General features: G+C 41.4%; 1 protein-coding gene across 1 annotated transcript; it reads right to left on the bottom strand.

Annotated features, from left to right (window-relative positions):
* Window positions 1-7,974: 7,974 nt before the first annotated feature.
* LOC143774325 (complement C3-like) lies at window positions 7,975-109,832 on the bottom strand. Its single transcript, XM_077261789.1, has 41 exons — window positions 109,700-109,832; window positions 97,280-97,466; window positions 95,441-95,603; window positions 93,944-94,014; window positions 86,703-86,797; window positions 86,185-86,267; window positions 85,550-85,637; window positions 84,878-84,980; window positions 81,699-81,819; window positions 81,016-81,131; window positions 79,635-79,781; window positions 79,078-79,284; window positions 77,489-77,692; window positions 75,892-76,053; window positions 75,678-75,807; window positions 72,185-72,259; window positions 71,799-71,999; window positions 69,537-69,648; window positions 68,290-68,375; window positions 65,095-65,234; window positions 64,368-64,574; window positions 53,877-53,937; window positions 53,618-53,704; window positions 52,655-52,858; window positions 49,227-49,302; window positions 48,504-48,663; window positions 47,653-47,754; window positions 35,929-36,079; window positions 35,549-35,712; window positions 30,338-30,496; window positions 30,170-30,229; window positions 28,961-29,051; window positions 27,194-27,245; window positions 25,586-25,673; window positions 22,633-22,722; window positions 21,762-21,867; window positions 20,708-20,797; window positions 20,392-20,475; window positions 13,377-13,460; window positions 12,816-12,954; window positions 7,975-8,202 (listed from the first exon to the last, which is right to left on the bottom strand). Exons 1-41 carry the CDS (start codon window positions 109,762-109,764, stop codon window positions 8,061-8,063), a joined length of 4,953 nt encoding a protein of 1,650 aa, XP_077117904.1. The 5' UTR covers window positions 109,765-109,832; the 3' UTR covers window positions 7,975-8,060.
* Between the last annotated feature and the right edge of the window lie 34,347 nt (window positions 109,833-144,179).

Genomic DNA, 144,179 nt, shown 5'->3' on the forward strand with positions numbered 1-144,179 from the left:
ACTTTTCAAAAGCTTTTGATACGGTGCCACACAAAAGGTTGATACATAAAATGAGAATAATGGGGATAGGGGAAAATATGTGCAAGTGGGTTAAGAGCTGGCTCAGGGATAGGAAACAAAGGGTGGTTATTAATGGAGCACACTCGGACTGGGTCGCGGTTAGTAGTGGGGTACCACAGGGGTCAGTATTGGGCCCTCTTCTTTTTAACATATTTATTAATGACCTTGTAGGGGGCATTCAGAGTAGAATTTCAATATTTGCAGATGACACTAAACTCTGCAGGGTAATCAAAACAGAGGAGGACAATTTTATATTACAGGATGATTTATGTAAACTAGAAGCTTGGGCTGATAAATGGCAAATGAGCTTTAATGGGGATAAATGTAAGGTCATGCACTTGGGTAGAAGTAATAATATGTATAACTATGTGCTTAATTCTAAAACTCTGGGCAAAACCGTCAATGAAAAAGACCTGGGAGTATGGGTGGATGACAAACTCATATTCAGTGGCCAGTGTCAGGCAGCTGCTACAAAGGCAAATAAAATAATGGGATGCATTAAAAGAGGCATAGATGCTCATGAGGAGAACATACTTTTACCTCTATACAAGTCACTAGTGCAACCACACTTAGAATACTGTGCACAGTTCTGGTCTCCGGTGTATAAGAAAGACATAGCTGAACTGGAGCGGGTGCAGAGAAGAGCGACCAAGGTTATTAGAGGACTGGGGGGTCTGCCATACCAAGATAGGTTATTGCACTTGGGGCTATTCAGTTTGGAAAAACGAAGGCTAAGGGGTGATCTTATGTTAATGTATAAATATATGAGGGGACAGTACAAAGACCTTTCTGATGATCTTTTTAATCATAGACCGGTGACAGGGACAAGGGGGCATCCTCTACGTCTGGAGGAAAAAAGGTTTAAGCATAATAACAGACACGGATTCTTTACTGTAAGAGCAGTGAGACTATGGAACTCTCTGCCGTATGATGTTGTAATGAGTGACTCATTGCTTAAACTTAAGAGGGGACTGGATGCCTTTCTGGAAAAGTATAATGTTACAGGGTTTATATATTAGATTCCTTGATAAGGCGTTGATCCAGGGAACTAGTCTGATTGCCGTATGTGGGGTCGGGAAGGAATTTTTTTCCCCATGGTGGAGCTTACTCTTACCACATGGGTTTTTTTTTGCCTTCCCCTGGTTGCCTTCCCCTGGATCAACATGTTAGGGCATGTTAGGCTATGGGTTGAACTAGATGGACGTAAAGTCTTCCTTCAACCTTAATAACTATGTAACTTTGAATACCTCATGATGCCCTTCGGGCTTTGTAATGCCCCTGCAACATTTCAACACCTTGCTAATGACATTTTCAGAGATTTGTTGGACCAGTTTGTGGTGATCTATTTGGACGATATACTAATCTTTTCTGACTCTCTACAGGAACATGAAGAACATGTCAAAGCTGTTTTAAGACGTCTGAAAGAGAACCATCTGTATATTAAGCCAGAGAAATGCGAGTTCCATCGTTCTCAGATACAGTTCTTAGGTTATATCATCTCTCCCCAGGGGCTGAACATGGAATCTGATAAGATTCAGGCTATCCTTGACTGGCCGGTACCCAAGAAAGTTAAGGAGGTCCAACGTTTTATTGGTTTTGCACATTTCTACAGACGCTTCATTCGAAATTTTTCTGATATTGTCAGTCCCATTATTTCCTTGACAAAGAAGGAAAAGCCCTTTAAGTGGTCATCACAGGCTCAAGAAGCTTTTGATAGGCATAAGATCTGTTTCACCTCAGCACCGCTGTTGATACACCCAGATCCAACACTTTCTTTCATTGTGGAGGTGGACGCTTCTGATAATGCCTTGGGGGCTATTCTCTCCCAAAGAACTGGAGAGAAGGGTCTGCTACATCCTTGTGCTTTCTTTTCCCGTATACTAACCTCAGCAGAGAAGAATTTCAATGTGGGAGACAAGGAATTGCTCCCTATTATTGCGGCTTTCAAGGAATGGAGGCATCATCTGCAAGGAGCTGCACAACAGATCGTAGTGCTTACTGACCATCGCAATTTAGAGTTCCTCAGATCCGCTAGATGTCTTTCTCCTCGTCAGGCTCGTTGGAATTTATTTTTAAATCAATTTAATTTTGTTATCTCGTACCATCCAGGTTCTCGTAATGGGAAGGCTGATGCTTTATCTTGAATCCATGCTGCGGATTCCGTACCTGGAGCCCCGTCCAAGACCATTCTAACTGATGCCAATTTCATCAGAGTTATCCACGATCAGGACTTGTGGAAGAAGTGCAGGGAGTTTTATGATGGTGATGTATTTCTGGCCAACCCACCTGTTGATATTAATCTTGTCTTTAAGGGCGGCAAGTGGTTCAGAGATTGACGTATCTATGTCCCTGAGGTCGTCCGTCTGCAGATCCTCAAGTTGGTACATGACTCCAAGTTGGCTGGTCACAGGGGGGTACAGAAGACACAAGAGTTCCTAAGCCGATTTTTCTGGTGGCCAACTTGCCTGAAGGATACTAAGGACTATGTTCTCTCTTGCGAGGTATGTGCTCGTTACAAGACTCCTCGTGTGACACCTACGGGTCTCCTGCAACCATTACCTGTTCCATCCTGACCTTGGGGGTCTATATCAATGGATTTTATTGTGGAGCTGCCTACATCGGGGGGCATGAATACGATCATGTTAGTAGTTGATCACCTGACTAAAGCTGCTCATTTTGTTCCATGCACCGGCCTCCCCTCAGCTAAGGATACAGTGAACTTGGTTATTCAGAATGTCTTCCGGCTGCATGGGGTCCCAGATGAGATCATCTCTGATCGTGGCGTACAGTTCACTTCAAGATTCTGGAAGGGGTTTTGCTCTGCACTCAATATTAATGTCTGTCTCTCTTCCGCTTACCATCCCCAGACAAATAGTCAGACTGAGCGTACCAACCAGACATTGGAACAATATCTAAGATGCTATGTTAGCCATCTCCAAGATGATTGGTTGGAATTACTGCCGTTAGCCGAATTTTCATACAACAATTCCCAGAGCGCCTCCACTAAGTTCACTCCTTTCTTTGCCAAACTGGGTTATCATCCTTGTATCTTACCTAGGTCTCTGATTAATTCTCCGGTTCCAGCAGTGGAGGAAAGGCTGACTGCGATGAGACAAAATCTGGAGGTTCTGAAGGAATCCCTGACCACGGCTCAAGAACGTTATAAGAGATTGGCTGATAGATTCCGTAAACCTGCACCCATTTTCAAGGTAGGAGATTCCGTGTGGTTATCAACTAAGAATCTGAAGTTAAACGTCCCTTCACAAAAACTTGGACGGAAATTCATTGGCCCTTTCAAGATCAACGGTATTGTGAGCTCTGTGGCCTGCAGTCTGAAGCTGCCTAGGACTATGAAGGTACACCCAGTTTTTCACGTATCTTTACTAAAGCCTGTATCTCCTAATACCTTCCAGGGACGTCTTGTGCCACCTCCACAGCCTGTGGTGATTGATGGGCAAGAACAATTTGTGGTGGAGGAAATTATTGATTCCAGGATTCGCAGGAATCGGCTCCAATATCTGATAAGATGGCAGGGATATTCCCCTGAGGAAGACTTTTGGGAACCTGTGGAAAATATCAATGCCCAACAGAAGATCTCTCGTTTTCATCAAAGATTCCCTGAGAAACCAGGTCCAGGATCGTCCTGAGGCCGCTTCTAAGGAGGGAGTAATGTCAGGACTCTGAACATTTTGATTACCTTTTGTGCATTACTGCCCTTTTCCAAGATGGCGTCTTTGGTCTCATGTGCACTGTGTCTTCCTGCTATATAACTCCACCCCAGCCTTTAGTCTGTGCTAGAGTATTCTGCCTTGCATCCAGCTCCTGATGACTCCCTGGCTTTGCACCTGCACCTGCTCCTGTGAACCTGTGTGGAGATCCTGCCACTCAGCACTGAGTTTCTGCTGCATACATCGGTTTCCAGTAATCCTCCATCTGGCTGCTTGTGTTTGTTTCCATCTGCATTTGCTGGACATGTAAGCTGTTGCTGCTCTGCATAAACCTGAGACTTTTACCCAGGCCTCCCTGGTTGTGCTAAGATATTATTTGAACTGCCTTATAAGCATATCTATCTGTGTTTGGACTACCAAGGACTTATTCATGTCAAGTATCCTCAAGAATAATTGTGCTTCATAGACTTTCTGCTTGATTGCATTTTCCTCTGAAGTTTCCTATAGACTGCTAAGCTGCGTTTAATATTTACACCAAGTGTTGTGGACTTGAGTTTCTCTCTGCACCTGTTTGAATCACCGTGTGATAATATAGACTTTACCACTTATAAAATTGTGTCCTGTAGTTGTCTTGTTCCATGCAACGAGTCTCCTGAGTTATCCCTTATAATCATTAGAAATTCTGTCTCTGAGCAACTTGGCCAGTTCCTTTGACCTCATGGTTCTCATTTGGTCTGACATGCACTGTGAGCTGTGAGGTCTTAAATAGACAGGTGTGCGCCTTTCCAAATCAAGTCCTATCAGTTTAATTTAACACAGCTGGACAAGGAGGAGTAGAACCATCTAAAGGAGGATCACAAGGCAATGGACAGCATGTGACTTAAATATGAGTGTCTGAACAAAGGATCTGAATACTTATGACCATGTGATATTTCAGTTTTTATTTTTTAATAAATTTGCAAACATTTCTACATTTCTGTGTTTTTTTCAGTCAACATGGGGTGCAGAGTGTAAATGAATAAGAAAAAAATGTTTGCAATTAAACAAAGTGAAAAATTTAAAGGGGTCTGAATACTTTCCATACCCACTGTATTTATATAGGACATTTTAGGTATCGGACCACTCCTATGAAGTTCTACATTATGAAGATTTTTCTCTTCATTTTAAAAATATGACTTGCTTGTGTCATAATCCAGTAACCACACTTTCTGTGGCAAAGCCATGGTTCCAGGGTTTTGGCTTATTAACAAAACTAGAACAGAGGGATTTTAAAATTCTCTCCGTGTTTTCAGTGTGTGAAGAATGAAAAATTAACACTGTTATTCACATTATTTTATTGAAGTATATCAAAGATCAATCAATTCACAGTTACACTGACTATACAGGTCCAGCACTTTCCTAAATGACTTGAATCTTTGGATTATACACAGACTGACATCACACATTTTCAATCTGCTTTGCATTGCACATTAATCAGATTAAGCCTTTTTCCATCCCAATGTGGAATAATCTGTACCTTCTGACCTGCTATCCCTATGCTGTACAAGAATAAAATAGGATTCTTTGGCCTGCCATCATCTTTTATAGTGTCTGTAACATCCCACATGGTTGGCTGTGCTAGCCCATGTTATGCAATAGCTGCTGGGCATTATGGGTAAACTTCCATTGCCACATGCCACATCGTTAGCCTAATCTTCATCAGTGTATCAAATGACGTCGGACATTATTTTTTTAATTTTTCCGTCCTCACAGATTGAATCTCAAAGTGTATGAATTCACTGGGCTCTGCCAATTCAAGGAAATTTGACATGAATTCGATCCTCGGCAGCACGATGCACTCATCTATAGAAGGCACCTGTTAGAAATCTCAGGTCTAGCAATTTACTCTAAAGAGAAATTGGAAAACTACTAGATGGAATTTCTCTCCATGCTTTAGTAGAACTTTCTTCTGTCTTGCACCTCCACACTGTCAGCCTTTGACTTAGTAAGAGAATAAGTCTCCAGGCATTTCTTATTTTACATTGAGATCATATGCTCTGACACCTTGTCTAGGCCCTCTCCCACTAAGTAAGTTTTTAACTAATGCTTTTTTTCTTTTGCTATGTTTTCTTCTTTTCTAAAGCATTCCAAAATCACACCATTACTAAAAATAAGTCTATTGTCCAGTCCTGTTTTGATAATTTCACACCAGTCTCTAACCTTCCTTTCTCTTGGCCATAAGTGATAAGTGTACTGCTCCTTCTTGGTTCTTCTCTATCTCATTGATCCCTCTTGTATGTGGGTCACCCCACCTGGGCCGTGGGGTACTCGGTACCGGGTCTGGTGTTTCACAGGGGGATGTCACGGTGGTGACCCGATCCATGGCCCTGGGCACCCATGTAAAAAGGGGAAGGTCTTTAAAGGGAATAAAGTTTATGTTCAAGATGCCACCTGTGGTATTCGGTCAGTGGGGACAGATGCTGCTTTAAGGGATCCTCTGGGGTGATGTTATGGCAGCTAGATGGTATACCTTCCCACAGGTGAAGTGTATCCCCAGGGTTCCTGGTGTGTAGATGGAAGATGGTGAATGGCGCAGTAAAGAACGAGGAAGCAGGTTTGCAGTCTCTTTACCTTGTTTACTGAATACTTCAGGTAGCCACAGTCCAGGGCACCAGATCACAATGTAGGCAGGGTCTGGCCGGCTTGAAAGCGAATCCAGAGTCCCCTTTACCAAGTGGAGTTAAAAGCCTTCCTCTAGCGCGGTGGTGTTGTAGTCCCTTACTGCCTATGGCTTCAGATAAGGTCCTCACAGATGTTCTCTCTCTCTGTTCCCCGTATAGCATAGGACATAACCCGTATGACTGGTGACTTGGGCCTGTTTATAGGGACTCTAGCACGCCCCGGGCTGTAAAGTTGTCACCGTGTCTCCAGGTGTGTGTGGGGACAGATAACTTGCAGTCCAGCTGTCCTGCTAGTTTCTGCTGTATGTCATAGAGTCCTTACAACCTCGGCGGTCCGGTTACCGGTCTCTGCGCATCAGAAGGAGATAGTTCACTTGCAGCTGGTGTGTGGGGACAGATAACTTGCAGTTCAGCTGTCCTGCCGGTTTCTGCTGTAAGTCGTAGAGTTCTCACAACCTCAGTGGGCCGGTTACCGGTCTCTGCACCTCAGAAGGAGATAGTTCATTTTCAGCTGGTCTCCCTGATGTCACTCTCCTGTGCTTCGCTCTCCTGCACACTCACTGAATGTTCGACTTTCTGTATGTCTCTTCCTCCAGGAGCTGCAGTACTTCAGACTACAGGCCCCTTCTGACACTCTGCGTTGGTCTGCTCTCTTCTGCGTCTCTCACTTTCTGAACTGAAACTGAAACTGAACCCTTTCCCTCCAGATCAGGATATATTTATAGGGGAGTTCACCCTAAACCAGGCTTAGAGCTCCCCCTTCTGGTCTGGAGTGTGAACATGTTGATTGCATTGTGGTTACCTCTGATAAAAGATATTCCTCCACCACTTCCAAACATAACATCACTCTCCCCATGAGGAAAGCAATGCTACTGTGATGACCAGGACCCTGGGGTGCCACATATGACTCATCTACATCCTTGTCTTCCCTTCTTCCCTTTGCCTTTGGGTTTCCTCAGACTTGCATCCTAAGTCCCCTCCTCTTTCATTTCCATATAGTTATTGTTAAATAACAGTTCCATATATACACTGAAGGCACCGAATTATATACTTCTTCTCATGACCTCTTCCCTGTACTTCTACAAAATACCAGTGACTGTCTCTCCTCTTTTTATGCCATATTTCAATCTGAAACTGGATCTTTTAGTACTTGAGCTTCTTAGGTTTTCACTTGTGATGCACTAGCTCTCTGGAATGCTCTATCCCCGGCTATCAGGCAAATTTCCAAATTTACAATATTGTCAGCTTTAAACAAGCCCTATAAGCACATCTTTTCAGATAGGTCTATCACATTTGCTATCCTAAATTTTTCATTTTTTCTTAGATCCTTTTTTTTTTTTTTTAATAGTATTCCCCATACTCCATGCACTTAATAGCACTTTATATTAGCTGATGATTTGCTCATTTAGATTTACATGTACTACTAAATTTATTTGAAAAGATTCTTAGCAATGTAACTGTATCCCACGAAGGAACCTGACATCAAATGTCAATAATCTTCCCTTTTCTACACTACATTGGTATACGTATTGGGAAATACTCTCATGAATATTATAATTAAGCAAAATTAAGCAATTGGCCAGGAAGAAGCTTTATTGATGTTTATTAATCCTTCTAAACTCATACAATGAGAGAATGAAAAGTGTAATGACAGTTGTGATACCAAAATAATCTATTGTAAACAGCCACGAAGTTCCAATTCATCTGTAAACTGGTCTAAGTCGTCACATTGACTGATGTACTCAGGATTCTGGCATTCCCGTTCATTTGGCCACATCTCAATCCACGTATCTTTAGTTATCATGTAGGAATATCTGCAGGAAAACCATGTTTTTATATTATCAGTGTTGGCTCAGACAAAAATATGTAGAACAAAGCTATCATACAAAGAGGATATATAATTATTCTGTGACCTCTAGGTCAACCACCACTCTCAACAATGAATCGTGCTGCTTTACTGGTTGAGTGCTAGCTTCCCTTCAAAGTTTTTCAGGAGGAAGGGATGATGCTGTTAGCCCTACTGTAGTTTAAGGGACGAGCTGAAGTTCCCCATGCTGAGGTTGGCCTCTTCGTCTTCAAGATCAATGGAGGTCTCAGAGGTCAGACCCCATCATCTTCTCCATCTACCCCTTCGGTCTGGTACAGCTCATAGAATCCCACGGATTGCAGTATCATCTCTACGCCGATAACATGCGGATATACCTATCCTGACCTGACCTCACCTCCTTACTCACCAAAATCCCACACTGTCTGTCTGCTATCTCGGCCTTCTTTTCTGCTTGCTTTCTAAAACTGAACATGGACAAAATAGAATTCATCATCTTTCCCCCATCTCACTCTACCCCTCCAGCAGACCTATCCATCAATGTCAATGGCTGCTCACTTTCCCCAGTCCCGCATGCTTGGTGCCTTGGGGTGATCCTCAACTGTGCCCTCTCTTTCAAGCCACATATCCAAGCCCTTACCTTCTCCTGCCATCTCAATCTCAAAAATATTTCCCAGATCTGCGCATTCCATGACAACGAAACCACAAAAACACTAGTGCGCAATCTCATCATCTCCCGCCTTGACTGTTGCAACCTCCTACTCTCTGGCCTCCCCTCTAGTACTCTGGCACCATTCCAATCCATCCTACACTCTGCTGCCCGACTAATCTACCTGTCTCCCCGCTATTCCCCAGCCTCTCCCCTATGCCAAGCCCTTCACTGGCTTCCTATCGTCCAGAGGCTTCAGTTCAAAACCCTTACTATGACATACAAAGCCATCCACAACTTGTTTCCTCCATACATCTGCAACATGGTCTCCCGGTACTTACCTGCATGCAACCGTCGATCCTCACAAGATCTCCTTCTCTACTCCCCTCTTATCCCTTCTTCCCACAACCGCATTCAAGACTTCTCCTGTGCTTCCCCCATACTCTGGAACTCTCTACCCCAAAACATCAGACTCTCGCCTATCATAGAAACCTTCAAAAAGAACCTGAAGACCCACCTCTTCCGACAAGCCTACAGTCGGCAGTGATCCTCAACCTACTAAACCGCCACACAACCAGCTCTACCCTGTCCTAGTGTATCCTCACCCATCCCCTGCAGACTGTGAGCCCTCGCGGGCATGGTCCTCCCTCCTTCTGTACCTGTTAGTGCCTTGTTTTTTACTCATGTTTATTGTATTTTTTTTTGTTTGCCCCTTTTTCACATGTAAAGCACCATGGAATAAATGGCGCTATAAAAATGTATAATAATAATAATTAAGTACAGATCCTTAGTATTGAAGGATCACAGCTGTAGTGTAACACTGTATCGCCTTTGAAATTCTCCCAATATAACCATGTTTATGCAAAGTAATGTGAGCATATAACTGCACTTGATTCTACTTGAAAGGATCCAGTTCACACTTCCTGTGATCAGAGATCTACTGGACAGGGAAAAGCAGTGAAGGGGTTACAGTGCTAGTAATACATAGTCAGTTTCTATAATTGAAATAACCATTGAACTTTCGAAGGACAAAGCCACTTTTTGACTTGCAGCACATCAACACTTAGTTTTGTCTTTCTGTATTCTGTTGGTCATATAACATAAATCTTTTTAGTTCAGCATAGCAATATGGGGCTATTGAAGATTCATTTTTATTTTGAGAAAAATTTAGAAAAAAGCAATTTGGACTATTCGACTATTATACCTTTTTTGGGATGGCCAAACCTGACAAAATTAAAACTTGGCATTTTGTTGAATTTGGCGAGAAACATTCAATTTTCTTTGAAATTATGTGATTCAAATCGAATGTTCGTTATTATGCTCTGGGGTCTAAAAAGATACTCATCTCAAAGCTCAAACTTCTCTTTGGTGCTGAGTGAGTCTCTGATGTCAATATGTGCATTACCCAAGGTACTGTCTAAGGCTCAGTCCGCGCCTGCACATTATGATATCACAAGCCTACTTGACAGCAGAAGCCATTGAATAGTAAGATAATAGTAAAAGTAATGATGCACGAAAAGAATACCATGTGAGCAAGCAAGAACTATCCAAAGGAGTGCTGTGGTATCAGTTGCATAGGTGGGTGCCAAGGTGAGTGTCAACTTTTTTTAACCCCTTTCCTGGTTCTCTACAATCCAGCAAAATGGCAGGCAGTGCATGAAGTGAAAACATAAAAAATAACTTCTACCTGATTCCATCATCTCTAACTTTTTCATATCATTTTGGCCAATTGAATTTAGACTTTTTTTGTTAGTATGCATGATTTAGTGCTATATCTATATGTCAGTCCAAAAGTAAGAATAAGAGGAAATATTATAGAAAAGGGAATCCAAAATGGATTGGTGCAGCCATCCACAGGGATGTCTCAGGTTTTCGAAAAATATAAATGAAAAAAGGAATAGAGAAGAATACCCCAGCAAAAATAAACAATGTAGCTGTGGTTTATTGCAGCTGAGCCATGAGAGACAAAATCAGACAAGTTTCAGCTCTTTTATAGAGCTGATTTAAAAAAAAATGAATGATATAAAGGTAGATGGATCTTGTGCAAACCTGGATAGGTCCACCAGGGTCTTATCTGCTGATATATTGATAGCATCAAGCCATCAAGTTGCTGGTCTGCCTCTTTGCTTTGTCTCTTCTATTCTTCCAGCCATGATGTTCTTTTTAAGTGATTGCTCTCTTTGTATAATGTGTTCAAAGTAGGAAAGTCAAGGTTGGTGATTTTTGCTTTGAGTGATAAGTCAGGTTTGAATTGCTCTAAAATTAATTTGTCTGTTCTTCTTGCCATCCATGATGCTGAGAACATCCTTCTCAAGCTCCACATTTTGAAGGGGTTGATTCTTCTTCGGTCTTGTTTCTTGACCATTCAGGTTTTGCATCCATATGCTATGACACAAAAGACCAAACAACGTACAAGCCATGTCTTCGTAGCCAGTGAAATGTTCCATGATTTGAAGATGTTGTCCAGTGACTTTATTGTTGAGTTGCCCATAGCTTTTCTCAAATTTACTTCCTGTGTCGGCATTGCATCTTGAGTTAGCATGTATTCGAGTAGGTTGAAGTCCTTTACAACCTCCATTTCATTGCCATTCATCTCAAATATGACCCAATCATACATGGCAGTAGTCAATATCTTTGTCTCCTTTGTGTTGAGTAGTAGACCCATTTTCAAGCTTCCCAGCTTAACACTCTGTAATAAGTCCTACATTCCAACATGCTTGTTGCTATCAATGTTGTATCATCTCCATTTTTTAAGATTGTTGAAGACTAGTCCAGTAAGTTTAATTACGTCTTCTTTTTTTTCTAGTCCAACCTTCCTGAAGATCGCTTCTGCATATAAATTGAAGAGAAGTATATGACCGGATGTAGCCGTGTCTAGCGCCTCACTCGACTTTGAACCATGCCGTGTCACGGTGTTCTGTTCAGACTGTTGCTTTCTTGGTTGATGTAAAGGTTCCTAATGAGGCTGATCAGATGGTTTGGCACACTCATATCCTTCATGGTATTCTAAAGTTTCTGGTGGTCAAAACAGTAGAAGGCTTTGCTGTAACTGATGAAGCAAAAATAAATATTCTTGTTGTATTCTTCGTCCTTTTCCCTTGTCCGTCTTAGATTAGCAATCTCTTCTTCCTCTGCCTTTTCTGAATCATTTTTGTTCCTCTGGCAGCTCTTTGTCAAAGTAAGGCTGTAACCATCTTTGTAGGATCTTCAGTAATATTTTGCTGGCATGAAGTATGAGCCCAATAGTTTCCACATTCGGTAGCATCGGAATAGGAATAAACACTGATTTTGTCGAGTCCCTTGGCCATTTATTAGCTGTCCATATTTTTTGACACAGGCTTGTGATGACACCAACTGCTGCTTCAGAAGACTTTATTAACTCTATTGGAATATTGTCACATCCGGGCACTTTGCTGTTTGACAGAAGCTTTAGAGTAGCAATAACTTCATCTTTCAGGATATTTGTCTCTCTATCATTTCCAGTCTCAGTCTCTTTCGATATCACTGAGTGAATCTGGAAGAGGTTCTCCTTGTACTCTTTCCATCTTTCCTTGATCTGTTCTGGCATAGTCCCTGTTGGCGTCTTTCAACATGACCACTCTTGGTTAAAACTTTCATATTTTGGTAATAAAGTAATTTGTCTGCTGAAATTACTTTATTTAGTCTTTTACTGATGTTTTCTGCATCCTGTTTGTTAGGGCTTTTTTATATGAGCTTAAACTTAATGGTTTATTGCATCAATTTTATAGGAGTCAAAATCGGCAGTTACATTGGATTCTTTTGTGGAGTGCTGCTCTTTTTATTTTTGATCAGTACAGTGCGTTACAGAGGCAGTATTTAGGGCATACCTAGTGACCATGCCTATTCCAAGGTTTGCTATTGGGTCCACATGATTATCTTTGTCATGTATCCCAATATTATAAACTTAATTCACTATTTTTACTGTCACTTACCCAGTAGAGCCAACGTTCCACAGATCTTTGTTTACTCCCCAGATAAGATAGTCTCTGCCTTTTTCCAATTTTAAGGCTTTCTTGCATTTGGAGTGGCTAATAAAATTACGATTGCTATTAATGGCAACTATATCCGTCCCTGGAAATGGAAAATTGGAAATTAGTAACATATGCAATAGTAAACTTAATGTTGTATTAGCTGTTTGGCTTTAAGCAGACAGCTAAGGACAATAGGAATACACATCGCTATCGATAAGAAAAGAATACAGACCTCTCATGTATGAGAAGTATCAATTAATATTGAAGGTAGGAATCATTGTTTTTTAAAAAAATTCACCTTTATTCCATTGCATCAAAATCAACAAATAGTCTACACATTTTCTCAATGGTAATATTTTTGCAGCAGAGTAAGGAGTTAGAAGCAAAATGAAGATTTGCAGAATAATAGGGACTTCTGTAAATGCCATTATCTTTTTTTTGCTACTAATAATATATTTAAATTTATTATTATTATTATTATTATTATTATTATTATTATTAAATGTAGAAAGCATAATTTACCTTCTTTAATGACTGTTTTGATGGTCATCACATAGGTGTCAAAGTTCTCTTTATTCTCTATGGCGATCAGTGTCGTTTTAAAGACTGGAAATAAAACATTTGCATTGAATTTATAATATTTGATGAACATTACATGATATATATACAGTACAGACCAAAAGGTTGGACACACCTTCTCATTTAAAGATTTTTCTCTATTTTCATGACTATGAAAATTGTACATTCACACTGAAGGCATCAAAACTACGAATTAATACATGTGGAATTATATACTTAACCCCTTTCTGAAAGAAACAAACCAAAAAAACCTTGTATACTTCCAGATACTAGATAAAAACTACAACTTTATTAAACACTATTTAAAAAAGGGGACATACAATCACCACACAAACAACCATGCTCAACTAGACATGACCCTCACACTGTAGATAATCTAAATCTTCCCTGCCTAGACAGTGGAGGTTGGCACCCTAAGAGTGAATGACAAACATAATAAAGTGCAAAACAAGTGCAAAAACACACAGAGTACCTCTCTATAACTGTTCCCTGCTCATTATAGTAGCCTGCCTAACTGTGGGGGTTGGCACCCTACTGTACAGCGGAAACGGCGCCCCCACTCCTCGGTGGCTGACCCTAACAATGACCCTCCAAATAAACTATATTGGGCCTCAATGAATTTAACGCCACGATTTAATACCACAGTTATTGATTATAGGTAGGCTAAATTGAAGATGGACGCAGTCTAGATAAAAAGCTGTGCAACCATACCGTAGCATAAATGATATAAATAACAGTTATGACCATGGGGTACTCATCTTTTATGATGTATAGAGGACTAACTCTTCATGCCTCAACGCGTTTCACTTTGTGAGCGCCACCCTGTGTTCGGCACTCATAGCACAACTGCATTTCTGCTGCATAGCAGCGATCTGATGATCGCTGCTATGTAGCAGAGGCGATCGAGTTGTGCCAGCTTCTAGCCTCCCATGGAGGCTAATGAAGCATGGCAAAGGTTAAAAAAAAAAGTACAAAAAATGTGAAAAAAACAAAAACATAAAAAAAAACATAAAAGTTTAAATCACCCCCCTTTCTCCCCATTCAAAATAAATCAATAAAAAAAAATCAAACCTACACATATTTGGTATCACAACATTCAGAATCGCCCGATCTATCAATAAAAAAGCATTAACCTGATTGCTAAACGGCGTAGCGAGAAAAAATTTCAAAACGCCAGAATTATGGTTTTTTGCTCGCCGCAACATTGCATTAAAATGCAATAACCGGCGATCAAAAGAATGTATCTGCACCGAAATGGTATCATTAAAAATGCCAGCTCAGCACGCAAAAAAAGAAGCCCTCACCCGACCCCAGATCACGAAAAATGGAGACGCTACGGGTATCGGAAATTGGCACAATTTTTTTTTTTTAGCAAAGTTTGGAATTTTTTTTCACCACTTAGATAAAAAATAACCTAGACATGTTAGGTGTCCATGAACTCGTACTGACCTGGAGAATCATAATAACAGGTCAGTTTTAGCATTTAGTGAACCTAGCAAAAAAGCCAAACAAAAAACAAGTGAGGGACTGCACTTTTTTTGCAATTTCACCGCACTTGGAATTTTTTTCCCGCTTTCTAGTACACAACATGCTAAAACCAATGATGTCGTTCAAAAGTACAACTTGTTTCACAAAAAAATAAGCCCTCATATGGCCATATTGACGGAAAAATAAAAAAGTTATGGTTCTGGGAAGGAGGGGAGCGGAAAACGAACATGGAAAAATGGAAAATCCCAAGGTCATGAAGGGGTTAACAAAAAAGTGTGAAACAACTGAAATTATGTCTTATATTCTAGGTTCTTCAAAGTAGCCACCTTTTGCTTTGATGACTGCTTTGCACACTCTTGGCATTCTCTTGACGAGCTTCAAGAGGTAGTCACCGGGAATGGTTTTCACTTCACAGGTGTGACCTGTCAGGTTTAATAAGTGGGATTTCTGGCCTTATAAATGGGGTTGGGACCATCAGTTGTGTTGTGCAGTAGTCTGGTGGATACACAGCTGATAGTCCTACTGAATAGACTGTTAGAATTTGTATTATGGCAAGAAAAAAGAAGCTAAGTAAAGAAAAACGAGTGGCCATCATTACTTTAAGAAATGAAGGTCAGTCAGTCCGAAAAATTGGGCAAACTTTGAAAGTGTCCCCAAGTGCAGTTGCAAAAACCATTAACCCTAGAACGCGTACCTGGGGCCTCGCAGGCCTGCTAGGTTATTTGTTTTCTATTATCTGTAAAACTACATTAGTTAGAATTTTGAAACTCAAGGTAATCCTCAGGTATATAGTTGTTAGTAATATCCAGTTGTTCATATATTTTTATGTTATAGGCATCTCGTATAGCAACGCTTTTTTTGTGACTACCCCAGATTCACGTACCTGGGGCCTTTGAGGCCTGCTTTGGTTTACATGTACTCCTCAGTCTTTTTGTCTGTACTGTTGTTGGGGAAGAACTTATGACTCAGTCTTTATGACTATTGGTCGATGGCTGTTGCTGGGAAGAGTGTGGATTCTGCCTGACATGGTAATGTGATCCTGGAAGGGAGTTTCCCCTCACAAAGTAACGTGATTATGATGTCAGTACAGGTCCTTTAGTCCTAAATCCTAGTTGCTGGAGAGACTTTGGTAATGATTACTGAATATTCGTGTAAAAGGCAGACTAAACGTTGGCCTGTTGCCCTTTTTTCCAATATCCTTGATGTGTCATCCCTCAATAGCTATATTGTTTATTGTCAAACTAATCCAGAATTCCATGCCAACAGGAAGGACAATAGACGTATATTTTTGACAGAACGTTGTTATGAACTTTTGATGCCTACTATGCTAGAGAGAACCAGCACAAAATGCTTATCAAGGCAAATTACAGAGGCAATGATCCGATGTGGAATATGCTTTCAGGAACAGCCAGAGCAAAGAGAAAAAAAAAGAAAGCGCTGCTATATTTGTCCAGCAAAGAAAGAAAGAAAATCGGAGCGTTTATGTTCTACTTGCGGACAAAATGTATGCAGGGAACATTCTGAAGAAAAAATAATATGCAAGAATTGTTGGGGGAATATGTAAAGTGGAAAATAAATATTCCTGCACCAAGTTTGCTACAGACTTTATGTAAAAACTTTTTATAAGAAAAAATGTATCCATCATAAAAAATTGTACTGAGTGAATATATTGGGCGTGCCCGTTTAGTTACATTTTTGTTGTTTTATGTACATAATTTTTGGGGGGAATTATACACATCTTAGGCTATGTTCCAAGTAGCGCTGGGGTTCACCAGAATGTGATCCATAATGGATCTGACCTCCTGGTAACTCCAGCTAAGGCTGATGAAATGCCGGGATTCCACCAGCCTTAGCTGAGGTCACCAGGAGGTCAGATCCATTACGGATCCCCTCCTGGTGGACCCCAGCGCTAGTGGGAATGCATCCTTACTTTGCAAATTTAAAATAAACTTTGAAAAGTATTTTTATTTGAGTTATTCCATGTTATTTGCACACAGGCCTAAAAGGCCCCAGGTACGTGAATATGGGGTAGTCACAAAAAAAGCATTGCTATACGAAATGCCTATAACATAAAAATATACGAACAACTGGAAATTACTAACAACTATATAGCTGAGGAATACCTAGAGTTTCAAAATTGTAACTAAAGTAGTTTTACAGAAAATAATAAAAAAGTAACCTGACAGGCCTGCGAGGCCCCAGGTACGCGTTCTACCAGCCTTAGCCGGGGTCACCAGGAGGTCAGATCCATTACGAAATCCCGTCCAGGCGGACCCCAGAGCTAGTGGGAATGCATGCTTACTTTCAAATAACTTTGAAAAAAAATTTTTTTTTAGTTATTCCATGTTATTTGAAAACAGGACTCAAAAGCCCCAGGTACGTAATAGTGTAGATTTCTATGGTCACGCATTCTAGGGTTAAGCGCTACAAAGAAACTGGCTCACATGAGGACCGCCCCAGGAAAGGAAGACCAAGAGTCACCTCTGCTTCTGAGGATAAGTTTATCTGAGTCACCAGCCTCAGAAATCGCAGGTTAACAGCAGCTCAGATTAGAGACCAGGTCAATGCCACACAGAGTTCTAGCAGCAGACACATCTCTACAACAACTGTTAAGAGGAGACTTTGTGCAGCAGGCCTTCATGGTAAAATAGCTGCTAGGAAACCACTGTTAAGGACAGGCAACAAGCAGAAGAGACTTGTTTGGGCTAAAGAACACAAGGAATGGACATTAGACCAGTGGAAATCTGTGCTTTGGTGTGATAAGTCCAAATTTGAGGTCTTTGGTTCCAACCACCGTGTCTTCGTGCGACGCAGAAAAGGTGAACGGATGGACTCTACATGCCTGGTTCCCACTGTGAAGCATGGAGGAGGAGGTGTGATGGTGTGGAGGTGCTTTGCTGGTGACACTGTTGGGGATTTATTCAAAACTGAAGGCATACTGAACCAGCATGGCTACCACAGCATCTTGCAGCGGCATGCTATTCCATCCGGTTTGCGTTTAGTTGGACCATCATTTATTTTTCAACAGTACAATGACCCCAAACACACCTCCATGCTGTTTAAGGGCTATATGACCAAGAAGGAGAGTGATGGGGTACTACGCCAGATGACCTGGCCTCCACAGTCACCAGACATGAACCCAATCGAGATGGTTTGGGGTGAGCTGGACTGCAGAGTGAAGGCAAAAGGGCCAACAAGTGCTAAGCATCTCTGGGAACTCCTTCAAGATTGTTGGAAGACCATTCCCGGTGACTACCTCTTGAAACTCATCAAGAGTGTGCAAAAAAGTCATCAAAGCAAAAAGTGGCTACTGTGAAGAACCTAGAATATAAGATATAATTTCAGTTGTCTCACACTTTTTTGTTAAGTATATAATTCCACATGTGTTAATTAATAGTTTTGATGCCTTCAGTGTGAATGTACAATTTTCATAGTCATGAAAATACAGAAAAATCTTGAAGAAGGTGAGAAGGTGTGTCCAAACTTTTGGACTGTACTGTATATTTAATCACAAATATACTTAAAGACTATGTTGACCTTGTATAAATAATTTATTTATTAAATTTAAAATAAAACATTAAGAATTTTACAAACTGTTTTGATTTAAACAAAAACTTCTACGTGAGGTCCTACTTATGTTTTGGAGAGAGGTCGGGCTCACAATATCCATTCTAGTTTGTCCCAAAGCTTTTGGATTGGGTTGATGTCTGGGCTTTAGGTGGCAGGTCATGTTCAGCCACCAACTCCCTCAAACATGCCTTTAGATATCTTTGTACTGAGCACAGTTATAGGGAAGAGAAAAGGGCCTTCTCTGACTCTTTCCAGAAATCTGGAAGCTACAAGTGTCCAAAATGTTTTTAGCTGAAGCTTTAAGATTTCCCTTCACTTCTTCCACCAAACTGTACAACTGGCACAATGCAGACAGGTGGGTAATGTTTTTATTAAACTCAACCAAACCCAGATTCATCCATCCTGTGCCAGATAGAGAAGTGTGATCTTTCAATGCACAGAACACGCTTCCATGTTTCCTCGACCCTAGAGATTTGTGGTGGTATACAGCAGCTATGACATTGAAACCCATCCCATGAAGCTTCCGAAGAATGCTGTTTATGTCTTGAAATTAAAGCTCAAGGAGGTTGGGACTTTGCAGTTAGGAAGTCAACAGAGCGTTGGCATCTTTTAAGTTCCCCAGCACTTAGGCTGAGTTGCTGCCTGGTGAGAGGTCAGATTAAAACTTGAATTTAGTGATTAATAAGTTTGACACATTCGTCGATGTGGTAAGAATAGTGGTCCTATTACAAATTTTGCTTTGGTGCACAGAGGCTTCAAATATCCTTAGATTGGGGAGAGTATGTCTTTAGGGTTTGGCCTCAATACATTGAAAAATTCATAATCCATAAGAGCTTACACTCTATAGGAGAGAGAGAGGACCCCACTGACCATAAGAGCTTACACTTTACAGAAGAGAGAGAAGACCCCACTGACCATAAGAGCTTACACTATACAGGAGAGAGTGAGAACCCCACTGACCATAAGAGCTTACACTCTACAGGAGAGAGTGAGAACCCCACTGACCATAAGAGCTTACACTCTACAGAAGAGAGAGAGAGGACTCCACAGACAATAAGAGCTTACACTCTACAGGAGAGAGAGGACCCCGCTGACCATAAGAGCTTACACTGTACAGGAGAGAGAGGAGCCCACTGACCATAAGAGCTTACACTCTACAGGAGAGAGAACCCCACTGACCATAAGAGCTTACACTCTACAGAAGAGAGAGAGAGGACTCCACAGACAATAAGAGTTTACACTCTACAGGAGAGAGAGGACCCCACTGACCATAAGAGCTTACACTCTACAGGAGAGAGAGGACCCCGCTGACCATAAGAGCTTACACTCTACAGGAGAGAGAGGACCCACTGACCATAAGAGCTTACACTCTACAGGAGAGAGAACCCCACTGACCATAAGAGCTTACACTCTACAGGAGAGAGAACCCCACTGACCATAAGAGCTTACACTCTACAGGAGAGAGAGGACCCTACTGACCATAAGAGCTTACACTCTACAGGAGTAAGAAGACTCCACTGACCATAAGAGCTTACACTCTACAGGAGAGAGAGGACCCCACTGACCAAAAGAAAATTACTCTATACAGAAGAGGAGAGAGGACCCTGCTGACCAGAACAGCTTACACTCTAAAGGAGAGAGAGAGAGAGGACTCCGCTGATCATAAGAGCTGGCACTTTACAGGAAAAATAATAATAAATAAGTGTTCATATTAGTGTGAAACAGCGAATTTCAGGAAATTTGACTAAAACATTATCCTCCAAGAATCGATCTTCTCTTTGATAACTATAGTAATATTTTTTGTATTTATATTAAAAATGTAACAATACTTAATATGTAATTGAGTTTTGATATCAGGCTGAATATGTAACCAAGTATTATATCATTACTATGATCTCACCGTAATCCACACCGGGTTCACAAGCCTTGTTTACGCGAACAAGGGCGCTCACTTCCTCCAGCTGTTGCTGCATAAAGCAATTCTCTGGAAATTGGAAGGGAAAATGTGTAAATACTTTACATTTACAAAATAAGTTTCAAATCTAAAAAAATAACTAAATCCTTCATACAGGAAAGTAATGTACAAAATCTTTGGCCATCTAAACTATATCAACCAATTATCATTTCATACAAAAAGTTCCAGGTTAGAAAGTATACCTCATTGCTAACAAACATTGTTTCCATAAAACAATACTTTTTGTTATGCTCCCTGTTACCTTCTGCACAGCGGCACACGTCTCCTTTGCAGATCTTGCCTAGTAGTTTGCTGCCTTCTTCCAAATGGTAGAATTTAGTACAACGGTTTTCTGTTGGGTAAAAAAAATATATATATAAAAATACTAATTCTGATGAATCAAGATAATTCATAAATGTAAGCCGATTACTGATCATAATGGAATTTTCTCAAATTAAAAACAGCGCTTAAAAATGAAATGAAACAGCCCATTGATCTGCTAATCACCAATGGTCCAAGCTTTGTGAGGCCACACTTTCTTACATAAATAATATAACACTATATAATGACCATTCAAAGGAATATCCAACCATGTAATACATGATCAAGCATAGTCAACTATGATTGTGGCTGTAATACATGAACAAATCTAGTTCACCGAAGTCAAAGTTGCTCATTTTTAGTTCTTCTTGGGCTAACAGAGATCTAGAATGGGCAAAGGACTTTTGCAAATATCAGTACAAACAGCAGGGTAAATTTGAACCATATTTGATATTATCTTATTGATTTGGTCTTAAGGTTCTGTAATAACACTTGAAAAAACACTTGGGGGTCATTTCGTCGAGAATGACATAGCACAACTTTCCCTACACCAGTCTTGACAGAGTAGGTGGCACCAAATTCATTATGAGGTGCACATCGTTAATGAACTTGGTGCCTTTTTCTTCATATTTGATAAACTTGGTGGGCGTGTGATCACGTCTTGCCCTGGATCTTCCTAATCTTCGCCCATTTCGGCTGGCCTGATCCAAAGTGGTGTAAAAAGACCAAAAGTCACAACATTTTTGTGCAACTTCACGCTGTACAAATATTTAAAAAATGTGAAAAGCTTTTACGTCACATTTGTGACTTTTACATGAGGCTAAGCCATAGCAGTCTCAACATTGTTTCACTTAGAAATACAAGAAAACAGCTATTTTTCCGGCAAACTGTGGGGCCAATAGAATCGACAGTGTGTCGGTCTAATAGAAAAGATGATTGTAATCTTTGGTGATTTAATTAAAAATGGCGAACTGTGGTGTTAGGTGACATTTTACCTGGAGAGTAATAATCATAAACTGTAACCGATCCAGGCTGAATAAGTCCTACTTCAAAGTATTGATGAAGCAAGAATTTTAGACACTCATCTTCCACATGAGAAACCTAAAACGAAGTTATAAATTAAACACAACTCAAAAATAAAACGTTCGTAAGAAATGGTTATGGGAGTGGTCCACTACTAGGACAACCCCTTCGGATTCCTCGGGTTTGGCTAACGGTAAAATAGAAACACCTATACTCACTTCTTATGCTATCTCTGTTCAAGGGGATCAAGTGAGGTTGTTACGTCACATGAGCCCTGTGCCCTATCAGCGCCGGCTTCACTCTCCCCACCTTCGGACATATTGAACTTCAACTGGAAGTGAGGGCTGCAGTTGTTCTCTGCCATCCTCTCAATGTTTGATTGGTCTGAAGGAACAGTGACGCCAGGGTTGAACGAACGCAGAGCTCGTGTGATGTAACAACCTCATGTTAGCCCCAGAAATGCGAGTACCGACATTGCTGGAATGGTATCAGAACGGGAAATGAGTTTAGATGGTTATAATTTTTATATTTAAGGAAAAACACGATGAATGAGGAAATGTTGTCCAAATAGTGGACAACCCCTTAAAGGAATGACTAATCTTGATTTTTTATAGCACTTCTTTTTAAACTTTTCTATTCTCCTATAAATTGATGCTGAACCAGTGTTTTTTTCATGATAGAAATTAAACAATACATCCAAAAACAGGTTTTACCCCATGTTACATAGAAGGCACACAATAAATCTTACCTCCCCATACCATTTAAAAGAGTTTTTGGAAATTCCATTAATATAAAAAAAAAGGCTAACACAACCGGTCTATGCAAAAAGAAGCAACTTCTTACCCGATCAATGTATAAGATCAATGTGCCTTTATCAAACGCTCCTTTGTTGATCTCAAAGTTGGAGATGTATCTGTCCACTCCTTTTTTAAGCTGTAAATAGAAGCCACAATTACATTTTAAAAACCCTAAGATAAAAAAATCCAAAAATAACAACAGACAGAAGTAGAGTTTCACCCATGTATGTGATATAATAATCATATAAACTCCAAATGTAAAATTGTTATATAAAGGGGTTATATGGCATGATATTGATGAAATTTTCTTAGCATAAATCAAAAATATCACATTAAATTTGATCAGCTCTAATTTGGTATTTGGCATCAGCTACTACACACTGAATGGAGTAGGCGATCGGTTTGTGGGCCTGAGGTGGGACCTCCATTAATCTGATATTGAGAACTTATCCCAAGGGTCTCAAAGATAGGTAACCAACATTACATGCCTAGAAAACCTGATTTAAGATAATTATGTTAAGCTCTCTCCTACGTTCGCTGAATACATGCAGCACAAATTGGGAGAGGATGTGCGGAGCAGACTCAGTCTGAGACCACCTCATATGCAGAAGATAATGGAAGACATACAATGTAAGGTTCTATCTCTTAAAAGTGGAGCTAAGCTCTTAACTATATTAATGCCACTGTCAATCTTTCAGCAGCACTTGAAGTGTGTGAACTGGGGGAAGGTAGCATGGTTCCACAAAACCATCAGCCCCATGTGACACTATTTTGGAGTGTTGATTGGTTGCTATGGTATCCGAGAGTCTACTGAAGACCCTAATGTCTGGCATTACAGTGCCCCATTGAAGCTCAGCCTTTGGCTGGGCTTCAAAGAATATTGTAATTTTTTTCTGCATATAGGCCAAGCATTCAGATAATCTCAGGTTAAAGTTCTCTACAAAAAAAAATCATATTAGAATATTCATAACACCAAAATTGTTACTTTTTTGGTAGTCGCAACACCACAAAATAATGCAATAAAAAGTGATCAAAATGTTGTATCTTTCAAGCAAAAAATAAGTTCTCACAAAGCTCGATTGATGGAGAAGTAAAAAAAAGTTACATGTTGACACAAGCAAATAACGAAGAGACCGGAGTAGTCTCAAAAACTTGCAATTTGTTACCATCTTTTCAGTTAGCCATTAAAAGGTATCAACCACTGAGGACTCTCAATTCTAAATATTTTTCGACACAAACAAAAACATTCTTGTCTACAAAACAGGTTTTTTACAATCACTCTTGTGCCGCCTCCGGAGGCCATTTTCCCGGAGTCCAACACATTGAAAAGAATGGAAAATGCAGGGGCTCAGGCTTTCATAAAATTTAGATGGAGCCCCTGCGCTGCCCAACACCACCTCCTAGCAGCCTGGGACCCACAACATTGCCCCAATCCTACCTCCGCCGAACACCACCTCCTACCAGCCTGGGGCAAGTAGCATCTCATGTCTCTGCCCCTGGCAGTTTCCTGTAGCAGCAATCCTGCCACCTGGGACCCCATTCCGCCCCCACTGCCCCCAGTTAAGCTACCATAAAAGTGGATTATAAGACACCACCATTTTTTAAACATTTTTTTCCTCACCCAAAATTTGTTGTGCATCCTATAATCCGCAAAATACAGTAGGTTCTAAGTGGTAGTCAGATAATCAAACTGGTCAGCTAACAAACTGGTATGGTGAGGCAGACATCAAATCAAAATTATGTACTGCTATAGCAGGAAATTAGTATGTGGACAGAAGGTAAATACAGTAATTAATCTAAACTGAACCACCAGGAGCCACCTAAGATAGGTCATGTAAGCTTTAATTGCCCTGGACTGGACTACCTGGTAGCTTTAGGCATTATTGGGATACTGAACTACATTTGTATTTGAGCATTGTATGATAGAATTGTGTGGGTTATACTGGGCTGAGATATGTGCCGACTAAATTATAATTTAGTTAGAGATGACATCAGAATAACTATGGGCAAATCAACAATGAAATAACTGGACAATGTCTTCAAATTGAGGAACATTTCACTCGCAATGAAGACACGGCTTGTACACAGTCTGGTTTTTTCTATGGAAACATACGGAAGCGAAACCTGGATGATAAAGAAGCAAGACAGAAGAATAATTGCTGCCTTCGAAATGTGGTGCTGCAGAATGATGATATCAATACCATGGATGACAAGAAGAAAAAACAAATCAATTTTGGAACAAATCAAGCCAGACATATCACTCGAAGCAAGGATAACCAATCTACGACTTGCCTACTTTGGACACATCATACAAAGAGAGCAATCACTGGAGAAGGACATCATAGTCAGAAGAAGGCAAAGGGGAAAACCAACAACCCAACAGCTTGATACTATCAAGATATCAGTGGAGAAGATTCTGACGGACCTATCTAGACTTGCACAATATCGATCTTGCTCCAAGCGGTCATCCATCAAGTCACCATGGCTTTAAAATGCCGTTAAATAATGAATTGTAATATTTTTGGAATTCTATGATGAGATATTAAAGTCAATGTAGTATTTTATAAGAAATATCAATAATTGGTGGCCTCTATATTGAACTATTGCTGAGCATTGTATGGCAGTATTTAGCCTTTAGCTGATAATTACAGATTTTTTCCGTGTTTTTGAGCAAGCTGCATCCATAATTGTTTCCAGGGCTTAATTTCTATTCTATCTTTTGTATGCATTATGCAAACTTTATGTAGCAGCAACAATAAGAGCATCTTTTAAACAGTTATTATTTCGTATATTTTATAATTAACAGTCTGCATGTTTGTCTGGTTCATTTGCATTGTTGTAAGGGTACGAACATTATTGGAGCTCCCTGAAATTTATTAGCTACTGTTTATTATAATTAAACATGCATGATTTACTATTAAGATCAAATTGGAGCAATTATTTAAAGGGCAAAAAAAGCAAATATTTTGATTTTTATTTCAACCTCAATTGGAGCTCACCTTATTAAGCTCATTTGTATCTGGCGCATAGCCAGTCATCATGGAAATCTCAAGGATGGTCATGGTGGCATCTTGGTTCTTAAGGAATCTGCAAAAAGTAAAGAATAGACTCAATGTTTAGTTTATAGATATCAGAACAACACATAAGAAAAAATGTACTCTCTTAATAAATATATAAATCCATTCCCCTAATCCAGCAAGTTGAATATTTTCTCATTGAGGAAACAATATAATTAAAAGTATATTTATCAGAATGCTAATGATTTTTTCCCATAGAAGATTATTCTTATAATTTGCCTTATTTCAATGTTGTATTCTTTCTAGACGATAGCAAAAAAGAACCTAGCAAACAATATTATTTTGAAAACCTCTTTTTGCGGTGAATTGCAGATTACATGTCATCCCACACATTTCACTTGATGTTTTAAAATTGAGTACTTCCTTTAATTGCTGCTGTTCCTCGGATTCTGGAACAGTTTTTCCAATTTGTCTTTGCCCTTAGCTTCCAAAGTTATACTCCTTAGAAACCTTCTCTTCAACCAACTGGGCATATACAACAGCTCTTCTCTAATTGTGTTTATGTCTTCTCCTCTGATTTTGGCCAATTACAACATGGCTGCACCAACAGAGAAGTTCTGTGATATACACCCAGTTGGTTAAAACATGCAAAAAATTTTCATCTATATTTCCAGGGAAAACTTTCGAACAAAGGGGCCCAGAAGTGAAAGAAATACAGTTCTAGAATTGGAGAAGCTACTCATGTTTAGTGAAAAAATCCGGAGAAATGTTTTTGTAAAATTCCAAAAGTCAATTGTAATATGTGAGTGATTCTGGCACCTGATGCTTCTCACAGTGCCACCACAAATTTTGCGTAACATGTGGTCTATAAGCGTCAGTCTGAATTTTGTAATTGGTCTTCAGAAACGGCACTAGTTGCCTCTTCTCTCCTCACTGACACATTTGTCACCGGATAGACCTCGAAGCACATTCAGATGAAATGATGTCAGAGTGTGCACCACCCCACTGGTCAAGTGCACGTCACTATGTTGTCAGGAAAGAACAAGCATTGATCTCCAGCCAGAGCCAAAAACACCATCAAGGAGTGAAGAGGAAACAGGCGTTGGAGGGAAGCGAGTGCCTTAGGAGGCAAGCGAAGAACCAAGGCTTGCGTAGACAAAAACCGATGAGGAGCTATGTGAGTATGATTTTTTTTTACCTAACTCCTTATGAATCCAGCAACACAACCATAAAAAATTGGATTCAGTAGATCAATTCTAAACAAATTGAATTCTCAATGAGTTCTCAATATATTTCAAGTTGCACTTATTTATTAGAAAGTCATTTGTAACGTAAAAGTGCATCGCAAAAATGAATGAGGACAGCTGATAAAATTTGGTCTCCTCTTTCTCGAAGAGCTATAAAAAAGCCCAGGTGCTACATATTCATATACTCCACCATCACTGAACCATCTGCCGAAAAGGAAAAGATCATAAGCTGGATCCTTGGTTATTATGGTGGAGTGATGAGTTTATTGACCAGAATTAGACTTTATGTTTCTGTATTTTTCCCAAGTTCACATTAACAATATTAACAAATTATGTTACTTACCTGGTACAAATTTCCATGGAAACTGTGGACTTGGCCTCTCCAGGTCTCTTAACTGTGTGCAAAATTGTGGCATAAATTACATTTCACATTATTTCACTAAATATTGATAATTCTTAATATCATACATAATAGCGGTCAGTTTAGTTTAAAAAAAATACACTGTCTATTGTTCCCAATTTCCATTTTGCTACTGGAAAGAGCAGATAGTGAAAGACAATTTCAGGTCCTATTGGTCAATGTAAAGATTTAAAGATTTTTTACTTTGATATTGAAAATGCAACTAGATAAATAATTAGAATTAAGAGAAAAATGTGATTTAACCCCTCCCGCATTAGTACATTAATTAACATCCTTGGCAAAGGTCCAAAAATGCAGACATGCGGTAGATAGCAGCAAGCTAAAATCACACAATGACATTTTTGAGGAGTATCAATGGGTTATCATGACAAACAGGGGCTTGCTAAAGATTTAAAAAATATAAAATAATTAAAAATATAAAAATTCAAATACCCTGTTTTTTAAATAAACATATTTAGTATCACTATCACCATCTAATAACAGTCATCGTATAAAAATTTAAAAACCAATAAACCCACATAATAAACACTGTAAGGAAAAAAAAAAATAGAAGCTCCAGAAATATAGATTTTTTTGTTTTGCAAAATTCAGATTTTACATGTCTGGTATCGCCAAAGTCACACTGATCTGTACAATTAAATTCTCAGGTCATTTTTAAAACATAATGAACATGATTAAAACAATGCACAAAAAAACTGTTGCAGAATTGCATTATTTTCACCATTTCATCCAACTTACTGTGGATTTTTTCCCTGTTTTTCAGTACATTCTATGACTAAATGAATGGAGTCATTCAAAACTGCAACTTATCCCTCAAAAAAGTACCAGTATCAGTACCATTAATTATGTCTTCTCCATCTTTGCAGCATAGCTTGTAATTGTCAAATCTAGAGATGAGAGAATGTATGTGCGTGGAATTCTGCTCAAATTTAAAAAAAAAATCAGCAGTCTGGAAAATACGGATTTTCGGAAATTTTCTGTGTGCGAATTCAGCATATTGGTGGCATCTGTCATCATGATTGAGGAAATTCAATTCACGGAATATAACTTTGCTCAGAATCGAATTTCCCAGAAAAATCTGCGTGGTTTGGCAAATTGTTTGTAACTGTAACTTGCTGTAAAAAGTTGAGATTAATATGTTTTAAAAATCCCAGAGCTCCCTGATTCTGACACTATTTTTCTTTTTTTAACTGTGTTGCACCATTGCAGAGATATATTTATAATTGTTGCTTTTGGAGTGCTATGTGAGAAATCTCTGTTTGCAGCCCTGGGTATATCTTCAGAAACTTTTCTCAGGCGTGTGTGGTGGTATAGGGGGGTATTCTTTCACTTCTTCCTTCCAGATGTTGCCAGTCATAGCTCTGCAGTGTTTGAGACTAATAACCTGTTAGAAAAGCTGCCAAGCAGCATTTGGCAGGCTCAGGGAGGGAAGAGTGGAAGCACATACCGCCAGAGAAGGCTCTGAAGAAATGCCATGTTGGATTGCAAGAAGAGATTTCACATACTACGCTCCAAAATCAACAAATATAAATAACTCTGCATGGACTCACGCAGCACAAAAAGGAAAAGATAGTCAGTATCAATGGAGATCAGGGCTTTGTTTCAAGGTACGTAACTCAATTTTTGAGCAACTGACAGGACCTATTTAAGAGGAGAATAATACGAATAATAGGATAACAGTAATCTTACCATCAGGTTCTTCCTTAATTGTCACTGATAGATCAAAATTGTTGCATTTCTTCTCTTTCTCTGTCTCAAGAGCATGGTAAACTGATAATACCTAGAGGTCACATGGAATTTTATGAAAATTAATTATAATCAAAAGAATATAAAAAAAGTATGTAAATTATAGTAATATTAATCATGATGTTGTAAAGAGTCAATTTTCATTAGTTTCTGTAGGCTATCTAAATATCCTGTCGGGAATCAGTGAAAAGACCTCTAAACACAGTAGACTATGGTTGGGTGAGCTCACCACTATTGGTAGAATCAAATGACATTTTAATATGTATAAGGGGTCTCCAGGCTCTCCATCGACAATGTTGGGGGAGATAAGGGTCAGGAAGCTTGAATTTTAATGCCTGACATATTAGGTACTCGGGAGATGAGCCGCTCCTACAGTTCTGTGGCCGTTGCTTTCTCCATTCTCCCCTTGTAGATATCAAGAGATAGCTAATGGGCTGAATAGGCTCTTGACTGCCCGGTATCCCATGTATATGGAGGCCCTTAATTTAAAGTGTACTGTCACTCTACTTCATAGTCAATGGCGAACATCATAGATGTCTAACTATACTTGAAAGCGAAGCAGACTATGGTGTCGTATACAAAGGGCCATTAAATAGAAATGTGAACAATTGGGTACATGTTTCTTTATGGTGGTTGAGTATGGTGCACTGATGCCTCGGCATCCATCCTGACTGTGCACACTGTTGACATATATGTCCTGAGTGTATACATATGACAATGTGGACACATAGTGTAGATTTAGCCTAGATTCCAATGTAAAGTAAAAGAAGAGAGTAAAGTAGTAAATTGGGGCCCTGACTGTGTGACCTCTCTATAGTACAAAACAATGGGTTATCTAAAAAGTATAACTTCTTGTAAGATCGGCATAATACACTTATTAACATTGAAATTTCAGCATCTAGAAGGAGTAGTCTTGGAATTATAGAAATCACAGGATGGATAGACATGTTAATGATATGCAAATGGGAAAAAATGGAAACCAAATTACCAAACATCTAGATTTATTTAGTATTGCGAATGATCGTCATCGATCGTTATCGAGATGTTGTTTCCATGTGTTTATCATTCGCATAGCAATAACAAGTCTACTAATCCTCTGACTTTCCTTCTTGCTATTTTACATTTAATATTGAGTAATTATTTTTTCCTTACCCTCAAAGTGCCTTGACCCTTCCCTTTTGCACTGACTACAAAGTCTCCAAGTTGACTTGTCTGCAAGGTAAAAGATTAAGTCATGAGAGTCCAGTTATGTTTTTCTTTTACTCAACACCAGTAGGCCTTCAGTTACTACTGACCCTTACCGTAGCTTTGGTTTCTTACCTGTTCTGATCGGGCCAACATGGCATTATTAAGATTAAGACGAATAGTTGTACTTTGGGATCTCCCGGGGAGCTTGAAAGAGACATCCATGTCCAAATCTTGAAAACTTGGTACATCTGTCTGATACTGAGCAAGAGCTTCGTACTGGAGCATAGTAGACTAAAATGCAAGAGTTAGAGAAAAATGTAGACATGGTCAATATACCACCCCTAATAACCAACTTATCGAAAGAAGTTTAATTAATCAGAAGTAGTTTTTATTTTATAATGCTTCTGGACTGTCAGACGATACTAGAAACCCCATAAAAAATAAATCAATCTACAGTCCTACTCCTGTTCATTGCTTGGTTAATGACCTGTGACAGTCATAGTTAATGCAGTTAGTTCCCGACTTAAGAACACCTGACTTAAATATGACTCATAGTTACGAATGTAAGATGTAAAAAAAGACTAATACTAACCTAATCACTCACTTCTCTGGCCACACTGCTACTCACCAGCTGGTCCACTTCTTTTTCACCATCATGGGCCACATCTCTGGCCTCTTCCCGATATACCATGATTTCCAGAACTCACAGGTCATTGCTCATCATAAGATCACGGCACATGTTTTGATATCAAGACCTTCTGATCTTACAACATGCCGTGATCCTTGAGATCTGAAGGCAGCTGGTAGTCCTTGAGTGACAAAGAGGCCAAAGATGCAGCATGAAATAGTTGAAAGGAGAGGACCGAACAAGAGGCAGCAAGCAGTGAGGCATCTGGAGAGTTCAGCAATGAGGTGAGTATTAGGGTTTTTTGTTTGTTTTTTCCTGGCCCTATTCCAACTTACATATAACCCTTGGAACTTGTTGCCATGAGAGGTGGTGAGTTCTCCTTCAATGGAAGTCTTCAAACAGAGGCTGGGCAGACATCTGTCTGAGATGGTTTAGTAAATCCTGCATTGAGCAGGGGGTTGGACACGATGACCCTGGAGGTCCCATCCAACTGTAGCATTTTATTCTATGATAAATTCGGGTTACAAACAAACCTGCAAAACCTATCAAGTGTGTAACTCGAAGACTGCCTGTAGTGCATCCCATCACTTCTTTCTACTTTATTACTCATGTGCTGCACCAGAGCATTGAGTTCCAGGTACAGGACAACTCACTGCCCTTAAAAATTAGACTTTGACTGGTAGACATTATAATTCTCAGTTTTAAGAGTATTATGACAATTTACATACATGTCTTTCCTTACTTTTACTCTTGGATCAAATTATCCAAAGATGTGTGCCTGAGGGTTTGACAAGTACTAAAATCAAGTAATAAAATAATAAAATGAAACATGATTTTGTGATATTCTGTCAAGAGATGTGTTAGGAGTCGAGTTTCCTCTGCTGCACAGGGGGAATCTCGATCCGTCTTTGCTGCGGTCTCCCATTCTCCTTCGGCCGCAGTGGAGCCTGCTCAGCGGAGACATTGGTCCCAGTGTCTCACTGAGTCTGATTCAGTGCAAAGGGTTTTTGCTGCCTCTCCAGGCTCTGCTATTGTACCCTGCACTGATCTATGGCGAACAGGCTTTTCTGGGACTAAGTCCTGCTTTGCACACACTGAGCATGCCCAGGGTAAGATCTCTCAGTGGAGATCAAGGGTCACATGTTCAGGTACTGCAGCCAAGTCTATTGGTCTTTCTAGGAAGGTCCTGTAGGTACGCAGATTCTGTAGCAATCTCTCATTGGTCCTCTTCTTTAAGGTCCTGTATGTGCTTCAGCTATTTAAGGCTCGCATGGCAGCACGGCCATGTGCTAGTATCTTCTAAAGTTACATGCTTTGCGCCACTGTGGTCATATGCGTGAATGTATTCAGGGACCCGGCTGAAATAAGCCCCTAGAATGCTGGCACCTCCGGCGAGGAGTGTTGTGTGCATGCATGACCACTGACTGCTCTCTTCTGGGTAGTTAGCCTGTGTCTCTGTGAGAGTTAACAGAGCACAGAGCTTTGCTTTCTCGGCCGCTCTGTGAAGCTAACAGAGCTGGTTAATACCGCCATATAGTGCCGCCATTTACTTAGCAGCAGGATATTTCCTGCACGGTGGATCCCGGGTTGCGAACGCACCAATCACGACAATAAATATATTCGGCGCGTTCCGAAAACCCTAACAAGATGTTTATGTCCAGCCCATGAGCACCAATTAGCTGTGATGTTATGTAAAAGAATCTGTTAAGACTTATAAAACCTTAAAATGTACAGTACATGTCATTTCAGGTAACTTTTCAGAATAGGCTGTCCTGTGTGTGTACATGACAAAGAATACGAATTCTGATCTTTATTGTATCCTGAAGTTTTTGCAAGTTTTTGCTTCTTTAGACTCTATCTCTAGTTCTCAATTGTCTCTGAACTGGTGATTGGAGACAAGCTTCTATGTAACAGTGCAAGGAAACAAAGGGATTCTTGCTCTTATTTCTCTTTGCAGTAACATCCAGACAGAATAAGCAGCTGCATGGAAGAGATTTTACAGCAGTACTGGGCAGTGTAGATGGGAATCCCACTCTGGGAGAAAATAGATCTTTGTCAAGAAAGCTGCTGCAAGATATGTGTGTGTTTCCTTGCCCGTATATCATCCTCTTCATACCACCTACCACCACTCACTCTGCTGGCAGTAAATCTTGGTTTGACCAAAATAGGTACAAGCTGTTTTTTTCAGAATGGGTGATGAGTTCAGGAGACAGGGAGGAGAAATGGAAGTGGCTCATAATTGGAGAAATAAGAACATTTCTCTAGGAATATATATTATAAAGTTTGCATTTCTTGATTGTACTATTGATTGATACAAACATGTTTTGAAAGGACAGAGGCTATTTAACCAAAATTAAAAAAAGAGAAAGATGAACACATTTGCACCCACAGAATTTTACATTCCCATGGTTTGGCTATTACAGCCTAATCTGGTCACATATATCACAGCTCCACAATTACTGTCTTCTTTAAGCCCATGTTTGCTCAATTAATGGCCCGGTGAATGGTTCATACGAATTTATTATCTTTACACTACCTGTATAAACCCGAGGCCCTTGTTTCTCACATGTCCTAACACCCACCATCTGGTGATCCATGCACTCCAATATCATCTTTCCAACATCCCCCAATGTCCGACACCCTCAGATTTTCTTCACTCAGTACCAAGGCTTCCAGCACTGGCTAGACCACAGATGTTGTTGCATATGCTGTGCCATTATGTGTGATGTTGTGGTGGACATCGTGGTGTCATGTGTGACATCAAGGCATGTTGCAATGCCTAGAATTGTATCTAGTCAACCTCAGTAATCCTAACGCTGAGTAAAGAAGGATGAAAAGTGGATGATGCACCCCAGGGTATTCGGAAGAGCAAAGACAGGCAGCAATGGCAAGAGAGTATTACATTTTTTTTTTTTTTTTTGCAGCATATAGTAATTATGTTTGTGCTCTGCAGAGTAACCAGAGCAGAACAAGAAGCATTCAATTTTCATCAAATGACTTCAATATTAATCAAATGATCTGCCATTTTAGAGTGAATAGGTGAAATCCAATTTCAGCAGATTCGCTCATCTTGGGCAAATGTCTTTCCTGTATGTTGTCAAATTTTGGGCAATACCTTTCTTCTTTAGATTGTCATTTCTCTTGGGTAGGAATGTCTTCTGCAAATTATTAGTTCTTATGGGCAAGGACTTCTCTCTAAAACAGCATGTATTTAAGTACTTGGATAAAAATACAGTAATTAACCAGAGTCAGCATGGGTTTGTAGCAAATGAGTCAAGCCAGACTAATCTAATTTCCTTCTATGATGGAATCACTGACTGGGTGGATCAGGGAAACGCGGTAGATATAGTATATCTAGACTTCAGAAAAGCATGTGATAAAGTATCTCATAATATCCTTATTGAAAAAAATGATCAAGTATTGGATTAACAAAGCTATGGTCTCAGTGTTTGCACTCAAAGAGTGGTCATAAATTCTAAGAGTAGTTGCACATCCAATTGGAAAAGTGTTTCAAGTGGGGTACTACAAGGCTCAGCCCTGGCCTCAGTGTTGCTCAACATTTTTAAAAAGATCTAGACAGGGGAACTGAAGGTAAACTAATCATATTTGTAGAAGATGCAAAGCTACGAGGGATAGCTAACACTATAGAAAATAGAGAAAGGATTCAGAAGGATCTAGATAAGCTTGAACAATGGGCAGCAACTAATAGAATGGTATTTAACAGGGAGAATTGCAAGAGTTTAAATCTGGGAAAGAAAAATGAAAATGACATCTATAGAATGGGAGGAATGCAACTAAGCAACAGCAAGTGTGTAAATGACTGGGGTATACTAATAGATCACAGACTGCACATGAGTAAAAAAAAACAGCTCTGGAATGTTTAAAGAGATGTATAGAGTCTAGATCACGTGAAGTAATTATCCCCCTCTACTCCTCCTTGGTCAGGCCTCATCTGGAATACTGTGTCCAGTTATTGGCACCACATTTTTAAAAAGACATGGAAAAACTGGAGCAATTTCAAAGAATAGCTACCAGGATGGAAACTATGTCATATGAGGAACGGTTAAAGGATCTGGGACTATTTAGCTTGCAAAAAAGGAGGATAAGAGGAGACTTAATAGCTGTCTACAAATATCTGAAGGGATTTCACAGTGTAGAGGGATCATCATTATTTTCATTTGCACATGGAAACAAGAAAAGCAATGGAATGAAACTTAAAGGGAGAAGAAACAGATTAGATATTAGAAATAACTTTTTGACATTGAGGGTGATCAATGAGTGGAAGAAACTGCCACGAGAAGTGGTGTCTTCAATGGAAGCCTTCAAGCAGAGGCTGGACAGACATCTGTCTGACATGGTTTAGTGAATCCTGCATTGAGCTGGGGGTTAGACATGATGACCCAGTATTTCCCTTACAGCTCAAACATTGTATTATTCTATAATTCATATTTTGGCCACATAATACAAAGATATGTAGTCTGATAATATTTTTTTTTGTGGGTGCCAGGTAGACAAGTCTAAACTATCTGTCAGAATCATGGCTCATGACTTCCTTCCTCATCAATTCTTTTAGTAAAACCATTATGATAGTCAAAGCCTAAGGTCGACAGTAGGTTCTTGCCTCTCCCCAAGAGGTTTTTCTCTCCTCCCAGTTCCTATGACATGTAACTTTGAGCCTAACATTAAGTTATTTTCACAACAAGTAAATCACATACCTGTGTTGACCCCCAAATTTCTCCATAGTATCTTTGTTCGGTTATCCATTTCACCAATGGTCTAGCTTTCTCAAATTCTTTCAACTTTAAAAGTGTGAGAAGTGCATAGGAGGTAGCTTCAAGGGATAAAAAGCGTGACCCTGGTTCATCCCAGTGAGTATTAGCTAGAAGAAAATAACAAAACAAAATAACTGTTAAAAAAAACCCTACCATTACTCACATTGGTTATATAAGCCACTAAAAATACAATTACATATTTAAAAAAAAAGTCCATTAGAAAAAAATTGAGATTACATTGGCTATAGAATTTTTTAAAAATATGATTTTTACGAAATGGAAACCTTATAAAAATGATTGGTGAACAAGTACTGATACTTTACCTGTAGATGCAGACATTAGTATATTGATGTCCTTGAGCTTGTCAGCCTTAGCCAGTGCATAGGAAGTAATGGCTACAGAGTAGGGTTTCTTCAGAGATTGATAATGCTCGTTTAAGTATTGTATGGCTTTGTCGATGCTTCCAGGTAGATTCTGTATATAATAAGTGAAGTTGTTAAATGTATGAATATGCAATTTATGTATATAATATATAGTAAAAGAAAAAATTGTATTTGTTCTAGATGCTGCGAGTTGCTCATGGGCGTGCTCTCATTTAACGGCATACTATTTGGTTAGGACCGGTGATACAAATAATACAAATCCATGGTTATTACGATTTTAAAGGTTATTGTGGGCGATAAGTAATAAATCAGCATTAAAATACAGATTGAACCTTTTCTTTGCCATGCACATTCCCTCTCAATAATATTGATATATTATCAGCTGTGATACCTGCAAAAGGGAGTGCTACTAGGTACCAACCACGCAGGTTGCCCAAACTTTTACATATGCCCATTTTCCTTTTATGTAATGCTTTTGTTGCTGAAACACAGATGTTTACAGTAATTGTTTTTTTGGGTGCCATGAACTCTAGTAATAAAATCTTCTGTATCCCATAAAAACTGTTACCATGATTTTTACAGTTGACTGCTGGACACAAAATTTCTTTGGAGTTGATGACCCTTTGTGCTTCAGTTGCATGGACTCTTGTTTAGTCTCAGGATCATGGTGGTAGACCTATGTTTCATCACTCAGAATAATTTGAAAATTGAAATCTTTTTGATTTTCTCTAAGAATCTTTAAATTCTCTTAAAACTGCTGCCGCTTTAGGCACCAACATTTTTGCCAATTTACCTTTGAAATCATCCAAACATTATGAATGATGCTGGAAACTGGGCCAATTGAGAAGCCTATTTTATGAGCTATACCACTGACTTTGACCTGACAATTTTCCAAAATCGTGGGCTCCAATTACTGCCCGTTTCCTCTGAAGATTCGACAGCTGGTCCATGTCACAATAATGTGAATATGCCATGTTTGAGTATCTACCTAACTTTACAAGACACACGCTGCAGGCTATTCTGACTCCCTCTTCTCTCTCTCTGCCTGCTGCTTTTATGTGTGTAATTCAATACCCTCACTAGAATCACTGGAGTTTTATGGCTTAGCTGCAAACTACTCATTCCCTCCTCCCATCTAATACCAGCCAAAACTGGTGTGGAAGCCCTGAGTTTATTTGTTCTATTAAAGTTATATATAGCGGCACCGATTTGGGCTAGAGAGATAAGAATTATATATTCCAGATGTCCATCGGTAGATTTAGCACACACTGAAAGCGATTGCAGCTAAACGTAACGAGTGCAACGTGCGGATTTCTCAGGAAGCAGTTCAGGAAATTACTTCAGGTTTACGCTTAAAAGAATCCTCATGATGTGGGGCACATTCTGATCATTGTGTATGTCATATGCAAAATTCCTACTGCGAGCTAGGCATAAAAAATAGTTTTCATATAATAAGTAAAGGGGAGGTGTCAGCCTCTAAGTGATGTCACCACAGGGGGAGTGCCTGGGTTTTGGTCTAGAATAACTTAGTGGGACCAGCATTCTGGGAGTGTCTTTGTGTCCTTGCTGCTGATACAGATATGCTATGCATCTAGATGTTTTTATCCTCCTAAGCCTATGGCCAGCCATGATAATATAAAATAATCTGAACGCTATGTCAGTGTTTCTTCAATTTTAATCCTTCTTTTGTTTGTAATTGTAATGTACACATGATTTTGTCTTCTTTATAATATCTTTTTAATACTTTGTAAACACTGCCTACCTTTTTTGGGAGTAAAATATACAATTTACTAGATTGTCTCTTGCTGCTTTATACGAAATGTCACGTCCTCTGAAGTGAATTATGCTACCGATTTGAGTTGGCTCCGGATCTGTTAATCCTTAGGAAATCGAAGCTGGTGGCAGCGACTTTGTCCTGTGCGTTTGGGAAGCATTGTTCCTGCCTGTGTGGGAGTAGTTACATTGCCCTCGCTGCAGCATGCCCAATTGCCAATACATAGCAGGCAGCCTTTCTGGCGACTAACTATCCTAGGTGCAGTACCTAGTCTGACCTGCGGGTAAGGGGGGCACCAGAGAGCTGCAAGTTCAACACCAGAACTGGGAAGTAGGATATAGATAAATCCCTTACAGAAGGAAACAGGGGCAACCAAACAACCCCAGTTCGTGAAAAATTGGTGTGAGTAGTGGGGGCGAAAGAGGTATCTTCCCCGGGATCCCTGACATATTGCTGGGATTCGTGACACATTGTTGGCAGCACAGTGTGAACCGTGACATATTGGTGGCAGAGTGGTGGGATAATAGAGCATTGGGGATCTGGTTTGAGCAATCATTCCTCTTACTAAAAACTTGCACAGTTCGGGAGAGGACTCTGCCCAAATAAGTTTGGAGAACAAGATCAGTGTTTACTAGTCCTGAGACAAGTGTGTACACTTGTGATTATCCCCTCCCTTTCTCTTTGTTTTTCTATCCTATCTTTTATTTAGCAATGTTGGCCGCAAAAGGAGAAGGCTGGTATAAGCAGCATGACAAGGACACTCTTATTGCCCTTTATGGGTTGATGCAGATTGACGCCACGGGCAAAATCAAGGCTCAAATGGTCACGAAACTGGTGCAATTTGAAGCAGACCAAGCCCGGTCTCAGAGCCCAGTGGCCGCACAAGCCAGCACAAGCGAAAATGGTGCTGCAGCATTGGTCCAAACACTGAATGCCAGCCCTACTTGCAATCAGGGTGGATTGGACCCCAACCTGCAGGTGGCCTTAGAACAACTCGCCGCCGGTGACCTTGATGGACATCTACAGCTGATCCAGCAATACCAGGAGAGAGCCGAGCAGCAAGTGGAGCGGAGTACCAGCTGCAGATAGTCCGACTCCAGGTGCAGAATTCGTCCCAGTCCAGGGGCGAGCCCAAGAGCGTTCAGACCCCTAAACCAGGGCCAGAGCACTTTCCTTTGATGGAAAAGGATGGGGACTTGGACACTTTTCTGTGGGACTTTGAGAAAGCCTGCATACAGTACGGGCTAACAAAAAAAGAAATCAGATTGCCGCTCCAGCTGCTAGTGAATACTACCATACACCTGTGTGTCAGATAGCCAGCGTATATGCCATTTGCAGAAATCAGGTGCCACCACAGGAAATAAAGTCCATAGAGTTACCAAATCATAGAAAAAGAGAGAGTGGGCACTCAGCATCTGCTAATATTCAGTCTTTATTATGACCACATCTCAATTGCAGGAACAGCAGGGAGAAACGTGATGTTACAAGACGACGGCCGTTTTGCGCTTCCGCGCTTCCACGGGTCTTGATGCAGGTAGTGAGTGGGTGGACTCCATATAGCGGAAATCCCTGCTAGGTTACCACCCCTTCACCTGCATCATCACAATACCTACTGATCCAATTAAAACATAAAATTGTGAAAAACAAATTGAGAATGAGTGCTCCATATCAAAAACAGAATTATTCAATATGAAACCATGGAACAAACAACACCTTATGTTGCGAAACATCCCTGTTTGTTACAAGTATACAGACATATCAAGCCTCTCGTTTAACCCCATGGGTCCCGTGGCATTAACCTTTATAATCCACCTCCCCTCTCTCCTTAAAAGTAGTCTGTTATGATCCCCTCCTCATTCAGGTAAAGCCACCCGTTCCAAACCAGCAAATCTTAATACTGACGCATCCCCTCCATGGTGTGAACATATGCGCGATATTAATCGGGGAACACCCCTGCCAGCACTGATCGAATTGAAGTGCTCTCTGAACCTAACGAACAGCGGTCTAATAGTTTTCCCGATGTAATAAAACCCACAAGGGCAGAACAACGCAAGTACCGTTTGCGTGATCCTGCAAGAAATAAATTGTCTCACTTTATGGGTAACTGGACCTATTTTTATTAATTTATCGATCAGGTGGTACCCACAAAAATTACAGTGGCCGCACTTATCATTACCCTGGGGAGACCCCTCTTGGAGCCAGGTGGATTCGGCAATAAGAGCAGCTGTTAGGAAGAACTGGCATTTACTAGAAAAAGATCCTGCCTTAACAGAATTCACCAGTAAGGGTCCCCTGTTTGCGTGCAATCGGGGAAAAAAATCTAAAAGATATTCTGGTTCATAATAATATCGCCTCAACTCGATCCACCTGGCTCCAAGAGGGGTCTCCCCAGGGTAATTATAAGTGCGGCCACTGTAATTTTTGTGGGTACCACCTGATCGATAAATTAATAAAAATAGGTCCAGTTACCCATAAAGTGAGACAATTTATTTCTTGCAGGACCACGCATACGATATATGCGTTTTTCTGTCCTTGTGGGTTTTATTACATCGGGAAAACTATTAGACCGCTGTTCGTTAGGTTCAGAGAGCACTTCAATTCGATCAGTACTGGTAGGGGTGTTCCCTGATTAATATCGCACATATGTTCACACCATGGAGGGGATGCCTCAGTATTAAGATTTGCTGCTTTGGAACGGGTGGCTTTACCTGAACGAGGAGGGGACCATAACAGACTACTTTTAAGGAGAGAGGGGAGGTGGATTATGAAGGTTAATGCCACGGGACCCATGGGGTTAAACGAGAGGCTTGATATGTCTGTATATTTGTAACAAACAGGGATGTTTCGCAACATAAGGTGTTGTTTGTTCCATGGTTTCATATTGAATAATTCTGTTTTTGATATTGAGCACTCATTCTCAATTTGTTTTTCACAATTTTATGTTTTAATTGGATCAGTGGATATTGTGATGATGCAGGTGAAGGGGTGGTATCCTAGCAGGGATTTCCGCTATATGGAGTCCACCCACTCACTACCTGCATCAAGACCCGTGAAAGCGCGGAAGTGCGAAACGGCCGTCTTGTAACATCACGTTTCTCCCTGCTGTTCCTGCAATTGAGATGAGGTCATAATAAAGACTGAATATTAGCAGATGGTGAGTGCCCACTCTCTCTTTTTCTACGATACAGTACGGGCTGCCTGGGGACCAATGGGCCTGATACCTGACCCCAGGGCTAAAAGGTAAAGCTCTGGAGGCATTTGCTGCTCTCCCTCAAGAACAAGATGGTGACTATGAGGCCATCAAGCAGGCACTGATAGCCAAGTACCAGCTTACACCTGAGGTTTACCGCAAAAAGTTCTAGAACCTCCAACGTGGCCCACACGACAGTTACAGCGATGTCGTGCATGGACTCGGGACCCACTTTCACCAGTGGATCCAAGGACTGTCAGTGACCACCTTTGCATAGCTGCGGGACCTGATGATCAAAGACCAGTTCTTACATCTTTTCCCAGCTGAGGTGCAACAGTTCGTGATGGACAGAGAGCCCAAAGACGTGACTAAAGCAGCGCAGATTGCCGATGCCTATGAGGCCAACTGTAGATCTTAAGGGTGAAAGCTAGTCACCACCAGATGGAGAGTGGGTAAGCCTGCAAACAACATCAGTATGTCTGACAGCCAACACAACAGAGGCCCTGTCCTCATTGCCAACAGCATCAGACCTACCACCGACCCTCGCCAGTGTTTTTCCTGCAAGCAGACAGATCACATCAGTGCCCTGTGTCCAGAGAAGCAGAGGAACCCCACAGCCAAGGCCCCAGGGCCTAATGCATCATTCTATTGGTTGGTGGGGCGGTTGGGACGTGTGTGACAACGTGCAGCCTGTCACTGTGGGGGGCCATGTCGCTACAGGCCTCAAGGACACTGGGGCTGGATGGACCCTCATCCGACCCGAACTGGTGGCCCCGAAGAGATCATTCCAGGGAAAACCCTGACTGTCACCGGGATTGGGGGCATCCGCTGTCCCCTGCCAATGGCCCGGGTGTATATAGATTGGGGTGCCGGGAGCGGGGTGAAGGAAGTGGGGCTGTCTGATAACTTACCCACTGATGTTTTATTGGGGACTGATTTGAAGAGGATGGTTGCATACTATGTCCCTGACTCCCCTCCCGGATCAAATGCTGATAATGATGGGAAATTGCATGTGTTACCTGCCGATTAATGATGTATCTGATAATAATTTTTCTGAAAATGCCGAGGATAATACTGATGATGGGGATGATGAAAATATGCATGTTTTACCTGATAATCATTTGTTTCCAAGGAATTATGTGTTCACAGGTGCAGGAGTGCCCAACCATGTCACTCTGTGGGGTGGGATGGCTTAGGAACCCCTAACAGGAGCAACCGATGGTGCTCAGGGAAATGGGGAGATGCATGGGAACTGTAAGGAAGGTGATGCCGTGCAACTGATAAGTGCCACAGAGGAAGGTAACTGCCTCATAAGTACCACTGCTCCTGGAATGTTGGGGTGAATGGAGAGGTAGTACCCATAGAAGCGCCGGCTGATGAGTCTGTGGAAATCCCCAGGGGGACAGCCTATGTAGCTGCTGTCACCCACAGTCAGAGTGCCTGGAACGCAGACAACATTCTGCCTTCTGGTCCCTCCTCAGTCACAGGCGTGACTGAACCAGAGATGGACCCAGAGCAGGTCCCAGAGGGTTCTCGTGGGGAAGGGAACCTGACGTCGCTTCTGGCTGCCACTAGCCAGGAGTTCCAGGCCACTCTGCACTCTGATGTGAGCCTAGCGAATATGAGACACCTTGCCGAGACACCCACCTCCGTGACTGATAAGGAGAGGGTGTTCTGGGTACAAGGGAGGTTGTACTGGTAGACAGTACCCAGAAAATCGCAAAAGGACTGGTTGAGGAAAAAACAGCTGGTCATCCCGCATCAATTCAGGGGTGAGTTGTTGTTTATTGCACATGAGATCCCGCTCGCTGGACACTTGGGGATCAGCAAAACTAAGGCCTGGCTGTCTCAACACTTCTATTGGCCCAAGATGGGGACAGATGTGACAAACTACTGCCACTCCTGTATCACCTGTCAAAGTGTGGGGAAGGTGGGGCCTGCTCTTAAGGCTCCCCTGATCCCTTTGCCAGTGATAGAGGAGCCTTTCCAGAGGATCGCGGTGGATATTGTGGGCCCGCTGGCCATCCCCAGCAGCTCTGGAAAGCAATATGTCCTCCCTGTGGTAGACTACACTACCGGGTACCCAGTGGCAGTGGCTGGGTCCTTAACTAGGGCAGATAAGGTGGCAGATGCACTGTTTGCTGTCTTTTCATGGGTAGGATTTCCCAGGGAGAGAGATGCTTACCTATCAAGGGACCCAATTCATGTCTCGCCTAATGGAGGCTCTCTGTAAGAAAATGCAGGTGAAGCACCTGGTATCGAGTGCGTATCATCCACAGACCAATAGCTTGTGTGAGCGCTTCAATGGTACCCTCAAACAGATGCTACGCATGCTGGATGAGACCCAACGAAGCAACTGAGAGCAGTACTTCCCACACCTGCTATTCGTTTACCGAGAGGTTCCGCAGGCCTCTACAGGGTTCTACCCCTTCGAGCTCCTGTACGGCAGGTGAGTCCGGGGACCCCTTGGATTGGTAAGGGAATCCTGGGAAGAGGAGCCGAACCCTTCTGAAGTGTCCATAGTGGAGTATGTCATGAGTAGTGTTGAGCGATACCTTCCGATATTTGAAAGTATCGGTATCGGATTGGATCGGCCGATACCGGCAAATTATCGGATCTTGCCGATACCGATACCCGATACCAATACAAGTCAATGGGACACAAATATCGGAAGGTATCCTGGATGGTTCCCAGGGTCTGAAGGAGAGGAAACTCTCCTTCAGGCCCTGGGATCCATATTCATGTAAAAAATAAAGAATAAAAATAAAAAATATGGATATACTCACCCTCGGACAGCCCCTGGACCTTAGCGATGTAACCGGCAGCCTCCGTTCCTAAGAATGCAGAATGAAGGACCTTCGATGACGTCACGGCTTGTGATTGGTTGCGTGACCGCTCATGTGACCGCTCACACGATCAATCACAAGCTACGACATCATCGCAGGTCCTACACTCACTGCATTCTTAGGAACAGAGGCTGCCGGTTACATCGCTAAGGTCCAGGGTCCGCCGGAGGGGTGAGTATATCCATATTTTTTATTTTTATTCTTTACATGAATATGGATCCCAGGGCCTGAAGGAGAGTCTCCTCTCCTCCAGACCCTGGGAACCATACACTGGGAACTTCCGATTCCGATTTCCGATATCACAAAAATATCGGAACTCGGTATCGGAATTCCGATACAGCAAATATTGGCCGATACTTGCGGTATCGGAATGCTCAACACTAGTCATGAGCTTCCATGACAAAATGCAGACCTTGACGCAGTTGGAGCATGACAACATGATGTAGGCTCAGGCTGATCAGAACCACTAGTACGACCAGAATGCCCAGGAGCAGACCTACCAGGTGGGTAAAAAGGTGTGGGTGCTGGTCCCCGTATCAAAGGATAAGCTTCAGGCAGCCTGGGAAGGCCCGTATGTTGTCCACCAACAGCTCAACCCAGTCACCTATGTGTTCACGCTTGACCACAAATGGGGTAGGCGAAAGGCCTTTCATCTCAACATGATGAAGGCTCATCACGAATGTGAACCTTATGTCCTACTGGTCTCCAGCCTGCCCAAAGATGGGGAGGAAGACCCCCTCCTGGATATGCTGGCCCAAGCCAAGGCCGCTGGGTCCATCGAGGACGTGGAGGTAAGCGCCTTGTTAACCGAACCCCAGCATTCACAGCTGTGGTCCACGCTGGAACCCTTCCAGGCCGTGGTCTCCAACTGACCGGGAAGGATTGGGTTGGCAGTCCACATGGTGGACACCAGGAATCATGCCCCACTACAGCGAACACCCTATCAGATTTCCAATGAGGTGCAGCTGGTTATGCGCCAGGAGATCGATGAGATGTTACAGCTGGGGGTGATTCAATGGTCAAAGAGCGCATGGGCCTCACCTGTAGTTCTCGTGCCAAAGAAGGATTGGACCACCTGCTTCTGCGTGGACTACAGGGGGCTCAACGCCATCACAGCCTCTGAAGTGCACCCAACGCTGTGCATCGAGGTGCTGCTTGAGCAGTTAGCTGGTGCAAAATATCTGACCATAATGGATCTGAGTTGAGGATATTGGCAGATTCCCCTGAGCCCCAAGGTGCAGGTGAAGTCCGCCATTATCACACCCTTTGGACTGTACGAGTCCATTGTCATGCCCTTCGGCATGAAAAAGGCCCCTGCCACTTTCCAGCGGATGGTCAATCACCTGTTTCAGGGACTGGAGAAGTACGCGGTGGTGTACTTGGATGACATTGCCATCTTCAGTTCCTTCCTGGGACGAACACCTGCAGCATCTTCAGGAGGTGCAGAATTCGCCAAGCTGGACTGACCATCAAGCCAGGAAAGTGCCAGATGGGCATGAGTGAGGTCCACTACCTGGACTACCAGTAGGTCCACTACCGGGTAGGCGGGGGCTCCATAAAACCAGAGCCTGGGAAAGTGGACATGATCGTGTTCTGGCCCACCCCAGGACCAAGAAACAGGTGATGTCCTTCCTGGGCACTGCAGGGTACTATAGGCGCTCCGTACAGACCTATAGTAGCCTGGAAAAACCCTTGACAGACCTCACCAGGAAGAAGCTACCCCACATAATAAATTGGACCAATGGCTGTGAGGGGGCTTTCCGGGTGTTGAAAACATCCCTGTGCAACGCTCCTGTGTGGAAAGCAGTTGACAGCAGTCAACCGTTCTAGATGCAGACCAACGCCAACAAGTTTGGCCTCGGTGCTGTGCTCAGCCAGGCCAACTCGGGGAACCACGAGCACCCCGTGTTGTACCTGAGCTGGAAGCTTCTGCCGAGAGAAGCGGCCTTTTCCACCATTGAGAATGAGTGCCTGGCCATAGTCTGGGCTCTGCAAAGTTTGCAACCCTACCTGTACGGTTGCACCTTCACTGTGGTGACAAACCACAACCCTCTGCGCTGGCTACAAGCCATGTGTGGGGCCAATGGAAGGTTGCTACACTGGAGCCTTGCCCTCCAGCAGTACAACTTTACAATCAAACACAAAATGGGCAGGGAGCACGGCAATGCAGACTGGTTGTACCGCCGGGGGAAACCTGCTGAGGTGTGCATGGAGGAGTACTGTGAGGTCCTGCCTCCGTAGCGTAGTCCAAAAGGGAGGTGTCATGATAATTTGAATATGCCATGTTTGAGTATCTACCTAACTTTACACAACACACATTGTGGGCTATTCCGACCCCCCTCTTCTCTCTCTCTGCCTGCTGCTTGAATGGGTGTAATTCAAAACCTTAACTAGAATCACTGGAGTTTTATGGCTTAGCTGCAAACTACTGATTCCCTCCTCCCATCTAATACCAGCCAAAACTGGTGTGGAAGCAATGAGTTCATTTGTTCTATTAAAGTTATATATAGCAGCACTGATTTGGGCTAGAGAGATAAGAATTATATATTCAGGATGGCCATCAGTCGATTTATCACTCACTGAAAACGATTGCAGCTAAACGCAACAAGTGCAAAGTGTGGATTTCTCAGTAAGCGGTTCAGGTAATTACTTCAGGTTTACACTTAAAAGAATGCTCATGATGTGGGGCACATTCTGATCATCATGTATTTCGTATGCGAGATTCCTACTGCGAGCTAGGCATAAAAAATAGTTTTCATATTCTAAGTAAAGGGGAGGTGTCAGCCTCTAAGTGACGTCACCACAGGGGGAGTGCCTGGGTTTTGGTCTAGAATAACTTAGTGAGACCAACATTCTGGGAGTGTCTTTGTGTCCAGAGTCTTGCTGCTGATACAGATGTGCTATGCATCTAGGTGTGTTTATCCTCATAAGCCTACGGTCAGCCATGATAATATGAAATGATCTGAACGTGTTTCTTCAATTTTAATCCTTCTTTTATTTGTAATTGTAATGTACACATGATTTTGTCTTCTTTATAATATCTTTTTAATACTTTGTAAACACTGCCTACATTTTTTTGGAGTAAAATATACAATATACTAGCTTGTCCCTTCCTGCTCTATACAAACGGTCACATCCTCTGACGTGAATTATGCTACCGATTTGGGTTGGCTCCGGATCCGTTAATCCTTAGGAAATCGGAGCTGGTGGCAATGACTTTGTCCTGTGCGTTTGGGAAGCATCGTTGCGATGGCGGCATTGATAGTAATTGTTCCCACCTGTGTGGGAGTAGTTACATACCTCTCGCTGTAGTATGCCCAATAGCCAGTACATAGCAGGCAGTCTTTCTGGCAACTAACTACCCTAGCTGCAGTACCTAGTCTGACCTGAGGGTAAGGGGGGTGCCAGAGAGCTGCAAGTTCAAAACCGGAACTGGGAAGTGGGATATAGATAAATCCCATTCAGAAGGTACCAGGGGCAACCAAACAACCCCTGTTTGTGACAAATTGGTGTGAGTAGTGGGGACGATAAAGGTATCTTCCCCGGGATCCCTGACATATTGCTGGGATTCATGACATATTGGTGGCAGCACGATGTGAACCGTGACAGTCTAGAACAGGGGTCATCTTCAATTGATAATGTACCCTATTTAAACTGCTTGGCCCAAAATTTTACTTGGTAATTGGAAGGTGCAACATCACCATGTACAGCAATCATCCTTAGCTCTATAACACTGACAGAGTTTACCTGGGTTGATAACTTATTGAACACCACTCATAGTTCACACAAGGTATGACTTTGAAAAAGTGTGGAAGAGGTGACTTTCTGATGGGAGAAAAATGAAAAAAACTTACACCAACTCGATCATTGCAGGAATGTGAACTTGCCAGTAGGGCAACAAGGACAAAGGATGTGAGACTAGAATCCAGCTCAGTAGCACCTTTTTTTATTCCACCCTATGTATAAGAAAACAGAATACCGTCACAAAATATTGTTTCAAAAACATTAACAATTGTTTCTTACGAAGCTCTGGATTTATTATCAACTACCTGCAGGCAAAAATTGTGTATCTCCAATGTGTCATATACCTTCATTCCCTAAAGTTTTAAAAATGTACAAATTGTCTCCCCACAGAATCAATGAGCCCTTTCGTGTGTGATGTCAGAAAATTCACTTAGCCAGTCTGCCATTCCTGTTGTACCTCCCTTTCCCATAAAACACTTAAATACAGAGAATCTGCAGCTTCATCTCCCTCCTTTCCTCTGTGTTCACACACTGTGGATTCAGTTAAGACATAGGCAGAGACTTTGCAATATTAGGGTGGGGAAAATAAAATGAACAGCAGATTTTAGAATCAACACACTTGTAATTGTTGTTGGGGTTGCTACGATTGAATACCATGAACTAACTAAATTAAAGACAAATGAGGATAATCCATACTCTCATTTATTAACCAATCCACTGATAATATCTGGGCTCCAGCTATGGGTTTCTTCAGCTGAATATCTAACAAACCCTTAGCATTTTTGATGTTTAAAATTAGTTCCAAGTGAATGTAGTCGTGCTTTTATTATGGCCCCAAAAGAGAAGGTTGACTCCCCCTACGAGGTTGTCCTTCTGGATTAAGAATGCTACTGGATTGTGAGTCTTGAGAAAAAAGTTCCAATATAATAACAATGCAATATTGTGAGATTTTCATACATACCACCATCTCCTGATGATAGACATGTGCGTCCTCTCTAAATTCCCCATCTGGATTTTGTTTATTTAAAATGAGCCACTTCACTGAGTCACAAATCAAATTTTTCTCAACATCAACAAGACTTGAAGCCAAGGAAAACATTTTGACGACATAAGCAGTGAGCCTAAAGGAAATATCATAATGACAAACAGAAAATAATAATAATGAGAACCACTACTTGGGCATCCTCTTCTCATTCTTCATGTTTGGCCCCGTTAACATAAAAACAACTATACTCGCCTCCGACTCTGGCACCTTTCCAGGGATGTTGGCACTCACGTTCCTGGGGCTCTTGCACCGTTGTTATGACATGTGAGCCCTGCACCCAGTCAGTGCCGGTATCACTTTCCCCGCCTTTGGACATATTGAACTTCAACAGGAAGTCAGTGTTGTTGCTGCTCTATGACTTCATCTTGATCTTCGATTTGTCCGAAGGTGGGGACAGTGACAACAGCGCTGATTAGGAATAGGGCTTACGTGTCACAACAACCACACATGAGCGTCGGGAACGCAAGTGCTGACACAACTGGAATGGGAATTGGGTATAGGTGTTTTTATTTTAACGGTGCCAAACATGAAGAGTGAGAAAGGGTTGTCCAAGTAGTGGACAACCCATTTAACAGATGGCACACTAAATTACAAGGTTAAAATAAAACTGGCAAAAACCATAGAATAATTTTACCATACCATGTGCTGGAAGGTGTGTTGATCCAGGCTCCATAAGAAGCATCTGGTTTTGCGAATGCCAATTGCTGAATTATACCTGTCAAAGAAGGCCACATAATGTTGAAAGCAAACCGAAAGCTGTGTAGAAGAAAAATAGTGCACAAGTGTCCAGGTACTCTCATGGATCTGAACACGTAGGACATAAATAATGTTTAACACCCGAAGGTCCATGTTTATATGATTACTAAATGGTCAGACAATTTTGGTAATGTCTCTGTGGTTCTTTGCTATCAATTTGTATGTACTTGCTGGGTAACTGTTTGATGCCTACACAAGAAAAATTTGTTCTGAAAGCACCTGTATATGGCCAAACTATATATATATATATATATATATATATATATATATATATATATATATATATATATATGTGTATATATATATATGTGTGTATATATATATATATATATATATATATATATATATATATATATAAAATAGACTTGGAGCAGTCTGTAGGCACTGTATTAGGAATCTGATCTCTAAAAGGGGAGCTATAATCAGAAAATAACCCTTTTTTCATATCACAAACATTATTTTAAAAAGATAGCGATCTGGCAAATCTTGGGCTTTTTAAAAAAAAACAATTCCTATACATTCAAGTTTCCAGCAAGGCTCCATATTATCAGAGGCAGGATTATAACGACAGGTAACATGTCTATACACAGCTGATAGCAGGATCCATCACTTACAACAGGTGATGTCACAGCTCACCTCCTCCCTTCACAATGACCTTTGCACAGGCTCTTTAGAAACTTCCAAACAAAAGGTAGGGTTAGGGTCTGAACATTGTGGCTAATGTACAAGTGTTGTTTCACAAACCAACAGGAAGTTGTGAACAGGAAGTGTGAAAATTGCAAAAATTCAAAATTTCATTTTTTTTATTTTTACCATAGACTATGATGTAGAAATCTTTTTAACACAAAAACTTGATGCAAACAATTGATTGTTTTCTGATAATAGCTTCCTTTTTAAAAGCCGTAACATGTATATAGAGCTATGCTGGCATGTACCGTAATATTGATGGCCCATCTTTACAATTATTCATTAATGTCTGATTTAACTGAGTAACTTTTGGCATCTCTACCTATGAGCTAACCAGGGTATGTTAACTCCTGACCTGAACATTTGCCTATCCATGACTCTAGTATTTGCCATATTCTATTCTTTCCAGGAATAACAATGTACATTTGGTACTAGTTGTGAATGGTTTCCCCAAAACCTGTGCTAATATTAGTATGAAAAAAATCTTTAAAAGTGGCCTCTGCCCAATGGGGGTGACCAAAATTATTGTTAAAATTTTAAAATGTACAAATATGTAAATGAACCTTATATTGTTCAATCGTATTTTCATTTTATGCTGAAAATCACAATGTGTTAAAATGTTGAATGTCCATGTATTTCTGTAATCTGGCAATGGATTTAGAATTTGTATTGTATTATAACTTTATTGTATTGTAATTAGTCATTTTAATTTTTATTTCATAAATCAATAGTACACAATACACATGAAAATTAGCAACTTTGAAATATATCTTACCAGAGAAATCTGTTTCTTTATCCACCAGGACTAATGTTTCATTTTCAAAAATCTCAATTTATGGATAAAATCAGTTTCAGTGAAGACAGATTTTTACATTCCTGAGATAGGAGAGGACAGTTGCTGCTCATAAGATTTTATATAGAGGGGAGGAGCTGTAAATTGAGAATTTTTATAATGATCAGTCCTGGCATTGTCCACTCTCGTTTCATCATCTTCATCCTGGGAGATGGCAGCAGATTTTTATAAAGAATGTCTCAGTAAATTTGTCCATTCATTCTTCTTTCAATTATATTACGTTTGCCAGTGCCATATCCTGTAAAAACAGCCCGCACACCATGATGCTCCCATCACCAAACTTCACTGTTGGTATGGTGTTTTGGGGGTGATGTTCAGTGCCTTTTATCTTCTAAACATGGTGTGTGTTATGACATCCAAAGAGTTCAATTTTGGTCTCTTCTGACCAGACTGTATTCTCCCAATATCTCACAGGCTTGTCTAAATGTTGTTGAGAAAACTTTAAACACACTGGAACATGTGTTTTGTTCAGTAAGGGAGTCTTGCATGGTGAGCGTGCATACAGGTAATAGAAGTGGTGTGGTGAGCGTGCATACAGGCCATGGAGGTTGTGTGGTGAGCCTGCATACAGTACATGGAGGTTGTGTTGTGAACTCACATACAGACCATGGAGGTTAAGTGCATTACCTACAGTTTTCTTGGAAACAATTGTACTTGCTGATTATAGGTCTTTCTGTAGCTCTCCACAGTTGGTCCTTGGCTCTTGGATAAATTGCTTCACTTTTCAGCCTGAAGTCTTACACGGAGCACCTAGTATTGGTCGGTTTATGGTGAAATTATGTTTTTTCCACTTCTGCATTATGGTCTCAGCAGTGCTCACTGGAACTTTCAGTAGTTTATAAATTCATCTGTAATCAATGCCATCACTATGTTTTGCAACAATAAGGTTGCAAAAGTCTTGAGACAGCTCAGTGGTTTTATCTATCATGAGATGTTTCCTTTGTGGCACCTTGGTAATGAGACATCTTTCTATAGGCCATCAGTTGAACAAACTGGAATTATTTTTCACTAAGTGGCAGGATTGCTTTCTAATTACTGATGGATTTCAACAGGTGTCAGGACTTTCCATGGCTTTTTGCATCTCTCTTTCTTTAGTTTTCAATACATTACCCTGTGTCATTTCTCATTGTTACACATAAGTTAACTTATGGACATCTATGGTTTGATTTCTTTGCCTGCGCCGATTGGATGGGCTGTTACCCACATCTGGTGAGAATGTCATGTCAATAGCGCCTTTAGAAATATATTTGTTTGGAAGATTGATGACATGTTCATTACTTATTTCACTACTATATATTACAAAGTTGTTAATTTTCATGTGTATTATTGATTTATGTAATAAAAATTATAATGACAGTTACTCTTTAAATAAGAGGTGCATACAAAAAAAGCTATACAATTTTTAGTAATACATCCATAACAAATTATTCAAAGATGAAACTAAAATAATAAACATCTCAATAAAATAACAGCTCCAGGATTTCAATTTGTCAGGTTGTTGTGGTTAGCAGAGGAGCTTAAAACAATTTCTCATAAGAGCCACGTCAATGTTAATGAGAGCATGAGCCCATATCGGCCTACATACATACATTGATACAAGAGATATAAGATGGAAGTCTCTAGACAGCTCTCATTGGTTTAGAATTTACATGAAGGTAGCTCTGTGACGACCTTCTGAATTTTTGATTCATAAAAATGTTTACTTTCACCTGATTATAGACTTGATCCTATATTCTATTAAAGAACTTTAAAAAATAGGAGAGTATCTTACCATTTTTGATAAACTGGATGGCCTGTTCCCTGCGCTGTACTCCTACTCTTTCCCATTGGTTGCTTAAATCCAAGAACTGTGTGGCTATCAGGGGACATGTCATAGTCATCATGTTTTGCTCTCCACATCCATGAGGGGCACTGATCAGGTGGTTCAGATTGATACCATCAATGGATTGCTCCACCATTTCACTAATTGGGTTTCCTGGATATTATAGACATGTAAGGCAATGAGATCAAACAAGAAACATAACCATAGAATCATAGAAGCATAGAATGTTAGAGTTGGAAGGGACCTCCAGTGTCATCGTGCAGGATTCACTAAACCATCTCAGACATGACCAGTGTGTCACAAATATTTTTATTTACTCTATATACCAAATAGTAGAGATACGTAGATCTTTTGAAATTCGAATTCACCGACTTTACCAAATTTTCCCCCAAAAAACAAATTTCTATTGAAAAATGTTGCACTTTTTTCAGTATTGGAAAGCTTGTAATTGCTGAAAAAAAATCATGTGAGGGAGAGACAGAGAACCTTGCTCAGAATAAGAGCTCCCACTCTACATGAGAGAGAGAAAGAGGACCTTGCTGTCGGTAAGAGCTTCCATTCTACAGAAGAGACTCTGGAGATGTAAAACAACTCTGCTGAACAATCTGTGCTCCACTGAAAACCGCTGATCAGTGATAGTCCAGGTACTCACCACACCTGTACAAAGTATTCTAAATCCAAAAGATGTCATAGCTGCAAGGCATTATGGACAGGTCCACATGGCCATGAGAAGTGACGTTAACCAGCTCTCTGATTATTCAGCATGTTTTTTCTTTTACAAACCGCAAATTGAATCTCAAAATTTTCAAATTCATGTGAAATCACGATTTTCAGGAAACTCGACTCACACTTGATCCTCCACTCATCTCTACCTATTATATATAATGAGTAGGACAGTTGGTCAGCACTCACCAAGAATGGTAACAATTGTCTCAACATTTGTGTTGGGAACAATATTTACGGGATCTACGGTTGTGATCCGTTCTTCCTGTACTCCACCTTCATAAAAAAAATTAGCAATTAGAAGAGATTCAAAGCGGTTTTAACCTTTAACAATAAATCTTAAAAAAACACAATATAGACATCAGAAACATTAATTCCATTGAAAAAAATGACCAATATATACAGTATGTGTATGAAATGATAACATCACCTAATACAACATACAAACCTCTTCCTTCTGGCTGCAAAACAACTGATTTTAGGGCCTGGGTCAGACGTCTTCCTTCTGGCTATAGATATAACAAGAAAGTAAATGGAAACTGAATAATCGCTTGCATATTAACAACCAAAACATGACGTGTGTATAACTAATTATTACTGCACTTGACTTAAAGTCTCTTCCAAGGACAATAAATGGCACCTGAGTTATCCTTCCCAATACAGAAGTCTTCACACTTGTACATAGAGGTGGCACCAAACTACAACGTACGATGCCCACAAAAGTCAGTTAATTCTCTAAAATACAACTTTACAATTTGTAGGTTATGAGGCCATGAGCACGTGGAATTAACGCTCCTTCCTGCATGTTTTCCCATCATAATTTTTTGATGCTAACACACAGTTTGCTTTACCTTTCCATTTGATTCTGACTATTTCCTTTTGTATTTTCCCTTCTGACTTCTAATTAATCCCCTCCTGTGTCTGTGATCAGTCTCCCTGCTGCTCCTCCCTCCTGATCACACCTGGCCTATTTCATGTGCACTTAGCCAGTTATAAATTCAGAGCTACAGGTCTGTCTTGATCGTGGTCTTTCCCTGTAAGGATGGCTCTAAAAGGATAACAGCAGAAATGAGCCAGAAGTGAACAGAAGTTCAGACTAACCACTTTTAATAAATGTACCAAATTTCTTTCCCTTTCCACCACACTTACTCATCATGCTGACATACAATCTAACAGTTTTGGCTCCATTACTCCCAACTCTCTTTCGCTATCCCCAAACCCCAGCACCCTGTAACCAAGTAATAATCTCTCCTTTCCTCCTGCCTCTCCACCTGACCTTCTCTGCTCTTCAACCTCAGATCTCTCCTAGTAAAACACAAAACAAGCCGCCCACTCTCGTTTTCCCACCTGCTCTGTCTCTCTCTGCTTCCCCTCACTGCTGGCGACATATCTCCCAATTCTGGACCCCCACAGCTCATACCTCCCATTATTACTCCCTTCTATCGCTCCCAGCCCAACATAAACACCCGAAATCTTGCCCACCTCAAATCCGTGCCCTTGAGCCCACCACCCTGCTCCCTCTCTCTGGATCACTCTGGAATGCCCGCTCCATCTGCAATAAACTCCACGTGATTCATGACTTCTTTACCTCTCTTAAGCTTTCCTTCCTGGGCCTCACCGAAACATGGCTGACACCCTCTGACATAGCTTCCCCTGCTGCGCTATGTTACGGCGGCCTCCATTTCACCCACACTCCTCGTCCTTGCAACAGACATGGTGGAGGAGTGGGCCTTCTCCTTTCTTCCAACTGTGCTTTAAACTAATTCCACCTCTAACCTCCCTTATCCTCACCTCTTTTCAAGTCCACTCTGCCCGCATCTACTCTCCGTCCAGCTTCCAAATGGTCATCATATACTGACCTCCGGGCCCGACCGCTGCCTTTATTGACTAATTCTCCACCTGGCTCCTTCACTTTCTGTCTGCCGACATTCCCACCAGCATCATGGTTGACTTCAACATCCCTATTGACAACCACCAGTCAGCAGCCTCCAAGCTCCTGTCCCTTACTTCATCTTTTGGACTTACTCAGTGGTCATCCTCAGCCACCCACACAGATGGACACACATTAGACCTGGTCTTCACCAGTTTCTGCTCCCTATCTAACTTCACCACCTCCCTTCTCCCTCTATCTGACCACCATCTACTCACTTTCTCATCACTGCCCTTCATACCTCTCACCCATGTCCAGGAACATGCGCACCCCCGCAGAAACCTCACATCTAGACCCTCGCACACTCTCTGACTCTATTCAGCCACTGTCCTCAATAGCTTGACTCCTAGACACAGACAATGCCACTAGTTTCTACAATTCCACTCTGGCATCATCCATCGACTCGGTCGCCACTGTCATGCATAGCAGAGTGTGACGAATCAATAGACAACCCTGGCACAATAACATCACTAAAAAGCTTTGGCAAGTATCCAGAATTGCAGAACGACGTTGGAAGAAAACGCATTTGCAAGATGATTTAACTGCACTCAAACAAGCAACACGCATTCAAATCAGCTCTAACCTCTGCTAAACAGGCCTATTTCACATCCCTCATATTTTCTTTGTCCCACAACCCCAAACAGTTGTTCAAAACCTTTTACTCCCTCCTCTGCCCACCACTGCCCCCTCCGACTTCCTTAATCTCTGCTGAGGTCTTTGCACACACTTCAAAAATAAGATGGACCAAACAAGGCAAGACTTTGTTGTCTGACCACCACAGCTCTGTGGATGACCGGTTAACTAAGGTACAGCATCCGATGGTTGTGCCCACCATGAGACCCTTTCCTCGTCTCTGCAAGCCTCCTCGTTACTATGGTGACCTATTAATCTAGGTTGTTGTGGACCGGTTCTCCAAGATCGGACATTTCACTCCACTTTCTGGTCTTCCTTCCACTCCTAAACTCGCAGAGCTCTTCATTCAGCATGTCCTTCGGCTTCACGGACTTCCACTCCACATTGTCTCCGACAGAGGAGTCCAATTCATTTCCCGATTCTGGCGGTCCCTCTGTAAACTGTAGGATGTCACTCTGGACTTCTCCTCGGCCTATCACCCACAATCTAATGGCAAAGTGGAGAGAGTGAATCAAGTCCTCACCAACTATCTGCAACACTTCATGAATGGTCACCACAGTGACTGGGCCGACCTGCTGCCATGGGCTGAGTTTTCCTACAACAATCATGTCTGTGAGTCCTCCTCTAACTCCCCATTTTTCATTGTTTATGGACAGCATCCTAAGATCTCGACTCCACTGCCTCTTGCTTCTGGCAATCCTGCAGCTGAGTCCCTGGCCAAGGAGTTCACAAAAGTCTGGACTGAGACAAATGCCACACTGAAGCAGGCATCGGTTCGAACCAAGGAACTTGCGGATAAGAGACGTCTGGATCCTCCACTTTTCCAACCCGGAGATAAGGTATGGCTGTCTTCCAGGCACATCCGTCTTAAAGTCCCTTCTTATAAGCTTGCTCCTCGTTTCATCGGTCCCTTTGAAGTACTCCACCGGATCAGTGATATGTGCTATCATTTGAAATTGCCTGCCTCCTTACGGATCCATAACTCCTTCCATGTATCCCTGCTGAAACCATCTGTTTTCAGTCGCTTCTCCCAGGATCCAGATAATTTTCCTTCTCCTGTCAGTTCCGAGGACGTCTATGAATTGAAGGACATCCTGGCCATGAAGAAAAGAGGGGGCAGGTCACTCTTTCTGGTTGACTGGAATGGATACGGTCCTGAAGAAAGATCCTGGGAGCCTGAGGAGAACATTAATGCCCTGGTTCTTCTTAGAAAGTTCCTGGCAGGTTTGAAGAAGGGTGGGTGCAAGGGAGGGTACTGTTATGCCCTCAGCTTCAGGCCATGCTCTGCTGTGCTCTGTACTTTACATACATCTCTATTTTCACAGAGTCCTCTTCTGGCAATTCCCATCCTGGACTCCTCTGGTCTCTCCAGTTCCCACTCCAAGTTGTCTTGCCTCTCCTCACGTTACCCTCCAGACCCTGCTACCGGTGGGATCAACCTTTCTGGATTTCATGGAGCTTCTGGGATTCTCTCCACCAGCAGGTCCAAGTATTCTACAGTGTTGTTAGTATGTCAATACTGGTCGTCCTCTGATCCTGGATTTGCGGCATTCAGGCCACCTGGTGTTATGATGGGGGAATCCCTGTATAGGGGAACACCTTGCCTGATGCTCCATTATGTGGTACAGTGTGGTGATCCAGAGGTTCTTGTTGGCATATGCAACAGATTAGGACTTATTATAAGTGAAAGGAGGACTTTACACTAACCAGACAGCAGATGGCGATAGTGTGTAAAGTTATATACTTGCTGTAATGTGGGGAGGGAAGCTCTCAGTTGTTGGTTGTTTTCTTACTTCCTGATTATTCCTTCTTCTTCATGAATGTATATGCCTCAGTGCACGGATTGTGTGACACTGAATTGTATCTCATGTTTATCCAGTATGAAGTAAATACTGTTTACTCAAGATATCTTGCTGATTGAAGCTCTCGTAACTACAGCGTGACTGCAAGAAGACGCACTCTGCAACAGGTTATGGGCCCAGGCACCCCAGACACTACAGGTCTGTACTACAAGCCCTGGCAGAAGGATTCTGGTTTATAACCCCAGATAACAACGGAGCACACAGATAAGCTCTGTAAACAGAAGGAAATCCAGATACAGAGTGACAGAGGAATTCATCATCCCAGGAGCTGGACATACAGGAGAATATCTTCAGAACAACTCTCTAAACAAGTAAGACTATATAAAGATGATGAGTAACACAGAACTGAAATTTACAGTAGCTAAACTGAATAGTGAAAATTATCAGTTATGGAAATTCAAAGTAGAGATGTTGTTATCTAAGGATGATCTATGGGAAGTAATTGTTACAGCAAGACCAGATCAAGATAATCAGACATGGGATAATAAGAATGGACAAGCTAAAGCCACCATTAGCTTATTAGTGGATGATGCTCAATTAATACATATAAGAAATGAAGAAACAGCTAAGGGAATGTGGGAAGCATTAAGAAAACTGTATGAAAGACCTAGCTTGAATCACAAGTTATTTTTATTAAGAAAGCTTTACAGTATGAGATTGAGTGCAAATGACGATATGCAGAAGCACATATTCTCAATGATGGAAGTGATATCACAGCTAAGATCTATTGGTGAAGATGTTAAAGAAAGTCATGTAGCAGCTGTATTGTTGTGCAGTTTACCAGATTCGTATACAGCCTTGATAAATGCCCTTGAGACGAGACCAGAAACTGACATTACATTAGATTTTGTGAAAACAAGACTAATAGATGAATATCAGAGAAGAAAAGAACAAAGAAATGATTCTTCTACTGAAAAGGACAGTGAAAATGCTCTTAAAGCTACAGAATTCAAAAAACCCTATAATAAAGAGACAAGAGAATGCTTCAGATGTAAGAAAAAAGGTCATTTAAAGAAAGACTGTACCATATGGAAAGCAGAACAACAAAAATTACAACATAATGGCACATTTAAAGTAACAGACAAGAAATCATCACTTGGTTGGTTTATTGATTCAGGAGCAACGAGTCATATGACAAGTGACAAGAATTTCTTTACTGATCTTGATTTAGATAAGAAAGAAGCCATTTATCTTGCAGATGGAAGCAAAATAACCACAGAAGGTATCGGACAAGGTATGCTAAATTGTTCAAACTAGTTCGGGCAAGATTCAAAGATACTTGTACAAGATGTGTTGTATGTTCCAAAATTGGAAAGTGGATTATTATCTGTGAAACGTTTAACAGCAAAAGGACTTACAGTGAAATTCAAAGACAATGAGTGTGCAATTATTGCAGGAAACAAGGTGATAACCAAAGTCAAGGCAGATGAACAATTATATCATTTTGCCACACCAAAGGAACAGATGAAGGTATGTACACATGATCACAAAAACTGTATTCACATGTGGCATAGACGTCTAGGACATAGACACCCTGACAGTATAAGGGAACTACAGAGAAAAGAATTGACAAAAGATTTAAAGATATCAGATTGCTCAATTACCATAAGATGTGAATGTTGTATAAAATCCAAAGCCACAAGGATATCTATTCCAAAAGAAAGTGAGATGAAAAGCGAAAGACCACTTGATTTGGTGCATACTGACGTATGTGGACCCATGAAAGTGACCACATCAGGAGGCAATAGATACATGTTGACTTTTATAGACGATTACTCAAGATACACAGTCACATACTTAATTAAAAACAAAAGTGAAGTTTTTGATCAACTTGTAGACTATGTAACAAGATCAAGTAACAAATTTCAAAGGAAGCCAATTGTCATCAGAAGTGATAATGGAGGTGAATTTACAGGTCACAGAATAGAAGACTACTTAAGACAAAATGGAATAGAACACCAGAAAACGGTTCCATACACACCTGAACAAAATGGAGTAGCAGAAAGAAAAAGCAGAACTCTAACAGAAATGATAAGATGTATGCTGACAGATTCCAAACTACCAGAGAAATATTGGGGTGAGGCAGCAATGACAGCTTCATATCTACAGAACCGACTTTTTTCCAGAAAACTGACGAAAACTCCATATGAACTGTGGCAAGGTATGAAACCAAGTGTCAATCATTTAAAAGTTTTTGAATGTAAAGTTTTTATATTCATTCCAACAGAAAAACGTTCCAAACTTCAAAACAGATCCATGGAAGGAATATTTGTTGGATATAGTGAAAATTGCAAAGGATACAGAATCCTAGATCCCAAAACAGACAGAGTTATGGTGAGTAACAGTGTGACATTCATTGAAGATTTAAATGAAGACATTATGATTTCAGTTGAAACAAAAAACGAGAAAACCAATAGTGACACAACTGAAGAAATATCTGATGAGAAAGAAGCAGAAATTAATGAAGAACAAAATACTGAAAGTGAAGAATCACAACTACAAACAGACACAGAACCAAGACGTTCAATGAGAACAAAGGAAAACCACCAAAACGTCTCTCATACAAGACAAGCACAAGAAAAATTAATGAGCCTACCTCTTGGGAAGACATATCTAACCTTCCTGTAGAAGAAGCTAATAAATGGATAAAAGCAACAGAAACAGAAATTAAATCCATGCAACACTCAAATACATGGACACTAACAGATTTACCAGAAGGAAGAAAAACCATAGGATGTAAATGGATTTTTAAAGTTAAATACCAAACAGATGGCACAGCTGAAAGATACCGAGCAAGACTCGTAGCTAAAGGGTATTCTCAAAAATATGGAGAAGACTATGATGAGACATTTGCTCCAGTTGTCAAACACACTACAATAAGAACTTTACTTACAGTTGCAGCAATGAAACAGATGCAACTGAGACATCTGGATGTAAAGACAGCTTTTCTGAATGGAGATTTAACAGAAGATATTTATATGGAACAACCTCCAGGATTCAAAGATGAAAGAAATCCAAACAAAGTTTGTAAACTACAGAAAAGCATATATGGTTTAAAGCAAGCAGCTAAAGCGTGGAATGACAAAATCACGGAAGTACTTACAAATGAAAAATTTCAAAGAAGCAAAGCTGATCCATGCTTATACACAAAAAGGCTGAGTAATAGATGGATTTATATACTCATATATGTAGACGACATTTTGATTTGTTTGGAACAAGAAAGGGATATCGAAAACATTCTAAAAATCCTGAAGCAACATTTCGAAATCAAAGACTTGGGAAATGTAAAACAATATCTAGGAATACAGGTAGAAAGAGAAGAAGACGGAAGTTTCCTACTGAATCAAAATCACATGATTCAAGTCATAACAAAAAAATTTGGATTAAAGGATGCAAAAACAGTAAAGTCTCCAATGGAAACTAATTATCTCAAAGAGATGAACAGTGAAAAAAATAGGCTACCAAATAATGAAGAATACAGAACAGCAATAGGAAAACTACTGTATCTAGCGACCATTACAAGACCAGACATCGCAGCAGCAGTAGGAATCCTGAGTAGAAAGGTGTCAAAACCAAATAAAGCTGATTGGAATGCCGTGAAGAGAGTAATGCGTTATTTGAAAGGAACTAGCAATGTTAAGCTGAAATTACCCACAAGTGATGCTTGCATTTTAACAGAATATGTTGATGCAGATTGGGCTGGAGATCCAACTGACAGAAGATCTACCAGTGGACATATTTTTTTTCTCTCAGGTGGACCAATAAGTTGGACAAGTGAGAAACAGTCAATTGTGACATTATCTTCAACAGAAGCAGAATATGTTGCCGCAGCACATGCAAGTCAAGAAGTACTGTGGTTAAGACAATTGTTGACAGAATTAGGACAACCACAGTTGGCACCAACAAAACTGAAAGAGGACAATCAAGGATGTCTTGTTCTTGCTCAGATGGAAAGAGTCAATCCAAGAACCAAGCATATTGAAGTGAAATATCATTTCTTGAGAGATCATCAGGAACAAGGAGTCTTGAAGTTAGAGTACTGTCCTACTGAAGAAATGACAGCAGACATCTTTACGAAGGCGTTGAATGCTGATAAACATCAGAGACTAATAAAAAGGTTGGGTTTGATTGAATAAGTCCTTACTGTTGAGAAAGGGTGTTGGCATATGCAACAGATTAGGACTTATTATAAGTGAAAGGAGGACTTTACACTAACCAGACAGCAGATGGCGATAGTGTGTAAAGTTATATACTTGCTGTAATGTGGGGAGGGAAGCTCTCAGTTGTTGGTTATTTTCTTACTTCCTGATTATTCCTTCTTCTTCATGAATGTATATGCCTCAGTGCACGGATTGTGTGACACTGAGTTGTATCTCATGTTTATCCAGTATGAAGTAAATACTGTTTACTCAAGATATCTTGCTGATTGAAGCTCTCGTAACTACAGCGTGACTGCAAGAAGACGCACTCTGCAACAGTTCTTTCCCTCTGACACCTTTTCCCTTTTTGTTTTTACCTTGTTAATAAATATCTTTTTGTTTATGAGATCCACTCTACTGTTTTTTGAGTATCGGGTATACAGCCACCACTGCACCATCAGTAGTCTAGTGAGTCAACTATACCTTGTCACACCCTGTGGGCGTTACAAATGCCCTAACCCCATAACTTCCCTCTCCAAAATCACTGAAGGACAGCTTGCTCATCTTCTCTCCAAATCACACCTCACCACTTGTGCACTTGACCTCATCCTAACCTCACTATTACACTAATCCCATCCCTAACCCATATCTTGAATCTATCACTAACTTCTGGTACCTTCCCCCCTGCTTTCAAACATGCCACAATCACACCTATCCTCAAAAAGCCTTCCCTTGACCTAAGCTCTATGTCCAGCTACCACCCCATATCTTTGCTCCCATTTGCTTCCAAACTACTTAAGCATGTCCACGCTGAACTTTCCTCTCACCTTGCATCTAACTCTCTTTGTCAGCCTACAATCTGGCTTCCGTCCCCACCATTCCACTGAGACTTCCCTGACCAAACTTACGAATGACTAACAGCCAAAGCTAACAGACAATTCTATATGCTCCTCCTTCTAGACCTGTCCTCTGCCTTCGACACAGTTGACCAATGCCTCCTACTACAGTTCCTCTCTTCCTTTGGTGTCAAAGGCCTCGCCCTATCCTGGATCTCCTCATACCTCACAAACATGACAATTTGCATTTCTTACTCCCATACTACCTCTTCATCTGGCCCCCTCTCTGTTAGTGTCCCTCAAGGCTCTGTCCTATGACCTCTTCTCTTCTCAATCTATACCCTTGACCTGGGACAACTCAAAGTCCTATGGCTTCCAGTACTATCTATATGCCGATGACACTCAGATCTACCTCTCTGGCCCAGTTGTCACCACTCTGCGCTCCAGAATCCCAAAGTGTCTATCAGCCATATCCTCCTTCTCCTCTCACTTCCTCAAACTCAATGTGGACAAAACCAAACTAATTATCTTTCCTCCATCTCGCACATCTTCCCTACCTGATCTATCTATCACAATAACTGAATTCACTCTTTCCCCCCGTCCCGGTAATCCGCTGCCTTGGAGTAACCCGTGACTCTGCCCTGTCCTTTAAACTGCACATCCAAGTTCTCGCCACCTCCTGTCACCTCCAGCTCAAAAATATTTCCAGAATCCGTCCTTTCCTCAACCCTCACTCTACCAAAATGCTTGTGCATGCCCTAATCATCTCCCGCCTCAACTACTGCAACATCCTCCTTTGTGACCTACCCTCTCACACTTTCGCACCCCTCCAGTCTATCTTTAACTCTGCTGCCCGACTCATTATTCTCTCTCCTCGCTACACTCCTGCTTCCCCTCTGTGCATATCCCCTCACTGGCTCCCAATTTCCCAGCGTATCGAGTTTAAACTACTAACACTGACCTACAAAGCCATCCATAACCTTTCTCCTCCTTATATTTCAGAACTAATCTCTCAGTATCTTCCCTCACGTAATCTCTGGTCCCCCCCAAGACCTCCTTATCTACTCCACGCTTATTTGCTCCTCACCCAATCACCTCGAGACTTCTCCTGAATATCCCCCATCATTTGGAATTCTGTGCCCCAACACGTCCGGTTATCCACCACATTTGGATCCTTCAAACGGAACCTGAAAGCCCATCTCTTCAAAGAAGCTTACAACCTGTAATGACCACATGACCACCTCAACATCATCGGAGCTACCGCAACCCCGACCTACTGTCTCCTTCCCCACAATCCTGTAGAATGTAAGCCCGCAAGGACAGGGTCATCACCCCTCTGTATCAGTCTGTCATTGTTAGTTTTGTATACTGTAAGTGATATTTGTATTTTGATGTAACCTCGTCTCATGTACAGCACCATGGAATTAATGGTGCTATATAAATACATTCTAATAATAATAATCATGGTTGTAATTTGTCCAATTAATTACCCTGCTTTAAGCTCCAGAGCATTGAGGAATATCAGGATTTGTTACTTACAACGACCTTCAGCTTTTTCTTCACACCATCAGATACAAACTGTCCCGCCGCCTTTATTTCGATCTCATGCTCTCCCAAGTTTAATGGCACAATGACAAAGGTAGCAGCCACTGATGAAGAAGGTTGGATCTTATATTCTTGACGATACTTTTTTTTGGAAGTAGAGTAACTGCAGAAATTCTCATTGTAGGTCCAGTCTACCCGCACCTAAAATAAAGAAAACAAGAGGACCATGTCAAGATGTAGGAGATGTAGGGTCCTTTAAAGAGTAAATACATTTTTTTTTTTATAAAATTATTGTCTGGGCTTTGAAAGATAGGATTTTTTTTTAATTGCTTACTTTTTACCCAAACACTATCTTGCTGTTCCAGGTTAAGCTCCCGCAGAAGCTGCTCAGCAAGATTCGTACAATATATTCAAACAGCCCGGGTTATGAAATCCCCTATATGAATATATGGGTCAGGAGCAAAGAGGGTCAGAAAGTCCCATATACAGACTGTTTGGATATAGTGCACAGATCTTTCTGAGCAGCAGTTAATAGCAGCTTAAAAAGTAGCACAACTTTGTCATTGAAACAGCACTGAAGAATAGTGATTGGGAGAGAAAAAAGAAAAATGAGGCAATGAAGTACAGTCTGAAAAATTTTAATTTTGCAATGCCTGGAGGATAATAAAAATGCAATAAAATGTATTTATTCATTAACATTTATTCCTTGTTTTTCACTTGCCTTAATTTCACTGTTGCCGTAATTGTAGAGAATCGCCCGGATCTCTACTTGCTCATTTCTCACCACGGAATATGGAAGCTTCAGGTCAATAAAGAAGTTCATCATCACCTGAATATCATGTGGTTTAGACACACAGATTCCTGTCCAGACAAGACAAAAGCAATCGAGAATGTCAAACCCAGTTTGGATGATCACAGAGGCAGCAAAGACTAAATTTGTCACTTGGCACAATTCGATGCAGTTTTTTTTAATCCACTCCTCAACATTGAAATTGCAACATCAAGAAGAACAAGCCTTAAGGTTAAGCACATCGGTGATAGTAGAAGGTTTTGCTAGAATCTTCAAATGATCAAATTTTCAAGCACCTAGCTCTTATCTTTTTGTGGGAAAGGCATTCAAGCCGAATTGATGGCAAATTATTATTAGCCAGATAAAACCTCAAAAATGTGATCAATTCTTGTTGGATGATTGTGTGATGCCTCCTGTTTTTTGACATGCCAGTTATCACCAGTTGCCTTAAATTGAGATGGACAAATTCCTTGAACTTTGAGACCTTGGTTTCCACATCTGGCAAAGCGTGATGTAGGTAGGCCAAGATGTTAGCACCATTTTAACATAGCATGGCCCAGTGACTGGGTGAACATCTGCATGGACAGATCGTCAGATTAGAAGAATGGCGCAAAGTGATCCATTCTGAACTGCAAGTGAAAATGGACATCACACACTAATTCTAAGCCATCACCAGCATCTGCACAAATCATCAGAAGGCATTTGCACAACATAGGGCTACGAGCCATACATCCATCTACAAGTGCTCCATTGACCTCACAACACAGTTCTCAAAGGTTATTATGGTGCACAGAGAGACAATAATGGAGGATGGAATGGACATCTTTCCTCTTCTTCAGAGAGTCTTTCTTATGTCCTTGATGCCAAAATAGTTGGAGATTGGTCAGGAGTAGAGATGAGAAAAAGAGACTGCATAGCCTAAGCTTGCTATTATGGTCTACCATTGAGCCCATCTGGGACTTTATTAGTCAGCATTGCAAAGGTATTAACATTACAATTAATAGGAAAAGCTTTGCAATTTATTTAATTTTCCATAAGTGAAAATCACTGTTGAAGTTCTGAAACACTGACCAAACATTGACGAAAATCAGATCAAAAACACTGATGACACTCGGACTCAAATGTACCACTTTATAATACTTTACATTTTTTCACCAAACATGAGAGCTGCAAACACAATTCTGATAGATGTTATTAGTAACTGTCTACAATTTGCCGACAGGCACCCCATTGCAGTCTAACTAAGCACTAGAGATGAGCAAACCAGAACGGTAAAGTTCAGGGTCCATACCGTACACCTAGTGTCCATGCACAGACTTCAAACATGGACTTCTACTTGAAGTCCATGCTACTGTTCAGGTTCAGTAGTCCAAACATCCAGTGTTTTTCCATGCTATCTTCTGTTTGTCAGTGTGATAAACACAGCTCTGATCGGGGGTAGATTCGTTACTGCCTGTCAAAACCCTGCGGTTCCCAGGCGATCATACAGATGACAGCGTGTGAGCCAACAGCTGTGACTGGCTGTAAAAAGGTTACCGGTGGTCACAGGAGTCAGCTGATGAGAGTACTAATCATCATCATGCACTCGGTCTTGCTGATGGCAGCGACAGCAGGCGTATGATGATGAAAGTATTTATCAGAAGGCGCCTGTTCAATAAATAAATAAAATTAAAAAGTAGCCTGGGATCCCCTCTGTTTTAGCTAGCCAGCACAGGCAAAATCAAAAGCTGCGGGCCGCAGCCCACAGCTGTCAGTGTTATCTTGGCTGATTATCAAAAATAGAGGGGACCCCATGCTGTTTTTCTTTTACTTGTTTAAATAATTTTATAAAACTGAGGGGGGTCCTCCAATTTTTGAGAACCAGCCAGGCTAAAGCAGACAGCTGGGGGCAGGTATTTTCAGACTAGAAGGGGCCATCGATATTGGCCCTCCCCAGCCTAAAAATAGCAACTGGCAGCTGCCCCAGAAAAGGCGTATCTTTTAGATGCACCAATTCTGGTGCTTTGTCTGGCTCTTTCCACTCACTCTGGTGCGGTGGCAAGTGGGGTAATATTTGGCAGGTTGATGTCAGCTTTGTAATGTCAGCTGACAGGTTGGTAATGGAGAGACGTCTATATGACACCCCCATTACTAACCCACAGTTAAATGTAATAAAAACACAGACACAGAGAAAAGTCCTTTATTCAATATAAAAACACAGACTCGTTTATTTGAAAGAAACACTCTTCACCAGCTTTCACCTATTTATTACTGTAAAATTAAAAATAAGAAAACACCACATTCCTCATCTGTCAGATGAACTTCCATGTGTCCCATGACGTTCTCCAACTCTGCTACCTCTGGATGGCATGGCTGAGTGGTGGCATGATTCAGGAGACACAGAGCTGAGCCTGAAAAAGCTCAGTGCCTTGTGGTGACATCATTGTGGTTACCATCGGTCACAGGCAGCAGTTCTCAGGCTCAGCTCACTGTTTTGAGGATTTACGGCTGAGCAGTCGCATCATGCCATCTCTCAGTCTTGCAATCCTGATAAAACAGAGTTATGTGCTTCGTGAGACAAACCCCTGGGCTTGATGTCATCTGACATTACAAAGCTGACATCAACCCCACAAATGTTATACCACTTGCCACCGCAGCAGAGCAAGTAGGAACAGCGAGGCTAAGCACCAAAATTGACACATCTTATGCATGTGCCATTTCTGGGGAAGCTGAGGGCTGATATTCTTTATCTGGGAGGGGGCCAATATATGGCCCCTTCCTATGCTATTTATATCAGTTTGCAGCTGACTGTTTAGCCTTTGCTGGTTAGTGAATATAGGGGGGACCCACATGATTTGTACAGTAAAATACACACACTGACTGCACTATATCACATTGACATCTTTACAATAATGCTCAGGTGCCAACTAATGAGAGTATTGCTCGCATCAGCGTCTCCTGCTCTCGCTCTTATCATCGAGAGGAGCACGCTGATGATAGTAGTAATAGATAGATAATAGATAGATAGATAGATAGATAATAGATCGATAGATAGATAGATAGATAGATAGATAGATAGATAGATAGATAGATAGATAGATAGATAGATAGATAGATACTTTATACAACCAAGGAGAAATAACTCACCTTTACTTTCAGATAGACTTACAGCCAAAACCTCCCATGTGGTGATTGAATCTTTTAGGAAAATAGTAAAAGCTTTGGTAGAAATTCTGTAAAAAAACAGCAGAGAATCAGGGTCTGCCTTCCCCTTTAATTAGAAAGAAAAGAAGGTGCTTTCATAGCGTGAATAATCCTCTTTAGGACCAGACAGAAGGGAAATATCTTCTGCTCAAAACATTGAAAACTGTAACATTTTATAGAAGACTGACAGCGTCAGTGATCCAGTCACTTACACAAAAGTTATCACCAGAAAATGACCTATTGTTTAAAAAATTTTTTGTAATACAATTTTTTGTAATTTTTAAAAACATATTTTAGCTATGTTTGTTTTTTTTTTTCCTTATAACTCTTTATTTTAAAAAAATGCATTTTTTTGAATTGTCACATTGGTCACTGGCTTTTTTTTAGCCTTTTATTTACTATAGTTTCTGGAAATTCACATGTACATTATCCACAATGGTCCAGAACCCTATTTTTTGTATTGAGGCATCTAATGAGTGTGTGCAAAGGTCTTTGTGAAGGGAGGTGGAGCATGGGAAGGAGTTACAATGCTTATTGGGAATGGTGGATCCTATATTAGGGTTGTGTATAAAGAGATAATCAGTATGAGTCTAAAAGTGTCCCAATGGCCATCGTGAAAATAACAATAACAATTACCTTGTGATATGAAAAAAATAAACATTGACAGATAAAGTTAATACATGTTAAACAAAAAAATGATAGGTTATTTTCTGATAACAGCTGCTCTTATTCTTAGAATTATTATTATTATTGTTAAATAATAAATCTTATAATAAATCTTATTATTTACTGTGCAATTTCTGAGTGTCGTGATATTCATTCAAGGAGACTTGGTCTAGTGAATCTTCCACGTAACACCCACTATAGGTGTAGTTGTGTCAAGTGGTGACACTACCTGGTGCATCAGAACATACACCAAATGGGATTTCAAGATATTTCTACTCATAAACCTGAATGCAATAATCAGACTAAGTGGTATAAAATTGAATAAAATGGTTGTGAGAACTTACAAAAATTGGGTTTATTTTGTCTCTAACAGCAGCACCCCTCGTGTCTAGGTGCTGTTATCCTGTTATCGGGAATATTTGAACATACAACACCCATAAATAAAAGTCTCACTATATAAAAAAAAAAAAGAACCCTTCTATTTCAATACATCGGAGTTGACCATTCACTTATGTTACACTCACCCTGCAGCATCTGGTCTGTCAGTCATTAATTCTATCTTCCAGAGCCAACTTTCTGGGAACTGTGATCTGGATATGATATCAGCATCGTCAATATATTCAATATCCTCATCACCTGATTAAAAGAAAAAATATCAACCTTAACATATAAACCTAATCAGGCTCGGACTGGCATATCGAGGAACCGGTAAATTCCCTGGTAGGCCTCTAATCAGGAATTAACTCCTCACTACCTTATATGGGTAGTAATTGGCACAATACATTTGATTCACTATGTACAGACAATGACATCTAGCATTTACTAAACTACCCAGTTACTTATTATATAGAAGCAGAGGTAAATTTGTAAATGAGGGTAATGTAATATATACATGTAGCTGAAGAGAGTCAATGTAGCTGCTGGGCCCTTGGCTTCCAGTCCGGAGCTCAACCTCATCACAAAGTATGTAAGGTTTGGAGAAAGTATGTGCACAAGGTCAAACTTCCTTCATGTCAGCATGTATTATCTTTAGGTCATTTGAAGGTTACGAAACCCCTTGGATTTTACCAGAAATCTTTCAAAGGGCATACAAAACTCTCCGGCAAGCATTGCGGCTCGCCATTGCTCCTGGCTCCTGGTGGCTGTTATTGTCTGCAGCGCTGTCATATTGACGATGTGGCAGCCAAGCGGTGAACTCACCATGTTTTTGTGGCTCATTCCATCAACTCAGCTGGGGAAAGTAAGCCCACTGTCGAGATGATGTCACCCAAACAGACATCCGGAGAAATAGCAGAGGCTCAGCGCTCAGTGGGTTTAGTGTTATGATCCTCAGTGGCTTAGGATCACAAATCTAACCAGCTAAGTCAGAGATAATAGGACGAGCTCTGGGGATGTGGTAACTGGACTGACCGCAAACCTGATCCTAACCGCACACACTATAGGTAGCCGTGGAATGTTTCCTGAAATCCTAGACGTCTCTTCACGGCCTGAGAAACTGACTACCCCTAAAGAGAAAGTAAGACCTCACTTGCCTCAGAGAAATAACCCCAAAGATATAGGAAGCCCCCCACAAATAATAACGGTGAGTTAAGAGGAAAAGACAAACGCAGAGATGAAACAGGTTAAGCAAATGAGGCCCGCTAACACTAGATAGCAGAAAATAGCAAGGGATCTGTGCGGTCAATAAAAAACCCTATACAAAAATATCCACGCAGAGAATGCGAGAACCCCCACACCAACTAACGATGTGGGGGGAGCAACTCAGCACCCCAGAGCTACCAGCAAGCAGAGATATCACATATTAGCAAGCTGGACAAAACTCATAATATTCTAGGAAACATATTGAACACAGATGAGCAAGAATAAGCAAACAGAACTTAGCTTCTCTTGGAGAGACTGATAACGGATGTAGACAGGAGGAATCAGAATAGCACTGAATACAACGACAACAGGCAAGGAATGAAGGACCAGGTGAATTAAATAGGAAACCTGACTAGCAGATGACGAGACAGCTGATCCCAGCCAGAAACCTGCAGAATAACAAAAAGAGCCACCAGGGGGAGCCCAAAGAGAGAACTCACACAGTACCACTCACGACCACAGGAGGGAGCCCGGAAACAGAGTTCACAACAGTTTAGTAGCATAGTTTCTTTTCTTTTTTAAACAAATTACAATCATGGGACAGGGGTTTTGGAAAACCCTCCAGAAAACCTTTTAAAGGGTTGTTAAGTTTTAAAAACTCAATTAATTGAATATTTCTTTTTTTAGGAATTTTGAGTGAGCTGTTATAAATAGTATTACTCACTCTGGAGGACTTCTGCTAGGTTTCCCCATAGATTACAGCCAATTGCTTTGACATCAGCACATCGTCAAGAACCTAACATGTAGGTTTATTTCCAATCCCATTAAGGAGAAATTGCAATCTGAAGATACCGGTAATTGAAAATTTAATTTGTCCTCTGTGTTCTATGGGCTGGAAGTTTTGGAAAGAATCAGACAGACCCATGATTTGCCCCTATTCCTATATTTCTACAGTCAATACTGAGGCTACACTCCCACGATTCATATCTTCTACTGACCTCTTGCAACAAGTCCCTCAGTGGGAGGTCTGCATGAGATGTCTGAAAATCTCATGTACCGTGCCGATACTCTAAAATGCAGCTGATTCTCCCCAAGTAAATATCCAACTCAAGATCCTCTACATGTTTTATAGGAACATAACGTTTAGGACAAATTAGGTTTCATTTGTGATAATTTTGGCTTTGTCTTTTTTGCGATCTCCTTACTTCTTGCATTTGGATCATTTTCTTTTAGCTTCCTCTCGACTTCCCTTTGGTTTTTAATATGTTTGCAGCAGTCCAGGAAAGCATCAATACATTTCTGTCCATCCATGATATGGCGAGTGCGACGTTCACAAGAGTGGCCCATGGGGTTGTCAAGCATACCATCTTCACAACATCTCTTCTCCAGCGCTATGTATTGTGATGCTAAAATGATAAGGCAGATCATAGTAGACATGGTAACTCTTAAAAAAACTTCACGGGGCTAGGTTCACATTTGCGTTCAGGATGGTTGCGGATGGCTGCGTACTTCTTCCTCCCTGAAGCTTCGCCTCCGCCTTATGCCTAAGATTGGCATATGAACAAGTAACCAGTCACTGATCTATCTTTACCTTTTTTGTCTCGCTCTTGAATCAGTAGAGCTGAGGAACGTCGTCTACGCTTTAGTTTTGGTTCGCATAAAGGCTCTGTGGAAAAATAATACCCAAATTGTAAATTTTACAATTAATTTGTGACCAAATAATCCAACTAGCATCGCTCATTCTTATGAGATTATTCCTAGAGTACAACGAAATCTCAGAAATTGCATTAAAAAATATTCTTCTAGTGCTGTGTTCCTCTCAAAGAGGATAGTCAGTATTCATATTATGTGATAAAATTGGCAGGAAATCCAGTCTAAGTAAAAGTGAGGTCTTCTTCAATAGCTGCATTTTTTAAATAAGTTTTAGTATTTTAAAGTTCCTCAAATATTTCCTTAGATTTTGGGACTGGCACAAAATTTGTGTCAATCAATGAATCTACAAAGAAATTATGTAGGAAATAATGCTCAGACAGGATAGACAACTTTCACTCTTTCATGAGTGTGGGCCATTACTTAATCCAGAAGTTCTTGGGGAAAAGACCTAAAACGATTGGTAAAAATGTTTGTGCCGTATTTGACTCTTTGGGTATTTTGAGTATTGATCAATCATATCTTGGTGTATAACTATCGAGAGGTCACTCTGCCACATAAGAAGATACCACTATTATAATGAGTACTTGGTAGGTTGGGGTCACGAGATACAGATCTTAGATTGGTTCCCGGGATCTTAAAATTAACATGAAATTTACAGTATGACTAGTAAGTTAACATACAGTGGGGCAAAAAAGTATTTAGTCAGTCAGCAATAGTGCAAGTTCCACCACTTAAAAAGATGAGAGGCGTCTGTAATTTACATCATAGGTAGACCTCAACTATGGGAGACAAACTGAGAAAAAAAAATCCAGAAAATCACATTGTCTGTTTTTTTATCATTTTATTTGCATATTATGGTGGAAAATAAGTATTTGGTCAGAAACAAAATTTCATCTCAATACTTTGTAATATATCCTTTGTTGGCAATGACAGAGGTCAAACGTTTTCTGTAAGTCTTCACAAGGTTGCCACACACTGTTGTTGGTATGTTGGCCCATTCCTCCATGCAGATCTCCTCTAGAGCAGTGATGTTTTTGGCTTTTCGCTTGGCAACATGGACTTTCAACTCCCTCCAAAGGTTTTCTATAGGGTTGAGATCTGGAGACTGGCTAGGCCACTCCGAGACATTGAAATGCTTCTTACGAAGCCACTCCTTCGTTGCCCTGGCGGTGTGCTTTGGATCATTGTCATGTTGAAAAACCCAGCCACGTTTCATCTTCAATGCCCTTGCTGATGGAAGGAGGTTTGCACTCAAAATCTCACGATACATGGCCCCATTCATTCCTTCATGTAACCGGATCAGTCGTCCTGGCCCCTTTGCAGAGAAACAGCCCCAAAGCATGATGGTTCGACCACCATGCTTTACAGTAGGTATGGTGTTTGATGGATGCAACTCAGTATTCTTTTTCCTCCAAACACGACAAGTTGTGTTTCTACCAAACAGTTCCAGTTTGGTTTCATCAGACCATAGGACATTCTCCCAAAACTCCTCTGGAGCATCCAAATGCTCTCTAGCAAACTTCAGACGGGCCCGAACATGTACTGGCTTAAGCAGTGGGACACATCTGGCACTGCAGGATCTGGGTCCATGGTGGTGTAGTATGTTACTTATGGTAGGCCTTGTTACATTGGTCCCAGCTCTCTGCAGTTCATTCACTAGGTCCCTCCGCGTGGTTCTGGGATTTTTGCTCACCGTTCTTGTGATCATTCTGACCCCACGGGGTGGGATTTTGCGTGGAGCCCCAGATCGAGGGAGATTATCAGTGGTCTTGAATGTCTTCCATTTTCTAATTATTGCTCCCACTGTTGATTTCTTCACTCCAAGCTGGTTGGCTATTGCAGATTCAGTCTTCCCAGCCTGGTGCAGGGCTACAATTTTGTTTCTGGTGTCCTTTGACAGCTCTTTGGTTTTCACCATAGTGGAGTTTGGAGTCAGACTGTTTGAGGGTGTGCACAGGTGTCTTTTTATACTGATAACAAGTTTAAACAGGTGCCATTACTACAGGTAATGAGTGGAAGAAAGAGGAGACTCTTAAAGAAGAAGATACAGGTCTGTGAGAGCCAGAAATCTTGAAATTTTGTTTCTGACCAAATACTTATTTTCCACCATAATATGCAAATAAAATGATAAAAAAAACAGACAATGTGATTTTCTGGATTTTTTTTCTCAGTTTGTCTCCCATAGTTGAGGTCTACCTATGATGTAAATTACAGACGCCTCTCATCATTTTAAGTGGTGGAACTTGCACTATTGCTGACTGACTAAATACTTTTTTGCCCCACTGTATAATTGAGTGTTTTGTTTTTTTTAGTTACAATACTTTAATTCCAAAGTGCAATTACCCGACTGTTAAAGAAGTTGACCTGGACTTTAACATTGATGGCCTATCCTTAGGGTAGGTCATCAAGGTTTGATCGACATCCATCGGTTGGATAAAGGGGCACTCTATGATTGACCCTTCAATCTCCACATCCCATTACTGGATGCTGATGGTGTTATCATGGCAGCTTGGGCCTTACTGAAGAACGTCAAGTCTGGCCTGCTCGAATTCCAATGAAGATATAAAAATTTTGAAATTTAAATCAACCCCCTTTCCCCTAAATATAAGTAATAAAAAAAAAATCAAAAAATGTAATATATTCAGTATTTCAGCATCTGGAACTGAACAAATAAAATATGATTATATTAATCTCATACACTGAACTATGAATAGAAAAAAAAAGAAAAGAAAAAATGGCAAAATCAATATTTTTTAGTAACTTTGTCTCCCGAAAAATGAAAAAAGAAAAAGAAAAGATGAAAAAAGTCAAATGTATCTCAAAATAGTCGTAAAATGACAAGTCCTCACACAACTTTCTCAACCAAAAATGAAACGTTATGGCTCCCAGAATATGGTGACATAAAGTCATCGTTTTGTCTTATAAGTAGTAAAACCTAAAAAGTCACATATACGGTATATCATCATAACCATGCTAACCCATAGAGTTAAGATACAATACAGTAATTTGTAATAGATCATTTAAAAACAAAATCCAAAAAGATTGGAGAAATTGTTTTTTTTTTGCCATTTCACCACACTTGACATTTTTCAGTATATTATATGGTAATATTAATGGTGTAATTCAAAACCCGATCCACAAAAACAAAACTTCACATGGATATGTTTATGCAAAAATAGGAGGAGGAAAAAAAAACAAGGCAAAAAAATAAACAAAAATGGCTGCATCTACTAGACGTTTAGATTAAGAATCATTTCCATGTAGTGTAGGTTCTAAAACTAGTCTTTCCTAGTGACACGTATTCTATCTCTATTTGTTTAAGCTCCTTTATGACCTGTGATGACCTTGAAGGTACATTCAACAAATTACTACCCATTTACCACAGTATAAAAGAACAGAGAACACTATTGTTAAAAGAATTGTTAATTGACCTGATCTTTGTTGAGTTGTAATCTTGAAACTCGTGTGCAGGGCAAGACCAGCATCATAAAATACTCCCGGGGCATCGGCACCACTCCCGGGTGTGCAACCAATGTCATATTGTTCCACTGAGTCCCAAACCTTAATAGATAAAGAAATAAATTTTAGAGGAAATTTGACATTGAATATGTAATATTTTTATTACTTTCTGTCTTTACTTTTCACCTTTTTCTGGGAGATCTTCAGTTTGTTATTGATCGCATAGACACCTTTATCCACAGCTACGAGTCCGACAGCAGCATTATGATCTGCTTGTAGTTTTAGCTTCATGGAGCCTCCAGGTTGCTGTATAGCATTGTCTCTATCTTTTTCTCCTGTTACCACCAGCTATATGAAACAATAAAATATTAAAATATTGTAATCAATTTCCTAGTTCTAACCTGAACCCTACAATCCAGGTGAGAAGTTGGAATAGCTTTTTCTACATGTGCCCTAGATGCTGCGTAAGTAGAAGAACCCTTGAACAAGTTATATTTCATTGACCGGGCAAGTGCTTCTATCTTCATGGGAAGGCACCAGCCTTGTCCTCTAAGTGAATTTTTGTCTGTCACTACTACAATTTGGTATAATTAATAAAAAGAGTCATGTGGTCTCATTTACATAGATCATATATTTTCTGTGAACATATATTTATTGCTATAAGTTTTGTGATGGTTTTGCTCCAGTAGTCGCCAACTTGTGAGATAGTCAAAAGTCAAATGTCTTGGTCAGCAGGGATAATGTCAAAAGGAAAGGGAAAAAAGTAATAGAATAAAAAAGAAAGGACAATAAAGGAGCCTGTAAAGGTACACTCTAGGCAGTAACCTGGCAGATACTAATTGGGCTTTCACATAGAGGCTTTGCACAAGCCTCTCTGATTGGCAGGTCACAGTAGAACCATGGTCTAAACATTCAATGTCTTCAGTCTTCAATCTTTAACTGCCAATACAAGAATCTGGACTCATAAGGGGCCCTCTGGGTGGCATCCACAGAGTGGCTGTTGGCCAAAGGAGTGAGCTTACGGAAACAGAGTCGTGAAGGTTGGTCGTTACCAGAAGGTTAAAGTAAGGGACACAATTGTGAGACAGTTAGATGCTAAGAAAATTGAGCCAAGGTGAGATTACTAAACACCAGAAGATTCAGGATACAAGGGCTAGACAATGTAATAGACCAGGGTGGTAACAAACTATAACTGGCAGTTATTAGTAGCAGCTGGGTGTTTAAATATAAAGTGTTGCTCCACAGAAGGCTCGCAGCAAGGAGCTAAATAGGTGAACAACTCTAAGTTATTAATCCACATGCTTTCCCTCTGGACAGTAGGAAAATTCCCAGAAATCACTTTACAAAACTGCTCTTCTATTGTCGAGCATTATCTGCAATGAAAGTGTGGCATTTGATGTTTAAAATTATTCTCTATTATTTTGTGTTGGAAAATCCTTCGCAAGTCCCCTTTTGGCACTTTCCCTTTCTCCACTGGTTTGTGCTCCTTGGTCTCATCCTCAGCAGCCCAGAAGTGGTCATAAATACCCTTTCAGCCAATCACTGGATGAGGGAGGTGATTACTCAATCAGTGATTGGCTTATCCAGCATTTTCAATGTGGCCAAAAAATATATAAATTCAGCCTGTTGCATTGTTACTTACCAACCATTGCCTTCGATTGAACAAAAAAATTGATTGCAATAGCTAAATTTACAAAAGACTTGAACAGTTCTACATCTCTCCAGACTTTAAAATAGGAAAACATAAAATAATATAATTAAACACGATAAAGAATTTCCTTACCGTCCCCATACAGGTATCTGCCACATCAATCCAAATAGAGTCAGCCACAATTTCCCGGCCTGCCCCAGTTGTCACAGTATAGTACGCCAAAATGCGGAACGATGGGATAAATTCTTCTGTTATTGGTAGTAACATAGTCACAAGAGCTTGGCCGACCTCTCTTATTTGTGTCCCCACTTTCATTATTCTTCCTTTGTTCATTATCTAAAGAATAAAAAGATTAATATCAGAGAAAAGGAGGAGTTCAATACTATGACCTTTGTTGACTACGTCATATGAAGAGGCTACTTATAAAACATGTAGGTACAACTTTACAACTTATTATTCACCCTATTAAGTTCACATTAATGATACTTTTTTTTCTAGGTTTAGGGATTATGCCAATGGCTAGATCCACGTTGTGCAGATGCTAAACGTGACACTAAGAAAAAGATCTATGCGCCGATTTCAAAACAACTGGGGCAAGTCTCAAAGTTGATGAAAGATGATATATGATATTTATGTGGCTCATAAATGGTTGTCCATGTAATACATTCTGTAGATACAGATCGAGATCTAATATTTGCAATGGTTCTATGTTAACATAGGGGGGTCTCGGTCAGATTATCATCCTGTCCTAACACAACACAATATAACAAAGGATATATACCCCTTTAGTTACTTCCTCTGTCTGTGTATTCTAGACAGCTGTTGTATGGGTCCTGAATACAATATGAAATATGGGTCAGTAGTAGTTCACTATCCTTAAAAGGGTTGTCTAGATTATAAACCCATTTTAAACTGCTTGCCTATGACATTCTGATATAAAGGGGCGGGTCACTACTTTTTTATATATGGCTTTTCTTTAGGATAGGCCATCAATATCTGATTGGTGGGGGTGTATCAACCTGCATCTCCACCGGTCAGCTTTCGGTGGAGGACGGAAGTTCTTGGATGCTACTGATACACCAGCTCTGTCATTTCTATGAAGGCCATGGCTGAGTTCTGTAGATCCCCCAAAAAAGGAAAAGGATCTGCAGTACCCGGCTGCAGCCATTACAGTTTTGACGGAGCTGCTGTTGTTCTGGCAGCATCGGAGAACCTCTAGCCAACGCTGGTAACAGTGGATCTGCAAGGGTTGGTATTCACCTCCTCTGATCAGACACTGATGACCTATCCTTAGGATAGGTCATCAATAAAAAAAAGTAATGATTTTTATATAATGACTTCCAAACTGGCTAAATAGATCAACTGTCTCTAAGAAGGACATGGCATGTAAATTTACATACATAATATGAATAGTGTATTTATTTAAGTGTTTAGCTTGCAATTCTTAACTTTCCGTGAGGTGGTACAATATTGAAATTACACAGTGGATATCCTGTTCTACCATAGTTTACAGCAGATCACTGTGTGTCCCAGAAGCAGGACGCCCTGCGATTATCTAATTATTGGGGTTCTGTAACTTCTAACCAAAAAGTAAATGTCCATATCAGAGAACAACTTCATTGACGATTTCCAATGAAATTTTTGAAGTACAATGTGAATACAATAACAGAATGTATATAAGGTTAAGGTCTAACAAATGACAAAGGACTAAAACAAGGTACCACATAGTTGTATTGCTTGATCTGGGTTTGAACAGAGGCGTCATTGTTCCGGATAATGAAATTGATAGCCACATTTTCTCCTAAATTCACTTCTCCTCCAGCGACACTGAGATGTAAGTAATTGCCACCAATTGGTTTGTATGATGAGGCCACCATGGTGGCAGAAGCTTGTTGGTCCTTAATTAATTTTAAATCAGTTGTGGATACCTAGAAGCAAAATAATAATAAAAAGCAACAGTAAACAATAATATTCATATTTGGTCCATGTTAGTTACCATACAAGTTCCCTATCATCATAACATTGTGCCAAATCAGTCATATAGTGTTTCTGAGAATGTATCCAATAGTGCTTCCACCATGTGCCATCAAAATTGATGGAAATCTTGACCGAAAGTCAGAATAAAGATGTGAACAGAGCCTGAATAAACATCACCAAGTCAACGCTACACCACAATAGTCTTTCTTTCCATTAATCGCTCTACTAAAAAGTAGTTTATATTAATCAAACATGTATTGCTTTATTAGTTTCTTCCGTATGGCAAAATTATGATTATTACTGTAATCTGCAGCAGGTTTTGGTCTGAGCGGGTATTCAGGGTCAGCCGAATGGTTCCATCTTCCTGAGTCGTTCCTTTCACATTTCCTGGTTCTGCTACAACTGGGACACGATGAGCCGGAGAACCGTCAGGATTAGTTACAAACACCTAGGATGGATAAAAACAAAAATGAGTCTTCTTGGAATTTTAAGTGCCCATCTTCTGGGCTCTTCTAGCCTCAGCATTGTATTTTACATTGATGAAGTAATCTACCAAAATACAAATACAGTAATTTGCTCGAATTTGACCAGAAAGGTGATTTGCATGTATCTCATGCTCTAGAATATAATAAATGTAGGGGATAAAAAAATTAATAATAATACTCACCACTCCTTACTCTTAACTTCTCTGAGCAGTTGAAGAATTTGTCATACTGGTTTAGTCTTCATTCAAAGGACCATCAAGTCTTTGGGGCCTTCAACTGTCACAAAACTTTGCGAATTTGCAGCTTGACACATGATGATGCCAAGTACAGTCTGAAGCTTAGGGTGTAGGCATCATGTGATGTTACAACATGTGTCGGGCTAAGTCATCCTGATGTTATGAATAGTGTTGAGCGAGTGTGCTTGTTACTCGATTTTTCCGAGCATGCTCGGGTGTTCTCCGAGTATCTTGGACGTACTCATAGATTATGTTTGTGTCCCCGCACCTGCATTATTTGCAGCTGTTAGACAACCTGAACAAATGCAGGGATTGCCTGTTTGTTATGGAATCTCCACATGTATTGAGACTGCATAGCAGCCGCAAATCATGCAGCTGTGGGGTCTCAAACATAATCTTCAAGCACGCCTAAGATACTCAGAGAACACCCGAGCATGCTCGGAAAACTTGAGTAACGAGCAGACTCGCACATCACTAGTTATGAAGCCCAGTGGCCAACAAAGTTGTTGAAGATGTGACGGGACACTTGAAGAAAGTTGGTGTCCTGTGAAAAAATACTGGACCACCACAACCGAGCATGGACAAAGTAAGGGTCAGGGAATGGCAAGAATTAATTTTTAAAAATTTTCATCACTTTATTGACCCTTTTAAAGCCTGCAAAATAACATCCCGCAAGACACAATTTTGCTGGATTTGCACAATTCTAATCTCAAAAAGATTGGATTCTAACAAAGCAAAATTATTTGAGAAAGTTTAGCCAAGTTTGATTGGCATCGTGTCTAATATTTTGTAATCCTTTGACTATACTGAAAGGGGCTTCTCTTGATGCTTTCATATTTTATTTGTCATTTTTTTTACTACCTTTTTTGTTTTAGGCAGATGATGGTGTTAGATTGAAAAAAAAAATATATAATAACACAATTTGATAATACAATTTAATGTATCTAATCAATGCATTTACCATAAGATCGAAGGGCATTCCAGGCTTAAAATAGTTGGATGTTTTTGTATAGAGAATTTTAAATGGAGATGTCACAATATGAATATTTTCCAGTTCAGATTCCACCAAATCACTGCCTGTAAGAGAAGTAGTGGTAAATTTATAAGACAGTAGATCATAATTAGGGACAGCTATCCAGCATGAAATGTTAGGATTTGCTTTTATGGAGAGGGAATGCTCTAATGCACTAAAGATGATTCTAGATAGCCAATGATGTGCCAATCGGAGCTCCATTTTGAAAAAGAGGCACCTTTAGAACTTCAAAGCAGGATTGTGTGTGTATTCCATAGTTATGATATTATATGTTGGTATTATTTCAACTTCACATGGGGTTTTTCACTGACTCATAGACTTGTATTGGCCCTTGTCATCAAAAAATGGATATGGATATGTGAAGATCACCCTAGGTTATAATGGTTATGTGTGGTATCCGTGAAAAAAACGGATGCCACATGTACTTGAAACACGTACATGTGAGTTGGGCCTAAAGTGAACATTTCAGAGGGAAGTCATTAGTACACTCACGATGGCAGATTTTGAGGTTTCTTAAAAGGATTTGACAAAGCCTTGTATATCAAGGTCGATCCTTTTAGTGGATTTCATCTGGATAAATAGAAGACTATAGTCATTTTTGTCTTTCTTACCTGAATCGGTAATGACAGTAACTGACACATATAGACTATATTGTGTCATGTCTTTCTCATCTTGAAAATTCTTTGCCAAATCTTGTCTTTTTAAAATGGCAAAACCTTCACCATCGCTGATCTAGACAAGAGATAAAACCACAGAAAGTCAACTTTGTATACAGTATTTCTAATTTTCTAAAGAGGTTCATTTATGAACCTTTTTGACCATAAGCATGTCCTATGGAGAGCCATGGTGAAAATGCAACCCATTCCTGGGAGATTCCAGTTATCAACCCATTGAGGTAAAATGGCCGCTATGTTATTGTACTTATCTCTCTTATCTGCTGCATTGATGAAGTAATTGATGCAAAAGGAGCCCAGACCAAGTATTGAGTGCATTTACTGAACATACATTTCAGTAGGACAACATTTTGATTTTACAATCAATTTTCAAGCTGGTGTTATAAAGTATTCTATTTTACTGAGATAATGACTTTTGGGTTTTCATTGGCTGTAAGCCATAATCATCAACATTAACAGAAATAAACACTTGAAATAGATCACTGTTTGTAATGACTCTATATAATATATGAGTTTCACTAAATTAACTTTTTGATGATATTTTTTGCGAGAAGCACCTGTATGTATCACAGAGATGGTTGCCATATGTGATGTAATCCTGGAGTATTGTTATAGTCCATATAGCACTAAGAGGATTGTTTGGGGCATCTGGGCCAAGATAAGAGATGGTCGCTCACATACCTCATCTCTGGATGTGGTTAACAGGCTAAAATGGAGTCCGTTGTTTGGCACATGGCTGTCTGTGGAGGGAGAAGTTCTCCTGTGTGGGATATACAGACTGATCCAGTGTACTGGAAGCTATCAGCCTGTGTGACCAGGACTGGCCGACAAGGGACTTTGTCCAGAAAACTGTTTTCTTTGTTTTGCTTGCACTGAAGGCTGTTTGTTTTTTTCATTTGCTGATGGATGGTTTATGACACAGCAATAAACCAACATGGACGCCAAAATGGAAACGTTTCCTTTTTTGCCTCCCAACGCACCCAAGTGAGTAGCATTCTCTACAAAGAATTTATCCTTTTTAAATCGTTATTTATTCTGCAAACATCAATTTTTTTTATAAGCTTCTGTAGAAATCATAAATGTGAGATATGGAATAATGTAATTTACTGTTATCATTTTAATAATCCAAACCTCAATTTTTAATATTTTATCAATCTCATTTTAGCACATTTACTACATATCATGCCCAAACATTCTTGGAGCTTTAGTGAAATCATTTTTGTTCTTTCACCCACCATTGTCATATAACTTAGCTATTTCAAATTTTTGTATACTACATTGATTTGATATCTTCAACCTCCTACAATTGCACCTAAGAAAAGTTTAAAAATTAAGGGGATATTGTCAAAGTTGTCTCCTGAGCAGTTTAGAGATAAGCATTGTCCTTAGTTTCCTTACTTCCCGGTCTCTGGTAGGGTAGGCTCTCCTTACTGAGTGACAGCTTTGGTGAATATTAACACAATAAGTATAAGGAAAAACTTTAAAGTTCTGCAGTGACGGCTATCAGTGGTTTGTTCTCGATTGTACACTGCCATCATTACATTTACACATAGAGATAACATGGCCTTCGAACAAGCGCACAGCTCTGGACAGTGAGAGCAGAGAGGCAGAGCCAGGATTAGTAGACCTGCTCTAAAAGCTGCTTGGGCTGGTGATTTATAACTGCATCTCTTTAGAAGATGAGATAGAGAGGGAAGAAGGTAAGGAGTTAACTCTTGTATAGAAATCAATGAGCTGGAGAGAGCGGGCTGGGACGTTAAAAGTTAACATCTCTCCTGGAATGTAACTACTGAGCACACTCAGCCAAGGTTTGGAGGCTGGGCTCCATGGTAAAGAGCTGTACACTATAAAAGATAAAAGCTCTCATTGCAAGGAAATGACAGCAGATAGAAAATGCAAATCAATTACAAACTTATTTTCACGTTGCCTAACTAATTAAAACAATTTAATAACCTGAGAATAAATCTTTCAAAAATGAGGATATGCTAAAATCAAGTGACTCTGATGATGATATTACAGAGTTTCTAAATACAATGGTTAGTATCCTTATATTTACTTTTTCTTTTTTTTTATCTTTTCTTTGACAGACAACAATAAATATAATTGTGGCACCAATTTTCTTCCTTAGTGGATTTCTTGGATTCTTTTACTACATGTAATGTACGTTTTTAGACAAGAGTAATAAGAATGGTGCGAATTTTCAGTTTTACAGATTTGGTCTAAACTGCTACTGAACTTTATAATATTTAATATCTCTAAGTAATTCTTTGCTTCTTACTTGGTAATGTCACGTGACAATTTTCACAATTTTCCAACTCTTTATTATTCTTATTCATTGTGTTGCTCTAAGTGTGGCTGTTTTCTCCTCTATGAGACTGAGGCTGGGTCTACACAGTGAATGTTTTAGAACTTTGATTGTGCAGACAAGTCACACGTCACGTTCAACTTCCATTAAAGTGTATGGCAAATGTGTCGCCGGCAACTTGAGACCAGTGACACATAATTCAATATATTTGCTTTCATATGCGGCTCTGTGTCGGAGTCGCAGCCATTTGCAAGTTACAACAAATGAATTACGTCGATGTGTTCCTGTGACATCAGTCACCGAGAGCCTTGAGATTCTGTCTCTCACAGGTGAAGTGTACCTATGGCTAAAATTCCAGACCTCTCCATTCTTTGTAGGTGGGAAAACGTGCAAAATCATCAGTGTATCAAATACCTATTTTCCCCACTGTATCTGTGGAATGGAGGGGCGCAGAAAAATAAAGAAAAACTGTTCCGGAACCATTAGATCAATGGCAATTGGGGGAGGTTGTCAGTTTAATAAAAAATAGTAAAAAATAAAACAGTTAAAGGTCCTCGTAAACTTCTTTATGGAGATTGGGGAAACGAAAACTTCTTTTTCCTTGGAGCTGAGTCACCCTTGTCATTGGTCTGTGTATAGTACTACACTTTAACTTCATTCGCTTAAAGTGGCAGAAGAAAATGCCTGCTCTTCTCAAACGACCCTTTAGATTATTATTTTTTTAAAATAAATTCTAGAATGATGATTTTAAAAACTAGTAGCAATATATTTATATAACTTTTCAGTTATAGTTTGAAAAAAAAATTATTACCGAAACACTCCTTAAGGTATCTGGCAGACTTTTCTTCTCGTTGTCTCTTTTGACTCCAAAGATCACAAAGGCTTTTCCATTTACAGGTTTGCCATAGAGATAACTGACAAGATACAACATAGCAATGTTTTACATTACGACCTTATACATTATTAACGGGGTCGTCCGATCCGAATCGGTAAGTCTGCAGTGATTCTGTGTGACTGCAGACTTTTGAATTACCCCAGCGCAAGCCCTGTGCACTGTGAGAATTCCCCGGTATCTGAGCCAGGAGCGGAGGGCATGTATGTGTTATACATACACCCAGCCAAGGCCCAACTTGTGGGACTGGCCTAGCATCATACACTTGTACTGAACGAGGCTGCACCCAATCTAGAGATGTGTCCGACTAGAGAGCATGGCCTCGCTCCATACAAGTGTATGGAAGAGAAGCCGCGTCCACTGGCCAGGAGTATGTATAACTCATACATACACTCCAGTTCCAGCTCAGAAACCAGCGAATCTCCACACATTACGTGTGCGGAGGGGATTCATGAGTCTGCAGACTTATCAAATTGGACCAGACAACCTCTTTAAAGCCTCTACACATGTGAATGATAGCTTGGACAGAAACTTCACATAAATATCTTTGCAACAGATAGAAATTCAATATTGTCAAATTTTTATTCTCACTTTGCCTCTATGTTTATTCTTAGCTCTTCATCCTTAATGTAGAAATATTTTTGGGATGGCTTTATTTTTATTTCGAAGCTTGGCAGAACTAAAATAAATGTAAAATAGAACATGAAATTAGAGCAATTTTAAATCCTTGTTAAAGTGGTCAGACTTACAATACCACATCCAACCATGTGGTGTGATGTTCAGAGCAAAATTGTCCAAGAGCAACATAAAAATCTAAACTCTACAGAGACAAAGGTAAAAGTGTTCACTTCACTAATCTTCAAATTGTTTCTATTTTTATAAGCTAATTAAATAATTCTGAGTTGATAGAAGTAATTTTTATGGGGAGGGTAAATAGGCAGTGGTTCCATTAACTTGCCAGAATGGAACCACTCCCTACTTACCCTGCCGCAAGGATCCAGCAACCTAACCATTTAATTTTAATGGATACTATGTGATATTCATTTTCCTTTTGGTGAGTCTAGTGGGGATTGTCACACTTGCTGTCAGGTTTTCAGGCAGATCGAATCTGTTTATTGAGAATGTTTAAGGTGAATGTTCAAAATAGAATGTCAAGCCCGTGAATCAGATTGTGGGAAGATAGCACAAAAGCTTTGGATTTGTTTTGTTCTTTGTGTTGTTCTTACCATATTCCTTTACTTCAAATTGTGTGGTATAATTCTGTATCAAGGTGTCCTCAAACTTTGCTGATATGGTCCACAGCCCCAAACTGTAAAATAAAAAGCATAAACTAGTAATTATCATAATCATCATCATCATTATCATCAAAAATAAAATAATTATTCCTAATTAATTAGTCAGAAAATTTTCCACAAAGATTCGACTTGCATTGAATAATTTGCACCACCATATCTGACTGACCAATGTACAAGGTTTGTTAATCTGCAATGGGAAAGCCAGCTTGGCCATTCAAGATGACATTAGCACGCTCTCTGATTCTTCGACATTGTGGAAAATGCTGGCGAGGTAATTCTTTTGGCAAAAATCACAAATCGAATCTTAAAGTGTTCGAATCTGCATGGAACCACAAATTTCAGGAAAGTCAACCCAAATTCAATCCTCTGTGGTTTGATCCACTCATTTCCATCAAGCATATGATTGCCAAAGCTATTCTGTATCCAACTGCCATCCTTTTTTCTCTCACCTTACGAGATCGGTCAGCTTATGAGACAAGGACATTATTCCGGTTTTGCTTGTTTGTTGAATCACATCTTTTTTGACTATGACATTTTCTGGAGTCTGTGGAGGAAAGAGAATATCTTAATCATGTAGGCATTGTCTATATCAATGAACCAGCTTAGCCGTCTGCTTTGTACATCTTCATCTTTATTGCTAAGGATCCTCCTTCATATGTTTGTCTCATGAACAGGATCTCAGTCCATATTCCCTACTGGGGCATATGGACATCACATGGAAGGCCATTCTCTGGTTCTCTGGGGAAAGGCCAGAACAGAGGGTCACACTGTATGAGCAGCTCCTTTATGGAGCTCCTTTATTAGCTGCTCATAAATTCATTGGTTAGTTGTGGCTTTTCAGTCCCTAGCCAAGGATTCCAAAAGTGGGATCTCAGGCAGAGGTAGATGATTACGTTAAGTGATTGTTTTTTGAAGACTGTTGTCTTTGATGGTCCAATGATGAACTGTCGTTTCTTCCACCATATTCACCAATTAACTTATGTAAATGTGTGAGATTCTTATTCAAATAAAAAGGCTTGTCCATGAATGATTGATGGACTACTCATCAGAGGCCACTAAACAATGGGCCAGAGCTGCAATGGTCTTCTCTGAAAATCGCTTACATCCAGCTGTTGAAGGAGCAGAATTATGATGATCGATAGTCGGACACCCGCTGATCTTATATTGATGACCAATCTTACAGATCAATTAAGTTAGATTTGGAGATCCCCTTTAAACATAGCTATTCATTGTTAGGGCTAGTGGAATGCACCGAGTAAATATAGATGTTATTATTGGTGCGTTCGCAGCCCGGGGTCCACCGTGCAGGAGGAACCTGCTGCTAGCAAATGATGGCACTATATGGCGGTGTAAGCAAACTCTGTTACTTCACAGAGTCGCACGGAAACAAGACGCTGTGCCCTGTTAACCCCACAGGAGTTCACAGCTAACTGCCGAGCTGAAGGCAGTCTGTGGTCACGCAAACATACAATCTCCTCACCGGAGGAGCCAGTATTCTAGGGGCTTATTTCACCCGGGGCCCTAAATCCACGCACACAATCTCCTCGCCGGAGGTATCGGCATTCTAGGGGCTTATTTCAGCCGAGTCCCTGAACACACATAAATGTGACCACACTGGCGCATGCACATAACAGATTTGATACTAGCGCATGGCCGTGCGGCCATGCGAACCCTTTATAGCTGCAGCAGATACATGACCCTCCAAGAAGGACCAATGAGAGGCTACCACAGAGCCTGAGCACCTTCAGGACCTTCCTGGAGGACCAATGGGTTTTGCTGCAGTATCAAAGCATGTGACCCTCGACCTCCAATAAGAGATCTCACCCTGGGCATGCTCAGAAGGTGAAAAGCAGGACTTCGTCCCAAAAGCGTCTGCTCGCCACTGCCCAGCATTGGTCTTAATGGCAGAACCTGGAAGAACAGCAGTAACCAGGCGCAGAGTATCTGCCTGAGTCAGACGCTGGGACCGACGTCTCCGCTGAGCAGGCTCCACTGCAGCTGGAGAAGGACAGGAGACCGCAGTGCAGATGGCTCGAGATTCCCCCTGTACAGAGGTGGGAACTCGAAACCTAACATTACCCCCACTCCTAGGGCCCCCCTCCCTGGACCTCGCTACGTTCGAATGCAGCAATGAGCTGCGGAGCTCGAATATGCTCAGCAGGCTCCCAGGACCTGTTCTCTGGGCCATAACCCCTCCAATCCACCAAATAAAATTTTTAGCCCCAAGATAGCGTTCACCTCGTAATCATCCGAAGATGAACCCGATGTCCCGGCAGATGACTCAGAAAACTGGGACATGTATACGGGCTTTAAGAGGGACACATGAAAGGTGTCGGTGATACCCAGGCGTGGAGGAAGGGCCAGACGGTAGACCACAGGGTTAACCTGTTCGAGTACCTTGATGGGACCCAAGTAGCGAGGTGCAAACTCAGTGGACTCAACTCGCAGCCTGATGTTACGTGCGGAGAGCCACACTAAGTCACCAGGAGCAAAGATCGGAGCGGGTTGCTGATGTGCATCGGTGGAGGACCTCATTCTCATTCTCCACAGCCCAGTCTGCCACCCTGGAGTCGGCAGAAGACACGGGCATAGGCACAGGAACCCACGGATGCTGACCGTAATTAAGGAGGAATGGAGTCTGACCAGTGGAGTCGGCTACGGCGTTGTTAAGCACAAACTCCACCCACGGTAGCAAGGATGCCCAGTCATCCTGCCTAGCAGAGACAAAATGTCGCAGATATGTGACCAGAGTCTGGTTGGCCCTCTCTACCAACCCATTCGTCTCGGGATGATATGCTGAAGAGAGATTCAACTCAATGCTGAGTAGACGACAAAGCTCTCTCCAGAACCGAGACGCAAACTGGGGACCCCGGTCACTGACAATTTTGTCTGGCATACCGTGTAGGCGAAAGACATGTTTAATAAACAACGCTGCCAGAGCCCGTGCAGAAGGTAGCCGTGGAAGAGGCACCAAATGCACCATTTTGGAAAAATGGTCGGTGATCACCCAAATAATGGTGCAGCCACGGGACTTGGGTAAGCCCACCACAAGTCCATCCCGACCATCTCCCAGGGCCTGCCTGCCACCGGCATGGGATAAAGTAAGCCAGCTGGCCGTTGTCGAGGAGACTTATTTTTGGCACAGGAGACACACGCCCAAATATAGTCTCCAACGTCACGGGCCATATGCGGCCACCAGTACGTCCTTGCCAGAAGCTCAGAAGTCCACTAGGTCCCAAAGTGTCCACCCACCCTGGAGGAGTGAGCCCAAGAGAGAACTTCCGGTCGCAAATTTGCTGGCACGAAAGTCTTACCTGGGGGCACAGACTCTAGCGAAACCAGAGCCACGGTCCTCAGACTCTCAGAAGGGACAATAAGCTGAGGTTCCTCCTCCTCCGCTGATGACACTACAGAGCAGGAGAGAGCATCGGCACGAATGTTCTTCTCCCTGGAGAGAAAATGGATGGTGAAATGGAACCGGGAGAAGAACAGGGACCAACTGGCCTGGCGAGAATTTAGCCGCTGGGCAGTCTGAATATAGACCAAGTTCTTGTGGTCGGTGAAAACTTGGAAGGGAAAACGAGCCCCCTCCAAGAGATGTCTCCACTCCGAGAAGGCCAACTTCATAGCTAGCAACTCCCTGTCCCCGATGGAATAATTCCTCACCGCCGGTGTGAAGGTCTTAGAGAAAAAGAAGCAGGGATGCTTCCGACCTTGAGCATCCTTTTGGAATAGGACTGCTCCAGCACCAACAGATGAAGCATCCACCTCCATTATGAAAGGTTTATCTACATCGGGGCGATGTAGAATGGGAGCACTAGCAAAGTGGGACTTAATAAAGAGGAAGGCCTTGGAGACCTCTTCCGACCACAACTTGGGATTTGCTCCCTTTTTGGTGAGGGCAACCAAAGGAGCTACCAAAGTTGAGAAGTGGGGAATGAACTGGCGATAGTAATTAATGAACCCCATAAAGCACTGCACCGCTTTGAGAGAATGGGGTTCTTGCCAGTCCATCACAGCCTGTAGCTTGGCAGGATCCATAGCCAATCCTTGGGCCGAGATGATATAGCACAGGAAAGGCAAAGACTCCTGCTCAAACACACACTTCTCCAACTTGCATAGAGGGAATTTGCCCGTAGGAGGTTGAAGACTTTGCACACATCTCTCCGGTGGGAGTCTATATCTGGAGAGTAGATGAGAATATCATCCAGGTAGACTACAACCGAGGTGGAGAGCATATCCCGGAAGATATCGTTTACAAAGTCTTGGAAAACGGCGGGGGCATTACAAAGCCCAAAGGGCATCACCAGATATTCATAGTGCCCATCCCTGGTGTTAAAAGCCATCTTCCATTCGTCCCCCTCATGGATGCGAATCAGGTTGTAAGCACCCCGCAGATCTAGTTTAGTAAACACTCTTGCTCCCCGAAGCCTGTCAAAAAGCTCAGATATCAGGGGCAGAGGGTATTTGTTCTTAACAGTGATGGCGTTAAGACCCCTGTAATCTATGAATGGACGTAATTCTCCGTTCTTCTTCTGCACGAAGAAGAAACCAGCCCCTGCAGGTGACACAGACTTCCTAATGAATCCCCTTGCCAGATTCTCCTGGATGTACTGAGACATTGCCTCCATCTCTGGGAGAGACAATGGGTAGACTCGACCCCGGGGAGTCTCAGCACCAGGCAAGAGGTCAATAGGACAGTCATAGGGGCGGTGAGGCGGAAGAGTCTCCGCAGCCCTTTTGGAGAACAAGTCCGCATAGGGCCAATATTGCTTGGGGAGAGAGGAGAGATCTGCGGGTACCTCTGTAGTAGCAACCTGAACACATTCCCTCTGACATCTACCCCCACAAGATTCACTCCATCCCAAAATCCTGCCTGTGGACCACTCAATATGAGGAGAGTGGTACCGTAGCCAAGGTATCCCTAAGAGGACCTCATCAATTCCCTCAGGAATGACGAGCAGAGATATTATCTCCTGATGAGATGGCAACATGGATAGAGTAAATGGGATGGTCTGGTGTGTAATCTGTGAGGGCAGTGTTGACCCATTCACCACTCGTATGGTCACTGGTTGGGCGAGCATCACCAGAGGTATTGCGTGTCGTTGGGCGAAGGCAGAAGACATAAAATTGCCCTCCGCCCCGGAATCCACGCAAAGCTCTACTGAATGAGTGGATGGGCCAATGGTAATTGTCCCCTTAAAGGACAATTTGGAGGCAAACGTCGCCGTGTCTAGTGAACCTCCACCTACTACCACTAGACGCTGACGTTTCCCCGATCACTGAGGACATCTGGTGGCAAAATGTCCTGACTGCTGGCAAACATGACAGACCCTAAGTGCACGAGTGGTCCGGGACTTAGGTCCCGCTCGTAGCACCTCCATGGCCTCATGTGACTGGACCGGAGATTCCAAAGGTTTGGCAAAGGTGGGAGCCAGCCGAAACCTCTGCTTACACTGGGCTCGCTCTAACCTCCGCTTGTTAAAACGGAGGTCAGTACGAGTAGATACAGCTATTAACTCCTCCAGTGTGGCGGGATTCTCCCTAGTGGCCAGAGCGTCCTTAACATGGTCAGCCAGCCCCCTCCAAAATATAGGGATGAGGGCTTTATCCGACCACTCCAGCTCAGATGCTAAGGTGCGGAAGTGGACGGCAAAATGGCTGACCAAGGACGAGCCCTGAGTCAATGCCAACAGTTGGAGCGCCGTATCATGGGTGACTCGAAGTCCTAAAAAGACCTGTTTCAGAGTGCTCAGAAACAGCGGAGCACTCTGCACCACATGATCGCCACGCTCCCACAGCGGCGTAGCCCACTCCAACGCCCTGTCCGACAGGAGAGACATAATGAATCCCACCTATGCCCGCTCTGTAGGGAAACGTGCAACCAGGAGCTCGAGGTGTATAGAGCACTCGCTCACGAAACCCCTACATGATTTGCCATCACCAGAGAATTTTTCTGGCAGTGGGAGGCGAGATAGGGTCGGAACAGGAGTGGCAGTGGACAAAGCTGCTGCAGCCACGCTAGCAGCCTGAACAGCTACTGCGGTAACATCCACAGCTGATGTTGTGCACTCGAGAGCCGCCATCCTACCCTCCAGCTGCTGGATGTACCGCAAAGATTGCTGTTTGTCCACCATTGCTAGCCAGACCCTGGTGCTAGTATTATGTTAGGGCTAGTGGAACGCACCGAGTAAATATAGATGTTATTATTGGTGCGTTCGCAGCCCGGGGTCCACCGTGCAGGAGGAACCTGCTGCTAGCAAATGACGGCACTATATGGTGGTTTAAGCGAACTCTGTTACTTCACAGAGTCGCATGGAAACAAAACGCTGTGCCCTGTTAACCCCACAGGAGTTCACAGCTAACTGCCGAGCTGAAGGCAGTCTGTGGTCACGCAAACATACAATCTCCTCACCGGAGGAGCCGGTATTCTAGGGGCTTATTTCAGCCGGGGCCCTAAATCCACGCACACAATCTCCTCACCGGAGGAGCCGGCATTCTAGCGGCTTATTTCAGCCAAGTCCCTGAACACACAAATGTGACCACACTGGCGCATGCACATAATAGATTTGATACTAGCGGCCATGCGAACCCTTTATAGCTGCAGCAGGTACATGACCCTCCAAGAAGGACCAATGAGAGGCTACCACAGAGCCTGAGCACCTTCAGGACCTTCCTGGAGGACCAATGGGTTTTGCTGCAGTATCAAAGCATGTGACCCTCGACCTCCAATAAGAGATCTCACCCTGGGCATGCTCAGAAGGTGAAAAGCAGGACTTCGTCCCAAAAGCGTCTGCTCGCCGCTGCCCAGCATTGGTCTTAATGGCAGAACCTGGAAGAACAGCAGTAACCAGGCGCAGAGTATCTGCATGAGTCAGATGCTGGGACCGACATCTCTGCTGAGCAGGCTCTACTGCGGCTGGAGAAGGATGGGAGACTGCAGTGGAGATGGCTCGAGATTCCCCCTGTGCAGAGGTGGGAACTCGACACCTAACATTCATAGTTATAATCCACTGTATTTTTGACAGTATCAAGGTCACTAAACAGGCTTGTTCTATATGTGTGATCAAAAATATGAAAAATCAATAAAGGAATCTATTTGTAACGCCACACTTTAATAAAAATAGAGTTTATTTGACTAAATCAACATGGGCCTCCAAGTCATGTGTTCCCAGGCTCCGACATTGGGAAATCTAATCTGTTTAGTCATTGCACATAATAATATCGAATTTCATTATAACCAGTGGCAGTTTTGATAAGTTATTGCATAGCATTTCTATCCATTTACTTTATGGTTTTGGTCACTGTCTATTACTATTGTTTGAGCACTGTATGGTGGTGGTTGTTCCTTAGGCATTGTGCAGCACTGTTATTTAGGTACTATATGATATATAACTTTGTAGTGTTTGGTGGTGACAGCCCTGAATGGCATTGTTGTATAGAAAACCATATAGAGGTTTTATGACATATGACAACGATGTTTGGTCACCATAGAGGAAGATGCTCTTATTAATATCTGGAAGGTGTTTGACATTATACCACATTGGGGGCTACAACAGGACATCCTCTAATGTAACGCCAGCCTTGAATCTGCCATCAGATTGAATAAGAACGCATGATTAATTTTTGATTTCTGAACTAACCATAATTTTACACTTATCTTATACATCAGAGAAGAATACACTCTTACCAGGAATTCGATGACTACTGGTTTGCTCACTGGTCTTAGATTCGGGGTCATGGTAAAAATTCTGTAGAGAACTTCAGAAGAAAGAAAGTAATATATAAACAACAAGTTGATGAGGTATAAATAATTAATAATAGAATAATTATACTCTATGTTGAGATCATGGATATGCTTGAGTTAATATTCACAGACGTAGTAGGACCCAGGTCCATGGTGCCACTGTATATGGTTGTCTTTGGCATGGTTTTAACCATTCTTCCGAGACACAAGTGACTCTGTTCACACAAAGCTCATCATACTGTACACTTTAGATACCTGTCGGCTGAACAATGATCTGGCCAATTGTTTGGCTGGCAGCTCTCTTCCAACACTCTAGTGAACAGGAGCATTCGCTCTACCGAGTGTTCCTAGCCTTGATGGCTGCACTATCATCATTTCCAGGACTTATCGTTCTTCTTTACTGTGAAGATCATTCTTAATTACATTGGCTGCATGTTTGGGGTTGTTGTCCTGATACTCAAAAAACTAGGAGAAAATCAGATGCCTCCTTGATGGTATTGCATGATGGCTAAGTATCTGCTTATATTTCTCAGTACTGAGGGCACCAACACATAGACAATGTTGAGAGAGATCGTGATTTTTGCTATTCTGTACATAGTAGGGCTGAAGGCCTGCTATGTGTAGCATAGGCGATCAGACAATCGCAGCTTCAGGTCACTTAAGGGGATAATACAGTAAAAAGTATGAAAACAAGTTTATAAATATATGAAAAATAAAAAAAACACAAAAGTTCAAATATCCTCTCTTTTTCCCCATTGAAAATAAAACAATAAAAAATACACATATTTGGTATCGGTGAGTTCAGAAATGTCCGATCTATCAAACCATAAAGTGAATTAATCCGGCGTAATGAGAATGAACATCGAAACTCCTTACTTACGTTTTATTGATTGCAATAAAATGCAATAAGAGGCGATCAAAACATCGTATCTACCCCAAAATGGTATCAATTAAAACGTCAGCTCTGAGCTAAAAAAAAAAAAGACATGTCCCAGCCCCACATACCGAAAAATGAAAATGCTTCTGGGCTTAGAATATGGCAAAAAAGGCAAAAACGTTTTTTCTTATAAATTTCGTTTTTTTTTACCTACTTAAATAAAATATAAACAATAATAGTTTAGTATATGCATACTTATAGTGGGGAATCATAGTGCTAGGTCAGTTTTACCATATAGTGAACATGGTAAATAAAAAAAAAACAAATCAATTGAGGAATTGCACTTTTTTTTGCTATTCACCGCACTTGGAATTTTTTTTCCATTTTCCAGCACTCTGTGTAGTAAAATCAATGGAGTCATTCAAAATTAAAACTTGCAAAAACAAGCTTTTACATAACCATACTGATAAAAAATATAACAGTTATACATCTTGGTAGAATGGGATGATAAAAAAAGACAATGCTCCAGGGGTGAAGGGGTTAATAACATCACAGCATTGTACCTGTAGATCCTGGGGTGTAGATAGGTTTGTCGGTCTGTATGAATATATATCCACTTTGAAAGGACACCAGGACAACTTTCTCCAGAGAGCACTGCGGAGACTTTACGGTCACGTATACAAACTGTTTTTTATTTGGGTCTTTTTCCAAATTTGCTGAGGGAATCTGGGGGAAACAAAAACAGTCAGTCTAGGGCGATGGTGCCAGAAAACCTACTTCTTCGACTAGTCACCCATGTAGACTAGTCCTGCCATTTTAAATCATTTCTTTCTGAATATTGATGAGCGAATATACTCGTTACTCGAGATTTCTCGAGCACACTCGGGTGTCCTCTGAGTATTTTTAAGTGCTCGGATATATAATTTTTCTTGCCGCAGTTGAATAATTTACATCTGTTAGCCAGCATAAGTACATGTGGGGATTCCGTAGCAACCAGGCAACCCCCACATGTACTGATGCTGGCTAACAGATGTAAATCATTCAGCTGTGGCAAGAAAAACTAAATCTCCGAGCACTAAAAAATATTCGGAGGACCCCCGAGCGTGCTCGAGAAATCTCGAGTAACGAGTATATTCGCTCATCACTATTTCTGAACTGACACAGTGCTTCAGGGTAAAAAATACACAGTTGTAATACTGCAGGCAGACTCTAAATCATGCTGCTCGTGGCTCAGGATTGGTACATCGAGTGATATGTTTCCTTTATTTCCATTGCTTTAGAGGGAGCTCCCAGACCAAAAAATGTGAAATTGATGTTTCATAACTGGAGACTGCAGGATACCGAGGTCTGGTCAGATATTGCCACTGATTTACTGTGACAGAGAGGAGTAAGAAGACCACAGCATCTGATTTCTTCTACTCCTGCACTGATTAGAAGCGCTTCATCTTCATATTAAATGCTGTAAGTTTATTTTAGCAGTGTAGGGGTTAATCTGCTTAGTTGAGAGCTCCTGGAGATTAAGGCTCTCAGCTGTGCACTCTTAGCCACTCCCATCTCCTATATAATCTGGGGCCTGGCTAGCACTCATTGTCAGAGCTAGCTTATGCTGCATTACTGGAGGTTGTTGGTTGTTATTATTGGAGAAGGCATTTGGAGGATTTATCTGTGATTCTTGCTAGGTATAAGGTGTATGCTGATCCATTTCTTCTCCTATTTTGGTTTCACCACACTTTCCACTCCCCAGTGTTTTCCTCTGTTATATTTGTGTGTATATTTGTATGACTGTTTTTTTCTTTATCCCTGTTCATATTACCTTGTTAGTCTGATTGGAGTATTGTTGTACACTACTACACCCCTCTTCCCTGAGTGGGGGAAGGGTACAGACTGAGGGTGGATTCAGGAGCTAAGGCAAGGTACGCTGCCCTGGCGTCTTCACTATTAGAAGTAATCCGAGAAACAGGGTGAGCTAGGGCGCCCCTTGCATTAGGGACAGGGAAGGAGCCCCTGGTCCTGGGACACCAGACAACAGAGCTGTGACAGATACATATGCAGCTGCATTATCAAAAACCATATTATGATGAAATTCTGTCAAATTATTTTTAGAAGGTGAACCAAAGTCATAAACCTAGATACAGGGGACATCAGGTCATAAATTGTAACCAGTAGAAACATCTAGACTGGAACTGAAGAAAAAACTAATGTTGGATCCGGAATCTGGACAAAGATGGAAGCGGACAGTGACTAAACCAAAATAACACCCAAACTTATGTATTCAGTCATTGTTTAAAAACCTCACCACTGATGGACATTAATATGGACTACCACTGCAGAAAAGAAAGTATAACTAAATGATGAGCCGCCTCATGATGATTGGACATTGATTGGAGGAACCGTAATCTTACCGTCAACTTATTGGATCCAAAAAAATGATTATTGCTGTTTACTGAGACTCTGCTTGTTACTAAAGTGAATCTCTTCCGGGGAAAGTCATGGATTGAGATGTCAGCATCAAACCCAGTACCCTGTCCATCTACAATAATGGTCTCTTCGCTGTCCACACGCAGCACATTGGGTGTTATCAGGCTGCATCTAATACAAAAAAAATACATGAAGAAAAGAGGTCAATATTTAAAATCTGCCACAGAACATTCTTAATTCTATTACCTGGCCCCATGAATTGAGCGGGTCAGGATTAGATAAAAGGATCTGATTTTTTTTTCCAGGAAAATAGTGTTTCCCTTTAAATTGCTTGAATTAGGTATTGCAGCACAGTTCCTAATCCTGAATATCTTCTAGAAGGATAATACAAGTTTTTAAACCCTGTGATTTATCATGATTCGTACTGATATCGTGATAAGATAATTGGCCGTGTAGGAATAACACATTTGTTTTCCTTATTTCACCTCTAAAAACCAAATCACCAATTACCACATTGCAAAACTATGTTAAATCAGTATGAAAAGAGCACGATGTATGAGGTTTGATGTATCTCATCCTTTATATGTGCGCATACACCAAGGATAGCAGCTAACCTCAACTTCAGTCCATGTAGCTGACACATCTAACCACCAGTGGTGCATAGAGTAAGGCTCTATGTCATAAAAGAACAAGTAGACATTAAAAAATAATGATTCCAGGTGAACCTGCCTACTTGTTTAGAAACTAAATGGCTCTTAATCATACCTCCTTAGACTCAATAGAACTAAGGAGGTAATGGCGCCAATGATATTATTACTATGTATGATAAGGAATTTAAAGGCATCTGTCAGTAGGACAGTCTATAAGCCATCTATATGAGCATGTAGGTCAAAGGAAGCTAAATAAAATGCTACCTTGATATTGAGATTCAATGTCTTATTCCAGAGAAATCCAGGTTTTTCTTAAAATGAACTGTTAAGATCTATGGGTCGGACATAGATCTCCCCAAGAATCTGACTCCAGAGCTTGTTATAAATGAAAGGTGAGTGCTATCAATGTGAGATATATTGGTCAAGAGAGCAGACTGTCAGTGATTACATGTCTAACACTAGTAAAGCCCCTTTAAAGGAAGATTCTGAAGGAAGGAGATCTGTGTCACATCCATAGATCTTAAATAGTGTTGAGCGATACCGTCCGATACTTGAAAGTATCGGTATCGGAAAGTATCGGCCGATACCGGCAAAGTATCAGATCTAATCCGATACCGATACCCGATACCAATGCAAGTCAATGGGACTCAAGTATTGGAAGGTATCCCTGATGGTTCCCAGGGTCTGAAGGAGAGGAAACTCTCCTTCAGGCCCTGGGATCCATATTAATGTGTAAAATAAAGAATTAAAATAAAAAATATTGATATACTCACCTCTCCGGAGGCCCCTGGACATCACCGCTGGTAACCGGCAGCCTTCTTTGCTTAAAATGAGCGCGTTCAGCACCTTCCATGACGTCACGGCTTCTGATTGGTCGCGTGCCGCTCATGTGACCGTCACGCGACCAATCACAAGCCGTGACGTAATTCTCAGGTCCTAAATTCCTAATTCTAGGAATTTAGGACCTGAGAATTACGTCACGGCTTGTGATTGGTCGCGTGGCGGTCACATGGGCGGCCGCGACCAATCACAAGCTGTGACGTCATCTAAGGCCCTGAACGCGCTCATTCTTAAGAAGGAAGGCTGCCGGAAAGAAGCAGGGCGCGTCCGAGGGTGAGTATATACCTAATAGGAATATACTCAACCTCGGCTTCTTTCCGGCAGCCTTCCTTCCTAAGAATGAGCGTGTTCAGGGCCTTTGATGACGTCACAGCTTGTGATTGGTCGCGGCCGCCCATGTGACCGCCACGCGACCAATCAGAAGCCGTGACGTCATGGAAGGGGCTGAACGCGCTCATTTTAAGCAAAGAAGGCTGCCAGTTACCAGCGGTGATGTCCAGGGGCCTCCGGAGAGGTGAGTATATCAGTATTTTTTATTTTAATTCTTTATTTTACACATTAATATGGATCCCAGGGCCTGAAGGAGAGTTTCCTCTCCTTCAGACCCTGGGAACCATACACTGGGAACTTCCGATTCCCGATACCACAAAAGTATCGGATCTCGGTATCGGAATTCCGATACAGCAAATATCGGCCGATACCCGATACTTGCGGTATCGGAATGCTCAACACTAATCTTAACATCTCATTTACATATTTTAGAAAAACATGTGTTTCTATGGAATAAGACATCGGATGGTAGACATCAAGGTATGATTTTATTAATCTTCCTATGACCTACAGTACAGACTAAAAGTTTGGACACACCTTCTCATTTAAAGATTTTTCTGTATTTTCATGACTATGAAAATTGTACATTCACACTGAAGGCATCAAAACTATGAATTAACACATATGGAATTATATACTTAACAAAAAAGGGAGAAACAACTGAAATTATGTCTTATATTCTAGGTTCTTCAAAGTAGCCACCTTTTGCTTTGATGACTGCTTTGCACACTCTTGGCATTCTCTTGATAAGCTTCAAGAGGTAGTCACCGGGAATGGTCTTCCAACAATCTTGAAGGAGTTCCCAGAGATGCTTAGCACTTGTTGGCCCTTTTGCCTTCACTCTGCGGTCCAGCTCACCCCAAACCATCTCAATTGGGTTCAGGTCTGGTGACTGTGGAGGCTGTTGTGAATTCTGCTTTTGGGCTCCCTCCGGTGGTTGTAGGTGGTAATGCAGTTGCCCCTGAGTTGCAGTCCTGGTCAGGTGTATCTGCTGATTGCAGTTCTGACTGGGGTATTTAGGCGTGCAGGATTCATTAGTCCTTGCCAGTTGTCAATTGTTGTTGGGAGGTGTAGGACCTCTTCCTGGTTCCTCCTGCCTTTCTGCCAAATCAGCAAAGATAAGTGTCTGGTTTTATTTTCCTGTGGCACACATGTTGTGTGCTTCACAATTCAGTGCTATTCTTTGTGTTTTCTTGTCCAGCTTAGATTGTGTCAGTATTTTCTCAGTCTTGTTGGATTCTCTGGAGTGGCAGATATACATTCCATGTCTTTAGTTAGATTGTGGAACTTTTTGTATCATCTGCTGTTGATATTTTTGGAAGGGTTTTAATACTGACCGCCTAGTAATCTGTCCTATCCTTTCCTATTTAGCTAGAGTGGCCTCTTTTGCTAAATCCTGTTTTCTACCTGCGTGTGTCTATTCTTCTCCTACTCACAGTCATTATTTGTGGGGGGCTGCCTATCCTTTGGGGTTCTGCTCTGAGGCAAGGTAGCATTCCTATTTCCATCTATAGGGGTATTTAGTCCTCCGGCTGTGTCGAGGTGTCTAGGGTTTGTTAGGCACACCCCACGGCTACTTCTAGTTGCGGTGTTAGTTCAGGATTTGCGGTCAGTACAGGTTCCACCGACTCCAGAGAAAGTTTCATGCGGCTCCAAGGTCACCAGATCATAACAGTACAACTGGCCCATAATGAGTTAAATGCATCTCAGAAGAAGGGAAGAAAGGTGTTGAGTAGTGTTGAGCATTCCGATACCGCAAGTATCGGGTATCGGCCGATACTTGCGGTATCGGAATTCCGATACCGAGATCCGATACTTTTGTGGTATCGGGAATCGGACACGGAAGTTTCCAGTGTATGATTCCCAGGGTCTGAAGGAGAGGAAACTCTCCTTCAGGCCCTGGGATCCATATGAATGTGTAAAATAAAGAATTAAAATAAAAAATATTGATATACTCACCTGTCCGGAGGCCCCTGGACATCACCGCTGGTAACCGGCAGCCTTCTTTGTTTAAAATGAGCGCGTTCAGCACCTTCCATGACGTCACGGCTTCTGATTGGTCGCGTGCCGCTCATGTGACCGCCATGCGACCAATCACAAGCCGCGACGTCATCCCTCAGGTCATAAATTCCCTTCTAGGAATTTAGGACCTGAGGGATGACGTCACGGCTTCTGATTGGTCGCGTGGCGGTCACATGAGCGGCACGCGACCAATCAGAAGCCGTGACGTCATGGAAGGTGCTGAACGCGCTCATTTTAAGCAAAGAAGGCTGCCGGTTCACAGCGGTAAGGTCCAGGCTGCATCGGAGAGGTGAGTATATCAATATTTTTTATTTTAATTCTTTATTTTACACATTAATATGAATCCCAGGGCCTGAAGGAGAGTTTCCCCTCCTTCAGACCCTGGGAACCATCAGGGATACCTTCCGATACTTGAGTCCCATTGACTTGTATTGGTATCGGGTATCGGTATCGGATCAGATCCGATACTTTGCCAGTATCGGCCGATACTTTCCGATACCGATACTTTCAAGTATCGGACGGTATCGCTCAACACTAGTGTTGAGCCATTTTTTTTTCTGTAGTCTGTTTTGTCTTTTCTTCCCTTTATTTATGGGTGGCTGAGGAGTCTTATGCCAGCATGGATGTTCAGGAATTAGCTTCTCGTGTAGACCAGCTTGCTGCTAGGGTACAGGGTATTTCTGATTATATTGTTCAGACTCCTGCTTTAGAGCCGAAGATTCCTACTCCTGATTTGTTTTTTGGTGATAGGTCCAAATTTTGGGGTTTTAAAAAACAATTGTAAACTGTTTTATGCTCTGAGACCGCGATCCTCCGGTGATGCCATTCAGCAGGTTAAAATTGTCATCTCCCTGCTGCGTGGCGATCCACAGGATTGGGCATTTTCCCTGGAATCTGGGAATCCGGCCTTGTTTAATGTAGATTCCTTTTTTCAGGCTTTAAGATTATTATATGATGAACCGAATTCTGTGGATCAAGTGGAGAAAACCTTGTTGGCCCTGTCTCAGGGTCAAGAGGCGGCAGAATTGTATTGTCAGAAATTTAGAAGATGGTCTGTGTTGACTAAATGGAATGATGATGCTTTGGCGGCAATTTTCAGAAAGGGTCTTTCTGAATCCGTTAAAGATGTTATGGTGGGGTTTCCCACGCCTTCCGGTCTGAGTGATTCTATGTCTCTGGCCATTCAGATTGATCGGCGCTTGCGGGAGCGTCAAACTGTGCGCGCTGTGGCGTCGTCCTTAGAGCAAAGTCATTGTGGCGACGCTTCTCATGTCATTTCAGTCTGCCCTAAGCGGACAAAAAGGATCGCTAGCTCATTTACTATCAGTACTGTACAACCTAAATTTCTGTTATCGGTGTCCTTGATCTGCTCATTGTCATCATTTTCTGTCATGGCGTTTGTGGATTCAGGCACCGCCTTGAACTTAATGGATTTTGAGTTAGCCAGGAGTTGTGGTTTTCCCTTGCAGCCTTTGCAGAACCCTATTCCTTTAAGGGGGATTGATGCTACACCTTTGGCGAAAAATAAGCCCCAGTTTTGGACACAGGTGACCATGCACATGGCGCCAGCCCATCACGAAGATTGTCGATTTCTGGTGTTGCATAATTTGCATGATGTTATCGTGCTGGGTTTCCCGTGGTTGCAGGTACATAATCCTGTGTTGGATTGGAAATCTATGTCTGTGACTAGTTGGGGTTGTCAGGGAGTTCATAATGATGTTCCTTTGATGTCAATCTCCTCTTCTTCCTCTTCTGAAATTCCAGAGTTTTTGTCTGATTTTCAGGATGTATTCGATGAGCCCAAGTCCAGTTCCCTTCCACCGCACAGGGACTGTGATTGTGCGATTGACTTGATTCCAGGCAGTAAGTTTCCTAAGGGACGACTTTTCAACCTGTCTGTGCCTGAACATACCGCCATGCGGAGTTATGTTAAGGAGTCTTTGGAGAAAGGGCATATTCGGCCATCTTCTTCACCGCTGGGAGCAGGTTTGTTTTTTTTTGCTAAGAAGGATGGCTCCTTGAGACCTTGTATTGATTATCGCCTCTTGAATAAGATCATGGAAAACTGCGTTTAATATGCCCGAAGGCCATTTTGAATACCTTGTGATGCCATTCGGGCTCACTAACGCTCCATCTGTTTTTCAATCCTTCATGCATGATATCTTCCGGACTTATATTGATAAATTCTTGATTGTGTATTTTGACGATATTTTGATTTTTTCTGATGATTGGGAGTCTCATGTGGAACAGGTCAGGATGGTATTTCAGATCCTTCGTGACAATGCTTTGTTTGTGAAGGGGTCTAAGTGTCTCTTTGGGGTGCAGAAGGTTTCTTTTTTGGGCTTTATTTTTTCTCCCTCATCTATGGAGATGGATCCGGTTAAGGTTCAGGCCATTCATTATTGGATTCAACCCACATCCGTGAAGAGCCTTCAGAAATTTTTAGGTTTTGCAAATTTTTATCGCCGTTTCATTGCTAACTTCTCCAGCGTGGTTAAACCCTTGACTGATTTGACGAAAAAAGGCGCTGATGTGACGAATTGGTCCTCTGCGGCTGTTGAGGCCTTTCAGGAGCTTAAACGCCGATTTACTTCTGCTCCGGTTTTGCGCCAACAAGATGTTTCTCTTCCGTTTCAGGTTGAGATTGATGCTTCTGAGATTGGGGCAGGGGCCGTTTTGTCTCAGAGGGATTCTGTTGGTACTTTGATGAAACCGTGTGCCTTCTTCTCCCGCAAGTTTTCGCCTGCTGAACGCAATTATGATGTCGGCAATCGGGAGTTGTTGGCTATGAAGTGGGCGTTTGAGGAGTGGCGACATTGGCTTGAGGGAGCTAAGCACCGTATTGTGGTCCTGACCGATCATAAGAATTTGATTTACCTCGAGTCTGCCAAACGGCTGAGTCCTAGACAGGCTCGATGGTCCTTGTTTTTATCCCATTTTGATTTCGTGGTTTCGTATCTTCCGGGTTCTAAGAATATTAAGGCTGATGCCCTTTCTAGGAGTTTTTTGCCTGATTCTCCTGAGGTCCTTGAACCGGTCGGCATTCTGAAAGAAGGGGTGGTCCTTTCTGCCATTTCCCCTGATTTACGGCGGGTTCTTCAGGAATTTCAGGCTGATAGACCTGACCGCTGTCCTGTGGGGAAATTGTTTGTTCCTGACAGATGGACTAGTAGAGTGATTTCTGAGGTTCACTGTTCTGTGTTGGCTGGTCATCCTGGTATTTTTGGTACCAGAGATTTGGTTGGTAGGTCCTTTTGGTGGCCTTCGTTGTCACGTGATGTGCGTTCTTTTGTGCAGTCCTGTGGGACTTGTGCGCGGGCCAAGCCTTGTTGTTCCCGTGCTAGTGGGTTACTTTTGCCATTGCCGGTCCCTGAGAGGCCCTGGACGCATATTTCTATGGATTTTATTTCTGATCTTCCGGTTTCCCAGAGGATGTCGGTTATCTGGGTTGTTTGTGACTGGTTTTCTAAGATGGTTCATTTGGTACCTTTGTCTAAATTGCCTTCCTCTTCTGAGTTGGTTCCGTTGTTTTTTCAGCATGTGGTTCGTTTGCATGGTATTCCGGAGAATATTGTGTCCGACAGAGGTTCCCAGTTTGTTTCTAGGTTTTGGCGGGCCTTTTGTGCTAGGCTGGGCATTGATTTGTCTTTTTCTTCTGCATTTCATCCTCAGACAAATGGCCAGACCGAGCGAACTAATCAGACTTTGGAGATTTTTTTGAGATGCTTTGTGTCTGCCGATCAGGATGATTGGGTGGCCTTTTTGCCATTGGCCGAGTTTGCCCTTAATAATCGGGCTAGTTCGGCTACTTTGGTTTCGCCTTTTTTTGTAATTTTGGTTTTCATCCTCGTTTTTCTTCTGGGCAGGTTGAGCCTTCTGACTGTCCTGGTGTGAATTCTGTGGTTGACAGGTTGCAGCAGATTTGGGCTCATGTGGTGGACAATTTGGTGTTGTCTCAGGAGGAGGCTCAATGTTTTGCTAACCGTCGTCGGTGTGTTGGTTCCCGGCTTCGGGTTGGGGATTTGGTTTGGTTGTCTTCCCGTCATGTTCCTATGAAGGTCTCTTCCCCTAAGTTTAAGCCTCGGTTTATTGGTCCTTATAGGATTTCTGAGTTTATTAATCCGGTGTCTTTTTGATTGGCGCTTCCGGCCTCTTTTGCTATCCATAATGTCTTCCATAGATCTTTATTGCGGAAATATGTGGTGCCCGTTGTTCCCTCTGTTGATCCTCCGGCCCCTGTTTTGGTTGATGGGGAGTTGGAGTATGTGGTTGAGAAGATTTTGGATTCTAGTTTTTCGAGGCGGAGGCTTCAGTACCTTGTCAAATGGAATGGTTATGGCCAGGAGGATAATTCTTGGGTTTTTGCTTCTGATGTCCATGCTGCTGATTTGGTTCATGCTTTTCTTCTGGCTCGTCCTGATCGGCCTGGGGGCTCTGGTGAGGGTTCGGTTACCCCTCCTCAAGGGGGGGTACTGTTGTGAATTCTGCTTTTGGGCTCCCTCCGGTGGTTGTAGGTGGTAATGCAGTTGCCCCTGAGTTGCAGTCCTGGTCAGGTGTATCTGCTGATTGCAGTTCTGACTGGGGTATTTAGGCGTGCAGGATTCATTAGTCCTTGCCAGTTGTCAATTGTTGTTGGGAGGTGTAGGACCTCTTCCTGGTTCCTCCTGCCTTTCTGCCAAATCAGCAAAGATAAGTGTCTGTTTTTTTTTCCTGTGGCACACATGTTGTGTGCTTCACAATTCAGTGCTATTCTTTGTGTTTTCTTGTCCAGCTTAGATTGTGTCAGTATTTTTTCAGTCTTGTTGGATTCTCTGGAGTGGCAGATATACATTCCATGTCTTTAGTTAGATTGTGGAACTTTTTGTATCATCTGCTGTGGATATTTTTGGAAGGGTTTTAATGATGACCACCTAGTAATCTGTCCTATCCTTTCCTATTTAGCTAGAGTGGCCTCTTTTGCTAAATCCTGTTTTCTACCTGCGTGTGTCTATTCTTCTCCTACTCACAGTCATTATTCGTGGGGGGCTGCCTATCCTTTGGGGGTCTGCTCTGAGGCAAGGTAGCATTCCTATTTCCATCTATAGGGGTATTTAGTCCTCCGGCTGTGTCGAGGTGTCTAGGGTTTGTTAGGCACACCCCACGGCTACTTCTAGTTGCGGTGTTAGTTCAGGATTTGCGGTCAGTACAGGTTCCACCGACTCCAGAGAAAGTTTCATGTGGCTCCAAGGTCACCAAATCATAACAGGAGGCCAGGTCATTTGGCGTAGCACCCCATCACTCTCCTTCTTGGTCAAATAGCCCTTACACAGCCTGGAGGTGTGTTTGGGGTCATTGTTCTGTTGAAAAATAAATGATGGTCCAAATAAACGCAAACCAGATGGAATAGCATGCCGCTGCAAGATGCTGTGGTAGCCATGCTGGTTCAGTATGCCTTCAATTTTGAATAAATCCCCAACAGTGTCACCAGCAAAGCACCCCCACACATCACACCTCCTCCTCCATGCTTCATGGTGGGAACCAGGCATGTAGAGTCTATCCGTTCACCTTTTCTGCGTCGCACAAAGACACGGTGGTTGGAACCAAAGATCTCAAATTTGGAATCATCAGACCAAAGCACAGATTTCCACTGGTCTAATGTCCATTCCTTGTGTTCTTTAGCCCAAACAAGTCTCTTCTGCTTGTTGCCTGTCCTTAGCAGTGTTTCCTAGCAGCTATTTTATCATGAAGGCCTGCTGCACAAAGTCTCCTCTTAACAGTTGTTGTAGAGATGTGTCTGCTGCTAGAACTCTGTGTGGCATTGACCTGGTCTCTAAACTGAGCTGCTGTTAAACTGCGATTTCTGAGGCTGGCGGCTCAGATAAACGTATCCTCAGAAGCAGAGGTGACTCTTGTTCTTCCTTTCCTGGGGCGGTCCTCATGTGAGCCAGTTTCTTTCTAGCGCTTGATGGTTTTTGCCACTGCACTTGGGGACACTTTCAAAGTTTTCCCAATTTTTCGTACTGACTGACCTTCATTTCTTAAAGTAATGATGGCCACTCGTTTTTCTTTACTTAGCTGCTTTTTTCTTGCCATAATACAAATTCTAACCGTCTATTCAGTAGGACTATCAGCTGTGTATCCACCAGATTTCTGCACAACACAACTGATGGTCCCAACCCCATTTATAAGGTAAGAAATCCCACTTCTTAAACCTGACAGGGCACACCTGTGAAGTGGAAACCATTCCCGGTGACTGCCTCTTGAAGCTCATCAAGAGAATGCCAAGAGTGTGCAAAGCTGTCAAAGCAAAAAGTGGCTACTTTGAAGAACCTAGAATATAAGACATAATTTCAGTTGTTTCACACTTTTTTGTTAAGTATATAATTCCACATGTGTTAATTCATAGATGCCTTCAGTGTGAATGTACAATTTTCATAATCATGGAAATACAGAAAAATCTTTAAATGAGAAGGTGTGTCCAAACTTTTGGTCTGTACTGTACATGCCCATATAGACATATTAGGAAGCTTGATCCTACTGACAGATTCCCTTTAACATACCGCGTTAATAACTTGTCATGAACAAACGGTGTTGATCACTTCCTCGTTTGGGTAAGGAAACCTTTTCGATTGCATTACTGGATAAGCTAATGACATTGTCTATGCATTAACTTAAAAAAATTAAGCAACGCTCCTGATAATTTTACAAGGAGACAGGTTTGGAACATCATTAATGTGTTTTAGGAAGCGGGACATAAACCCAACATATTGAATATTGCATTTTTTGAATTTTATCAAATTGATCACAAATATACTGGAACAGTTAAGAAAGGAATATATTTTACCTGTCACCTACCACCGGTCAAAAACATACCGTTAGATCCTTTCTTAACTGTACAGGTACATTTAGAAATAGAGATGAACCGATCGATCCAAAGAGGATGGAGTTCAGATCAAAAATTTCAGTTCGACGCAAATTTGAAAACTTAGTGAATCGATTCATAATTTGAAAAAAAAATTGTTGTATCCATGTCCGGTCCAACATGGTTCCTCCCCGTCTATGGTTATTTTGACAGAGCCGCTTCACACTGGTGTGAAAACAAGAAATGTTTCAAAATGTTTATGCACCTCAATGTTGCGCAAACATGTGGCGGCTTTCCAAAGGTTTTTCTGCCAGTTTTCCAAAGAAAACACTTTGATGAATCCCTCACATAGTCAGATAAATTTTTTGTCTATTCTTTTTTACAATTAGGATTAAAAACAGTATTTTTATGTTCTGCATTTTTGGAAATGTGGCTGGACGAGCTTTTTTTTTTAAGACCGGATAATGAAGGCTGCCAGTAGTTCGTTTTGTTTAGGTTTCCTAATCCAATTTTTAAAAGTAAAACCAAGTTTGTGGATCATAAAGGAGGAGAAAGTATAACGCAGTGAAGTACCAATACCTGGTGTACAAACAACAGTATCACTGGGCTTGATTGGCAGCAAACTTGCCTGACCTTAACCCATAGAGAATCTATGGAGTATTATCAAGAGGAAGATGAGAGACACCAGACCCAACAATGCAGACGAGCTGAAGGCTGCTATCAAAGCAACCTGGGCTTCCATAACCCCTCAGCAGTGCCACAGGCTGATCGCCTCCATGCCAAGCCGCATTGATGCAGTAATTGATGCCAAAGGAGCCCCGACCAAGTATTGAGCGCATTTACTGAACATACATTTCAGTAGGCCAACATTTCAGATTTTAAAATAAATTTCAAGCTGGTGTTATAAAGTATTCTAATTTACTGAGATAATGACTTTTGGGTTTTCATTGGCTGTAAGCCATAATCATCAACATTAACAGAAATAAACACTTGAGATAGAACACTCTGTAATGACTATCTAATATATATGAGCTTCACTTTTTGTATTGAAGAACTGCAATAAATTAACTTTTTTATGATATTCTAATTCTCTGAAATGCGCCTGTATCTATTACCTATTGATCATCTATTAACTATCTAGCTATCTATTATCTATCATCTATCTATTATCTATTTATTATATCTATCTATCTATCTGTTATCTATATCTATTTATCTATCTATCGATCATCTCTTATCTATGTATTATCTATTTATCTGTTTTCTATCTATCTATCTATCTATCTATCTATCTATCTATCTATCTATCTGTATGTTCTCCCTGTGTTTGCCCGGGTTTCCTCTGATTTCCTCCCAAACTCCAAAGACATCCTGATAGGGAAATTAGACTGTGAGCCCCAACGGGGACAGAGATGATGATGTCTGTAAAACACCACGGAATATGATGGCGCTGTATAAGCAAAGCAAAAACAAAAAAACAATCTGCCGTCTATCAATGACGCAAATACCTATACACAGTATGTCTAATCTATATTTAAACAATATGATAGCAAGAAATGCCTTTTCTTCTCTTCTTACCTGTCATTGCCTCCTCAGATTACCCGACACGCTGGATGCTGTGTTTACATTAACAGTGAGTGTATGTATATATAATTATATGTGCGGCTCTATATACTCAGTATATCTATATATAGTAGATGTATGGGTCAGCTTATACTCACAGCGGCTGCGCGTACGACCCGATGAGTCCATACAGTAGGATGAGACACAGAGCTCCGAGCCCCATGATGCTTCCTGGGGTATGTGCAGATGAGGACTGGCGGGGGACTTATAAAGGTATTTTGTCTGCTCTCTCGCATTCTGATCCGATAGTAATATTAATCAGTAACAGAAGAGATTCAAGGATTTAGGTATGTAAACATTTGGCGGCCGGACAAATACAGGCAAGAGTATTACAAAATCACCGCTGCTGGGAAATGACAAAAAACCAGTATAAGGGATCAGTGTACAATGCAGAGCGAGGGCAGAAAGTAGGGGATTACAGAGGTGATTGCCTAACAGAGGAGCTCTGCTGAGAGCCTGCGCGTTATATAGTGACACCAGTACTGGACTATAGGGGTCACGATTAGGCTATGTTCACACGCTGAGTTTTTGCAGCTTTTTTTTTTACAGTATGAAATTTTAGAAGTCTCATGCACAAACTTGTTTCTGTTTTTTTCTGACTGATTTGGAAAAGTAAGCATACTACCCAAGCCCAATTTCCTCATGCAAGAAATGGGCAAGACTCCATATTATAGAAAGCCATATACAGAAGATCATGCAGCAATTAAGCAGCATATAGATCAAGAGAGTCAAAGAATCACAATGTAAAAAAAAATACTTTATTTCAACAAATATAAAATTCGACAAACAAGATCAAATGATAGTAAAAAGGGCACCTAAAACCATAGAGCACAGGAGAGGAGAACAGCTGCAGTACTAGCAGTAACCCCACTAAGGACAACATCTGCAAAGAGTTTGTATGTTCTCTCTGTGTTTGCGTGGGTTTCCTCCGGGCACTCCGGTTTCCTCCCACATTCCAAAGACATACTGATAGGGAATTTAGATTGTGAGCCTCATCGGGGACAGTGATGATAATGTGTGCAAAACTATAAAGCGCTGCGGAATATGTTAGCGCTATATAAAAATAAAGATTAAGATTATTATTACTAGGACACCATTGCATAAATACCTATACCCGGTCTTAGTATTTAGACCAATCTCTTGTATATGTGGTCAGATTGCACAGACAAAAAATTCTGGCTGTTTTACATTTAAAAACAAATCTCCATATCTGCATGGAGCCCAGACAAAATCCCAGACATCACTATGAAAAAGTGGGGATACATATTTGCATACCACCAAAAAAACAAGGTGCTCCTAGAAAAATAGAAGTAAATTGGGTATCAAAGAAATGACCTGGTGTCTGGAAAAGAATGGATCCAGCAGATATGGTATTAGCACAGATATATAAAGTGCCAGTGCAGAGGTGCTCAAATTTCAATGGAAAGACCATGCTTCAAATAGTAATGCGCAATACCACTATGCTCCATTTCAAACATGGGAAAGAAATCCATTATATCCTAGCATAATTTGGCAAGCAGGGTAAGCATACACATTACAGGCAATACACATTTGAAGGTCAGGGTAGGCTGTGTACATATTACCTGGGTCAATACTGCTGAAAACGAGGACGCCAATTGTGATGCTGTCTCCCCTAACCCAGACGCACGTATCTTTTGTGCTTCTTCCTGGCACACCCCCAGGAAGCAGCATGAGCGAAACGCATTGGGGTTAAGGGAGATGGCATGTTACTTGGTGTCCACGGTTCCAGCAGCACGGACCCAGGTAATATGTACACAGCCTACCTTGATTCTCAAATGTGTACTGCTAATAAGTTGTTTGCTTACATTGCTTACTAAAACAGAGTAGGATTGTCATGATCCAGGTCGGGTTTTGCGTTCTACTTTTCTTTTCCTGGCCTGGTCATGTAAGGGTTAACCTTCTTGGCCTCTCTCTGGTGTATGGGCAGCTACTTCTCTGCGCGGCAGCCGGTAACTCGTGTCAATGATAGTTCCGGTCCTCGGCTAGAGCAGCTGACCTAGTTCACCCTGAGTATCCTTTGTTCCCTGACTTCCTGTGTTCATATTCTTTTCATTCCCTATCCCCGACTTACTGTGTTCCCTCGTGCTTACTCCGCAGTGTATGACCCGGCTTGATCTCTGACCAATCCTTCCGCCTTCCATTTCTATGTTCTCCGATTCTGACTGGCTATGACCTTTCGGCTTGTTTCTGACTGTGCTCTCATCTCACAACTCGGATAAAGCGCTCCTGACTGGCTCTGACCTTTTGGCTTGCTTCTGACTCTGCTCCAGTCTTCCGCTCTGGTACCTCACTCCCGGCTGTTACCGACTTGGTACGATCGACTACTCTACTGACACTTTGCCGGGCTTGCACTCTGACTCCACAGGTCTTCGCTTGTGGCGAGCTCCTGCTTCCCTCACTCCATCGCCTTCTGGTGGTTGGTCCTGGTACTGCATCCCTAGTGTCATGACAAGGATGTAATGCATTCCTTTTTCCCATTTAAAATTGAACATAATGGTATTGCATGTTACTATCAGAGTATAGGCTGTTGTCTGAAATATTGTATTACCAATTGAAATTTGCACACTTCTGCACTGGCACTTTATATACTTGCATTTATACCATATCTGCTGGAGTCAGTCAATGCCAGACACCAGGGCATTTCTCTGATACAAAAGTCATCCTATACATATTGCTAAGAATATTTTTTTGTGGGGTAGGTAAATGTGCATCCTCACTTTCCTAGTGATGTCTGTAACTTTATCTGGGCTCCATGCAGATATGGGACTTTTACTTTCAATGTAAAAACAGCCAGAACTTTCTGTCTATGCAATTTGATCACATATCCAAAAGAGATTTATCCTTATTATAAGACAGGGTTCAGGCATTTGTGTAATGGTGTCCTTTTGCTGCAGCTGCTCTCCCTGTTTGTGCTCTATGGTTTGAGGCACCCCTTTTTAATATCAATTGTTCTCTGTCAAATTTAATTTTTTGAAATAAAGTATTCTGTATTTTATCTTGCGATTAGTGTTGAGCGATACCGTCCGATACTTGAAAGTATCGGTATCGGAAAGTATCGGCCGATACCGGCAAAATATCGGATCCAATCCGATACCGATACCCGATACCAATACAAGTCAATGGGACTCATGTATCGGACGGTATTCCTGATGGTTCCCAGGGTCTGAAGGAGAGGAAACTCTCCTTCAGGCCCTGGGAACCATATAAATGTGTAAAAGAAAGAATTAAAATAAAAAATATCGCTATACTCACCTGTCCGACGCAGCCGGGACTTCAGCGAGGGAACCGGCAGCGTTGTTTGTTTAAAATTCGCGCTATTACTTGGTTACGTGAATTCCCGGCTTGTGATTGGTCAGGTCGGCCATGTTGCCGGGACGCGGACCAATCACAGCAAGCCGTGACGAAATTACGTCACGGCTTGCTGTGATTGGTCCGCGTCCCGGCAATATGGCCGCCCTGACCAATCACAAGCCGTGACGTCACGGGAGGCTGGACACGCGCTCATTTTAAAATGGGCGCGTGTCCAGCCTCCCGTGACGTCACGGCTTGTGATTGGTTGCGCCGCGGTCAACCAATCACAAGCCGGGAGGCTGGACGCGCTCATTTTAAAATGGGCGCGTGTCCAGCCTCCCGTGACGTCACGGCTTGTGATTGGTTGCGCCGCGGTCAACCAATCACAAGCCGGGAGGCTGGACGCGCTCATTTTAAAATGGGCGCGTGTCCAGCCTCCCGTGATGTCACGGCTTGTGATTGGTTGCGCCGCGGTCAACCAATCACAAGCCGGGAGGCTGGACGCGCTCATTTTAAAATGGGCGCGTGTCCAGCCTCCCGTGACGTCACGGCTTGTGATTGGTCAGGGCGGCCATATTGCCGGGACGCGGACCAATCACAGCAAGCCGTGACGTAATTTCGTCACGGCTTGCTGTGATTGGTCCGCGTCCCGGCAACGTGGCCGACCTGACCAATCACAAGCCGGGAATTCACGTAACCAAGTAATAGCGCGAATTTTAAACAAACAACGCTGCCGGTTCCCTCGCTGAAGTCCCGGCTGCGTCGCAGAGGTGAGTATAGCGATATTTTTTATTTTAATTCTCTCTTTTACACATTTTAACATTAATGTTGTTGCGATACCCGATACCCGATACCACAAGAGTATCGGAATCCCGGTATCGGAATTCCGATACAGCAAGTATCGGCCGATACCCGATACTTGCAGCATCGGAATGCTCAACACTACTTGCGATTGTTTGACACTCTTGATTTACATGTTGCATAATCGCGACATGATCTGTACGGTATACTAACAATTTTTAAGTGGAAATCTGGCCTTCTGATTTCTCACTGAAACACAGTTTTAGCACAAACGACTTGGAGCAGCTAATGGGGCTTTTGGAGACTGACACACAGTTTTTTCACATTCTAGTTAGATGCTGGAAGATCTCTTCTCAGCATTGTTTTTTGCAAGTTAAACATTCCCAGATCCTCTTATAGTTCCTCGCAGGACATACTTGGCAGTCCCCTCACCATCCTGGTACCTCTTCTCTGAACTTGCCCCAGTCTTTTTTAACCCCTTTCTGACATCTGACGTACTATCCTGTCGAGGTGGTATGAGCCCGTATGCCCACCGATGGCATAGTATGTCATCACCGATCAGCCGCGCTCACGGGAGGAGGGTGGCCAATCGGGGCCGGGGGCCAGCTGACTATCGCAGCTGACATCCAGCACTATGTGCCAGGAGTGATCACAGACCACTCCTGGCACATTAACCCACGGCACACTGCGATCAAAGATGATCTCAGCGCTCCGGCGGCATAGGGAAGCATCGCGCAGGGAGGGGGCTCCCTGCGTGCATCCCAGAGACCCTCGGAGCAACGCGATGTGATTGCATTGCTTCGAGGGTCTCCTACCTCCTCCTCCCTGCAGGCCCAGATCCAAAATGGCTGTGGGGGCCTTCCGGGTCCTGCAGGGAGGTGGCTTTCAAGCGCCTGCTCAGAGCAGGTGCCGGGAAGCCTCCCTGCTGTGCCTGTGTGATTGCTGATCTGACACAGTGCACAGCAATCTGTCACTATAATGTGATGTCCCTCCTTGGGGCAATGTAAAAAGTAAAAAAAAAATTTACATGTGTAAAAAAAAAAAATCCTAAATAAAGAATATAAAAATATATTGTTCCAATAAATACATTTCTTTATCTAAATAAAAAAAACAATAAAAGTGCACATATAAAAAGACGCTGTATTATCATGCCGCCAAACAAAAAGTGAAATAACACGCGATCAAAAAGACGGATATAAATAACCATGGTACCACTGAAAACGACATCTTGTCCCGCAAAAAACGAGCCGCCATACAGCGTCATCAACGAAAAAATAAAAAAGTTATAGTCCTCAGAATAAAGCCATGCAAAAATAATTATTTTGTATATAAAATAGTTTTTATCGAATGAAAGCGCCAAAACATAAAAAATGATATAAAAGAGGTATCACTGTAATCGTACTGACCCGAAGAATAAAACTGCTTTATAAATTTTACCAAACGTGAAATGGTATAAGCGCGCCCCCCAAAAGAAATTCATGAATAGCTGGTTTTTGTTCATTCTACCTCACAAAAATCGGAATAAAAAGAGATCAAAAAATGACACGAGCCTGAAAATGGTAGCAATAAAAACGTCAACTCGTCCCGCAAAAAATAAGACCTCACATGACTCTGTGGACCAAAATGTGGAAAAATTATAGCTCTCAAAATGTGGAGAAGCAAAAACTATTTTTTGCAATAAAAAGCGTCTTTTAGTGTGTGACGGCTGGCAATCATAAAAATCTGCTAAAAAACCTGCTATAAAAGTAAATCAAACCCCCCCTTCATAACCCCTTTAGTTAGGGAAAAATAATAACATTTTAAAAAATGTATTTATTTCCATTTTCCCGTTAGGGTTGGGGTTAAAGTTAGGGTTGCAGTTGGGGCCAAAGTTAGGGTTAGGGTTGGGGCTAAAGTTAGACTTGGGGTTGGGGTTAGGGGTTTAAGACGCCTCCATTACTAACCCCATAATCATGTTGTAAAAAAAAAAACAGACACCCAGAATAAAGTCCTTTAATTGAAAAAATGACACACGCACCTTTATTGAATGCAAATTAAACCATACGTCATCGGCCAATCCTCTTAAGCCAACGTCACTAAATAATTTAAAATAATAAGCAACAATATTCCTCACCTGTCCAAAGTGAAAAGATAATCCATAATGTCCCACGATGATCGTGATGACTTTGAGAGCAGTCACCGATGTGACTGCTCTCAAGGATAGCAGGCTCACACTGACACAAGAAGTAATTGCTCCTGCAGTGTGTAGCGCTGAGCTGTGGTGAGAAAGTTCACCGGAGTTCATCAGCTGAGGTCTCCCTGCAAGACATTCATCTCAAAGACACAAGAAGCACTCAGAAATGAATGGAAACAAAGCACTAAAGTGTTCTGAAGTGGCCAGCAATGAGTCGGGATTCAAGTCCCATAGATCTTATAATTGCTGTTTGTCACAAGGCACGCTTCAAGCATGAGAGCCTGCAGCAGTTTGGAAAAGAAGAGTGATCCAAAATTCCAGTTGAGAGGTGTAAGAAGCTTGTTGATGGTTATAGGAAGCGATTGATTGCAGTTGTTTATTCCAAAGGGTATGCAACGAAATATTAATTTGAGGATGCCAACAATGTTGTCCGGCCTATTTTGGGGGATTCGTGTGAAATAATGTCCAATTTGCCTTTTGTTTTGTTTTTTTTAGTTTTTCCAATACTCACAATGGAAAAAAACTTTAGTAATTGCAATAATTAGAAGACTTCATTTGGTTTAACAATTTCAAGGGTGCCAACACTTTCGGCCATGATGGGATATATTTCCAATGAAGAAACTATGGAGGTTGCGATATACAAAGTCTAAGATTTAGGAGGAAAAAATTGTGGTTACTTCCTGAAGAAGAAGTGTGATATACTTCGAAATGCAACAAATAAAAACCACATTGATATTATCTCTTGGCAGCTCTTTGACTTGTTCAATCTTCAGCAGCACCGCAAAACTCCACGGGGGGGTGACCCATGATTTGCAGCAGCTGATCACCCATTCAAATATGTCATTTTCTACTGCATCAAGATAGCATAGCATGTTTTAATATTAACTAAGTGTGTTGGATATGACCTTATTTGGGATTTTTAATCTCCATCTTCTTTACTATGCAAAGTCAAACAAATATTTCCAACATATCAAAATGTGCCAATAGTTATATAGTTTTTTCAAGGGGAGGTGCCAGAGTGTGTTGTCCTGCCAGAGTATACAGGAGTCTGAAAAAGTATTTGTCCTTTCCTGATTTCCTTTTTCACCCTCCAATGTGGATGAATTACAACCATTCTGCAAAGATGAGTGGGCCAAAATTTTTTCAGTGCATTGTAAAAGACTCATTGCCAGTTATTGCAAATGCTTGGTTGCAGTTGTTGGTGCTAAGAGCAGCCCATCCAGTTATTGGGTGTAGGGTTTCATTACTTTTTCACACAGGGCCCTGTAGGTTTGGATTTCTTTTTTCCCTTAATGATAAAGACCTTCATTTATAAACTGCATTTTGTGATTCCTTGTGTTATCTTTGGCTAACGTTTACATTTGTTTGGTGATCTGAAATATTTAAGTGTGGCACACATGCAAAAGAATAGGAAATCAGGAAGGGGCAAACACATTTTCACACAACTGTATATAACAATAGGAATGAGGCCAATTCTGAGGCGCATTATTAGTACAGGCCCTGTCAAAGTTGTATATCAACCATCCTTGCGTCGCACACAGGTCGGATTAAGTATGACCTCTTGACCCATTTCCCGGTTCTTAGCAAAACACTACAGGTGCACTCCTAATCAAGACCTGCAGTGCTAGTTTGGTCATGTGAAAAAATCATACCAATATTATTATTATTATTATTATTATTTATTGTTATAGCGCCATTTATTCCATGGCGCTTTACATGTGAGCAGGGGTATACATAATAAAAACAAGTACAATAATCTTAAACAATACAAGTCATAACTGGTACAGGAGGAGAGAAGACCCTGCCGGCGAAGGCTCACAATCTACAAGATCAGTTCAAAGAAGAATCATTTCAGTACTTTGTCCAAAATTAATGTCCTCCTTAATCTGTACAAATCCATTGAGAAACAAACTGAAAAAATGTTAAAGAGTATAATAAAAATAATAAAACTAAAATAATGTGGGTGCATATGTGTGAACACCCCTTATAATTGGGGATGTGGTTGTGTTTAGAAGTAGCCAATCACATTTACGCTCATGCTACACAATATTCATTACACAGCTGCCATCATTTATTCTGATTCTAGTTGTTCTAGATTTTTCTGACATATTTTTAGTTGCATGTTACAGCAAAATACATGATCTATAAACCACTTGCAAGACAGCAAATTAATCTTGTTGCTGAAAGTAATCAGTTAGGAGAAGGGTATAAAATTTTCCAACGCGTTAGATAAACCATGGACATTGTGTCATCAAGAAATGGCTTAAATTTGGCGCAACAGTGATGTTACCTAGAACTGGAAGGCTGCTCAAAAATTGATGAAATGTCAAGAAGAAAATTGGCCTGGAAGGCTGCCAAGAGGCCTACATTAACATTAAAGGAGCTACAGGAATTTCTAGCTAGTACTGATTGTATACTGCATGTGGCAACAATCTCCCGTATTCTTCATATGGCTTGTGGGATACTGTGGTAAGAAGGAAGCTTTTCTTTACAAACAAAAACTTCCAAGCCTGGTTATGTTTTGCTAAAACTTACATCAAGTCAGCCAAAAACTTGTAAGTTTTCACTACGCTTCACCAAAAGAGTACCATACACACAGTGAACCATGGTGGATGCAGCATTATGCTTTGGGGGTGTTTTTGTCAGCTGTATCTGGGTCTTAAGTTAAAGTGGTGATAATCATGAGCATTTCCAAACACCAATCAATTTTGCAACAAAATCTTGACCTGAAGAGGAATTTCACCTTTCAGCACAATCACAACCCTTATTGCCCTTCAAATCATGGAAAGAATGGCTTCACCAAAAGAATATCAGAGTTTTGCAATTGCCCAACCTGAGTACAGAACTGAATTCAAGTGACAATCTGTGGGTGACCGAAGAGGGCGCTGTACCTAGGAGATGCCCCTGCAATCTGACAGATGTGGAGCTACTGAAAGTAGGAGTAGCAAAGACTGCAAATTCTAGAGGTGTCATGTTGAAAAAGATTTTAGTTTGTTTTCAATGAATTTGTACAGATTATAATTGACAATAAGGGTGCAAAAAGCTCTGAAATCATCTTTCTTTGTAGAATTTACATGGCAAAAACCAATCACTTTAACAGGAGTGTGTACACTTTTATATCCACTGCTTGTAAACACACTATACACTGTATATACACACACATACACTGTATACACACACGCACTATACACTGTATACACACACACACTATACAATTTATATACACACACTATACACTGTATATACACACACATACTGTATATACACACACTATACACTATATACACACACATACTATACACTGTATGTACACACATATACACTATACACTATACACACTATACACTATATATACACACACACATTACACACTGTATATACACACTCATACACACTATACACTGTATATATACTCACACAATATACACTGTATATAAACCCACATGCACACTATACTCTGTATTTACACACACACACTATACACTGTATACACACACACTGTACACTGTATATACACACTCAATATACACTGTATATAAACACACATACACACTATACACTGTATATACACACACATACACATTATACACTGTATATACACACATATACACTGCATATACACACACTATACAGTACACTGTATGTACACACATATACACTATACACTGAATATACTCACGCATACACACTATATACACACACATACACACTATGCACTGTATATACACACATACACACTATATACTGTATATACACACACACTATACACTTTTATTATTACTATTTATTTATATAGTGCCATTAATTCCATGGTGCTGTACATGAGACGGCGTTACATCAAAATACAAATATCACTTACAGTAAACAAACTAACAATGACCCACTGATACAGAGGGGAGAGGACCCTGCCCTTGCGGGCTTACATTCTACAGGATTATGGGGAAGGAGACAGTAGGTTGGGGGTTGCAGTAGCTCCCATGGTGTTGAGGTGGCCGTGTGGTCATTACAGGTTGTAAGCTTCTTTGAAGAGGTGGGCTTTCAGGTTTCTTTTGAAGGATCCAAATGTGGTTGATAGTCGGACTTGTTGGGGCACAGAATTCCAGAGGATGGGTAATAGTCGGGAGAAGTCTTGGAGGCGATTGGGTGAAGAGTGAATAAGCGTGGAGGAAAAAAGGAGGTCTTGGGAGGACCGGAGATTACGTGAGGGAAGATATTGAGAGATTAGTTTGGAAATATAAACTGGATATGCTGGGAAATTGGGAGCCAGTGAAGGGATTTGCAAAGAGGGGAAGCAGGAGTGTCGTGAAGAGAGAGATTAATTAGTCCGGCAGCAGAGTTAAGGACGGACTGGAGGGGTGTGAGAGTGTTAGTAGGTAGGCCACAGAGGAGGATGTTACAGTAGTCGAGGCGGGAGATGATGAGGGCATGCACAAGCATTTTGGTAGCGTGAAGGTTGAGGAAAGGATGGATTCTGGAAATATTTTTGAGCTGGAGGCAACAGGAGGTGGTGGGAACTTGGATGTGTGGTTTGAAGGACAGGGCAGAGTCAAGGGTTACTCCGAGGCAGCGGATTTTGGGGACATGGGAAAGAGTGATTTCATTTATTTTGATAGATAGATCAGGTAGGGAAGATGTGCGAGATGGAGGAAAGATAATTAGTTCAGATTTGTCAACATTGAGCTTGAGGAAGCGAGAGGAGAAGGAGGAGGATATGGCTGATAGACACTCTGGAATTCTGTAGAGCAGAGAGGTGACATCTGGGCCAGAGAGGTAGATCTGAGTGTCATCAGCATATAGATGGTACTGGAAGCCATAGGACCTTATGAGTTGTCCCAGGCCGCGTGTATAGATTGAGAAGTGTAAGGGCCCTAGAACAGAGCCTTGAGGGACACCAACAGAGAGGGGCGAGATGAAGAGGTAGTATGGGAGTGGGAGACGCTGAATGTGCGGTTGGTAAGGTATGAGGAGATCCAAGATAGGGCAAGGTCTTAGACACCAAAGGAAGAGAGGATCTGTAGTAGGAGGCAGTGGTCAACTGTGTCGAAGGCAGAGGACAGGTCTAGAAGGAGGAGTATAGAGAATTATCTGTTAGCTTTGGCTGTTAAGTAGTAAGTTATAAGTAAGTATACTGTATATAAACACACACATACACTTTAAACTGTATATACACACATACACACTATACACTGTATATACTCACACATACACACTATACACTGTGTATACTCACACAATATACACTTTATATTTATATAGATACTATGTATGCACACCACACTGTATATACAGTTTACATACAAATACTTCCTTTGTTGTTTTGCTGGATTTATCACTCCTCTCTTCTTCCAAGGACCTATTAAACAACCTCGTATAACAGAGCTGTGGTGGATGGGATCAGACATCATTAAGTGGGACACAGCACAAACACAGATGGAGGTTGTTTCCTGTCTATCAAAGACCAGACTTTGATAGATCTCTCTTCTTAAAATGAAACATGTCGCCCACTCACACCTCATTGTCATCCCATTGATTGAAAACACCAGATTCCAATTTCACTATCAAATTATCCTAAAGGTGCACATACTTTTACTACTAATAGACATATGATATCAGATAATTCTCAATCTTATCTAATTGTAGGAGATTTGTGAAAATATAATGACATTTTAGGTCAAATTTATGCAAAAACATGCAAAAAATCTGAAGAGCTCACAAACTTTCCAGCTCCACACTGTGTTCCCTTTCCCTCATTCTTTTGTTTTCCATTTAGCTAAAAAAAAAATTAGTATACAATATAAAATCTAGAGAAAATAAAGGCACGTGAATCTTACAGAAGAGGAATATACTTCCTTGATTTACTTACAAAATGTTCAGGAAACATGATCTTTAGATATACAGAAAATAATGGAGTCATAATGAATGGAGAAACAAGGAAGTAAAACACCTAACAGATTAGTTGTCTCCAGTGTTATTATTGAGCAAGCGTTAAGTTTCTGAAAGCTTTGATCAGGGTTATTCACACCTTAACAAAATCATACTTGACCTTATACTACCACAACATAAAAGAGATATGGATGTATATGTGCATGGCCCTTTTTTCCAAACTAGCGGCCTTTAACTTTAAAGGGCTATTCCTCAAAAAAAAAATTCTGAATGCTACGACCACTGAAACTCAAAGTAAGGGTTTGCTCACATTAGCATTTAAATTAGGCAAATGCAATGTGAGAAAACCTCGCATTGCACTCGCTGTAAAGTTATTTAATTAGGCAGTTCTCGTCTGCAATTTTTTTCCTCACCTAGAATTGGAGTGAATAAATATTTGCAGCATTCTGCGTATGGCTGTGTAAAACGGTTGAAACTCAGCAATTAAATTCAATGAGTGCGATTAAAAAAAAAATCGCATGGCACAAACAATGCATCTGTCATGCAATTTTAACACACACATCTCATAGGAAACCCAACATTTCAAATGCCAATTACAGTAAATTCCCAGCGTGAACTATCAGAACAGAATATAAATATAAATACAATGAAAGAAAAAAATGGCGTGGGGTCCCACATATTTTTATTAACCAACTGAGGGAAAGCTGACAGCTGGGGGCTGATGTTTATAGTCTGGGAAGGGGTTAATAAACCCGGAGCTTCTAAGGCTATTAATATCAGCTGTCTGCTTATCCTTTACTGGCTATTAACAAAGGGTGACACCCAAAAAAATGAAATTGGGTTCCCCCTATTATTAATAACCAGCAAAGGCAAGGTACACAGCTGTGGGCTGATATTAATACCCTAGGAATGGGCCATGGGTATTGGCCCCCTCCCAAACTAAGAACATCAGCCCTCAGCCGCCCCATAAATTTGATTTATTTAGATTTGTGTTTTTTACGGTGATCTGTACTCAGAAATTCATCAAAGCAGGCAAAATTAACTGATTTTTAGAGAACCTGTTACCAGTTTTGTCACATAGCATCTAAAAATATTATCTTACTCAGCATTTGCACTGCATTCTCTAAATCCTTACACAACCCCCTAACTCCCCCTCTTGAGCCCAGAAAATGCTTATTGATTTTTCATGTGCTGTATGCTAATAAGGTCCGTCCAGTCCGATGTGTGTGGCTTTGATCCTCTACAAAGACCTGGCTGCTGCTTGCTGTCCTTGACGTGGATGACGCCCCTTGCGTCATCCTTATTGTGACGTGCAGTAGGAGGGATGCTCACGTTGCACGTTAGCACGTTGCCACGCTTCCTGCTCACTGATCCGGACATAGCGCTTTGCCTCTGCAACTGATGTTGCCACATGCCCCGGCGCTTTATCCTCGCTGTGTGATTGGTGTTCCATATCTCAGATCATACCTATTGCAGCAGATTATACCTATTTCAGCAGGCTGTTATATAATCTGTGGACGCTCCTTATACCTTCTTAGATTGCTTCTACATCCAGTTCACACTAAAGAATTGTCTGATGAAGGTCCTTTGCGAAAACGTTTATTCGTTAATTTTGTCTGGATGCATTAATAATAAAAAGAAGCAAAATAATTTTCCTCACTACTGACTGCCAAGTTTTTTTTTAATTCATTTATGTTAGCTAAGTGTTTCCTCACTATCTTTCTGTTTATAGATATCCTGGATTTTTCTATTCCTTTAATAGGACAGTGAAGATCAGTTGATGCTACATTTCCTTTCTGAGAGAAAACAGATGAAAATAGGAATTTAAAAGTTCGGCCTTCTCAACATCCTTTCTTACCATTTCATCATTTTCATCCTGTAAAAATCCTACAGCATCCTTGACTTTTCTTTTACTTTTTACATATCCCCATAACCTTTTTTATTGCTTTTGATGTCTCTTGCAAGCCTTAATCCATTGCCAGCTGTAGATAATCTGATTCTTGGACTGCAGGTTCTGCGGACAGCATAATGCTCTTCTTTAGATAATCCTCCCTCTTTCCATTTGATAAACATTTCTTTCTTCCTTTTTAGCATGTATTTAAGTTCTGTGTTCAGCCATCCTGGTGTCCTTAAATGCTTTGTATTCTTCCCTCTTTTTGGAATTGTTAACGATTGTGTTTTGAGAATCTAATTTTTCAAGATTTACCATCCTTCCTGGACATTTTTGTCCTTAAAGGATATCCAGCCATTGGATCCCTCCAATTCTCTTTCTGAGTCCCTTAAAATCTGCCTTTCTGAAATCTAACCTTGAAGTCTGAGTATTTACAGGTCTTCCTCCTCTAGTTATCCAAAATTCTAAAATATCATGGTCGCTACCTCCTAGGTTCCCATCCATTCTTACCTCATCAACCATTTCCTCCCTGTTTATAAGTATTAGATCCAAGGTAGCAGATCCCTTTGTTTTCTCCTCTACCTTTTGGAAGATAAAGTTGTCAGCAAGAGAGGATAAGAATTTACTTGACCTGTTAGCTATGCCTGAGAGAGATTCCCAATAAATGTCTGGATAGTTGAAATCTCCAATGACCACTATGTCATATTTTTGGAGAACTTGCCATTTGATGCTTAAAGAGTTCATTCATATCTTCAGCTTGCACATACGGCCTGTAGCAAATACCTATAATGGTGTCCTTTCCGTTGTTCTCTCCTTGTATTCTTACCCAAACAGTTTCCACAGAACTCCCAGTCTCTGAAGCTTCAATTTCTGTGCAGATATACGCTTTTCTAACATACAATGCGTCACCTCCTCCTCATTTCTCAAGTCTGTGCCTTGCAAATAAGTTGTATCCATCTAGCCTTGTATTCCAATCATATGTATCATCCCACCAAGTTTCAGTGATTCCAATTACATCATATTTCTTCTACTGTGTTAGTAGTTCCAATTCTCCTTGTTTGTTGCCCATGCTTTGTGCATTTGTATAGAAACATTTTAGTTTGCGATTGGTTTCTCTTCCTCCAATATTTATATTATTTAGATTTTTTGTCTTTGTTCTTTCTTTCCACTTCTAATAGCAGAGTTCTCAATAGTATTTGTCAGGTATATTTCTTTTTCCAGCCTTTTGCTTCCCTTCCCACATTGGTCTAGTTTAAAGCTCTCCTGATGAATGTAGCAAGGCGACTTCCAAATACATGTTTTCCAGTCTTCTTAAGGTGCACCCCGTCTCTAGCAAGTAGTCCATTGTATAGGTAATTCACTCCGTGATCCAGAAATCCAAATCCTTGCTGATGGCACTATCGATGTAGCCAGTTGTTCACCTGCAGAATCTTATTCCATCTCCTTGTTCCATGGCCATCCACTGGGAGGATGGAAGAGAAGACCAACTGTGCTCCCAGTTCTTTCACTTTCTTTCCTAAGTGTTCAAAGTCACTGCAGATGGTTTCCAGGTCCTTTCTTGAGGTGTAATTTGTCCCCACATGTATTAGCAGGAATGGGTGGTCATCTGTAGGTCTGAAGAGTCCTGATATCCTGTCAGACACATCTTTAATTTTTGCACCTGGTAGACAGCACATTTCTTTTGAGGTTATACCTGGTCTGCAGATATCGGCCTCTGTTCCTCTCAACAGGGAATTCCCCATGACCACAACTCTCCATTTCTTCTTCACAACATTTTTCTTTCTCCATCCAGGAGGATTCTGAGGGCATCCAAGGTTGTTCTTTGTGGGTAAAGTCTTATCTTGATGTATTTCTTCATTGTTCTCCTGCGTGAGAGCCTGGTACTGGTTCCTGAGCAGTATGAGGTGCTGACTGCCTCTCGATCCTCCTGCTTCTCTGTGTCACATGCTTCCATTTCTCTGTTTCTTCAGGTGCACGTCAAATTTCTTCTCTTTCTGTAAAATGAAGAGATAATTCTGCTCTGTCTAAGAACGCTTCACCTTCTTTAATGGTTTTCAATGTAGCTAATTTATCTTCTAGATTTTGCAACTTTTCCTCCAACAGAGACACAAGCTTGTATTTATGGCATGTGAAGTTTGGCTTTTCCACTGGTAAGTCTGTGAACATGTAGCAATAAATGCAGCTCACCAAATGGCTCCTGGCTTCTTCCATGTTCTTACTGTTAAAGAAATATCAAATCGGTGAAAAACGCGCCAATATTTACCGATTTCCTCCTTTCAGCTGCAACGGCCAAAATCCACTGTTCTTTGAGGTAAGTAAGTTGAAGATTAAATGAATAGGGATGAGCGATGAGTATCTGGGTCCTCAGATATGCTCGGCACTGGTCACATAGAGTAAATTTAGGAGCTTACTATAGCTAGAGACTCTGCACATGCCTTTATATCAAGTTCTTTGGCTGCAGATTTAACTTATTTTATTTATACTATGTATGTCTAGATATCATGTGCCTCTTCTGCTTCCTCCTTGCGTGTAGAGAGATATGTGCAATATTGGGGCTCTATAATTATACCCCCTATCTTCATGCATGTGCCTAGCCAGGTTGTTTGATGCATGTAGTATATATACTTTTGCACTTGTTATGGGGACGCCCATTTACTATTATTGACTCTAATGTTATCCAGCGCTGGCATTCACACATTTTCTCCAAGGAAGATTACATTTGCTGTTTCTAGACTGTCTTTATTGTTTGGTTAACCCTGCTCTCACAAATTTGAGCTTTTGGTCATTGCACTATTATTCTCTTTTTGCAGTATACTATGAATATAGGGGTGTTGTTTATTGGTATCACTTTAGGGCTCTTTCACACGTACCGGAGACACTGACACACGTAGACACGTTGAAATCTACGTTGCTGTGCACGTCTGTGTGTTTCCACAGACCTTGTGTGTGTGACCCACACATAGACATGTCCGTTTTTTACCGGCAGCATAGGTCGCAAAACGTTCCATACATGTGCACACGGATGACACACTGGGATGTCATCCTTGTGACACTCCCTGGGTCCTGAGAAGCAGCTGTACAGTAAGTGCTGTTCCCCAACGCCAGGTGCTGAAGACAGCTCTTATCATTCTCCCCTGCTCTGATGGCGATCAGCGTGAGCAGGGGAGAATGATAAGAGTTATATTCAAGTGATAACAATGAGAGCAGCTGGTGGGGCTATTACTCCCATTAGCCTACACCTTCCGCTGCTAATAACTGTGACAACAGGAGCGGCTGATGAGAGTGACCCTCGCGTTATATTTATCTTGGCCAAAAACGAGTACTGGTTGTTCACCCTACAAGACCACGCTCCTTCCTGAGGTGGAGAGATCAACTAAAATGGTGCTATACCAAAAGGCCATTATGGAAAATAAAACACGAATGGCAGGTAACAAGCTTCCTTGCCCAACCAAGGAGGAGAGGGAGACACACACCAGGTACAGCAGAGGCAAGGGCACACTGTCAAAGGCCTGTGCTAATTTCATGAAACCCTTCTAGCGTCCAGACCCTGATGACCCTGATGACCAGGTATTTTTGACAAGGAGGGAAATGTTTTTAAAGATGGTCAAGCAATACCTGGCCGACAAAACCAGCGTACTCAATAATTCTTTTGTGACCTAATATTGAGTCTCAAAGCTGGGTACATAGCATGTGATGTCGCTCTATGCTTTGGAGGCGTTGTGCTGCCCTGCTGCTAGCTTTTGATCTGAGTGGGTTGTTAGTGTTACCGGGAAGGTCATAACAGATAGATGCTTTTGCCTGTCAACAGAAATTGCTGACAGGCTCACTCTGATAAAAATGAACAAAGTCTGGATCAGCTTTCACTTTTCCACACCACCAGATGATAGCAGTATATAAAGTGTTTTTAATCTTCAATATTTGAATGAGTCCCTTCACTTGTTGCCTTCAAGGATGTTTGGATAACCCACCTTAGAATTTTCTTCTAGCTTTGCACTGTGTGCAGAGCCTTTATAATTGTTACACCCTTGCTCTCAGAAATGATCCTGCAGTGTAGGAGCACCAAGACTACAATTTCTTAATATTTCAATAAGGCACTCCAGTTTGTGCCTTCAAGAGTGTATGGATGACCCTGCTTTTAATTTTTGGCAGGCTTTGCACTTAGTGCATAGTCTTAATGAGTCTTGGTATTAATTATTGCCATCTAATATATAACTTATCATTTTTATTGAAGGTTTTTTTCTATCTCACTTGAGTTTATTGAGTACCCTATGTGCACATGATTGTTGGTATTTACCTCGTGATTCCATGCTCCCATATTCTTGTTTTGTTCCTGAAACTTGATTAAATATCATGTTATAACCTTTTATTTTTTAAATAATAATTAAGATTGATTTTTTAATCTTTTATGCTTTACAATTTATCGTCTTACCTCTAAATGCTAAATTGAGGATATGCATATAGATTTCGTGATCAGACCTTTTTGCCCAACTCTTTATAAGACTGTGTTAATATATTACAGAACAACAGCAGTACGGGAGACAAATACAGTGCCTTGCGAAAGTATTCGGCTACCTGGAGCTTTTCAACCTTTTCCCACATATCATGCTTCAAACATAAAGATACCAAATGTAAATTTTTGGTGAAGAATCAACAACAAGTGGAACACAATTGTTGCCATCGTTCAGTCTGTGTAAATGGATGCTTAGTGTCCCTGTGAAGCTTATGCTTTAGAATGCCAACTAACTAAAAAATAATTAACAGAATTTTTTAAAAAAATCTCAAATTAGGCAGATTACCATCAATTTTTCTGTTTATATTACATGGGATACACATTTTATATGCAATGACTGGTAAACTTTAGGTCTTATATGTTTAAATATCTGGAAGGCTCAAATACATTTTTAGCATTGTATTAGCAATCCTCTACCTATAGGCAATTTATTTATTTTCCCTCAAATTTTAAGGATAAAATTTCTCTGTGAAATGATATATAGTGGTGATGATATGTTTATATGATCTAAGTATTTACTGGAACAGGCTCAATGAAAGATATGGGGCTTGATCCTAGCTGACAAGTGTTTCCTAATATTTACTTGTTTCTTGGTTAACTAGAGATAACAGAGCATTCACCTGATAAGCGAATTTCAATGGAAATGGAACAAATAGCAAAATTACACCACCATAGTATCAGAAAAAGATAGTGAAATGTACTGAACCTATAAACAGTCGTAATATTCATCTTCTAAGCTCTTTATTATCAGATCACTCAGCTCTTTAATTTTTTTCACCATCTAAATAATTAGTTATAAATATTAATTATAATAATCAATCATAAATATAATTGTATCACAGGCAGATGTGGACCTACTGTGCTACAGGCCATGCTTTCCCTGGAGGGGGGTGACTAAGCGACTGCTTGGTTTTCACTAGGGCCACTGGTGGTGAGATTAGGAGTGCCCTCAGGTAGTCGCCAGTTTCAAGACTGTCCCAGGGACTGAAGCAGCAGACGGGGGAGGGTAAGAAGCACGGGTACATGGTATAGGAAGGCAAAGACAAAAATGTGGTCAGATTGTCCAAGGTCAGAGCAAGAAGCACAGGTTCTATACACGTAAGCCAAAATCAGGAGCACAGAGATCAGACAGGACGGGAGAACAGGCCGGGCTGCCAACGAGTTACAGACAATGGATGAAAGCTTGAACAGTTGCTATAGCAATAGGAACCAATGTTCCAATGGGGAGTGGTAAGCAGGGCCACCTAACACAAGCCCTGCAAGCATAGGATAGGCCAGGGAACCTAATCGCTGCAGGGTTAAATTCCTGCAGAGACTGGACATGCCCCCTTAGGGGAAATTAATGTCACAAGTAAAGGAACAGTGCAGCATGAGGCAGACTAGCAGAGCGTAGTGATGTGTCGTTCACGAACGAGCCGACACAAAGAGCCGGCTCCCTGCTGTGAACGATGGGAGCCGGCACGCCAGTGAGAGCCACTAAAATTCCTGAATGGCTCTCACTGGGCGTAAAATCCTGGGCTTCGGCATGTGTAACTCCGCCCACCTGAGCAAAACCCCGCCCACTCTTCAATTTAATTGGCTCTTAGAAGTGGGCGGAGTTCCTGCGGTAGGTGGGCGGAGTTTCGGACGCCTGAACAGGGATCCATTTATTATCCAAAAAGAGCCATTTTGTGAGCCGAAAGAGCCGGCTTTTTTTGGTGAGCGGAGCCATGAGAGCCGGATCACCAAAAAGAGCCGGACTGCTCATCACTAGCAGAGCGGGCCTGACGTGGGGAGTAACCACAGGGTGAATAGAGGGACGCTGAGGAGGCATGCAAGTTACTGCTGTGACAATAATATCCTCAACAAAAGAGTAAACATGGCATTTCACACGTAAGGGCAGGTCCAACTAAGAAAAACATTTTATGGTTTTCTTAAAATGCTGGCATTACCAATTCTAAAGAGTTATTCACTAGGGTTGAGCGACTTTTATTTTTATAGGATCGGGTCGGGTTTCACAAAACCCGACTTTCTCAAAAGTCGGGTCGAGTGAAATCGGCCGATCCTATAAAAAAGTCGGGGTCAGGGTCGGCCGAAACACGAAACCCAATGCAGTGCAATGGGATACTATGGTTCCCAGGGTCTGAAGGAGAGGAAACTCTCCTTCAGGCCCTGGGATCCATGTTAATGTGTAAAAAAAAGAATCAAAATAAAAAATATTGATATACTCACCCTCGGACGCGCCCTGGTACTAACTGGCAGCCTTCATTCCTAGGAATGAGCGCGTGAATGACCTGCGGTGACGTCGCGGCTTGTGACTGGTTGCGTGAGCGGTCACATGGGCGGTCACGCGACCAATCACAAGCCGGGACATCATCTAAGGTCCTTCACGCGCTCATTCTTAGGAAGGAAGGCTGCCGGAAAGAAGCAGGGCGTGTCCGAGGGTGAGTATATTCCTATTTGGTATATGACCTTAGATGACGTCGCGGCTTGTGATTGGTCGCGTGACCGCCCATGTGACAGCTCACGCGACCAATCACAAGCCGCGACGTCACCGCAGGTCATTCACGCGCTCATTCTTAGGAAAGAAGGCTGCCGGTTAGTACCAGGGCGCGTCCGAGGGTGAGTATATCAATATTTTTTATTTTGATTCTTTATTTTACACTCAAATATGGATTCCGATACCGATTCCCGATATCGCAAACATATCGGAACTCGGTATCGGAATTCCAATACCAGATTCAGAAGATCGCCGACCTCATGGCCGACCCCACACAGGGGTCGGGTCGGGTTTCATGAAACCCGACTTTGAAAAAAGTCGGCGACTTCTGAAAATGGCCGACCCGTTTCGCTCAACCCTATTATTCACTATGGCCTAGGTCCATGGTACATTCTAAAACTTCAAAAAATATTGCTTCCTCCAAAAGTGACCAGACAAGTGATTAGAGTGGGCAAAAAATCTCACTGTAAGGCATGAGAAGTATCTCAAAGTGCCGACTAAGTTTATTACCTTCTTCTGTTCTACACTATTCAACTTATTTTCCTAATTGGCTCCTCTTTAATATTCAGTATCTTTTACCTATATGTTTACTGTGCTGTGTATTGCTAAAGCCAACACCTGCCTCTTTTAATGACATCATCTCCTCAACGCTCCTGTCTGATTCCAAGGTCTTGTCTATCACAGAATCATTATCATTGTCGTCATCCCTGATTTGGCTGACAGTTGCCTTTGTGTGGGATATGGCCTAAGCTCCTTGCCCACTGCCTGTTTCCCACGTCAAAATTTGCCCTTACTCAGAGCGTTGTTGCTGCCAGTGCCCCTACAACCATGGCTCACAGATCTACCAACACAGTTGGTGTCAGGTTTGTGTCCTCCATCACCTCCAGCTCCATATCATCTGAGAGTAAAGTCTGACTGTTCATCTCTTCCAATAAATCAGGTAGCACAAGTTATTCCATTACAGGCTAGCATGTTCCTTAGCACCCTGGGGTTTGATGGATATGGAGCAGTACAAAAGCAGGTGACATTAACAAAATGGAAATTGTGCTTTGTACAATATTATGTATTAAGGAAGTGGAATCAGCAGAACTCTGATTCAAGCTGATGGTGTCACTGTCAGAGGCTACATCATATACTCTTTGACACCCTGCACTTACTTCACACATACATTTGCTAGAGGCAAAGGAGGACATGTGTGATCTGTGTTTGGTAGTAGCACTATTGCCAAGTCGGTTACTGCAAGCAGTGCTACTGATGCTGATTCTGCTATCGATTCCCACATTTTTTTCCAAACTAACAGGAAATAAAAAATTAGAGAGCAGCAGCCAATTAGGAATGGTGTAAAGTGAGTACAAAAAAACACCAAAGCATAGGCTTGCACTCTCGCTGCACAATTATTAGGCCATTTGTGTTTTTGATGTTTAATTTAATTATTAAACAACTACAGTGCTGGCAGGCAACCCCATAGGCTAATAAACCTGAAACTTGAATATTTTTTTCAGAGAATATCTATGTGTGCAGAAGTATGAGGCAACTATTACTGAGACGAATTATGCAACTAAATGAAAATATATTTTTTCCATCTCATTTGTTTATTTTCATATGTTAAAGTGAAAATAATTAACAGGCTAGTCAAACTGTAAAAAAAAAATTATGACATGTCAAAAAATATCAGTGACCAATATAGTCAGTCTTCTTTTCAATAACAGTCAAAAGCTCCACCCATAGAGTCTGTCAGTTTTTGAACCTGATGACGATCAACTTTTTGGGCAGCACCAAACAGCTCCCCCATACATACACTGATAACAAAGGGGAATGTTTTCCTTCACCATTAATTTCTAGTTTAAGAAGGGAAACCAGTTCTAAATAGTGTTCAGCTCAGGTAAGGAAGGGGCCATGTCATTGTTTTTTCATCTTTAAGGCCTCTACTGGTAGCCGAGCAGTGTAGACTTTGCTGCATATGCTAGAACCTTGTCCAGCATTACTGTAATGTTTTTCTTGAAAGATGCAGACTTTTTCCTGTACTACTGCTTGAAGAAAATTGCCTTCTAAAAACTGGCAGTCGGTTTGGGAGTTAATTTTAAGTATTGTATCTTTCAGACTATAAGACCCTCTTTTTTCTTCCAAAATATTGGAGGAAAGGGGGGCATGTACAAGAAAAATGAAGGCAGCACACCAATAAATTAAAAAAAAACTGTGCAGTTTATTGGCTCATGTGTGACGTTTCGGTCCCAAGTGTGGGCCTTTGTCAAGCCTGCCTGAGAACAAGTAAACAGTTGTTGTAGAGATGTGTCTGCCGTTGACCTGGCCTCTAATCTGATCTGCTGTTAACCTGCGATTTCTGAGGCTGGTGACTCGGATAAACTTATCCCCAGAAGCAGAGGTGACTCTTGGTCTTCCTTTCCTGGGGCGATCTTCATGTGAGCCAGTTTCTTTGTAGCGCTTGATGGTTTTTGCAACTGCACTTGGGGACACTTTCAAAGTTTTCCAAATTTTTCGAACTGACTGACCTTCATTTGTTAAAGTAATGATGGCAACTCATGTTTCTTTACTAAGCTGCTTTTTTCTTGCCATAATACAAATTCTACAATTCAACAGTCTATTCAGTAGGACTATCAACTGTGTATCCACCAGACTTCTGCACAACACAAGTGACGGTCCCAACACCATTTATAAGGCAAGAAATCCCACTTATTAAACCTGACAGGGCACACCTGTGAAGTGAAAACCATTCCAGATGGCTACCTCTTGAAGCTCATCAAGAGAATGCCAAGAGTGTGCAAAGCAGTCATCAAAGCAAAAGGTGGCTACTTTGAAGAACCTAGAATATAATACATAATTTAAGTTGTTTCACACTTTTTTGTTAAGTATATAATTCCACACGTGTTAATTCATAGTTTTGATGCCTTCAGTGTGAATGTAAAATTTTCATAGTCATGAAGATACAGAAAAATCTTTAAATGAGAAGGTGTGTCCAAACCTTTGGTCTGTACTGTATGTTAGATAGTGCTCATTTTGTATAAACCCAAAGTGGGATGCTATATTGGTTTGTTCTGTTTTAGAAAAATTAACAAATAAGGCCTCGGACTTGTCAATGCTAATCTTTAGCCCTGATATTTTCTCAAACTTTTGGAGAAGGGAAAACAAGTGTGGGAGGGTAGTGTGGGGATTTATCAATGTTAATAAAAGGTCATCCGCAAAAAGGCTGAATTTATATTGATCTACAAAATTTTCACGGCCCAGGATATTCTGCTCTCTTCGTATTGCTTCCACAATGGGTTCCATTGTTATTGCGAAAAGGGCTGGCGATAAAGGGTAGCCTTGTCTGGTGCCCCTTTGAATATTAATCTGGGTGGGGTGTGTTGATGTGAGCTTTAAATATGCTATTGGACTATCATTAAACAGTTGAAGACATTTTATAAGTTTAGGGGAAAATCCAAATTTTAACAGAACCGCAAATAGATAAGGCCAGGACACCGAGTCGAATGCTTTCTCAATATCTAAAGCAAGCAACAGAAGTCGTTTTCGTTGTAGGTTAGTTGTATGAATAATATTTATTGCTCCTCTGATATTATCAGGAGCTTGTCGCGTTGGTATGTAGCCAACTTGGTCTTGATGGATGAGGTGAGGAAGGAATTTATTAATCCTAGCAGTCATAACGGACGTGAAGATTTTTAAATCAATGTTTAGGAGGGATATGGGTCTGTAATTTTTTGTAAAGAGGTGATATTTCTTTGGCTTAGGAATTATGGTTACATGTGCTACGTAAAATTCAGGAGGCAGTTGTGAGCCGTTCAGTAGCGAATTTCAGAGATTTTTAATGTGTGGTATCAGCACGTCACTGAATATTTTGTAATATATTGCTGTGAGGCCATCTGGTCCTGTGGCTTTTCCTTTTTTTAGTTTTTTGATTGAATGAGCTATTTCTTCTTCAGATATGTCTAGATGGAGTTGCTGTGCTGCGGACTCAGTTAATTTTGGTAAATGTAATTTGCAAAGAAATGACTACAATGCGGAAGAGGGAGGTGATTGAGGGGCTGAATATAGTTTCTGGTAGTAGACATTAAAGGTGTTATAAATGACATCGGGATGAGCCGAAATCTGACCTGTTGGATCTTTTATAGTGGATATTATGTTAAGTGACTCTTTCTTTCTAAGCTTTCGGGCTAGCATCCTATTAGGCTTATTGGAATGTTCTTTAAAAAGCGTTGGTTGTATAGTGGTGAGCATAGCTGCTTTCCAAGCAGTTGACCCAGGTTCGATTCTCGGCCAACGCATGGCTTGCTTTTCACCATTGGTGTTGCGTTTATTCTCTTATTGGAATGTTTGTAGAATAAAGCTTTGGTCCAAGTTAGGGCCCTTTCTGTTTTGGTAGTGAGAATGGCGTTTAGCTGCAGTTTCGTGTCTTGAATTTGTTTATATAAATATACGGATGACGAGAGTTGATTAGCCGATTCTAATTTCGGCAATTTGTTTTCTAATGTAGTTTGTAACTCAGATCTTTCTCTTTTCCTATTGACTGCTAATTTAATCAGGGAACCTATGATATATTTTTTATGTACAAGCCAAATTGTTCCAAGCGATGATTCTTCCGATGTATTAGTTTCAAAGTAATGTTTTAATTCTTCTTTTAGAGTTGTCACGTTAACCGAGTCAGCAAGGATAGACTCATTAAGTCTTATACACTTATATAGCCTAGATGTAGTTATATTCAATCGAAATACTGACATAACCGCATCATCAAACCATGAGAAGGGTATGTGTTGCGTGTTAAGAGCTGCTATGAGAGAGGTTGCTGTGGTCAAATGTAGATCGATTCTGGAATATGTTTTATGAGCAGGTGAAAAGTAAGTGTAGCCTCTTGAGGCCCCATTATGTTCCCTCCAGAGATCTGCTAGATGATTTTCCTTCATGAGATGAAGGATTTTCTTCCTCTCTATTTTTGTAATATCAGAACGTTTTGTGGCACTACTATCTAGTGAAGGATTAATAGTAAAATTAAAGTCACCGCACCATATCAAGTGATTAAAGGGGAATGTATTGAGTTTAGCTATGACTAATTTAAAGACTGTAAATTGAATTGGGGTTGGAAGATAGCTATTGACAATACAGATGTTTTGTCCTTGTGAAGTTCCTTGAAGGATAAAAAATCTACTCTTGTGGTCTGCATAAGTGTTTACTGGCTGTAAGAGGAAACTATTTTTAAGGAAGATGGCAACTCCCCTTGTGTTATGATCCCAAGTCGAAATAAAAAAACGGGAATAGGAGGAGTCAAAGTTCTTAGGACATGATGAGTTGGAGAAATGAGTCTCCTGAAGTCAAACAATATCTGGGTTATGCTTTTGGTAATCTAAGAATGCTTTTTTGCATTTTAAAGGGGAGTTGAAGCCCCTTACGTTATGTGAAAGTACTCTACACGTGATGGTTTATTATTGTGGAGCTAGTAGTGGAGTTTCCCCAGTAACTCACCCAGTACGCTTGATAGCATGGGTATGTTTAGGCATCCTGAGAACGAATTTGTGACCAGACGGGACAGCTGAAATGAGCAATCCTATGTGGGAACATAAGGGAAAAACAAGAGGGGGGGAGACACAGACACTTATCCAACAATAAACAAAAAACATCCAATGGGACTACAAGTCCAAAACTCATAGCGATCAGGTCTCCTCTTTTATCAGAGTAAAACCAAAAATCACCAAATTCGGGCAGCATGTAATATCCCAGCAGGCGTAGCCCATGCTTATGGTAAAATCCTGCTATAATCAGGTCCAGCTCGAACAACCACGGGAGTCTTAATTGCAGCAAGTGAACTTCTCCACCACTATAGTAGAGAAAGGACAGTCATAGTCAAAAGTGTTCAATAAAACTAAGAGATTCCACTCGATCCATCATAGGCCTTCCTGCCAGGAGGGGACAAAATCCAAACTCCAGATTGGGTATGTAAAGAGGTTGAAGATCTTCAAATGGCATTGGCTGTTGTCGACTTGATCTGCGGACTTCTGTCCACTCTCTTGTCGGTCTATTACGGCGAGGTGACAATGGTTGAGGAGCCTCCGTTTCTGATATTCCTGCTTGGTTCAGAGCCAATTCCCCCTCCTCCAGTGTCTTGCATATGTAGGTTTTGTTGTGCACTGAGAAGGATAAAGCAAAAGGAAATCCCCATCTATATTTAATTTGGGCTGCTTGTAGTGCCGAAGTTACCGATTTTAGGTTTCATCTCTGCATCAGGGTGGCGGGTGCTAAGTCTACAAAAATTTGCACTGAGTCCAGGAGATCAGGCAGTGTATGTAAATTTCTTGTTGCCAAAAGAATTAGATCACGTGCTTCTTCATGCAGAAGTTTAAGGATAACATCCCTAGGGTTTTTGTCTGAGCGTGGTTTCCCCACGGCTCTGTGGATTCTAGTGATGTGTAATAGGGCTGGTTCTGTTTGTGGGAGCAAAGCAGAAAATAATGTGGAGGCTGTGTCTTTTAGAGGTATAATATCCTCAGGAAGGCCATGGATACGTAGATTTCCCCTACGGGACCTATTTTCTATGTCCTTGCATTTTAGCTCTAATTCAGAGATGCGATCCATATTATTTTTAATGGCCCCTTGATCATCTTCCAAAGAATCAGCTACTGTGTCCATCTTTTCCTCTAATGCTGATTCTTTGGAAGATGATCAAGGGGCCATTAAAAATAACAAGCTCTACAGGGCACTTTTAAAGCTGAATTAGCTTCAGCTATGCAGACCATCACTACAAAATTACAAGACATTGCACAAAGAACTGATTAGTAGTGATGGTCTGCATAGCTGAAGCTAATTCAGCTTTAAAAGTGCCCTGTAGAGCTTTAATCAGCTCTGCTGTGTGTATAGCAGTGTCCCCAAGTAGAGCAGGGTCGTCTCTGCCAGTTATCTCCGTTACCTGTGGCTGTGAGGCGGGAGAAGAAGCAGACACTTTTTGTGCAGCGGCCATCTTAGCTTTCCTGCCTCCCAAGAAGTGCTCCATGATCGGGCGGGATACTGGTCTGATGGAGCCTTTCCGTGTCGCCATTACATTCAAGAGATCCGGGGTAAGTGTGGGCTGTCCCGACATTCAGGTCGCCGCTGTTTGGGTGCTGACGAGGGCTATTTTTAGCCTGCAGGGTAGAGGAGCACGTCACCATCGAGGTCTGCGCATTGCGCCATCATTTCCTTGTTTTAATAATTAAATAAATCTTTATATTATTTTTATATAGCGCTAACATATTCTGCAGCGCTTTACAGACATTATTATCGCTGTCCCCGTTGGGGCTCACAATCTAAATTCCCTATCAGTATGTCTTTGGAATGTGGGAGGAAACCCGGAGGAAACCCACGCAAACACGGAGTTTTTACAAACTCTTTGCAGATGTTGTCCTTTGTGGGATTTGAACCCAGGACTCCAGCGCTGCAAGGCTGCAGTGCTAACCACTGCGCCACCGTGCTGCCCAGGCATTTCCACTGAAGTTGGATCAGCCTGTAATTTGATTTTCCACCTTGATTTTGAGTATCGTTCCAAATCCAGGCCTCTGTGAGATATTAGTTTTGATTTACATTGATAATTTTTATGTTTTATTGTTCTCGACGCTTTCCACTATGAAGTGAATAAAGATTTACAACTGGAATATTTTATTCAGTGATATCTAGAATGTGATATTTTAGTGTTCCCTTTATTTTTTTGAGCAGTATATATATATAGTATACAGTGTATATACACTCACTGGCCACTTTATTAGGTACACCTGTCCAACTTCTTGTTAACACTTAATTTCTAATCAGCCAATCACATGGCGGCAACTCAGTGCATTTAGGCATGTAGACATGGTCAAGACAATCTCCTGCAGTTCAAACCGAGCATCAGTATGGGGAAGAAAGGTGATTTGAGTGCCTTTGAACGTGGCATGGTTGTTGGTGCCAGAAGGGCTGGTCTGAGTATTTCAGAAACTGCTGATCTACTGGGATTTTCACGCACAACCATGTCTAGGGTTTACAGAGAATGGTCCGAAAAAGAAAAAAAATCCAGTGAGCGGCAGTTCTGTGGGCGGAAATGCCTTGTTGATGCCAGAGGTCAGAGGAGAATGGGCAGACTGGTTCGAGCTGATAGAAAGGCAACAGTGACTCAAATCGCCACCCGTTACAACCAAGGTAGGCCTAAGAGCATCTCTGAACGCACAGTGCGTCGAACTTTGAGGCAGATGGGCTACAGCAGCAGAAGACCACACCGGGTACCACTCCTTTCAGCTAAGAACAGGAAACTGAGGCTACAATTTGTACAAGCTCATCGAAATTGGACAGTAGAAGATTGGAAAAACGTTGCTTGGTCTGATGAGTCTCGATTTCTGCTGCGACATTCGGATGGTAGGGTCAGAATTTGGTGTAAACAACATGAAAGCATGGATCCATCCTGCCTTGTATGGAGCATCTTTGGGATGTGCAGCCGACAAATCTGCGGCAACTGTGTGATGCCATCATGTCAATATGGACCAAAATCTCTGAGGAATGCTTCCAGCACCTTGTTGAATCTATGCCACGAAGAATTGAGGCAGTTCTGAAGGCAAAAGGGGGTCCAACCCGTTACTAGCATGGTGTACCTAATAAAGTGGCCGGTGAGTGTATATATATATATATATATATATATATATATATATAAATATGCAGAAAGCAAGATCTGCTGCTGCAGATAACGCTGTGTTCACTGTTAAAAAAAATGAATATTTGCTGTTCCCCATGCCCATGCCCCTCCCTCCTTTATGCACTGATGCCGGCGTTGAGAATTGGGAGGGGCTATGGACACACTGTGTTAGCCACAGACGGCGGCTCCACAGTCATCGGGTGATCTCGTATTAAAAAGATTGAATATTCACTGCTTTCCTCGCCCATTGGAGTGGAGAGCACTGAATACTAATTCTCTAATAGCAGGCACACGTGATCCCCCAGCCCCTGCAGGAGCTGTTAGCTGTGGCTAACATTGTGCCTTCTATAAAAGAAGATGATTATTCACTGTTCCCCACGCCCATAGTGCCGGGCGATAAGTGTGAGTGAACCCTTAGTCAGAGGAATGGAAATATCTTTAAAACAAAACAGGAACCAAACAAATATGGGTACATAAGCATAATAAAAAAAAAAAACTTTCCCCACTTGATTAACATACAATTTACACCCAATAATCAAATGATATCTTTATGGACATGTAACAAATATTGCATAAGGAATAGTGTTGAGCATTCCGATACCGCAAGTATCGGGTATCGGCCGATATTTGCTGTATCGGAATTCCGATACCGAGATCCGATACTTTTGTGGTATCGGGTATCGGTATCGAAACAACATTAATGTGTAAAATAAAGAATTAAAATAAAAAATATTGCTATACTCACCTCTCCGACGCAGCCTGGACCTCACCGAGGGAACCGGCAGCGTTGTTTGCTTAAAATGCGCGCTTTTCCTTCCTTCCGTGACGTCACGGCTTCTGATTGGTCGCATGCCGCCCATGTGGCCGCGACGCGACCAATCACAGCAAGCCGTGACGTAATTTTCAGGTCCTTCTAGGCATTCAGTATTTTAAAATTACGTTCCGGCTTTGTGATTGGTCGCGTCGCGGTCACATGGGCGACGCGACCAATCACAAGCCGTGACGTCACGGGAGGCAGGAGACGCGCGCATTTTAAAATGCGCGCGTGTCCAGCCTCCCGTGACGTCACGGCTTGTGATTGGTCGCGTCGCCCATGTTGGCCGCGACGCAACCAATCACAGCAAGCCGTGACGTAATTTCAGGTCCTTCAGTATTTTAAAATTACGTTCCGGCTTTGTGATTGGTCGCGTCGCGGTCACATGGGCGACGCGACCAATCACAAGCCGTGACGTCACGGGAGGCTGGACACTCGCGCATTTTTGCGCGCGTGTCCAGCCTCCCGTGACGTCACGGCTTGTGATTGGTCGCGTCGCCCATGTGACCGCGACGTGACCAATCACAAAGCCGGAACGTAATTTTAAAATACTGAATGCCTAGAAGGACCTGAAAATTATGTCACGGCTTGCTGTGATTGGTCGCGTCGCGGCCACATGGGCGGCACGCGACCAATCAGAAGCCGTGACGTCACGGAAGGAAGGAAAAGCGCGCATTTTAAGCAAACAACGCTGCCGGTTCCCTCGGAGAGGTGAGTATAGCAATATTTTTTATTTTAATTCTTTATTTTACACATTAATATGGTTCCCAGGGCCTGAAGGAGAGTTTCCTCTCCTTCAGACCCTGGGAACCATCAGGGATACCGTCCGATACTTGAGTCCCATTGACTTGTATTGGTATCGGGTATCGGTATCGGATTAGATCCGATACTTTGCCGGTATCGGCCGATACTTTCCGATACCGATACTTTCAAGTATCGGACGGTATCGCTCAACACTAATAAGGAACCTTTATATATTCATGCAGTCATGAATAAAGAGCCCTGTCTTGGTTTCTAAAAGTTTACAGGAATATCCAGCAGAGCCACTGTCCAAACACTAGGGACGGTTTTAGAGTAAAATAAGGCAAAGTTGCCAAGATGAAAGAAAAAAATCCAAAATATATTATAATACACCCAATGTTATGGACATAAATTCACTCAATTCCCCAAAATATGTGTCTATTAGTTAGAGTTAAAATGAGGGAGAGCAATGTAGACATGTAAAACACAGGAGATTACCTCAATAGTTATTCCGGCGAACCACCACACCCGACGTGCGTTTCTCACTAAAATGCTTTGTCCAGTGGTCAACTCATGTGTTTTTACACTGCCTGTATTATAACATATTTTGGATTTGTTTCTTCTTTTTATTTTTTATTTTGCTATTTATCCACATAAAAGGCTTGAAAACATGTTGCCAAGAGAAGATGCTATTCTGGAAACACAGCTGCATATCTCAGCACCAATATTTTGCTTAATGGGATCCTGACTCAAAATCAGTAAGTACTTGTTATAAAAGATGAGCAAATCTTTTGAAATTTGAATTAAAGGGAATGTATCACCCCCCCGGAATGTATATGACCTATTAATATGGGCATACAGGTAATAGAAATGTTACACTAGTCCTACACAAGGACCATTGGTTTCATTGTCATAACCCCACTATGATGGTTGGTTGTAACGTTATTTTTGCTTTGGCTGACTGCCTCATCTCTCTCGGTGCCAAGTCTATCCTCCGCCACCTCCACCTGCTGCTACTCCTCATCCTTAAAATCCTACAGCAGGTGACATGGACCTTAACAGACTCCAACAGACACTTGATAATATGTGAGTTTAAATGGCAAACCAGCAGAAGACTGGGAGCATATTGTTGTTTCCTTGATACACAATGGATATTTGCTGTTTTGATGGAGAAGAAGGAGACAGACTCAGTATGTGACATAGTGGAGGAGGATGAAAATGATGATGATGGTGGTGATGATAAAACTGATCTAGTGCTACCTAAGGGTACAGCTTGATTTTCAGAAAGAAAATCATGGAGACAAGGAGCAGGAGGACATTGTGAGATTTGCTCTTATTGCTGGCCGGCTTGACTTTGCCAAAGATGCTGGTGATGTTGCTTCATACGCTGTTAGAGAGCCGTAGTTCTATCATTTATAAGAGAGCCAGAACCACCAAGGCTTATTTTCCTCTTGTATTTTTTTTCTTGTCAACCCTCTCTAATTGAATCACTCATTGTGTGAATTCATGTAGAACTGTGGATTTTAGGAAATTCAGCTTGAATTCAATCCTGTGTGGATCGATCTGCTCAACTCTGCTAACGCTTTTAATAGCAGCTACTTTAAAAATTGGAAAGTCAATATGTCATGAGGTCTGAGAACCTGTTGAGACACTGGTGAGAAAAAGCACATCAGGATAAGGTGAGACAGAGGATCAGTCCTACCCCTCCCTCCACAACAATAAGGTGCAATGTCATCTGTGGATTATTTTGTACTCATCTTTCTCAATTCATAGTTGGCTGGCTCTCTTTTGTTATTTCTTTCATGCACTATTTGTTCACAGGGCAGCCAATTTTTTGGGGAATACATGTGTGGCAGTTACAAGAGTTTGTGGAGCTTTGTTTTTGTTTTTTTAGACAGATGGTCACGTGTCAGTCCCTCTGTATAGTTTAGCGTTTTTTTGTAGACCCCTTCCCATGTTTATTCATGAGAAGTGAAAAAGTCACAACCCTTTTTATTTTCTCTGTACATAGTTTCCATGGTGTGGGTTTCATTTTTCTCTCAAGCTGCCATGTTATTCTCATTGCCACATTTTGGTTTAAGATGTGTTTTGAACATAAGGTTAACATTTAAATCATTTTCAAAAATTTTACCACATTTAGTCAGTTCTAGAAAAATAGAAAATCAACCAGAAGAAATGCCAGGCACAGTTATCAAGACAGGCAAAAAGACCAATGTATCCACAGCCTACCTGTAATATCAATGTGCAGTGTGTCTCCAATTTTTTTATTTAAAGGGAACCTGTTACCCCCAAAATCAAAGATGCGCTAAGCCCACCGGCATCAGGAGCTTATCTACAGCATTCTGTAATGCTGTAGATAAGCCTCCGATGTATCCTGAGAGATGAGAAAAAGAGGTTAAATTATACTCACCCAGGGGCGGTCCTGTCGCGGTCTGGTCCGATGGGCGTCACAGTCCAGTCTGGGGCCTCCCATCTTCTTACGATGACGTCCTCTTCTTGTGTTCACTCTGTGGCTACGGTGCAGGTGTACTTTGTCTGCCCTGTTGAGGGCAGAGCAAAGTACTGCAGTGCGCAGGCGCCGGGAAAGGTCAGAGAGGCGCCTGCGCTCTGCAGTTGCTCTGCCCTCAACAGGACAGATAAAGTGCGCCTGTGCCGGAGCTGCAGCGTGAAGGCAAGAAGAGGACGTCATCCTATGAAGATGGCAGGCCCCGGACCGGACCGCAATGCCCATCGGATCGGACCTCCCCAGGTGAGTATAATCTAACCTCTTTTTCTCATCTTTCAGCATACATCGGTGGCTTATCTACAGCATTACAGAATGCATTACAGAATGCTGGAGATAAGCCCCTGATGCCGGTGGGCTTAGCTCACCTTCGATTTTGGGAGTGACAGGTTCTATTTAACTAGGTGTGCAAAAACAGGCCCACATGGTAAAATGTCTGAATTTCCTGTATTCTAAATATTTTTCTATCCATTTGCTAACACAGTATCAAGATATATATCTTTCCTGCATCAATTTCCTGTAATAATTTGTAGGGATGGGTGAATCCGAGTTGTAATGTTCGGGGTCCGCAATGAACAGCTAGTGACTATGCATGGACCCCGAAGACAGACTTCTCCAGGACGTCTGTGTTACTGTTCATGTTCGGCCCCCCGGACATTGGCTGTTGCCCACGCTGTCATTTGTGTGACAATACGAGAAACACCAGCAGCTCCAATCGACAGGAAGTTGGTTACCACCAGTCAGAGCAATGCGCTTCCCACACTGTGAGATGACAGAGTGAGACAGCAGCCGTGGCCGGTGGTAAAAAGCTTACCGCCAGACCAAGGCATCAGCTG

The sequence above is a fragment of the Ranitomeya variabilis genome, chromosome 5, assembly GCF_051348905.1.
Source record: "Ranitomeya variabilis isolate aRanVar5 chromosome 5, aRanVar5.hap1, whole genome shotgun sequence".
Lineage (NCBI taxonomy): Eukaryota > Metazoa > Chordata > Amphibia > Anura > Dendrobatidae > Ranitomeya > Ranitomeya variabilis.

Coding starts and splice junctions, on each gene's coding strand:
- LOC143774325 (XM_077261789.1), bottom strand. CDS start 109,764: ATGGGGCTCGGAGCTCTGTGTCTCATCCTACTGTATGGACTCATCGGG. Junction 47,755..48,503: donor TCTATCATCAGGAGATGGTG/GTATGTATGAAA, acceptor TCTTATACATAG/GGTGGAATAAAAAAAGGTGC. Junction 29,052..30,169: donor AGGGTCAAGGCACTTTGAGG/GTAAGGAAAAAA, acceptor TGTGACCTCTAG/GTATTATCAGTTTACCATGC.